Source organism: Aythya marila, assembly GCF_965140915.1.
Source record: "Aythya marila genome assembly, chromosome: 22".
NCBI lineage: Eukaryota > Metazoa > Chordata > Aves > Anseriformes > Anatidae > Aythya > Aythya marila.
Genome location: NC_139063.1, coordinates 4,058,373 through 4,192,050, shown reverse-complemented (window position 1 = coordinate 4,192,050; position 133,678 = coordinate 4,058,373). Strand labels below are relative to the sequence as shown.

The following is a 133,678-nucleotide window of genomic DNA, read 5'->3' as shown; positions in this document are numbered from 1 at the left end:
GGTGAGCCCCAAAAGCCCCCCTCAAGGCCCCAGACACCCCCAAGTCCCCTCAGCAGCCCCCTCAGCTCCCCCAAGTGCCCCCCGGCCCCAAATCCCCCCCAGCAGCCCTGCCTCACGCAGCCCCTGACTTCCCTTCAGGGCTCCCCCTCACTTTCCCTCAGAGGACCCCACCCTCCTCCCTTTACCTAAGAGCCCCCCCCAACCTCACTTTCCCTCAAAACCCCCCTCCTTTCCGTCAGGAAGCCCCCGCTTCCCTCACTAAGCCCCCCAGTTTCCCTCAGAGGACCCTCACCTTTACCTAAGGGTCCCCCCTTTCCCTGACCCCCCCCTTTCCCTCAGAGAACCATCACCTTTACCTCAGAGCCCCCCCCTTTCCCTTAAGACCCCCTTTATTCCCTCAGAGGACCCTCAATTTTCCCTCAGAGCCCCCCCTTTCCCTCAGAAACCCTCCCCTCCCGTCACAGCCCCCCCCTTTCCTCTCAGCCCCCTCTTTCCCTCAGAGACCTTCTTCCAAGCCCCCCCTTTTCCTCAGAACTCCCCCCAATTTCCCTCAGGGCCCCCCCTTTTCCTCTGAGTCCCCCCCAATTTCCCTCTCAGCCCCCCCTTTCCCTCAGAGGGCCCCCTTTCCTCACAGTCCCCTCTTTTCCTCAGAGATCTCCTTCCAAGCCCCCCCTTTCCCTCAAAGACCCCCCTTTTCCTCAGGAACCCCCCTTTTCCCTCATAACCCCCCCTTTCCCTCACAGGCCTCCCTCTCAGCCCCCCCTTTCCCTCAGAAACCCCCCAATTCCCCTCCCAGCCCCCTTCCCCGCACCTTGCAGAGCTGCTGGCCCTGGCTGAGCGCCTCGAAGGGGAAGCGCTGGTGGCACTTGGTGCAGGCGTACAGCGCCGCCATCCCGCCGCCGCCGCTGACAGGCGCAGCCCGGCCCGCCGCGCCCGCCCGCCCCCCTTTACCTCCGCCCCGCCCCCTCCGCCCCGTTCCTCCCCTCCCATTGGCCGCCTCCCCCGCCGCTCCACGCGGCCGCCGCTCCTCATTGGCCGCCGCGCGCGTCGCTCCGCGGGGGGGGCGGGGCGGGGGCGGCCCCCGCCCTTTCCCCCCTCCGCGAGCGTTGTTGCCGGGTGGGGAGGGGAGGGGAGGGGGCGGTGACGTCACAGAGGGCGCGCGGCGGTGATGCAACGGCCCCGCGCGTGACGCGGCGAGGGGGGGGGGGGGGGGCAGGCGGGGAAGTCTCGCGAGAGCGCGGCGGGACGGGACGGGACGGGAGGGGAGGGGAGGGGAGGGGAGGGGAGGGGAAGGCGGAAGTGGGGGGGGGCTGGGGAAGGGCCAAGGCCAAGGGCAGGGGGCGGGGAGGGGGCGAGGGCCTGGGGATGGGCTGGGTCAAGGGCAGGGGCCTGGGGCTGCCCAGGGGCTGGGGTGGGTCAAGGGCAAGGCCAAGGCCAAGGCCAAGGGAAGGGGCCTGGGTCCAGGGCCTGGGCCTAGTCCTGGGCCTGGGCCTGGGCCTGGGCCTGGTGCTGATGGTGCTGCCCAGGGGCACGCTCCCAGTGGGGTTTGCTCCACCTTGGGCCAAGGAACAGGGCTTGTGCCCGTCCATGGGCCTGGGCCTGGGCCGAGGGCTGGAGCCTGGGCCAAGGTTAAGGGTCTGGGCCCGGCCAGGGGTCTGGGCCCGTCCTGAGGCTTGGGCCTGGGCCTGGCCAGGGGCCTGGGCCTGGGCTGAGGGCTGGGACTTCAGCCAAGGACAAGGGTGTGGTGCTGTCCAGGGGCCTGGTTCTGGTCCTGGTCCTGTCTGGGGACTTGATCTGGGTTCTGGCCCTGTCCAAGGGTCTGGTTCCACCCAGGGGCATGGCCCCGGTCCTGTCCGGGGGCTTGATCCTGGTCCTGTACAGAGCCCTGGTCCCGGTCCCATCCATGGGCCTGGCCCTGGCCCTGGTCCTGCCCACGGCCTTGCTCCATGCTCGGCTTGATCCCCGCTGTGCCAAGCGCAGGGCCCCATGTGGGCCCAAAACCAGGAATTGGGGTCAGGCTGAGCCCTGTAACTGCCCCGTCCCGTGTCAGGGAGCACAGGGCGAGGGGCACGCGGCAGCCAGCTGCTGCGGGGGGAAGGAAGGGAGCGGGGGGCTGCAGGAGGAGCAGGGCAAGGGGGAGCAGAGCTGGGGAGGTGGAGACGGGCATGGGGTGCAGGCAGGGCAGCCTGACTGTGCCTGAGAGGTCAGATGTAAGAATAGGAGGAAAAGGAAGGGAAAAGGAGGTAGGAGGGAGCATCTGCAGCCAAGGGGAAGCCTGGTTTTCCTCTGCCCTGACTCCTGGCCCGCTGCGAGGGCAGCTGGGCCCAGGCAGAGCCCAGCCCGACTGCGACGTGCGTGGGCTGGGAGGGTCCGGGCACGGGGCAGGACCAGGGCTGCAAATCATCCCCTGCACAAAGAGGGCGATTCACTCCTTTTATTTCATTTTATTTTTCAAGGCAGCAGGTGTCATTCTTACAGCGTGACGCCGAGCAGGTGCTGCGGACCTCCAGACGTGCTGCCCACCCAAACAACCCGGGGAACCCACGCGTTGTGGAGTTAAAAGTCCTCTGCGAGCCCGAGGCGAAGCGAGCAGGGCGCCGTGGCCGCGTTAACGAACCCGCAGCCGCTGCTTCTGTGCCTGCCTTGCCCGACATCGCCGCGTTCTTAAACCCTGCGTGCTCCCAGGGCCGCTGGGGATACCTTGAAATCTTTCAGAAACTTACTTTCCCATCTTCTTTTTCTCTCTCTTTTTTTTTTTTTTTTTTTTATTCCCTCCTCGCAGCAGCTCACGGAGTATTCCCAGTCCTGGCTTGTGCGAGTGGTGGAGCTGAAACCCGAGCTGCTCAGCGCGGCGCTTCCCGAGCAGGACCGGGGGAGTGCCTTGGGTTTTTAGCAGGGCTGCGTGGGTGTGCATATTAAACTGAAATCCTGCTGTGCTTGGCTACCTCGGGGACTGGTTATAATCGCCGGGCAAATATGCTGTGTGTAGGAGAAATGCTTAATTTCATGAAATTCGTTGCGTTGCGGCGGGGGGAATGGCAGGCGGTGGAAGCAGAAGGCAGAGCGGGGCTTGGCAGAGGCGGGCGGGGAGCTTCAAACAAAAACCCTTCAAACAAACCAGGGGCTGGGATGCTGGGAGGAAGGGTTCTGAGGGAAACGGGGCGGAGGTGGAGGATCGGGGCCGCCCGGCTCCCCGGGGTCTGACAGCGCACCTGGAAAACGTAAACGCCACGAGCGGCTTGTGGCGAGAAACAAAAACCTCCAAAAAAAATTAAAAAATAAAGTCAGGGGGGTTGCAAATCTCTGGAGCTGCAGGAAGGGAACGGTTGGTTGGAGAATGCGAGCGAGAAACCTGCCAGAGCAGCCACGGCCGCCAAGGGAGAAGCGTTTGGCTGAGGACGAGCGTTTGTGAGGCTGCTACTGAGGGAAGGGTGAGAGGAGAAGAGCCGTGCAGGAAGGCCCTGCCTCTGGTTTGCCACGCTCGCCTCGCCAGCAGCCTCTCGCTCAGCATCTCCTGGAGGCCAACAGCTCTGGTCTCACTGGAGGCAGCCGCTTGTGCCCCGAAACGCTCCAGTTTTATAGCAAAAAGCGACGTTTCCTGTCCCAAAATGCAGTGTTTGTCACCCCAAAACCAAAGTGGGTTTGTCACAGGGGTCCCCCCATCCACGCACCCGCTGTGGGAGGTGCAGGGAGCTCACCACAGCCCCCGGGAGCCCACCCCAGGAGCTGCCAAACCCACTCGTGTCCAGCTGCTGCCCCCCAGCTCCGCCTGCGGTTCCATCCCAATCACTTACGGATGATATTTCCGTGTCCCGGCTCCCCCCGTGCCCCCGGCCTGCTGAATAATTACCTTGTTTTGCGCGAGCAGCCAGAGGTTTTCGCGGATAATTCATCCTGTGCTGACAGGCGGCCAGCTTTGGGGCCAGAGAGCGTTTTCTGGCCACCTGGCAGGGCTGCGGGGGCTCCCCAACCCCCTGAAATCCCAGCTGCCCTGCCTCGCAGGATGATTTACCTTGGTGAATTCGGCCCACCCCGAGCTTCTGGATGGGGTTTCTGGGTGCGTGGACAGAGCCATCCCCCAGCTCTGGGTGCTCTCGCCTGCAGAAAGCATTTTTCCCTGCAACAAAAACGCCTCCCAGGGGCTGTTTGCCACGGGGCGCTCCATCTCGCCTCGCTGGGCTCTGAGTACGAGGGTCAGAGCCCAGCCTGGAGCCGGGATTGTCCCCAAATTCCCGTCCCTGTCTCAGCAGGGATTGGGGTTGGAGAGGTTTGGGGGCAGCCAGGAGGCTTCCAGCCCCGCCGGGAGCTGGGGACCTGGCACGGGGCTCGGTGCCTGGGCAGCTCGGGGAGCTCCACGGGGGGAAAATGGAGCTGGAGGAGCCCCTGGCAGCGCTGCAGGGGAAAGGCTGCAGCCCAGGGGCTCCGTTTTAGGGGCATATCGTGATGTTAGCTGGTGGGGGAAGAAGCCCAGAGCCCCCTGCTCGCCCCGATGGGCACACGGGGACCCGGCTGTGCCAGGGAACAGCGGCTCCTGTCCTGTGCCTGGTGAGGACAGCGGGGAATTCATGGGCACAGGGGTCCCAGGGGGAGCTGAGGAGCCCTTTTCCCCCCCAAGGAGACCCCACCATGGATGGAGCACCCATCCCTGTCCCTGTCTTGAGGGCACGGGGCCACCAGCCCCGAGGATGTCCCAGCTCCGAGCTGCCCATGCTCGCTGCCTGCTCAGCCCCACATCCACCCCCAGCACCAGAAGCTCAAACGTGTGGATTAAATCTTAGTAAGGGTAAATCTCCCAGCCCCATCTGCTTTCCCCAACAGAGGCTTTTAGGGTGTTTGCTCCTCGCTGTGCCTGGTCTGGGGCTCACAGCTCAGCCCAGCAAGCAGCAGGCCGCTTCTCAGGTGCCTCCTTTCTTAAATTCTCCCCCTCCAAAAAAAATAAACCCATCTTTTCAAGCTCCCAGCCGTGCTTCACCACCCACCCTGGGAGCCTCGGCCGTCCCCGGTGCCACAGCTGCAGAATCCCAGGCTCCTGCCAACCCCTTCCTGGGGGCGCCCACCCCGCGGTTGCTCCCGCAGCCTCCTGCGTGTTCGGCAGCGAATTCAGAGCATCACCCGCCCGAAGGGAGCCTGAAAGTCACGGCTCCCTGAAAGTCACGGCCGGGTTTATCGACTGCAGGCGGGGGAGAATCGAAGCTGCTCAGCCCCAGCCTCCCCCCAGAGCAAACCCCCAGCACCCCCCGTGCCGCCACCGTTCCCCTCCCAGCCCCGCGTTGGAGTCAGCAACCCCTGCCGGGAATGATTGAAGACCCCTTCGGAAATCAGTGCGGCAAATTGCCCGAGAAGCAGGTGAAGGAGGGAGAGGAAAACGAGGAGACATCACGGCCCTCAGGCGGGAGCCAGCGCGGCGCTCCCCCGGGGAAGGAAGCACGCTCGCTGCTCGCCCCGGCCATTTGCTAGACAAAATAAGGGTGTTACGAGGGTGGAGCTGCTCAGCACCGCTGCCCTCGGCCACCGCAAGCCCCTTTTGGGAAGGATGCAGCCCCTGCGTGCACAGGGGAATCGCCTTCAGCTGGAGGTGCGGGGCCGGGCACCCTCCACCCCGTTGCTTTGGTCTCGGGGCCCCCCGGTCCCGTTGCTTTGGGAGCTTTGAGGGTCAAAAAAATAAAATAAAATGCAGCGGGGGAAGTCCCATCCGTGGAGGTGGTGCTGTGCCCCCTCTGTGGGGTGCCACGGGCAGGGTTTTGTGGCTGTGCTGGATGGGGGTGGCGTTTCGGGTGGGGGGTGCGTCCGTGGGGTGCTGCAGAGCAGCCAGAGGTCGGCCAGAAATGTGCAGGGGCTCCCACGTCCCATCCCCCCCCCGCCCAGGAAGCCCCCCAGGGTGTTCGGGGGGCTCTGCCCATGCCACCAGCATGACTACAGGGGTCTGTGCCCCGTGGCCAAGGGGACAGAGCCCAAACCCCTGGGGGCTCCTCCTGCTGCGGGACCCCCACCCCTGCTGCCCCCCAGGAGGTGCCAGCGGGGAGCACCACGCTGCAGGGGACACCCTGGGGACACCGCTGTCCCCGTGCTGTCCCCGCCACCCCCTCACACACCCCCCACTGGCAGAAGGTCCCCCTTTCCCAGGGGACACACAGGGCCCCCCCCCATCACCAGCTGCTCCCCCAGGACCCCCAGGGTGCGCCCAGCATCCCCAGCTCCCCGCCACTCATCTCTCCACCCTCGGCACCATTTCGAGTTCCCCCCCCAAATCGTGTGGGGTTTGGGGCCAGCCTCCCCACGCCACCTCTCTGAGGACCCCAGAGCTGGAGCTGGAGCCCCCCAGGAGCTGCAGCTCCGGTTCCTCGGTCTGCTTCTGGCGTCTGCTTCCCCTGAAATCCCCGGGGACGGCAGCTGCTGGCGGGGGGCACAGCCAGGGCAGGATGAAAGGGGCACCCTAGGGGCTCAGCCCCCTGCCTCCCTCCCCAAAACACCCCTAGGAGCTGCCTCTGCCCCTCCTGGGGGCTCCCCCCAGCTGCTAAATGGGCTCAGATGGGGAGGGCAGAGCTTGGTGGTGCCAACAGCTCCCACCTGGGACACCAGCACCCCACCAGCACCCCACCAGCACCCCACCAGCACCCTGAGCGCTGCAGCCCCCACACCACACTGGGGGACAGCCACGACCCTCTCTGGGGCAGCCCCACAGCAGCAGCGGCCTCCTAAACCCTTGGGGCTCCTGCTGGGGTTTCCCCCAGCCATGAAGTTTTGGGGTAAAGCACTGGAAAAGGGTGAAAAATGGAACGTGGCAGAGCTGGGGCAGCAGCTCCACGCCTGGCTGCTCCCCGGGGGGTTGCACGGAGCCTCCGTGCCCCAGGGATGTGCCCGGGAACCCGCCCTGTCCCCCTCCCCGTGGCTCTGTCACCGTCACCCACCTTCTTGCCCTGCACCCTGCGTCCTCCCAACGCCCAGGAGCACCCACAGCACAGGGGATCCTTTGGGTTCCTTCCATGCTTGGAACATGAAAACCCCCAGAAATCCTGTTTTCTCCCCAAATATTTAAGGAAACTGAGGCACCAGGCACTGACACACGTGGGGGCCCAGAGAAGAGGACCCAGCATCTGCTGGGAAGGGGGTGCTGGCACTGAAATCCTTGGGGTTAGGGGACACAGAACCCAGACGGGGAGCAGGCTGGGTGGGGGGGAGACACCCCAGCACCGCGGACAGGATGGCTTCTCGCAGCATTTATTGCCAAAATGACAAAACACCTCCCCAAAACCCCTCTGCCCTCCTGGCTGCGCTGCCCCCCTCCACCCCACGGTCACCTCGTGGTGCCCCACATCCAGCCAGAGCTGCACAGGGGGACGCGGTGGGGACAGGGCACGCGTCGGGGCCGCGTCCCATCAGGCCAGGACGGGGAAGGAGGCGGCGGTGGCCACCCCGCAGTTGTTGTCCTTCATGGCCATGAGGATGTAGCCGTCGTTGCCCCAGTAGGTGGACCAGGAGTTCTTGACGAGCCAGTAGCTCTTGCCGTGCAGCACCCCGTAGCCCACGGCCAGCACCGCGTGGTCCAGCTCCGACGTCTCGTTCCCTGGGAGGGGGAAAAGAATTCAAACGTGGACGTCTCCGGCTCCATCCCTGCTCTGGGTGCAGCCCCTCGGCCAGCCCCGCACCGACGTTACACCCCTGGGGTGCCAGCCCCAGACCCTGTGAGGGGGACAGGGACCCCGCTGGGTGCCCCCCACCCAGCTCACCGCAGCGGGGCTCCTCGTAGACGCCGTTGGCGTAGAAGGCGAAGGACTTGTGCGAGGCATCGATGTTGACGGCCACGGGGCCGTGCTTGACCAGCGCGGCTTTCAGCGCCGTGGCACTGCCCGGCTCCACGTTGACGTAGCCGGCGAGCGGGGCCACCAGCTCCGACTGGTTGCAGTGGCAGTAGCCGTTCTGGGGGGGACACGGAGGTGGCACTGGGGTCCTGGAGAGGTTTCCAGGGTGCAGAGTGGGAGCACACAGCCCCCCGGGCACCCTCACCTGCCCCAGGTACGGCCCGTAGGACTCGGTGCTGGCGATGCCGCCGTGCTTCATCACCCACTCGTAGGCTCGCCACTCCTCGCCCCCATCACACGCCTGGTTCCCGAAGCCCCAGGAGCAGTCGATGAGGACTTGCTGGGACAGCGGGGTCAGCACGCCGGTCTGCGGGGAGGGGACACGCTGCAGGGACTGGGACCAGCACCCTGCGGCCACCCCGGCCGTCCCCGCTCGCTCTCACCTTGAGGAAGAGGGCACCCTCCATGGCACCCGTGGTGGCGAAGCTCCAGCAGGAGCCACAGACAGCCTGGTCCTTCACGGGGGTCACCGCGCCTGGGGACAATTGGGGTGGGTGAAAGGGGAACTGGGGCAGGACTCGAGGACCCGCACAAAGCCTGGAGCGGAAAGCAGAGCCCAAACCTTGGGCACGCTCCAGGCTCGCACCCCGCCAGGTCCCTGCTCACCGTACAGCCTCCAGTCGAGGCTCTCGGGGAGGTGGAGGTCGGCGTAGAGCTGGCTGGGGAAGGGCAGCCCGTGGTTGGGAGCCCCGCTCCGGCGACGGCCCCGCAGCGCCGCCAGCTCCTGGGGCGTGCGGTCGGCCAGGTGGTTCAGCGCCAGCGTGTAGGAGAGCGCGGCGCGGTTCTTGGAGTGCACAAACCTGGGGACGGGGACGGGAAGAAGGTGCTGCGGGACGAGGGGAGCATCCCCGAGCCCCCCCGGGTCTCCCCACCACCTCCCCGTTACCGCATGTTGTGGATGAAGGCGCGCTGGCGGTGCTCATGCTCCTCCTCGCTGCCGTAGCGCTTCCCAAACCTCTCCCGGTAGTGGTGGAAGAGGCGGTGGTGGACGTGCGCCGCGTCCGTCCCCACGAACTCCCGCATGGGGTTGGCCACGATGCGGTGCTCGGGGCCGGCCGCGGGCCACTGCTCGCACTGCACGCCTGCAGGGAGCATGGGGAGGGATGGGGTCCAACGGGGTCCATCCCCACAGCGGGGTGCAGCGCCCGCACCCCAAACCGCAGGGGCGCAAATTGGGGTCGGCAGTGGGGGGGACACCGCACCCAGCACGGGATCACCCAGCTCTCAGCATTTTTAGGTTTCTCCCCACCTCCTTTTTTCCCCCCCAGCCGATCGACCCGAATTACGGGGAGCTTGGCAATAAATTAAAACAAATCAGAGGACGCAGAGCCGCGGGGTGGCCCCGGCTGCGCAGCCGCTCACCGTCGGGGAGCTGGAAGACCTCGGGGGAGAAGCGGTGGCTGAAGGTGGCGTAGTCGATCTCGTACTTGTCGTAGTGGGAGCCCAGGAGGCTGTTGAAGCCGCGCACCTCGTAGTGCAGGGGCACGGGGCCGCGGGCCGAGCCGCCCACCCGCAGGGTGTAGACGTTCTTCTTGTGGCCCCAGTAGGAGACGTTCTGCCAGACGGCGCAGCGCTGCCCGCGGAAGCGCTCCTCCCGCACCCACTGGGCACAGCGGGTGTCAGGGACACCGTGCCACCACCGTGTCCCCAACGAGCCAGAAGCACGCCCCAGCCACACCGTGCCACGGGGTGAGAGCCCTCCTCCTCCTCCTCCAGCACCCGGGGCTGGATCCGGCCTCGCGTTTACCCGTTCCCAACCACCTCTGCCCTCGCATGGAGGCATTTACCCATTCCCAACCACCCCATGCCCATCGGTGTCCCTTGTCCCTTCCCCTGCCTCATTTCCAGCTCCTCGGGGACCATGCCCGGGGCTGACCTTGAAGTTCTCCAGGCTGGGGAAGACGCTCTGAGGGGTGACAAGGTCCCCGTCGGTGCCGTTGATGCGGAAGCACTTGCGGACGTTCACCTCCGTCTCTGTGGTCTCCGGTGTCACCTTGAAGCTGGCGCCGAAAGGCTCAACGGAGCCGAACTGGTAGGTGACCACTTGGCCTGGGGACGGGAACGGCACCGGGTTCCAGCCCAGCCCGGCTCCCAGGGGGCTCCCGGAGGGAGCAGAGGGATGGGGGCGGCCGCCAGCCCCCGCGCACCCACCGCCGTAGTACTGGATGCGGCTCTTGCCCCCGGTGAGGTTGTACCAGGCTTCGAAGGGCTCCCTGATCTCCGCGTAGGGCAGGCTGAGCACTCCTGCGGGCACCCCGGGACCCCACAGCATCACCACCCTGCTCCCACCCGCAGCACCCCACAGCAGGGACGTGCCCAGCCCCGGGTTTGGGGCACCCGGGGGTGCTGGGTCCCTTGGCTGGCACCGTCCCAGCAGGGTACCAGGTCCCCGAGCGGTACCTGTGACGTGGTAGATGTCCCCAAACGTGGGTGTCTCCAGCAGAGCTTTGCTCTCTGCTCCTGGAAAGGAAAAAAATAAAGAAAAGAAAAGCAAAAAAAAAGCCTTTTAAGCTGCTGATGGCCCAGCTCTCCGTGCGCAGGGCTGCCTCAAAGCCTGCAAAAAAAAAACTAGGAGAGGGGGGACAGCCTGGGGGAGCGCACCCTGCCCAGGCAGGGCAGAGAATGGGGGTCCCCGAGGCGGGGGTCCCCGCTCCCCCAGGCCTCCCCCTCTCGCCCAGGGGTGCAGCCAGGGCAGGGGGGCTCTCACCCAGCAGCAGGGCAGCCCCCAGCACCAGCAGCCACCCCAACCCCTCCATCCTGCACGCCCCAGCCCACGGTGCTGCCCTGCGCCCAGGGGTGCCTTAAATACCCCCGGTGGGTGGGCAGGGAGCTGCCGGCAGCCGTCGGGCACGGCCCCATCCCTCCCGTTGGCCAGGATCAGCCCGAGGGGGAGGTGGGGCTTTGTGCTGCCCTCCCCAGCCCCCCCACGAGCACCCAAGGGTGCCCTTCCCACCCGTGGCAGGGTGGGTGCTGATGCCGTGCACTCGCAGGGTTTGGGGTCAGGGGGAGCAGGGTGGGACCCAGATGCCTGTGGGCACTGTGGTGGGGGCACCCCTGGGCTGAGGGGGGGTGTCCCATGGATTGGGACCCCAGGGGTGGGTGCTGGGGGTGCCCCCAGCACTGCAGCTTGCAGCACCCAGGAGAGCACCCAGGAGAGCACCCACACCCTGCACCCACACCGCGGCCCCTCGGGGTGCTCCCTGCCCTCCTGGATGCCCCCCCTGTCCCCCCTGTCCCCACAGTGTGGTGCAGGACTCTCTGCACCCCCACGTCCTAGCAGGGCGAGCCCAGGACTGCAATTAGAGGGGGGTTAATTGGAAAAAAGGAGAGAGCCCAGATGCCAGGAGCGCCGTGGGGAAGGAGGGCCCGGGCAGGAGCGCGGCGGTGGCCTTCACCCCCCCCTACTTGCAGCGGGGCCAGCTGGACCCCAGCCCAAGGTGACAGCGAGCGCCCGCGGGGCCGCCGAGCCCCAAACAATGCTGATAGGGCTGGGTGTGGGATGGCTGCACGCACCACAAGGCACACGGGGGCTGCTGCCCCCCCAAAATGCTTCTGCCCCAGAGAGGTGACAGCCAAGGGGGGAGGACAGCCAGAGCTCGCCCTCCCCGTGCTGGTTGAAGGATGTTCCCGTGCCAAACTTGCTCTCCTGGGGGGGGGTTGTAGGGTGTCCCCCCCCAAACAGGGAGCAGCCCCACAGGGTGCTGAGGAGCCCGGCTGGGGGCTGGGGACACCACAAGTGCCACCCAGTCCCGGAGCCACAACAGAGGCAGGGCAGTGGGGCAGAGGGTGGCTGCCCCCCCCCCCCCCCTCCCCGTGCTCCAGGAATGTCTGGTCTCAGCAGAAAGCCCCGGGGGGGTTTGTGCTCCACTCCAGATAGGGCTGGGAGAGCCTCGTCCCTCGTCCCCGGGGGGCTGCTGAGGGCAGCTGGCTGTCCCCAGGGCCGGGACAGGGACCTGAGCCAGGCGGGCAGCACTCGAAACCCTCCCATAGAAGCCAAAATTATTTTTTTCTGGGGTCTTTATTGGCAAGCCCACGGCTGATTTCCCAGCAGCCCTGTCCCACCACGTTCCCATCTTGTTCCACGTCCGATTTTCCCCCTGCACCATGGGGGTCCCCCCAGGTCCCCACCTCCCTCCCGCACCCCGGGTCACAACGAAGGCTCTGCTCCGGGGCTGGGTGCCCTCAGGTTCCCCCCGCAGAGCTGGCAAGTGCCTTAGGCCAGGATGGGGTAGGTGGCCTCGGTGGCCACCCCGCAGTTGTTGTCCTTCATGGCCATGAGGATGTAGCCGTCGTTGCCCCAGTAGGTGGACCAGGAGTTCTTGATGAGCCAGTAGGTCTCCCCCTGCAGCACCCCGTAGCCCACGGCCAGCACGGCGTGGTCCAGCTCCCCCGGCTTGTTCGCTGCATGGAACAGCACAAGGGAGGGCACATTGGGACAGCAGCCCCCCAGGAGGGGGGAGCTGGAGGGCTTCTCACCCCCTCCAGCCCTGCCCGATATCACGGGGAGGGGTTCCCAGGGGTCCCAGGTGCCCGACTCACCGCACTTGGGCTCGTAGTAGACGCCGTTGGAGTAGAAGGAGAAGGTCCTGTGCGAGGCGTCGATGCTGACGGCCACGGGGCCGTGCTTGTAGATGGCAGCTTTCACCGCCGTGATGTTGCCCGAGGTGACGTTGACGTAGCCCGTGATCTTGGCCAGCATCTCAGACTGGTTGTAGTGGCACAGCCCGTTCTGCGGCACCCCGGGGGGGTGGCGTCAGCGGGGGCGCCCAGGTCACCTCCCCGCCATGCCCCCGGCTGCCCCCTGCTCCCGTGCAGGGACTGGTGTGGGATTTGGGATGTGCCAGGGTCCCTGCCCCAGCCCCTGCTGCCCACCACGGCGGGGACGTTTCCCTGGCATGCAGCACGGGCGCCTTGCTCTGTCCCCAAGCCCCTTGCTCTGCCCTGTCCTTGGGCAGCCCTGCACCACCCCTGCACCCCGGGGAGCCGTGGCTGTGTCACCACCCCACGGCAGAGGAGCCTCGTCCCTGTTGTGCAAGAGGAGAAACTGAGGCAGCGGTGACGAAACCGCCTGGCTGAGCCCCAGGGCTTGGCTCCGCGCTGCAAGGAACCGCAGGGACTCTCGTGCCCTGGGGAAAGGGCGGCTGGCCCGTCCCCAGAGCCCGTTAGCATCCCTGCAGGGTGCCCAGAGGGACACGTCCTGAGAGCTGGGGACCCCGGCAGGGGCACGGGGCCACCCTCACCTGCCCCTTGTAGCTGCCGTAGGACTCAGTGCTGGCGATGCCGCCGTGCTTCTTGATCCACTCGTAGGCTCGCCACTCCTCGCCCCCGTCGCACGCGTAGTTCCCGAAGCCCCAGGAGCAGTCGATGAGGACTTGCTGGGACAGCGGGGTCAGCACGCCGGTCTGCGGGGAGGGGACATGCTGCAGGGACGGGGACCAGCACCCCGTGGCCACCCCGGCCGTCCCCGCTCGCTCTCACCTTGAGGAAGAGGGCACCCTCCATGGCACCCGTGGTGGCGAAGCTCCAGCAGGAGCCACAGACAGCCTGGTCCTTCACAGGGGTCACCGCGCCTGGGGACAAATGGGGTGGGTGAAAGGAAACTGGGGCAGGACTCGAGGACTTGCCACGCTCCCCAGGCACATCGCAGACAGGGCTTGGTGCCCTCTTGTAGCAGGGGATGCACCAAACCTCCGGCTGCACACCCCGAGGTTGGAGCATCCCCAGGGAGCATCGCTCCCGGCACATGGGCGCATGGGGGAACCAGCACCAACGGAGCTGCCTCGGGCTGGATGAGCCCCTCTGGAGCTCCCTGGCACGGAAAAGGAGCACGAGGCAACTCGGCCAGACTCTGCACCGATCCCAATGGGCAGCACCCCACCCCCTCTACCAGCACCCAACCCCGGGCAGAGCAGCACCGCGCACCGACCCCACCCGGCACGCACCGTACATCCTCCAGTCGAGGCTCTCGGGCAGGATGAGGCCGGCGTAGCGCTCGGCAGGGAAGGGCAGCCCGTGGTTGGGAGCCCCGCTCCGGCGACGGCCCCGCAGCGCCGCCAGCTCCTGGGGCGTGCGGTCGGCCAGGTGGTTCAGCGCCAGCGTGTAGGAGAGCGCGGCGCGGTTCTTGGAGTGCACGAACCTGGGGACGGGGACGGCACCGCTGAGGACACCGCAGCACCCGGCTCCCCAGCACGGGGGGGAGGTCGGTGGGTGCCCCCCAACCCGCCCCGCACCTCATGTTGTGCACGAAGACGTGCTGCCGGTGCTCCAGCTCCCGCGCCGAGCCGTAACGCCGCCCGAAGCGCCGCCGGTAGTGGTGGAAAACCTCGTGTGCCCGCGGCTGCTGCCGCCCCACCAGGTCCTCCATGGGGTTCGCCAGCACCCGGTGCTCCGCCGTGGTCCCCGGCAGGAGCCCGCATTTCTTCGTCTCTAGGGTGCAATTAGGGGACCCCGTCAGCTCGAGAGCCAGCCGAGGAGGAGGGGCAGGGTGGGGGCCCCGGCCCCGCTCACCGTTCACAGGGATGTCGAAGACGGAGGAGGGGAAGCTGTTGTCGAAGTCGGTGTAGGAGATCTCGTACTTGTCGTAGTGGGAGCCCAGCAGGCTGTTGTAGCCCCGCATCTCGTAGTGGACGGGGGCCACCCCGCAGCTGGAGTTGGTGACCCACAGGGTGTAGACGTTCTTCTTCTGCGCCCAGAGGGTGACGTTCTGCCACACGGCGCAGTACCGGCCCTGGTAGTACTCCTCCCGCAGGAACTGGGGGCACAGGGACGGGTTTTTGGGGTGTGACCCGTGTCCCTACCTCCCCTCCCGGCCCCTCCGTGGGCACCCATGGCCAGCAGGGATCCGGGTGCCGCAGCCAGCCCCGCCGGAGGCTGGGGACAGGGGGAACCAGGCTGCCATGCAGCGACTTGCCCGAGCTGTCCCGAAACACCGGCGCTTGTGTGGGCTGCGACACGTCCCAACACGGCTCCTGGGGTTGGGAAAGGAGCCGGGCGTCTGGCCCCGAGCCGCGTGGGGAAGTGACCCTCCTCCCTGCACCCATGGGTGCGGGGACCTGCCGCAGCCTGCCCCGGCACCCTGCACCACACAGAGGCGAGCAGGAACGGGGGGGAGCACGGCCCAAAGCCCCCAGCCCCGGGGATGCTGCGGGCAGCGGGTGGGATCCGGGCTGTCCTTTGCCTCCCCTCACCTTGAAGCCCTCCAGGCTGGGGAAGACGCTCTGGATCCTGACCACGTCCTCCTTGGAGCCGGGCAGCTGGAAGCATTTCCTGGCGTTCACCTCCTTCTCGGTGGTCTCGGGAGTGATCTTGTACTGCATCCCGTAGGGCTTCACCCCGGCCAGCTGGTACGTTATCACCTGCCCTGCGCCACCCAGGGGGGGAAACTGAGGCACGGGGGTCCCACACTCAGCCTCCCTTCGCACAGGGACGGGCGCAGACGGGTCCGGCTGTATGGGTTGTGCCCCCCTGCCTACCCCCATAGTACTGGATCCGGCTCTTGTTCCCCGTCAGGTTGTACCAGGCTTCAAAGGGCTCCTCGATCTCCGCGTAGGGCAGGTTGATGACCCCTGCGGAGCACCCAGCACGGCTCAGCCCCGGCACCCCACATCCCTCCCCAAGCCCCCAAACACACTATGTTCATCACAGACACCCCCAGCACCCACGCAGGATGTGGCCCCACAGCCAAACCAAGCTGCTGTCCCCAGGGTTCCCCCCCCACCATGTGCACCAGTTGCAGTGCCAGCTGGGCACTGGGATGCCCCGGCGCTGCGCATCCTCTGCTCCCCCCATGGTGCTGGGGGGTCCTGGCTGCCCTCAACCCCGACTCGGGGCCGTTACCTCTGACATGGTAGATGGATCCGAAGTGGGGCAGCGGCCGGGAGAGCCCCTGGTGCTGTCCTGCAAGGCACGAGCAGGGATGGGGCCGGGTTGCAGGGCCATGGGGCAGCCCGCGGCGGGACGCTCCCGTTCCCTGCAGCCCCTCCCGGGCTCGCAGCTTGTGCAACCCCACGCCAACACGCCCTGGGAGCCAGCCTTCCCCTCCGTCAGCACCTTTCTGATGGGTCCCAGCACCCCAAAATCAGGGGGTCCCCAAAAATCGGGGCACCCCCAGGTGGTGCCCAGCACGCGGGGAGCGGCGATGGAGCCAGTGCCCCCGGGACGTGCGCAGTGCCCCAGGCACCCGGGGAGGGGAACTGGGGGGCACGGCTCCCCCTGTCCCCCCCAACGCTTCCGGCAACAACCTGCCCGCCTCCCCCCGCTGCTCTCTGCAAAAACAGGGAAATGGTCGGGGCTGGTGCGTGCGTTCAAGCCGCCTGGCTCGGTGCAGCCCTATTTTCATCCTCCCCCCTCGCCAAGCCCTCAAGGCACTGCACCACCCCGCAGCCCTCCTCTCCCGGGGGCTCTGAGCACAGGGCTTGGCACACCCCACAAAAAACCCTTCTCCACCCTGCCCTGCATTCCCATAAACCCAGCAATGGGGAGACGAGACCCATGGGAGTTCCCGCAGCTTTGGGGTGACCCCAAACCCCCCGGTGCCTCGGCACCGTCCCGGGGCACAGACTCACCCTGCACAGCGGCGCAGAGCGCGGAGGCCACGAGCCAGCCCAGCACACCCATCCTCGCCCCCGTCGCCCCCGCTCGCCGGGACCTGCTCCCGGTTTTAAGGCCGAGCCTGGGACCTCCCCGGGGGAGGGAAGGAGCCGGCATCATGTGGTGCCCGATGGGGCGCATGGGATCGGCTGGATCCATTCGGGGGAGCCCCACAGGCTCGGCTCTGGGGTGCTCGGGGAGAGCTGGGGGCTCCTCACCACGCAGGAAAGGGGGACGTGTGCCTCCTCCAGCAGCACAGGGGAGCCACCACCCACCCTATTCCCCCCAAGGGCTTTGGGGGCTCCCCAAATGCAGGGCTCCATCCTTCCCCGCATGTAGGGCTCCTGCAGGGGTTGTGCCCCACCAGCCCCATCTCCACCCCACAGAGAGCCCCATTGGCAAGGCTGTTCCTATAAGGAACAGCCCTCCAGCCGGCTCCTGTCCCCATAGTTTAGCCAGGCTGACCCCATAACCTGCCTGGGGACGGGTGCTGAGCCTCCCCCAGCACCCTGGGAGCTGCCCTGGTCCCTCGGTGGTGGCAGCACCCATGGGACGGTGGCAGTGAGCGGCCGCCCCCCTGCTGTACCCTGTCCCCCCCCAGGGGCACCGGTGGCCTCGTGCCCATCCCGATGGGGACCCGTGGCCTCGGCCAGCCCCGTCCCCATCCCCGCATGAGAACAGGAAGCCCCGGGGCTGGACTTGCTGTCACACAGGAAAGAAGAGGTCGGCGCCTGCGGGGAGCACCTCGCACCTCCCCAAAACTCTGCCTGGCAGACCCCCGCTGCGAGGGACCCCTCCCCGGGACCCCCTGGAGCCGGGATGCCAAAAGCTTGAGGGGCTCTCGGTGTCCCAGCACCCAAACTGGGAGCCCATGGGGGGTGTAGGGGGGCTCAGTGCCTCTCCCGGGGCTGCCTGGGCTTTGGGGTTTGGTGCCAAATCTTGGGAGCCTCCCTCTTGCAGCCTCACCCGGGCGAGGCGTAAATAAGGAGTCCGGTGGCTGGGGCGCTGCCGACGGCTGCAGGGAGCACACGAGCGGGCTGAGAGCTGCGGGCCCCTTTTGGGGACCCACGGAAGCCCCCAGGGGACACGGTCCCACCCCCCGGGGAGCTGGGACACTCGTCACCATCCCACAGCTTTGCCCTGTCCCAGCTCACCCCGTCCCGGCGCAGACCCCGCTCCTTGGGCTCGTTTTATCCCTGCCCCATATTTGCAGCGTGCCCGTCCCTGTGCCATCCCCTGCTCTATGGGGGGGGGGCTCAGGGATGCATTTGGGGTCAGGCAGCACCCCGACCCCACACACACAGCTTTGGGAACACGACAACCCCACGTATACCCCATAACCCACCAGCAGCCCCTGCGTGGGGCTGCGCCACAGATGGGGGTCCCCAAAGCCCCCGTCCCGTGTGCGCCCCCGATGCCACCGTGTCCCGGGGGGGGGCACGGGAAGGTGCTGGGCCCCGCTGCGTGCATTGGGGCTGGCTGGTACAATGAAGCATCGCCGGGAGAGCGGGGAGGAAGGGGGGGCGAGGGGAGGGGAAGCTCAGCTCGGCGGCGAGAGCTGCTCCGAGGCGGGGAGCCGCACGCACACGCGCTCCCGCTTCTCCCCTCGGCACCCACCCGGCTGTGCCTTGCTGAGCCCCCCCCCCCAAGAGCCATCCCCCGGCCCCCAGCGCCGGGAGGGTCTGGGTGCTGCCGTGGGACCCCGCTGGAGAGAGGAGTTGGGGGGGGCCGGGGGTCGCCGGGCTCCATGCGAGCCGGAGCAGGAGGGCTGACGGTAGGAGGGATGCACGGGGGTGGTGGGAGGGCAGCTGGGGGGGGGTCGGGCTGGTTTGCGGGCAGGTGGGGGGGTCCCCTCTATCCCCTTGATAAGTGTTTTGTGTTTTTTTTTTTTTGGGGGGGGGGGTCTCTGTGCGCTGACGCTCGCCTCGAGCGTGGCATGGGTTCGGGACGGGGCGCTGAGCTGTGGGGTTGGGGGGACCCGTGGGGGGGGGCCTGCCTCGCTGCCCCCTCCCCAGCCTCTGTGGTGATGCTGGAGATGCGGAGGGGGGGGCAGGAGACCCCCGGCCTCTCTCATCCTGGGGGGGGAGGCAGCCTCCAGCTGCCCTCCCGGCACTAGGGCAGCCACGGGGAGGCTGCTGAGACAAAACAGAGCTGGGGAGGGGGCTGGGGGGGGGACCCATATGGGGTGGGAGGCACCTGCGACCCCCCAAACCCTACGGGTACCCTTAGCCTGCCAGCACCGCCGTGCCGACCTCCACCACCCCCAGCCAGGGCTGGGTGCCAGGGGGCACCTCCGGGCGCACGTAGGGCTGGGGTTGGGGGGGGGGGGGGGACCCATTGCAACCGGGTGCCCCCCCCCTTGCAGCCGGCGGCTCGGCCTCGTCCCCGGCCCCTTGGTGTGTCCCAGGCAGGAGCAGGAACTCGGCGCTTCCTGCCCCGCACAATTCCCTCCCCGCCCTGCTCCTCCCGGGACATTGTATTCGGGGCCGCGCTGCGCTCTTGGCCGCCGTCCTCCTCCCCTGCAGCCCCTGGGATCCGGGAATTGCTGCTCCTTCCAGCGGAAATCCTGCCTTCCCCCCCGCCAGCCATGGGGCTGGGAGGCCTGGGGGGCAGGCGGGGGGGGAGAGCAGAGCGGGGGCCACGGCTCGGCCCGTGGCGGGGCTGGGGGGCGAGGGGCACCCCCATGCTGGGGGGCTTGGCGCAGGTGGGCTTCTCGGGGTGGACTGCTTGTAGGGCTGCCGTACCTCCTGGGGCAGCCACGGGTTGGTGGGGGGGGCAAAAGCCACCGTGGAGCCCCCCCAGCCTGCCCCATACATGGCAAGGGAGGGGAAGGGGCTTCTGTGTGTCCCATGGGCAGCTGTGGGGTTCCCTGCCCTGCCACGTCCCCATTAGGGTGGGACACCCGCTGGGACCACCACGGGTGATGCTGTCATCTCTTGGGGGCGGTGGGGAGGCAGGAGGTGTCCCCTCATCCCCCCCCCCATGGAGGTGTCTGCGGGGCTCCTGGTGGGAAGGGAGGTGGCTGGAGGCCCCCACATCCTAATGAGGACTGGAGAGGTGGCACCGTCCCCCGCCGGGCTGCAGCTGGGACCCCAGTGCCGCGGGGTGACCGAGGGGACCCCGCAGGCTGCGCCGTGCAGCGATCTCGGTTCCTCTTCCCCCAGGGAGGCTGCGGCAGGGCAGAGAGCTGCCAGGGGTGCGGGGCCACGTGGGAAGGACAGGAGTGCACAGGGCAGGGGGTGGGATACGGCCCTGGGGGGCCACAAGGTGCCCGAGGGGCTGCAGCACGCGGTGTCACTGCTCAGCCCCGCCAGCGTCCCATTTTTGACCCCATTTTGCCGTCCCCAATGCCTGGGACCCCGCCAGCCACAAGGTTCCCCTCGGAGGCCACGGCACCGTCCTCTTCCTCCTCCTCCTCCTCCCCCACGCCGCTCTCCCTGGCCGCTTCCTCCTCCTGCTGTGAAGGTGACATCAGGGCCTGCGGGGTGCCCCCTGCTCCCCGTCCCTGTGGGGTCCCCCCCTTTGTCCAGGCGTTGGTCCCGATGCCACAGTTTGTCCCCAGGGCACCGGGTCTGGGGTATTCGGAGAGCCTCCGGAGCTCTCCGTGCGTCTGCACCCCCCCGAACCCGACCCCTCCGTCCCCTTAGGAAGGGGCTGGGGTGATCCCATGGGGTGACAGCAGGGTGACATCTGGGGACACCAGACCCCGGCTCAGGGCTGGGGCAGCGCTCCGGGTCCCTCCCTTCCTGAGCTCATTCCTTGGCCACCACCCGCTTTGGAAACCTCCCCGTGCCACCAGCACCGGGAAACCAGGCTCTGGGGTCGGGGGGGGACAGGGGGAGCAGATGGCCAGGAGGACGGTGACAATTCCCAGACCCGTGGCAGTGATGGGGGGGATGAGTTGGCCGGGTGTCCGTGCGGCACGGAGGGGGCACGGCGGGGCGCGAGCTGGCACCGTGGTGGCACCGGCGCAGGTGGAGCCGGCCTGGGGGGGGGGCTCGCTGCCCATCTGCTCCCGGGACCGGCCGCCAGCACGCGTCCCCTCCCCAAAAATGACCCCAGGGAGCCGTTTTTGGGGGCCAGCCTTTGAGGGCGGGTGGGATGCTGTGTGGTGGTTGGGGCTAAGCCCCAAGGTGTGGGGGTATTTGGGGTCTGTGCCTGTCTGGGAGCTGCCCCGTGCCCTCCCTGACCCCCGGCTGCTGAGTTCAGCGGAGAAATTCGGCAAAATGGGAAGTGTCGGAGCGCGGTGCCAGCGAAGGGTTTCTCATGAAGAGGGTTATGAAGAGGGTTTGCGAGAGCTGGAAATGGCTGTCAGCCGAAACACCAACTTCTTCTCAGAAAAGTAAAAAAAAAAAAAAAAGCCCCAAAAAAACAGCCAGGCCCTCTCGGGTTTGGCAATTCTGTCCCGGCTGCAACAGCCCCGGCCTTGCCAAACGGCCGGTGTTGAAAGCCCAGGTGGCCACGGAGAGCCCGGGGCCGCTCGAGCTTGTTTGGTGCTTCGAAACGTGCTGCCGAGAGAAGGAAAGGAGAGACAGGGACTGGGATGGGGGAAAGCTACGTGAAACGTTTCCTCGGCCCCAAAACCCCCACATTTGCCTCTCAGATCTCGGGGAGAGGACCTGAGCTGTGCCCAGGGGCCGGGACGTGGCTGCGGCACCGAGCACAGCCCCGGGCCGTCACCCCCGTGGGGGTGGGACCCCCGCAGGGCTGGGACCCCCAAATCTCCATCCCCTTTGGGGCAGCTCCCCCGGGGGGCCAGGGCTTAGGGCCCAGCTCCGTCCCTTTCCTCCTCGGTCCTATTTCCTCCTCCTCCTCCACACCTTCTCACAGAGCTGGCCGGAAAAGCGCGGCCGCAACCGCAGCGAGGCGAGCGGGGCCCTTCCTGCCCCGAGCCACCAGTTCCCCCAGCAGCTCAGGGTTACGGGGACGGGGACGTTTTTGGGGGGCTCCCTCCGGCCCCGGCGGGGCGGCTGGGGGGACGCTGCGCTGCCTGGAAGGAGGCGCTGGGCTGGCTGGGGGGGGGGACCTGGCGGGATGTGGTTTCAGCCCGTGCAGAAATATTGCAGCTCGTGCAGCCGGGCTGCAGCTCCTGCAGGGCTGTTTGAGCTCCTGCACAGCCCTTCGAGCCCGTGCAGCAAGGCTGAAGACCTCGCGGGGGTATTATATCCTGTGCAGGGGCGTTTCGGCTCGGGGAGGGGTATTTCAGCCCGTGCAGGGGGTATTGCAAGCATGCAGGCTTCTCGCAGCCCATGCGGCGATGTTTGAAGCCTGGCGGGGGTCTGGCAGCCCGTGCGGGGTTTTTGGAAGCCTGGCGGGGATGTTTTAGCCCACGCAGGGGCTCTGCCCCCCCCTCCTGATGCCCTCCCCGCCGTCCCCAGGTGCCTCTCGTCCTCCCCGCGGTGCCATGGAGCAGCTGAAGTGACCCCGCGGAGCCGTCACCGTGAGTGGGGTCGCGGCGGAGGGGAGCACCCCTGGGTGCTGGGGAGGGGTGGGGGGGGGGCAAGGGAAGTTGGGCTGCCTGTAAGCATCCGTCAGTCCCACGTCCGTCCGTCCGTCCGCCCCGCAGGCCGTGCCAGGATGGGCTGCGTGCACTGCAAGGAGAAGGTGGCCGGCAAGGGGCAGGCGGGGAGCGGCGGGGGGCCCTCCTCGGCCCCCCCCCTGCAGTACGACCCCGACCCCACGCAGCTCGGCGGCGCCTTCACCCACATCCCCGACTTCAACAACTTCCACGGCCCCGCCGTGCCCACCCCCGCGCCCTTTTACCCCTCCAACACGCTGCAGGCGCACGGCAGCAGCATCACAGGTCAGTGGCGAGCTGGGGAGGGGGGCTTGGGGGTGTGTGTGGGGGGTCCTGGCTGCACCCATGGGTGCTGGCCGGGACGGGGCTCGCCCACGGTGCCCTCCGTGTGCCGCAGGGGGGGGCGTGACGCTTTTCATCGCCCTGTACGACTACGAGGCCAGGACAGAGGATGACCTGAGCTTTCAGAAAGGGGAGAAGTTCCACATCATCAACAACACGTGAGCCCCCCCCCTGCACCCCCCTAGCCCCCTATCCCACTTGGGAAGGTGCTCCCAGTACTCCCAGTATGAGCCAGGCTGGGGACCCTCCTCCTTACTGGGCACCAGTAAGGCAACCCACGTGTGTCACGAGTTGGGTGGCCCCAGCAGAGCCCTGGGGTGGGTGCCCTCGGGGGTGGGGGACAGCGGGGGCTGGGGGTGCTGTGCGCGGGGTGAGTCTGGGTGTCCGTCTGTCCGCCCCTCCTCACCGTCCGTCCATCTCTCCCCAGCGAGGGTGACTGGTGGGAGGCCAGGTCGCTGAGCTCGGGCGACACGGGCTACATCCCCAGCAACTACGTGGCCCCCGTGGACTCCATCCAGGCAGAGGAGTGAGTATGGGGTGGGGGGGACACCGGGGGGGGGGACACCCAGGCGTGCTGGCACCCCGTAACCGTGCCGTGATGCTCACGCAATGCTCACACCTTGCTTGGCCCCACTGCAAAGTGAAGTCCATGGTGCCAACAAGGGGACTCGGAGCACCCATGGGTGCCCCCCCCCGGTGCTGATGCCACTCCTGCTCCCCCCCACAGGTGGTACTTTGGGAAAATTGGGCGCAAGGATGCAGAGCGGCAGCTCCTGTGCCATGGGAACTGCAGGGGCACCTTCCTCATCCGGGAGAGCGAGACGACGAAAGGTGGGGGGCGTGGGGACGGTGGGGGGGGCTGTGGGGTCAGGGGGGACATGGGGATGGTGTAGGGGGACATGGGGATGGTGTGGGGGGACATGGGGATGGTGTAGGGGGCTGTGGGGTCAGGGGGGGCGTGGGGATGGTGTAGGGGTCCATGGGGACAGTGTAGGGGGCCATGGGGATGGTGTAGGCGGCTGTGGGGTCAGGTGGGACATGGGGATGGTGTAGGGGGACATGGGGATGATGTGGGGAGCTGTGGGGTCAGGGGGGACATGGGGATGGTGTAGGGGGCTGTGGCGATGGTGTGGGGAGCTGTGGGGTCAGGGGGGCCATGGGGATGGTGTAGGGGGCTGTGGGGTCAGGGGGGCCGTGCCCTGTGCCCCTCCCCGTGCCACCCCTCACCCCCTCTCCCACCCAGGTGCCTACTCCCTCTCCATCCGGGACTGGGACGAGGCCAAGGGCGACCACGTGAAGCACTATAAGATCCGAAAGCTGGACAGCGGGGGGTACTACATCACCACGCGGGCACAGTTCGACACCGTGCAGCAGCTGGTCCAGCACTACATAGGTAGGGTGGGAGGGCTGTGGGGGGGTGGTGGGGGGCGGTGGGGAAAGCCCACGGGACCAGTTGGCAGCACCCAGCCTGCTGGGCCAACTGGGTTTAACTGGAGGAGGCGGGGGCTGTGCTGGTGGCAGCAGGAGGGGGACCCCCGGGGGTCCCCAATCTTCCGTGTCCTTGGTGCAGGGAGCACCCGGCCTCCAGAGAAGGTAAATAGCCCCCGGGTCTTGGGGGGGGGCATCACCCCGAAACGGGGCTGGGGGGCTGCAGGGCTGTCCCTGGTGGGAGGGAGCGCACCCCACGTGTGTGTTTTGGGGAGGGGGGCACTGCAGCGGGACCAGGGCGGGGGGCGAGGGTTGGGGGCACCCCGGGGTGACGCCTGCCTCTCCCCGGTGCCGCAGAGCGGGCGGCCGGGCTGTGCTGCCGCCTGGCCGTGCCGTGCCCCAAGGGGACCCCCAAGCTGGCCGACCTCTCGGTCAAAACCAAAGACGTGTGGGAGATCCCCCGCGAGTCCCTGCAGCTGCTCAAGAAGCTGGGCAACGGGCAGTTCGGGGAAGTGTGGATGGGTAGGGCCCGGCGGGCGAGCCGGGGCGAGCGGAGAAGGGAGGGGAAAGCGGCGGGGGCACCCCCAGGCCTGGCACCCCCCCCCCAGGAGATGGGCACAGGCTCCCGGTGCCCTGGGGCAATGTCCCACCCCCTGTTTTTTCAGGGCACCCCGAGTGCTCCCCGCAAATATAGATCCCATATAACCCCATATCCCAGATGGGGCCATGAGCAGGAGACAAAACCAGGCCTGGGGGGGGGGGTCCCTCGTCGTCTTCCTCTTCCTCCCGCGCCCCGCGCTCCCCCCGCTCGGCGTGCATGCTGCCTTCATCCCATCGCTCCCCCTCCCTGCCTCCCCCCTTCCCTGCGCCCCTGCAGAGTACAACGACGGGTTGTGCCATCTGCTCACCCTCCCGTGCCCCGCTATGAAGCCCCAGACCTTGGGATTAGCTAAGGACGCCTGGGAGATAGCGCGGGAATCCATCAGCCTGGACGAGAAACTCGGCATGGGATGTTTCGGAGACGTGTGGATGGGTAAGGCTGGCCCAGCCGGCCGGGGCGGGGGGCTCGGGGGCACGAGCAGCCCCCCAGGCAGCATCGTGGGGACCGGGCGGTGCTCGGCACCGCTCCGCGTGGATGGATGGGGAACGGGGTTAGGCGAGCCCGCGGGTGCCTCGAACCCGTGCCACGAGGTGAGGTCTTTGAGTTGGGTTGGGCACGGTGGTAGCACGGCCCTTGATTGCCCTGGCCCGAATTCCTTGCTCCTCTGCTCGTCCCTCCACCCACGCAGCTCTCCAACCACACATCCATGCAACCACCCACCCTTCACCTGCCCGTGCACCTCTCCATCCATGCATGGATCCACGCGCCCCCCATCCATACGCCCCCCATCCACGCACCCCTCCATCCACGCACCCCTCCATCCACGCACCCTCCATCCTGGCCCTGCAGGGGCCGGGTGTCCCCCTTGGGGTCCTCCTGGTGACGCGGTGTCCCCGGGCCAGGCACGTGGAACGGCACCACCAAGGTGGCGGTGAAGACGCTGAAGCCGGGCACCATGTCCCCCGAGGCCTTCCTGGAGGAGGCTCAGATCATGAAGCGGCTGCGGCACGACAAGCTGGTGCAGCTCTACGCCGTGGTGTCGGAGGAGCCCATCTACATCGTCACCGAGTTCATGAGCCAAGGTGAGCGGCTGGCAGCACCCATGGGTGCCCTGCCTGGTCCCCAGGAGCTGCCCACACCCTGCCTGGGCACGGCCAGGGCGTGCAGGGACCTGGTCCGAGGCTTCCCTGGGTGGGCACGGTTGGGTTCCTATGGGGAGGGCACCCTTGGGTGGGCACGGCAGGGTCCCTAAAGGGGAGAGCACCCTTGGGTGGGCACGGCTGGCTCTGTGACTGGCACCCTCTGCCCCCAGGCAGCCTGCTGGACTTCCTAAAGGACGGCGACGGCCGCTACCTGAAGCTGCCCCAGCTGGTGGACATGGCTGCACAGGTACCGGGGAGGCTGGCACAGGGTGGGCGCCCCCATGGGGGGACACCCAAGGGTGCCAACGCTTCTCCCCCCCGCCCCAGATCGCCGCGGGCATGGCCTACATCGAGCGGATGAACTACATCCACCGGGACCTGCGCGCTGCCAACATCCTGGTGGGTGACAACCTGGTGTGCAAGATCGCTGACTTCGGCCTCGCCCGCCTCATCGAGGACGACGAGTACACGGCGCGCCAGGGTGAGCCCCCCCTGGTCCCAAAGCTTTGGGGACCGCTGCCCTGTCCCTGCTGGGTCCCAGCACGGGCCTGGAGCTGTCACCCCCGGTGCTGGGTGCCCTGGGGGGTGGGTGCCCTGGGGGATGGGTGCCCCGAGTGATGGGTTCCCTAGGTGTGGGTACCCCAGGTGCTGAGTACCCCTATTAATAGGTACCTCAGGTGCTGGGTACCCCAGATGATGGATTCCCTGGGTGCTGAGCACCCCAGGTGCAGGGTACCCCCATTAATAGGTACCCCAAGTGATGAGCACCCTGGATGATGGGCACCCCAAGTTGTGGGTTCCCTGGGTGCTGGGTACCCCAGGTGCTGAGTACCCCAAGTGATGGGTTCCTTTGGTGCTGGGTACCCCAGGAGCTGGGTACCCCCATTAGTGGGTACCCCCATTAATAGGTACCCCAAGTGAGGGGTTCCCTGGGCGCTGGGTACCCCAAGTTCTGGGCACCCCCAATAATAAGCACCTGGGGTGCTAGATACCCCCATTAATAGGTACCTCAAGCGATGGGTTCCCTGGGTGCTGGGCACCCCAGGTGTGGGTTACCCTGGGTGTGGGTGCCCCGGGGTGCCCCAGCCGTGGCTCACCCCTTTCCCCCTTGCCACCCCCCCCCCCAGGTGCCAAATTCCCCATCAAGTGGACGGCCCCGGAGGCGGCGCTTTTTGGCAAGTTCACCATCAAGTCGGACGTCTGGTCCTTCGGCATCCTCCTGACCGAGCTGGTGACCAAAGGCCGGGTGCCCTACCCAGGTACAACCCCCCCCCCCCGGGCAGGGTGGGCACCTTTGGGTGGGCACCTTCGGGTGGGCACCCTCGGGTGGGCGCAGGACCCTCGGTTTCCCCGGCGGGGGGTGCGGGATGCTGACGGGGCCGGATCCTTACCTCCTAGGGATGAACAACCGGGAGGTGCTGGAGCAGGTGGAGCGGGGGTACCGCATGCAGTGCCCCGGGAACTGCCCCCCCTCGCTGCACGAGGTGATGGTGCAGTGCTGGAAGCGGGAGCCCGAGGAGCGCCCCACCTTCGAGTACCTCCAGTCCTTCCTCGAGGACTACTTCACGGCCACCGAGCCCCAGTACCAGCCGGGGGACAACCAGTGACCCCCTGCTGGGGGGGGGGGGCATTAATCGCCCCCCTTTTTGCAGGGGGGTTTCTCGCTCCCGTTGCCTGCGCCCCCCCTGTAAATGGCCATGGGGCGGTGCGGGGGGTGCCCCCTTTTTTTTTTGTGGGGGGGGCTTTGCACAAGGATTTTGGACTCAGGGGGGCAGCGCCTTGCCCAGATGTGCCCCCCCCTCCCTGTGCCCACCCCCCCAGCCCCTCTCTTGTTGCCTTCACAGCCAGCTTTGAACCTGAGAAGTGCTTTGGTGGGGGGAGGACAGTGGGTGGTGCCCCCCCCGTGCCCCCCCAGTGCCCCCCACACCCCTACCCCACAGCAGCAGAGGCCTCGGAGGGGGGGGTCCGGGGATGCCCCCTCCCCACACCAGCCCCATCCCCTTGCCCCCAGCTCTGCATAACCTGGGGGGGGGGGGGCAGAGGGGGGGCTCAGCCCCCCAGATCCTAGCACTGAGCTTCAGCCCCCCCCTTATATCGCCTTTAATTTATACAGTCCCCCCCCCATGCCCCAGGAGACACACAGGGACCCCTATATGCGGGGGGGGGGACAGGACTCCTTGCTCCCCCCCCCTTTATCTCCTGTCCTTAAATTAGAGCCAAATCCTCAAAGCCATAAACCCCTGCTTGCAGTGGGGGGGGGGGCACAGGGGGTCCTGGGTGCAGGGGGGGGTCTGTCCCAGGGGCTGTTCCCACGGCCCTGTTGCCTTACGGGGGGGGGCACGGGGTGGATTCACCCCCTGCAGCAAGCATTAACTGGGGGGGGGGCATCGTGGAGGCACGGGGCACAATGTGAATGTGATGGCACTGGGGGGGGGGCACCCACCTGGGCACCCCCTACCCCATGTTCCAGGCTCGGTCCCAGTCCTCCCCCCCCATGGCCAGGACCCCCCCATGGCCAGGACCCCCCCCCATAGCCATGCGGCAGGGCCTGGGGGGGGGCACCCAGCCGCGTGCCCCCCAGGCTGTGCCACCGGGGGGGGGTGGGGGGGAAGGGACGGGTTTGTTGTTAATTATTTTTTTTTTTTAATTCCAGTCTGTAAATAGAGAGAAATAAAAACCTTTCTAACAAGCCTGGGTCCTTCTGGCCCCACACTGGGGGGGCTGCATGCCTCCCCCCCCCCCGAGCCATTTGAGGCTCCCCTTGCAAATAAAACCCCCAAACCAGCAGGGGAGGGGGCAGCATTGGGGTTTTAAAGCTTTTTTTGGGGGGGGACCGTCCCCTCCTGCTGCCCCCCCCCCCCCCCTCGGGGCTTTGTGCTAAGGAGGCAGGCGGCCCCGGCTTCATTTGGGGGGGGCTTGGGCAGTGTTATGGGGGGGCAGAGAAAAGGAAAGGGAGGGGGGATCCCATGCATGAGGCTGGGGAGGAAGGGGTTAATTGCCCCTGCTGTGGCCCCTAATGAATTCCCCAGCACTGGGGGGGGGGCAGCAGGTGGGGAAAGGGGGCAGGGGCTCGGGGACACCGCTGGGGACACCGCTGGGGACACCGCGCACCCCTCGCCTGGCTCCGTCCCCTCACCCTGGGGCCAGGGATTGCCCTGGGCAGGCAGCGGGGCAGGGCTGGGTGCGGCCACCCCGTGCCCCATCCCATCCCATACCCCATCCCATGCCCCATCCCGTGCCATGTCCCATCCTGTGCCCTGTGCCATGCCCCATCATCCCATACCCCATCCCCCCATCCCATTCCATGCCCAGTCCCATGCCCCATCCCATCCTATATCCCATCCCATGCCCCATCCTGTGCCCTGTACCATGCCCCATCATCCCATGCCCCATCCCATAACCCATCCCATCCCATTCCATCCTGTGCCCCATTCCATGCCCCATTCCATGCCCCATCCCGTGCCCCATCCCATACCCTATCCCATACCCCATCCCACCCCCTGCCCCACCCCCTGCCCCATCCCATGGGGTCCCTCTGGTGCCCAGCAGGGAGCAGAACGGTGCTGCCAGGCCCCATGTCACCAAACTGCAGCCGCTGCCACCCAGGGGCGCAGGGGATCTCGGGGCCACCTGTGCCCCGTGGGCATCGCGGCGGCTCCGTCCCCCCCCCAAGCTGCTGCCCGCGTGCGGCACACACGTGTTCACACAAATCCCAAAAGCCACATGAAAGGAGCACCCTTACACAAAAGGGTGTCCCTTGTCCCCATGGGGACATCCGTGTTGTCCCCCTTTTACCCCCACAAAGCCCTCCAGCTGGGGGAGCACCCTGGCGCACCCCCTGCTCACCAAGCCCTGCACAGCCCCAAAACCCCAGGGGAATGTCCCCAACCCCGGCACGTTTTGGGCACCCGGGGGGAAGAGAAAGGGGCTGGAAGTGGCGGTGCTGGGAGCAGAGGGGACGGCCACCGCGATGGGGACTGATGTCACCTTGGTGTCACCAAGGGCTGGGGGGGCACGGTGCTGACCCCCAGCCCCGTGGCAGGGTGACCCCGGGGGCAGCAGTGGGCAGAATCAGCCCCTGCTCTGCAATTTCCTCCTCCAGCACGAAATTCACTTAAAAAGAAATAAAAATGCAAATCCGGGGCCTGGCACGGAGGGGCAGGCTGGCGGCGGGCGCGGGCATCCTGGCTGCTGCATGGGCCGGATCCTGACACCCCCCGGGGTGCGAGGTCACCCCCATGACCCCCGTGTCCCCAGCCCAGCGCCCCCCGTCCCCAGTTGCGCCGGTGGCAGGATGGCTGCGGGTGCCCCAGGGCTGGCTGCGGGTGTTTGCTCCGTGCCGTGCCCCCGGGGGGGGGACCTGCAGGGACCTCTCCCCACGGTCCCGAATTGGCAGCGGGGTTTGGGCAGCAAAAAGCACGGGGACGAGGCCAAGCTGGGGCTCTGCCACCTCCCTGCTGCAGCCTCCTGCGCGCCCCTGGGCCTGTCCCCTTCATCTGTCCCCTGCTGTCACGAGGCTGTAAGGGACAGGCAGTGGGGCTCGAGGCCGTGGGGGGGCCCTGTTGTGTCCGTCTGTCCTTCCAACCCCCCCCCCCGGGTGTCTCGAGGTGGGGGCGAAGGGGTTAAAGGGCGCCGCTTCGGGGGGCATTGATTTTATGTTAATGCCGGGCTCCATCGACCTGGGGAGCGGGGATGGAGGGACAGCCACCGCGGGGCACGGCCACCAGCCCCGGGGGGGCCGGGGAGGGCAGAGAGCAGCATCCAGACCTTGGGAGGGGGGAGGCTGTGAGCTGTCCCCTTCCCCTCCCCGCTGCCCGGCTCCCTGCAGCACCCCAGGTAGCGCCGCAGAGCCGAGCCGTGGCTGCAGCAGCTTCTGGGGAGGAAAGAAAACCAGCTCAGCACCACCTCCCCTCCCCGCGCACGCACCCCGTGGCATCAAATCCCCCTCCCCACGCACCCCAGGACCTCCCCTACACCCCCAGAACCCCCCCTACACCTCCGGGACCCCCCCCTCTGCCTCCAGGCCCCCCCATCCCCACGGTGCCCAGGCCCATCTCTCTTGCTGCTGCAGTTCCTGGCCCCGTTTGGCCGCGCTCCCCGCTCGGGGGGTGCTGGAGCGCGGTGCCCGCGCGGTGCCAAGCGCGGTGGGCGCAGGTGTGAGACCGCTGCAGATGGCCGGCGCCGCAGACCCTGGCACGAGGGAGCTGCAGCGCTGCCACCACCACCACCACCCCCCGGGGGGGCCCACACTGCCACCAAACGCCGCGGCGAGGTCCCGTCCCCACCCGGCACAGCCCCGGGGACCCCGCGTCCGTCCCCGTCCCCTCCGACCCGAGCACCCCGGGGGCTGGCAGAGCCCGCCTCGCTCCCGGCCCTTGCATCGTCCCCGCGGTGGCGATGGCCAGACAACAGTGGAAGGTGGCCAAGAATGCAATTTTAGGCTTGGCCAGCCTCGTGACTGCTGGCCCAGGCCCGCGGGGACCGTGCCCAGAGGGGAAACTGAGGCACGGGGGGGGGATTGCTTCGCGGTCACGCAGCGGCTCGGCACCTCCAGCTGGGAGGGGGCACATTTTTCCATGGAAAAAAGCAGCCGAGGGTCGGGAACGGCCACGCAGCGGCCACAGCAACATCTGTGACTGCAGCTGGGGAGCGAGGCAGGCTGTGCACGGCCACTGCAGGCGCTACCCGATGGCACGGCCCCTCTGCCCCCAGCTCTCCCCATATTTTGGCCCCACAGAGCCAGGACCCGCTGCTGGCAGGGGTTTGGGGCCACGGGGTTTGAGGAGCGAGGCGAAGCGCGGCAGGCACGGAGGTGTCGCAGCAGCAGCGCTGCTCTGCCGGGACGTGGTGCTGCCGGGTGGCACGGGGATGTTTGCATTTTGGCAAAATCCTAAATGCAGGAGGGGTTGGCTGCCTGGGGAACGCCCTGCTCCAGGGCTTCCGAGGTGTGTGTGTGTGTGGGGGGGGGGGCCGAAGTCTTCTCTGCTGCAGTTTTTGGGGTAAAATCAGGATGGCCCCGACATCAGCAGAGGGGCAGGAAGCCCCCAGCCCCAATTGGGGTTGGGCGATGCTGCTCTCCACCCCAAAGGCAGCTCCCACATCCAGCACCCCCCCCTTGCCATCCCTTCCTCTCCCCCCCCACCACGCACCCCACTCCCCCCGCTGCACCCCGCTGTCTCCAAAGCCCCCCCAGCCCCCAGATCCCACCCGGGGGTGGCTTTGGGGGGGTCCCAGCTGCTGTCCCCAGTGAGCGAGGCCACCACAAGCCCTCGGGGGACAAATGCAGCGCGGGGACAAGGCGGTGGGGTCACCCGGTGACCCTATAACCTCAAGGAGGGTGGCGAGCAGAGCCTTCACCCCCCCCTCCCTGACTTTGGGCAGCGGTGGGTGGGCACGGGGGGGGGGGGATTTCAAACCGGTGCGGCCACCCCCTTGGCACGGCGACACGGGGCTGGGACCCGGGGACAGCGGTGGCCCCGGCTCGGCAAAGCAGCCGCTAGATGGTAGCGGAGGTCCACGCCAACGCTGCTGACACAGCACTTGGCTGCGAGAGGGACCGGGGGGCCCGGGTGACCCGGGGGACCCTGGGGACCCGTTTTGGCCCCCCCCCTTCCCCGCCCCGTGGCACCGAAGGGCTGGCCACGCGTGGAACCGGGACACGGGTGGCGTGGGCGCTGCGCCCCCGCCCCGACGCCCCCTGGCACCGCTGCCCACCCGCAGCTTTGGGGGCTCGGGGTGAGGGGGACCCCTCCCCAAAATCCATCCCCACGAGCGTCCTGCCCCAAAGCAGCCCTGCGGCCAGCCGGGGACCTCCAGGGACCACCAGCGGGACTCAAGGGGGGGACAAACCCACTCCTGGGGACAAGCAGGGTCACCCAGCTCGATGGGGGCGTGCTGGGCACCCATGGGAGCCCGGCACAGCCCCGGTGGGTGCCCCTCTGCAGGGACCCCGCTGCAAGGAGCCTCACTTTGCTCCTTCTCGCCCGCTCCCAGCCCTGGCGAGGGCTCGGTGCCAGACGGGTATATATATTTTATGATAACTATAGAGATGCACTTCAAACCTGACAAAGGACTTTGACAGTTTTAAGCATCTCTTTGATTAATACATGACCTTTTAATGCTTCGGATTAAATTAATAAATCTTTTACATTCCAACCCATTCTGCTTGCAGTGTAATGTTTTCTGCACGACCTCCTTCTCTCCCCGCGCACGCAAGGCATCCCCCCTGTCCTGCTGGCCCAGGGCACACGCGCACGCGGGGCAGGTAACATCAAGGCACAGCCCCTGCAATATTCATACGGTGCAGAGCCCCGCGAGGCGAGCGGGGAGGGATCCTCCTCGGGTTTGAACCGTCCCTAAAAATAGCAAGAAAATTCAAAGCTGACATTCAGGGCGAGGGGACGAGGAAGCCTGCAAAGTTGCTCACTCAGCCACCAGCAATTGCAGCGATCCTGTCTGCGTGTGCAGATTCCTCTGCTGACCGGGCTGGAGCGCCGGGCCTCCTCTCCGCAGGGTTTGCAGGAGCTGGGAGCGATGCAGAAGGGTCCCCGTCCTCACCCCAGTCCCAAATCCGAGCCTGCTGGGGTGAGCAGAGCCCAGGGACGGAGCCGCTGGCATTTCGGATACGAAGCGCGGCGATGAGTCCATGCCGGAAGGCAGCTCTCGATCCGACCCCAGTTCAACCAGTTTGTCCCAGTCTGGCGGCGGAGCTGGGGAGCCCGGCACGTCTCCTGAGCGCCGATTCCCTCCCTGCCGCCTGTTGATCCCCGACCACAGATGAAAACCCAAGGTGCAGCACGCCGGTGAGGCAGAGGGCTGCTGTAAAGCCAGGTGCTGCGTGTCTCCCTGCACCCATGTGTTATTTCATCGATGACTCACGTGTTATTAGCAGCCGAGCAATATTCCCAATTCCCTGGAGTTAACCCTTCACTCGTCACTCACAAAACCACGGTGTCACAACAAACATCAGCGGCATTATCTGCGTTAATTATATTGTATCTGGGAACATTAACATCGGCGCAGCCTTGGAGGGAAGGCGCTGAGGATGCTCGAGGAGCCACGAGGAGGGAGGTCACGGGGCACGATGGCAGCTGGGGGACATCTCCCCGCCCTGCCACCACCGTCCTGGGTGGTTTTGGTCACCACCTGCCCCCCCGGGGTCCCCTCCGTGCCAAGGGGGAAGTGGCCAAGAGGGGACCCCTGCACAGCACCGTGCTCTGGGGGTGGAGGAGCGGGGTGTTAGCAAGCAGCGGGGAAGTTTCCAGTGCTGCCAGGCCCTAGCCACAGCTAACTTAAAAAAAAATAATAATTAAGTGGGGAAAAAAGAAAAAAAAAAAAAAAAAGGCTAATTAGGTGGCTTCAAGGGGGTGTGCCACGGGGGAAATTCGGACCGAGGATTGGGGCGGGGAGGGGGGGGGGTCTGCGGGCTGCCTGCGTGCCCCCCAAACCCCGCATCCTAACGGGGAGCGCAGTGCGGGTGCAACCCGGGAGAGGGCAGCAATGCCCCGTGCATCCCACTTGTGTGGGGGGGTGGGCATCCCGGGGGGCGGGGGGGGGTGGGCAAAACACCCTCCGGGTGGATGCCCCCCCCCCCCAAAAAAAAAAAAAAAAAAAAAAAAAACAAATTGAATCCCCCCTCCCCAAGCAGAGCGCGGAGATGCGCGCCCCTGCGCGCCCCTCCCCGCTTCGCGGCGACGGGGAGGAGAAAAGCGGGGAGAGGAGAAGGGGCGGGGGGGGGGGAAAAAAGGAAGGAGGGAAGAGAAACGAGAAGGCGGGGGGGGGAGAGAAGGAAGGACTACAAGGCCCGGCATGCCCCGGCGGTGCTGCACGGCTCCCCGGGGTGCCGGATGCTGGCCGTGCCGCTGACAGCGGAGCGAAGCGGAGCCGCGGTCCCCGCCGCGCACGGAGAGGGCAGGGCGCGCCGCGCCGCCGGCTCCGCTCCCCCCTTTCCCAGCCCCCACAAAGCCGGGAGCGGCAGAAGGCAAGAGCGAGGGAGGAGGAGGAGGAGGAGGAGGAGGTGGAGGAGGAGGAGGAGGAGGAGGAGGAAGGGGGGAGGCAGCAGCAAGCCAGGGCTCTGCTGCGCTGTGTCTTTCTTTGCTTTCCGCAGGCGGCTGAGCGGCGGAGGCGCAGAGGGGAGGTCGGTTCCCCTCCGCCTCCCGCTCCGCTGCCTTTTGTGTGTGTGCGAGGCGAAGGGGGGGGGGGAGAGAGAGAGAAAAATTTGAAAAAAAAAAAGAGAGAGAGAGAGAGAGGAGGGGAAAAAAAAAAGCGGAGGAAAAAAAAAAAAAAGAGGAGGAAAAAAAAATAAGAGGAGGATAAAAAAAAACAAGCCGAGCGGCAGAGGGGGAGAGAGGAAAAAAACAGGGCAAAAAAAAAAAAATCAAATAGGGGTGGGGGGGCTGGGGGGGAAGAGGGGAAAGGAGGAAAGGCGAGAGGAAAAGAGCAGGCAGGGGACGGAGGAGGGGGCGGGCTGGCAGGAGCGGAGTTGCCTGGGGAGAATGTGAGCAGGAGGCGCTGGAAATGCTCTCGTTGAAGGTGGCGAGCGGTGCCGAGGGCTCCGGGACTCCCGCGGGCGGCCAGGACGCAGCCCCGGCGGACGGCAGGAGCCTCCCCAAGCGGGCGGGCTCCGGGGGGCTCGGAGCGCAGCAGCCGGCGGGTGAGTAGCGGGGCGTCCCCGTCCCCCTTCCTCTTCCCCCCCACCCCCCCGTTGCCTTTGTGTGGGGCTGGGACCCGGGGGGGGGTCGTGGCTGGAGGTGGGGGGGTCGTGGGTGGGGAGGCGGAGGGGTAAAGGGGGGAGAAGGGGAGGGAGAAAGGGATCGGGGGTGTTGTTGGGGGGCACCCAGCTTGTTGGTAGAGAGAGGGTGGAGGGGGAGGGAGGCGCGCCCCCCCCCCGCCGTCTGTGTGTGTGTGTGTGTGTGTGTGTGTGTGTGCCCCCCCCCCGCTGTCCCCTCCGCCGAAGTTGCGCGCGGCGAGTTGGTGCCAAATTGCAGGAGTTTAATGGCACTTGGGGAGGGGAGAGGGGGGGCGAGGGGAGCAGGGAGGGGGAGAGGGGGGGGAGACGGGGCTGGGGGGGGCGTCCTGGCGATCGCCCCCTCCTCCCCTCCTTCCCCCCCCCCCCAAGAAAAAAAATCCCCCGCCGTGCCCCATTTGCACGAGTTCAGCCGCCTCCCCCGGCCGGCCCCCCCCCGGCTCCCCCCGGGCTGCGAGCGCTGAGTGACAGCTGTCAGAGCCGGCTCCGTCCGCTAGAAGGCGGAACGGAACATGTCAACAAAATTTGGGGTTATCCTCGCAGCCCTGGGGGGCGTCAGGAGCTTCCCCCCCCCTTTACCAACCCCCTGACCCCCGGGGCAGAGCCTGCCCCCCCCCGCAGCCCGGTTGGGCGCGCGGGGAGCCGGCGGCGGGGGGCACCGGGGAGGGGGTGCTGGCCCCAACTCGTGCTCTCCGCGGCGCCTTCCCCTTGCGCAGGGCTCGGCGGGTGCCTGTGGCTTCTGTTCCCCCCCCAATACCCTAAAACGTGGTTGCCTGTCGGATCCTTCCACCCACCCCCCCCGGCACCCCGTTTCCGAGCCCCCCTTGCGCTTCTTTGGCACGCGCGCGGGGCACCGGGGACCGTGGGGACCGCGGGGACCCCAAAAGGGGGGCGGCTGCGGCCACCCCGCGGGGGTCTCGCCGCCGGCGGCCTCGAAAAGCCCCGGGGAGGGAGGCCCGGGGGCAGGTGGAGGCAGCCGGGTCCCCGCTTGTTTACTTGCCGTGGGAGGAACTGGCCCCGGCCGCGACCAGGTGGCCTTGTGCACGAAGCCACTTGGCCGGCTGCTGCGAGAGCAGCGACCAAAAAGCCGCGGTCTGAGCTCATTGTGTGCTTGCTGCGAGCCCCGGCGCGCCGGGGAGTCACTCCAGATTTATCCTGGCGTGACAGAGAGCAGAAGCGAGCCCCGAGGGCGCGGGCACGCATCCTGCCCCGACGCTTTGCAGCCGGGAAGCCGAGCGGGGGGCTTTTCGGGGGGCCAGGCGGACGAAGCTGGGGGTCCCCGCGGCCCCCCAGGCTTTCCAAACCAACCCCCCCCCCCCTCCTCACCACCACCACCACCCCCAGGTGTCCCCTTACACTGGCTCTCCTGCCGGTCTGAGGAATTTGCAGAGGAGGGTGGTGGTGGTGGTGGTGGCGGTGGTGGTGGTGGGGAGGGGAGGAAGGAGGGAGGCAGGGAGGGAAAGAGGGGGGGGGGGGTTGGGGGGGGGGGCTGGAGAAGGGATGGCGCGGCGCCAAATTCCGCTCTGCCATGTCTCTGTAACCTGAATAGGCCAACTCCATCCCTGGTGCGAGTCCCCCGTGGCTCCGCCGCGCTCCAATGCAGTTCGGCGCGAGGAGGTGGCGTTCGCCCGGCCGCTCTCGTGTCCCTTTCCCCCCCCCCATCCCCACAATTTGCCCCCCAGCGCCGTCACCAGCAGCTCCCCGGACCGAACTGGAGCCCGGCTCCTTCCCTCCGCCACCGAAACCACCGGCACCGGGCTGGGAGAAACCGGAGGTGGCCGGGGGGGGGAGGCGAGGGGCTGGCACCGCGGCGGGGCCGGGGGAGCCAAGGACGTGCGGGGAGCGGGCGGCCGGCGGGGGAGAAACGATGGAAACCCGTGGAAGGTTATAGGGAGCCTGAGGGGGGGCCGGCGCTGCCCTGGCCTCCTTAGAGGAGGCAGCAGAGACCCGGGGCAGGCTATTTCTGCTGAGATCCCGAGGAAAGCTCTGGGAGAATTGTGGGCTTCTATAAATAGTGTGTGTCAGCCGAGTGGAAACAGGGCCTTGAAATGCTCCTGCTATTCTCCCGAGTGCTTGGAACCAGCTCTTGGTAAACAGGGCAGCGCTGGGGAGGGCTGCTTCCTACTTCCGGGCTCGCCACGGGAGCGTTTTGGGGGGAGCAGGAGGGCCGGGGCCGGGGGGGGTCACTTGGCGACAGAGCGGGGCCCCCCCCGCGGGGCCGGCTGCCCGATGCCGGGCTGTGGCGGGGCCGCCCGGATGCGGGGTGACCCCTGGTTTGCGTTGAGACCCCCCCGTCCCCTCCCCAGCGTGGCGAATTTCAGGGTTGGGATGCGCCGGGCGCTCCGCTCGTGGTCCTCGGGGGCTGCCGGTGCCGGGGTGGGCTCGGGTCTCCGGGGGATGCTCTGCAAAGCCCCCCCAAATGGCCGGGGTGGTTCTGCGGGGTCTGTCTCAGGAGGGGCGAGGTGCAGCCCCGGTGTACATCGTGGGGTCGTGGCGTGCTCCGTGTCCCTCTGCTCCCCGCCGCTCGTCCGTCGAGGCTGGCGTTGGTGCTGCTGCTCCGGGGTTGTTGGGGCGATGCGCCGAGCGGTGTCCTGGTCCCGTGCGGGGGTCTGGGGGGGCGAGCATTCGGTGGCTGTTGCACCCCTCTGCTGGGGAACCCCTCCTTTGGTGGCCTTTGCGTGCAGAAGGGACCTGGGGACATTTCCCCAGGGCGTTTGGCTGCTTCTGGGAGCCCCCCAGAGGTCCCAGCACGTTGTGGGGCGCCGCGGTGCGTGCGGGGCTCCCCCACGGGCAGGGCTTTGCTCCCAGCGCGCTCATCCTGGGGCACTGCACCAGGATCCGGCCGTGTGGTGCGTGGCACCGGCTGCACGCTGCCCGGCTGTGCGTGCCGGCGTTCCCTCGTGCTGCAAAAGGTAGCCCGAAAACCGTGCTTTGATTATTTCCCTTCCAAAACACCGCAGCAGGGACACAACCGGGGCGCCTCTCGGGTGCCCGCCGCCAGTTCGCACCTTGGTGCACGGCGAGCTCCGCGCTGCAAGGCGCCCTGCGCGCTCCGGGGGTGGCGGGGCGCCACGCAGCCCAGTTTCACCCAGTTTAACCCAGTTCCACCGCCCGGTTTCGGGGTCCGTCCCCACGGGCTGGGTGACCCGGGCGAGGGCTGGCGCGCGCCCGCGCGGTGCCGGCACAGCGAAGCACGCAGAGCGCCGCGTGGGTGGGAAGGGGCGAGCGCGAGTCCGTTTTGCTCTCTGCCTTTTTTTTTTTTTTTTTTCCTCTCTTTTCTTCTTCTTTTTTTTTTTTTTTTTTTATTTCCCTCTCTGTGGGTTGAGCGTTGGGGCGACAGACAGGGAAAGTCTGAGCAATGGTCTCCGCGCTGGTGCTGTCTTCAATCAGCGCGTCCCAGAATCCCTCGCTCTGGGCCTTCTAGGCACAAGGGCTTACAGCGAAAATCGGCAGCTGCAGCTGCGAGTGAAAGCACAAGAGCCCGGCTGGGTCTTTGGCATCGGCAGGAGAGCAAAAAAAAGCTGGGGGAGGCGGGGAAGAGAGGAGGAGGGGGGGGGAAGAGCGATGTGCCCTGTGGTTTTTTTTTTTTGTTGTTTTTTTTTTTCCAGCCCTGCCACCGAGGGTTGTGTTTCAGAGCCATGCTCGCCGGGCGTGGGAGGGGGGCGCGCGGCGATGCCTCCGGGGAGCTCATTAAATCCGCCGGCCCCCCCCTTTTCCCCGTGCGCCTCGCCGGCCGGGATGCGGCAGGGGAAGGAGGGAGGGAGACGTGCCGGGTGGAACCGGCTGCCCGGTGGGGACAGTTACTGGCCCAGGCAGGAACGCTGCCCCGGGGGCTCACCTGTCGGAGCACGTAGGACGGGTGCGTGCCAGCAGGGCCGTGACAAAGGCAGGCGCAGAGCCGGGGACTCCCTCCGTGCCGGGGCGAAGCCCCCAGGGGAACGCCGAGGTGGTGGGGTTCGGGGGGCTCGGGCGATGCAGGGAAACGGGGGGCAGCAGGCGTGAGAGGGAGGGGTCGGCACATGCACGGGTAGCGTGCGGCGATGGGGCTGGAGCGCGGCAAAGGTGGGCCCCAGATGGGTGCTGGTGGGGGTTGTGGCACCGTGGGGGCACCCGGGCGTGGGGAGTCCCCTTCCCCAGCCGAAAACCGACCCGGTGCAGGCGTGAGGGCCGGCACGGCCTCGCCTGGCACGACGCGGGGGGACATGAGGGAGAGGCGAAACGTGGTGTCGGTCCTGGCGGAGGGAGAGCAGAGCGGATCTGGCAGCCGCCAGCCCCAACCTCTGCCCTTCCCGCGGCGAAACGAGCTCCAGGCGGCGGGAGCAGCATCCCTTCCCCGCGCCGCCGCCCCCGGGGCCCCGAGCCCTGCGCACGCTCCTCGCCTCCTGCTGACTTCAGCGCATCGGCTTGGGCTCGGCGCCTGTAAATTCCTCGCAAAACCTGGGCCTAAAATATCTGGAGGAGGACGGAGGAGCGCCTTGGGCGAGGGAGATGAGATCTTCAGCTGCGGGAGAGAGGGAGGCTGCTCCGCTGCAGGCGGTGGGGCCGTGCCGGGCTCCTCCAGCTGCCGGCCCCCGGGGAATTCGCCAGGAATAAATCTCGCCCCGGCAAACTTGGTGGCTGGGCTCGGGACAGAAGCGCCCGAAGGAGCGAGGGGCACCCGGGGCGGTGGCATGGGAGCGGGGCTGGGGCTGGGTGGCTGAGGAGGGACAATAAATGCTGAGAGGGAGGCGCTAGGCGGGAGCTGTGTGAGAACCAGTTTGCGAGGTCCAGATTGGCAGCAGATCCTGAACCAGGAGGAGCTGAGCATCCATACGGCCCCTGCCGAGATCAGACGAGACGACAGCGACTCGGTTTGGGGGAAGAAATTGGAGGCGGGGGAAGCTTTTTTGCTGAAATGAAATTTGAACCCCAAAGTGGGAGGGAAGTGGAGGTGGGGGGCACGGCTCTCTCCACATGGTTATTACTGCTGTTTTCCACCCAGCTGAAAGGAGAATGTAGCTTAATATGGACCCGCGGGGAGGAGAAGCGCTCGGGAACGGGGATTTGTCAGGAGGGAGCTGGGAAACAGCGAGCGAGACGTAGAGGTGAGCGCGGCCAGCGGCGTGCCCAGGGAGGTGCTGGCAGCCCGGCGGCCAGGAGAGGCCGGAGCCGGGCTGCAACAAGGCGCTATTGTTCTTGGCGAGCGGGGGGCCACCCGCGGCCCCCCCCAGACCCGCCGCCTTCGCCACGCAGCTGGAGGAGCCGGCGCGGATGCGGGGAGGCTGGAAGGTCGCAGGGAGAGGTTTTTCGGGTGGCTTCGTGGCCTGGCCGGGACCGGTGGGTGCCGGCGGGACGCGCGGTGCCAAGGGGTGCCGGTGGGGAACGCAGGAGGGGGAGGACTGCAGGTGAGCGGGGAAAGGGCTGAGCCACGGGGGTGGGAGCGGGGCGAAATGGGGCGCTTCAGCCCTGCGGGGAGCCCCCAGCCCTGGTGCTGTGGCTCTCCCCGGTGCGGTGCCTCGCTGCGTGCCCCCCTGGCCCTCGCCGTGCGCCGGGGCTGCCGTTGGCGCCTCGCTGCTCGCACGGAGCTGTGGGGTGCCAGCATCGGTTGCCGCAGCCACGGGCTGTGCCCCGGGCCGTGCTGGTGCTCGGGGACTCCCCAGGGTGCTGCGAGAAGCGCGGGGGATTGGCAAGAGGAGGAGGAGGAGGAGGAGGAGGAAGAGCAGGAGGAGGCGTGTGGCTGGGGCGCCGTGGCCAGGCTGGGGGAGGCGAGGGCTGGGCAGCTCTGCACAGCTGGGTTCAGCTTATCCCAGCCCTCCCTGGGATCCCTGGGGCCGGGGGCAGCCCAGGGCCTGCTGTGCCCACCCCCAGCCCAGCTGGGAAGGAGAGACCCCCCCCCCCCTTTATCCCCCGGGGCTGGCCTTTGCTCCCCATCCCCCCCCCCGTTCCCAGGTCGGCTCCCCTCTGCTGCTTCAAACGCGGAGATGCCCCGAAGGCAGCAGAGGCACCTCAGCAAGTGCACACGAAATATTTGAGCACGCATGGGTGGCTTTGGGCTCGCTGCGGCTCTCGCCCTTCCCCGGCCCTGCTGCTGCTGCTGCTGGTGTTGTGCGCTTCTCCCCAGATTCGGGGCACCCATGGGTGCTTCTTCTCTCGTCCGAGGCAGGGGGTGAGCTTTGCTCGGCGGCTCTTGCTCGGAATTCTTCGGGCTGCCCCAACGGGACCAGCGTGGCACCGCCGTGCCGCCACGGGCACCCAGCGCGGATGCCACCGCATCCACCGCGAGCCTCGCTGATGCCGCCCACCTCCCCGAAATAGCAGCAGGACCTCTGTCCTTCATCCCCACGCCCTCCTCTTCCTCCCCGCAGCGGCAAAGCACCCTGCAGCCGGGCCCGGAGCCCGTGTCGGGGAGGGGGGAGCCGCGCTCCCCTCCCCTCCCCGGCATTCCTCGGGAGTGAAACACAAGAGCTGGCAGGGCACTCGCGCTTTCTCTGGCCTCCGCTCCTCCGATTCCTGAACAAAGCCTCCTGCCTCTCCCGGGAGCCTGAAACAGGAGAGGCGGCTGCTGGTGGATGGGAAAGGCGAGCTGTTCCCTTCTGCCCCGTGCCAGCAGCCAGGCGCTGGGGGACGGGGGTGGGTGGCGGTGGGCACGGTCCCCAAGGTCCCCGCGCGCCGACGCGCACGGCCGGAGCTGCCCCGTGCAGGGACCGTGGGGACCGTGCCCACCCTCAGCCTCACCCCGGTGCCCCACCAAGCAGCGAAACCCCCCCCCCCAGTTCTGGGGAAGCTCCTCCAAAAGCCGCCACCGTGGGTGATGCTTGGAGGGCTGGCCCGAAGGGCTGGCCAAAGGACTTCCCATCCCCGCCATCTCGCTGCGAGATGCCCATGGTATTGCTATGGAAACTGAGCCCCGGAGAGAACTGGGTTCGCCCTGGAAAGGACCCAGTGAGCCTGGGAGAGGACCAGGTTGGCCCTGGGAAGGACCGGGTTACCCCCGGAGAGGATCAACTGAGCTCCAGTTTGGCCCCAGTTTGGGCCAAGCTCCCAGTCTCGTGCATGGATCATGGGACGGCACACCCGGACCCGTTTCTCCCCCGTAAGCGGGGCGATGCGTCCCGCAGCCCCCTCCCCAAAGTCCGACCCCTTCCCGCAGAACAAAGCCCCCCTCCCTTCCCCGCCGCCCCCGGTGAAGCAGGCCCCTGTCGGAGCGCAGTCCCCGACAGCGAAGGTTATTTTAATGGATGCATTACTTTAAACGAACCCTCCGCCATCTGTTCCACCCCCTAATTACGCATGCAAAAAAAGCCCATCTCACAGCCAGCGCAGGAGAAAGTAAAGATATAAGTGATTTAAATGCGCCGAGCCCCAGCTCCGCCAGCAGCTGGGGTGGGCTGCGCTCCCCTCCTGCCTCCTGCCTGCCAGGAGAGCGGGGCAAGGTGCGGGGAAGGAGGCAGAGGGATGGGGGGGCTCCCGGCTCTGCTGGCGGCTGCTGGCGAGGAGGAGGAAGAGGAGGAGGAGGATGGTGGCCAGCCCCGGTGCTGGCAGCAGCAGGGGGTTGGTAGCGGCCCCCCGCAGCCCCCCTGGAGGTTGTGCTGGAGGCTTGGGGGGGTCCCCAGCCTGGCTGGGGTCGGTGGGGTCTTGGTGAGGTCCTGGTGACGGTGGGGTCCTCGTCCTGCAGGAGCCTTAGCTGGGGATGTGGGGGTGACAGTGGGATAGCAGCGGGGTGACAGTGGGGCTGGGACCCCGCTCTGTGCCCCACAGCTGTCGGGTTGCTGCTGGGGGCTCATCCTCGCAGCCCCCCGGGATCTGGGGGGGCATTTGGGGAGCTCCAGGGGTGCAGCAGGGGCAGCTGGGGAGGGCTCAGCACCCGCAGGCCGTGCTGGGGGGAGCCTTTCCCCAGCCACAGCTGCATTTCCAGGAGCTGTCCCCAAATCCCAGGCCCCGCAGTGCCTGGGGGCGATGCTCGGCCCTGGTGTTTTGTCCCCGGGGGTTGCAGGGAAGCAGAGGAGGAGCGTGGGGGGGGGGGCAGGGAAGAAGCCCTCCACCGAGGCAGAGCCCGCGGGTAGAGGAACAAAATGACATTTCCAAGTCAGCCTCCTGCTTCGGGGGGCTGGCAGCGTGCTGGGGGTGACAGCACACCAGGACCAGGGGCTGGGGGCTGAATCCCTTCAAAAACCCCGTCCCCGGGGCTGTGCCTGGCGTGACTCAGTTTCCCCCACCCCCTCCCCACCCCTCTCCCCGTGCCGCCGCGTCCCGGGTGCCGTCTCCCCTCTCCCTCCGTCTCCCTCTCTCCGTGCCTGACTGCAGCAGATGCGCCAGCTCTGCAGGAAGAGGGAATTAAGTTGGGCTGGAGGAATTTTAAAGATTGCTGCAGGCCTGAGGGTCTTAGATACCCCTGTGGAGATGGGCAGTCATGCAGAATTAATCCTATCGGCAGCCTGGCTCGCCTTCAGCCGGTGCAGATCTCCAGGAGAGCGCGAGGGAGCGCGGGGGGCGATGCTGGGGGCAGCTGGGCGAGCACCGGCGCCTCTCGGCGTTGATGGGAAATTAATAATGAAAAATTAAAGCCCCAACTCAGCCTTCCTGCGGCCCGGAGGTGGGACTGGCAGGGGGAGGAGGCGAGCGAATTGTGCAAGGCTTAAGGAAAACCTGTTTGCCGTAGCGAGCGGAGCCCGGTGGCGCGGGCAAGCAGCAGGGGAGCGCACCGGGGCCGCATCCTGCTCAGCCTGGAGGCTGCTGGGGTGCAGCCGGGGCTGGAGCTCGGTGTCCCCCAAAACCGAGCTGTTTGCAACGGGTTCCTGCAGCCGCCGGGCTCAGCGTGGGGCTCGGCACCAGCGTGGGGGACACGGGGACGCGCTGGACGTCCCCACGTGCTGCGACAGCCACGTGCCGCAGAGCCCAGGGTGGCATCTGCTCGCCCCGTGGCTCTGCCAGCCCTGCAGGCACCGGCGTCCCCATTGTCCCTCCCGGTCAGCAGGGCTGCAGTGCCACCAGGCCACCGCGCTCGGTGGCCCCATGACGCTGGGCAGGGTGGCAGCTGCCTCCCAGCCCCCTGCGCCTGTTTTATAAATAATGCAGCGCCCGGGGGCGAGCGCAGGGTGCTGTCACCCCAGCCAGGTGACACCAGGCCACCACCCCACCCCGGCAAGCAGGAGGCGAACCCCGCTGTCCCTGCACCCCCCTTCTTTGTCCCCCCCAGCCCCAAATACCGGGGCCGGGCGGTGGCTGCGGCGGGGGGCCCGCGGCGACCCCACGTGCCGTCCCCGCGCCTCGTGGCAGCGGCGGCGCCGATGGCGGCGCGCAGCTTGCAGGGTTGCCATGGCAATGTGCTGGCGCTAACGAAGCCGAGTAAACATTAACTAACGAGGGAGAGCCCCGCGCGGGTCAGGGCTGGGGGCTGCAGGAGCCTGGGGGGGGGCTCGGAGCTGTGGGTGGGGGCCGGGTGCAGCGGGAGCATCCCTGGACCCCTCGCCGGGCTGTGCCCCCCGGTGCACCGAGCCCTGCTGGGGGCTGGCGGGGGAAATGTCCCCAGGGCTGGGACACCGGGGGCCCTGTCCCCTTCTGGGGCCACCCTCCGTGGGAAAGGGACAGCCCTGAGGACACCGGTGCGATGTGCAGGGACTGAGCATCGCCGTGGGTGCCGGGGGGATGCAGCCAGCCATCGGCACCCTCGTTGTGCTCGCAGTCCTCCTGCAGCACCCATGGGTGCAGGGCAGGGAGCTCGGGGCGTCCCTCGGCAGCTGCCACCGCCTGCAGTTGTCACCGTGACTCGAGTCCCCGTGTCCCTCCCTGCTGTCCTGGCCTGGGGACCCTACGCTGGGGGTCAGGGAGGGGGTCAGCCCCCACGGCAGGGCCCCGCGGTGCCGAAGGTCCCCACTGCAGCTGGGGGCACGGTGCTGGCGCTACAGCTCATTAGAGGGAGGTGCAGGTGCCCGGGGTACCTTCCTCCTCCCAGAGGGCTCCTAATGAACGGCTGCTAACGAGCGCCTGCTCGGGAAGAGGCTGATTGGCGAGCAGGCACCGGGGAGCCGTGCACAGGGAGCTTTTTTTGGGGGGCTGCAAGGGGCTGAACAGCCCAACCTGGGGAGCCTTCCCTCTGCACCGCGCCGTGGCACCGTGCACGAGGGCCCCGTGTCCCTGTCCCCGTGCCAAATCTGGCCCCTCCACCAGCTCTGAGCACGGCTCTGCAGGGTTTTCACCCCTGGGGGGGTGTCGTGTCCCTGCCCTGTGCCACCCACCCGCCCAGGATGGGGCTGTCACCGTCCCCCCAGGTGTGGCAGCGCCGCTCTGTGCCCACTGGGCGGGTGGGTGCATGGGGACGTGGCTTGGGGAGGGGGCTCGTGTCAGCCCCCCCAGCCCTGTTTTTATTCCCTTCATATGAAACCGCCCACCCCCTCCACGGGCCTGTCTGCCTGGGGGGGGGGCGAAAATACGCGACTCCCATTCGAACGCCCCCACCCCAAAACCACCCCGGGGGGCGCTGGCGTTGGAGCAGCGATGGGGGCAGGTCTGTGGGTGCCTCAGAAGGGGTGGGCAGGGGGGGGCTGCGTGCCTGGGGAGGGGGCCCTTAGGCTGTAAACGAGCATCTCATCCCCCTCCTTCCCCCCCCACCGGACTAATCTCCTGCCAAACCTGCTCTTCCTGCAGCGCCCTTATCGGGGGCCGCAGGTCGCCCACCCCCTGCCCCAGCTGCTATTTTGGGGGCACCGAGGGGGGGCTCAGCCCATCCCTGGTGGGGCCATCGACCCGGAGGGGCCAGGCCTGGCCCTGTCCCCCCCCGAAAGGAGCCCTAATCCTGCGTGACACGGTGCCCGGCTCCGCGGTGGCTAATTGCAGCGTCCCCAGCTGAGGATTAGGGTTTAAAGCGGGGAAGGAGCAGCGGGAGCAGATGAGCTCCCGAGCAACAAAGCTCCCGTTTTCCTGCAAGCCACTTTTATTAGGGGTGTAATTAAAAGCTGAACGGGAGGCGAAAATTACAGGGAGGGTCGAGCCGAGGGAAGGGGCCACCCAAATCCCCCAGCCTGAGCCCTGGGGGGCTGCCTCCTCGCGGGGCGTGCGGGATCCCAAGGTGCTCCCGTGGCTCCCAGCAGGGACAATCCCGGTGCCCGGCGTTGCCCCGAGGGCCAGGAAGGGTCCTGGGCTCCCGGCCCCGCTCCCCCCGCTGCGTTCCTCCCCGCCTCGCCGCGCTGGCAGGGCAGGAGGCAGCGAGGTGCTGGGCTGGTGGAGGAAACCCAAAGGCGGCCCCTATGAAAGGGGCTTTGTGTGCCCGGGAAGGAGCAGCCCTCCTCCTCCTCCTCCTCCTCCTCCTCCTCCTCCTCTTCCTCCTCCTCCTCCACCTCCTCCCCACGTTGCAGGAGTGCGGGCGAACCTTCGGCGCTGCGTAATCGGGGCTGGGGGCTGCTGGTTGGGGTGCTGGGCTGGGCACCCACCGTGTCCCGCTGGTCCGAGGGGACTTTGGAGGTGGTGCAGGCACCGGTGTGACCGGGGTGAGAGCCACCCCTGTACCCCTGCTGCTGCCGTGGTGCGTGGGGGGACACCCCCAGGGACAGGGGACACCCTGAGTGCTGGGGGAAACTGAGGCACGGGGCAGGGTGGCAGCCGGGCTGTCCCAGCTCGGTGTCCCCAAAGGGTTTTTTTTCCAGTGCTTAGGACCGTGGTGTCAGCAGGGGAGGTGTGCTGGGTGACCCAGTCCCTGGGGTCATGCTGGTCCCTGTGGTACCGTGCTGGGCCATGGTGGCCCAGGTGGCACGGGGCAGCATGTCCCTGCAGCCCCCCAGGGCCAACTGTGCCGCCGATACCGCAGGTGAGCAGAGGCAAAGGGACCTTGGCTTCTGGAGTGCCCTCGCCCCGGCCCCGCCGCCTGCCTCAGTTTCCCTTCCCACTCACACACACGCCGGCTCCAGTCTGGAGGGACCCCGAATCACCCAGGGGGGGTTTGACCCACATTGGCCACCCCGGCTGCCCCCGTGGAGGTGGCCGAGGTTCCCAGGGACATGGGCATGGCACAGCAGCGGGTGTTTCACAGTGCCCCGTGCACGTCCCCAGGCAGAAGCTCTCAGCACCGGGGTCCCAGCGGGGCAGGCGGGGTCCCCCCGGTGGGTTCCTGGTCCTGGCTCCCGCGCCCCGGCTCCATCGGGTGGCGGGGGGCTCGCTCTCCGCCTGGACAGGAAGACGAATGAATTCCATTACGGGATCGCGATTTTATTCCACGTGTCAGGGAGCCTGAGATTAACTTGCTCACCAGGCTGTGACAAACCCAGACACCCGCGTGCACGCGCTCGGGCGCTGGGGCTTCGCACGCTCGCCGGGCACGGAGCCGCCTGAGACCCCGCCGTGCCCCCCGCCGGCCCCCCAAGGGCGAGCAGGGGTGTCCTCATCCTCCCTCCTGGCACCTGGGGGGGCTCCTGGCACTGCCACCGTGCTGTCCCCTGTCCTAGAGGTCCTTCAGGCCCCCGAGGACGCAGGTGGGTGGGGAGCCCCGCAGCCTCCCCGCATAGCTCCCCATAGCACGTCACCCTGCCAGGCCGCCCGCATGCCTCCAAAAACCAGGCTGGGAGCGAGGCAGGAGGGGGGAGACGGGGGCTTGGGCGCTTCGTGGGGTGGAGCGAGGCCTCTCGCAAGAGCTGGTGGAGCTGGGGACGTGCCAGCCCCGTTTCACTCCCGTCGAGCAGCTGCCCACCCTGGGAGAGCGGGCTGGGGCCGTGTGTCCATGTGCATAGGGCCGTGCCGTGCTGTGCCGTGCCACGTTGTGCTGTGCTGAGCCGTGCCATGCTGTGCCACGTCGTGCCGTGCCGTGCTGTGCCATGCCACGCTTGCTGTGCCATACTGCACCGTGCTGTGCCATACTGCACCGTGCTGTGCCATGCCGTGCCGTGCCGTGCTGTGCCATGCCGTGCCGTGCTGCACTGTGCTGTGCCACACCGTGCTGTGCCGCGCCGTGCTTTACTACACCGTGCCGTGCCGTGCTGTGCCATGCAGCGCCGTGCCGTGCCGTGCCGTGCCGCGGGGCTGGCTGCTCTCCCCTTGCCGCCCCCCCTGCGCGGGCGCAGGCAGCTGGCTCTGTTTGCTGGAGGCTTTGCGCATTCCAGTTCTTGGGTCACTCGCCTTCAAAACCTCTCCGGGGACGGAGGCAGTTGGGAGCTGTAACAAACAACCGAAGGGCTCCGATGACGCCCGCGCCTGGCGCTGAGTGCCAGCACCGGGGGGGGTCCGGGGAGGGGAGGGGGGACACAGCCCCCCTGCTCCCCTCGCACAGCACCAGGCGGGAGGGCGGCCGGGGGGGTCCTGCTGCAAACACACACGGGACTGGGGCTCGTGGTTGGGAAGGGGGAGGCACCTCCGAGCCGTCTCCTTGCGGGATGTGGCCACGTCCCGGGGAGCAGCTGGGTGTGCGGGGGGGATGCCCCCGTCCCCAACACCCGGGGCACCAGCACCTGGCCAGGATTTGTGCGTGGAAGGGTGATGGAGCCCAGCGGGCGGCCACCTCGCTGCAGCAGCAGCGTGCTTGGGGCCAGTGGGGCTCGAGGCTGGTTAATGTGTCCTGGAATGTGTGCCGGAGCCGTCCCGGGGAGATCAAGGGTCCGCGCGGAGCCGCGGGAGCGCGGTGGCACTCGGGGGCTGCCGGGGCCGCGCGTCGGGGAGGCTGGGCGGCGCGGGAAGGTCAGGCTTGGCCAGATGCAGCCACTCCACCCTCCTCCAGTGCTTTGCACATTAATGCAAATGCACTGGCCTGAGTGGTTCATTAGCAGCATGTGGAATGGAATAATGCATCCGCATCCCATTAGCCTAATGAAAAAAAGGGAGCCGGCACCTGGAACAAAGCTGCCGACTCTTGGCGAGTGCTCTGGCTCGGCCATGCTGGGCCGTGGGGCCCCCCCTTTCCTTCCCCTCCCTTCCCTTCCTCTCCCTTCCCTTCCTTTCCCTTCCCTCCGCCGCCCCGCTCGCCCCGGCCGCCTCCTGCACCCGCCTCCGAGCATCCTCGCGCCCACCACGGCCGAAGGGGGCCGCGGGTGCCCCCACCTTGGGGTGCTCCCCGCTCGCCAGCCGGCTCGGGGGCACCGGGGGGACCCCAGGCCGGGCGGTGCTGGTCCCGGGGGGGTGGCAGCGTTGGGCCCGAGTGGCGCAGAGGCGCTGGCCGGGTGTCGGTGCCGGGCGGAGAGATGTCCCCGAGTGTCTCTGGGGCTGGGAGCGCAGAGCCTGAAGGATTAGAGGAAACATTGCCAAACAAACCAGGCTGTGCCGGAACCAATTAGCCTCCAGCAGGCAGAGTTTCAGATGCTGTTATTTCTGCCTCTTCTCTTTCTCTGCCTCCTTCTGTCTCCCTCTCTCTTCCCCCTTTCCCCCCTCCCCGGCCCTCCCCAGCCCCTCCTGCCCGCCCCCAGCATCTCTGCCGTCTCCATTCCTCTCCGTGTCGGAGCTTGTTTTGGGCACTGGCTTTGGAGTGAGTCATGCCGCGCGTAGGGGATTTTAAAAGCTTTCTGCTGTCGCTGGGAGCCGGTTTGGGCTGCTCTGACACTGGGGGTGGAGCGCGGCGCGCTGCAGACAGCCCTCGTCTGGGGAGCCCAAAAATCCCCCGCCCACCCCCTCCAAACCCCCTCGGTCCCCCCAAAAACCGCTGGGGTCCCGTGGCCCCACGAGTCTGGGGCCGGGCCCCGGCCACCCCAGCCAGCCGCTGAGTCACAGCCGAAACTTTCGAGCCGTTGGAGCTTCCTCCGCGAGGCCCCTCGCCGAGGAAGTGGGCTGCCGGGGCGTCGAGGCTGCCGGGGCGGTTACCCCGGCCCCGGCCTGTGCCGGGCGCGCAGGCGCACGGGGAGCGGGCGCTGGGGCTCGAAGCGTGGGAGATTTCCACCCCCCCTGGCCACCTCCGCCAAGCCCCGGGGTGGGGGCCCCCGCGGCGTGACCCTGCCGCCGGTCCGCAGCTGGCCCCGGCTTCCCTTCCTCCTCCTCCTCCTCCTCCTCCTCCTCCTCTTCTTTCTCCTCCTCCTCCTCTTCCTCGCCTTGAGCTGTGCTGCCGAGGGACTGCAGCTCCCGTGGATCAGGAGGAGATTTAGGTCAAGCGCTCGACTGAGTCGAAACAGCCATCTGTGTGCGGAGGAAAGCGGCCACCCAGCGCCCCCGGAGCGCCCGGCACCACCGCCCTGCCCGCAGCCCGGCACCGTGGCAAAAAACCCAATTGGGGAATCAAAAAAAAAACAGAAAACGACCCCCTCCAAAAAAAAATCCATCGCCCTCCACCTCTGCCCACTGGCATCGCCAGCAAATGAAGGGGAAAGCGGCCAGGGCGCCGGGCCAAGGTCGCCCTGACACGCCGCGGGCGCTGCACGGGCTGGGTGCGGGCGCGAGGCTGGGGCCGGCCCCGGGCGCCCGGGTGCAGGCGGGGAGGGAGGCGCGGGCGGGAGCAGCGGCGCTGGCCACGGGCCCGGCACCGGGGCTCCTGGGTTCCTGCAGGAACAGGGTGGAGCGGGAGGAGGCCGGGGAGCTGGTGTCATCCCGGCCGTGGCGGGGGGTGCGCTTCCCTCGCGGGGTGGCGGAGAGGGAGGGGGGCTCAGCGCCGGCTGCGGGGCGCGAGGGGTGCGCCCGCCCCGTGCCTCGGTTTCCCCGAGTGGGTCTCTCGGGGTGCAGGGGGCACGGCGGGGTTCGGAGGCGGGTGTGGAGGCGGCCCCGGCCCCTCCTGCTCCCCACCTGCCGGCTTCTTCTCGCTTTCTCCGTTTCCTTCCGGAGCTTTTTCGCTCGCCGGCGTTTCCCTGCCGCTGCTCCTCTGCACACGCCCGGCTGCGGGGAGAGGAAACGGGGCCGGGGAGGCCGAGGGGGCTTCCAGCCCCATGCACCCCGCCGGCACCGCAGCCAGCAGGGCTGGGGGTGCTCCCCGGCACCTCGCCCCCTGCACCCTCCACCCGCACCCCGCCGAGCCCCTTGGGAGCCCCCCGGCCTCTGGGTGCCGCCTGGTAAGGAGCTTTGCCCAGCCCCGCCGCCTGTTTGCTATTAATCCTGCCTCAGTTGTGGGATTAAGCGTGGGGAGAGCTTTGGGGAGCCCGGTTTTTGGAGGTTTTGGCCGGGAGGGGATGTCCCCATGTGGGTGCCGTGCCGTGCCAGAGCGGGTCCTGCCACCCAGCGCCGCTCGCTCCCTGCTCACGTGTCCAGGGAGCGGAGCAGGCAGGAGCATCCATGTGCTGCGTCGTGCCAGGAGCAGGGCCGGCACGTCCCCAGCCTTCATCCGCATCCCTCCTCTCCCTCCCTGCCTCGCACTTGCACAGCAGCACACAGGCACGTGCAGCCACGTGGCGAGGCGGCTCCGAGCAGGGCCACGCAGGCAGCAACCAGAGGAGGTGTCCGGCGTGGGGATGAGGGATATGGGCTCAGGGTGGGCTCTGATCCGGGGTGCCGTCCCAATTTCCCCCCGGCCCGGGGTCCCCGGGGAGGCCGGGGTTGTTCAGAGGGGGCTGGTGGATGCCGGGAGCTCAGCGGTTCTTTATGGTCTCAGAGGGCTCCATTAATTCTTTAAATATCCAGCCTTTCCAGGTGGGTTTTGTTGAAAATTAATTTCCGGAGCTATTTTAATTTTGCTGTATTTAATTTGCTGTTTATTTTAATTAATTAACGTCGGGAAAATCTCTTCTCCCTGGCATCCTGCAGCCGTCTGGGGTGGCTGCACCCGGGAGGTGAGAGCAGGGGGTGTTGGGGGCGCGAGGGCGAGGGGCTCCGGGAGGGGGGGAGCACCCATCTCCTCCGTGCCCACCCATCCCCGCAGCACCCTGCCTGGGGAAAAGGGCTTCTGGCACCCACCTGCCCACCGGGACGGGCAGCGTGGCCGAGTGCATCGGGTACGGGCGCAGGGAGGCGGCGAGCTGGGTCCCTGCCCAGCTCCATCCTCGGCTCCGCAGCTCTCCTGGCACCAGGGGGGGGTTGCTGCCGGCTCCCCCGGGATGGTTGGGATGGTTGGGATGGTTGTTGCGTCTCCCGGCGGGGAGATGGGCTGGGTGCAGCTTGCAGCCACCTTCCTCCTCCTCCTCCTCCTCCTGACAGCTCTGGGGACCCGCAGCCCGGGCAGGGGGTCCGGCACCACGGGGCCCCAGCGCGGTGCCGTGCCAAGGGGCAGGGGGATGCTCTCAAAGCCAGCACGGGGCTCTTTGCTGCGTCCCCGTGCCCGTGCTGAGGGATGCGGGGCTGGGCTCAGCCTCACCCCACACCTCCCAGTGCCCGGCACTCGGTGGTCCCAGCTGGGAAAAGCAGCCCCCGGGGCTGGCCGGGGTTGGCTCAACCCCGTGCCAAGGCCGGGAGGGGGGCCAAGGGGGGCCTGGCTGGGGGTTGGGGGGGAAGGGACTGAGCCGCCTTCCTACAGATCAAGGCCTCTGGTCTCTTGCATGTCTAGACACTGCCACACACACCTAATGTGGTTCTTGGCAGGAGCCGCGGCTGCTCTCCCGAGGTTAATTGCTGCGCGCGGAGCTCTGCAGACAGATAGCCGGGCTCCGCTCTGCCCCCGAGGACGCCCAAAGGGCTGCGGGGCGAGGGGCCCCGTGCCCACCCTGAGCCCCACACCAGCTCCCGGGGATGCTCGGTGTCCCCGGACACCAGGAGGGGTGTGCATGGCCAGGTGGCTCGGCGTGGAGCCGGGGGGATGCGCTGCGTTTGGGGAGCACGCAGGGGTGGAGAGGGGCAGGATGCGCTCGGCACGGGGCTGGTGGTCCCCGGGGGGCTTCGTGCACGGGGCCGGGTGAGCGTGCACGGGGCAGGAGAAGAGTTAACGGCCCCGGGAGGCGCCGGCACGGCCTCTCCCTGCTCGCCGCGTCCTCCCCGCTGCCTCGTGGTCTTGGCAAGGCGGCTGGGCTAGATAAGGGGAAGCGCGGCGGGGGGAGCCGGACAAAGGCAGAGCCTTATTCAGCCTGCGTGGCCGGATCCAGCCTCCGGAACGGGAGCCGGAGAGAGCCACGGCAGGGGCTGGGGCGGGAAGAGCTGTTTCATCCTGCGGCCGAACATCTGGCTGAAAGCAGAGCTGGGCGCGGGCAGGGAAAGGGACGGCGCTGGGGTGCGGTGCTGGGGCGCAGCTGCAGGGGCGATGCCTGGGGCTCTGCCGGCCCCAAGCACCCTGGGACGTGATGGATGGGCCCGTTCCCAGCGGCTGCTTTTGCAGAGGAGCCGAGCACAGCCAGAAACCGGCACCCCCTCAGCTTGGGCACCCAGGGGGGGCTGCGCTGCAGCGGGGCCGGGCAGGACCCACCTCCCTCTGGCTTCCCCATGTGCAGAGCAGCCCTCCTGCGGGCCCGGCCCCAGCTCCCTCGTGCAGTTTCCGAGGTGCAGCAGCGCAGAGCAGGGATGGGAAGTGGTGGCCTCACCCCAAAGGCGCACGGAGGGGGAAGCACATCGGCCGCTGGAGAGATTCCCCCAGCACGACTTCCCCTGCCGCGCGTGGGGCCGGCGCTGGCGCCGACATCCGGACTCGGTCCCCCCGCGCACCGAGCCCCAGCCCCGGGGACCTGCCCCGCACGGCATCCCCAGGGACCCGGGCGAAGGTTTCATTCCAAGCTGTGTTTTGGTTTGGGGTTTCGTCATGTTTTCATGGCAGGGAATTTCCGTTCCTAACCAAAGACGAGGGAAAGAAAAAAAAAAAAAAAGAAAAAGACAACACCAAAAAAAAAAAAAAAACCTGCGTTGAATTTTGGCCAGTGAAATGGGATGTTTCCATTCTTGTTTTGGCTTCTGGCAGCCCCAAACTGCAGCCAGTGGAAGAAACTGGCTTTGTGGAAACGCTGCTGGCCTGCTTCGTGCCGCGCTATGGCTGCGGCGCGGCCCCTTCCCGTCGGGCTCGCCGAGCTCCTGCCCTCGTGGCCGAGCGGCTCGGGGGCGTCTCGGGGGGTTTCGGGGGGGTTGCACGGGGAGAAACTTGCAGAGAGCGTGAGAAGGAGCGCGAACCCTCCCGAGCGGCGCAGGCAACCGTTCCCCCGGCCCCTTTTGAACTCGGCTCTCTCCTCCCCGCGGCTCCGCTGGCTGCGCCGCGCGCTGCTCTTTGCCTGTTCCGCAGAGGACATTGCCATGAGAACGGGATCTTTGTTTCGCGGGGAGCGTCGACACGAAGCAGGCGAGCAGGCTGCAAGGACACCGGTGGCACGGAGCTGGCGGCTCCCACTTGTCCTTGCAGCGGGTCGCTCTCTCCTCCCCAGCTGGCGGCAGAGCCGCGTTTTGCTCCAGCACGCGCCGCGCGTCGCCGTCCTCCCGCCGTGCACCGCCTCCCCTCCCTCCCCGCCCGGCCCTTCCAGCGTCCCCGAGGAGCCCCTCGGGCCACCCTGCCCTGTTCCCGAGCCTTTGGGGTCCCCCCCCTTTGGGGAAGCGGCGCTGCGGCGGGTGGGTTTTGGAGGAGCAGCCTCTGCAGTGCTCAAATGAGGTTGCTCCCCCCCTCCCCGGCCACGCTAGGAAGAATTACAGTAGGCCAGGCATCTGTTCTGGCAGAGCCGAGCTAAAGAGCTTGTCCTGGGCTTGGCAGCCCAGCCAGCGCAGCCGACAGCTTTTCCAAGGGCAGCCTTGGCGGGTGCAGAGCAGCAGGTTGACATTGCAGGAGGAAGAGGAGCCCTGCAGTGCCGGCACCGGCCCCGCGCCCCTCTCCTCGTGCCAGGCGGTGGGGTGCTGGGGGCATGGGGGGGACACCGCTGGGTCTGCGGGGCTGGGGGATGCAGCCACCCAACACCTCACCCTGTTAGGTCTTTGTTAGGGCTGTCTGTGCGGCGCTGGGTGCGAGCAGGATGTGGCCACCCGCACCCCTGGGCTGATAATGAGGGGCGCAGCGGGGCTGTGAGCTGACCCCGTGTGGGATCGGGGTGGGCATGGGTGGTGGGGAGGCTCAGGTCTGGAGCAGCCCCCCTGGCTGGAGATCTCCTTGGCAGTGCCCCCCCCAGCTCAAAGGGTCAGGCTCAGCCCGATTTGTGCCTGCTGCTGGCAGGAGGACAGCTGGTGCCATGCTCAGTGTGTGCCTGCAGGCAGGGGGAGAGCCAGAAGCCACAGGGCTGGCAAGAAGGGGGGGCAGGATCAGTCCCCACAAGGTGCTGGGCAGCCCCTTGCTTCCCGTGGGACGCAGTTAGCAGGGGAGCAGTCCCCAAAACCCCATCAGCTGTATGATTTGGGGTTCCTCCACATCCCCACCTGGCTGATGGGTGATGGATGCTGCTGTCCCCAGCAGCGCCGTGGGACCCACGGGGCTCCCCGGCCACGGGGGCAGGTGCGTGGTGCTACCCGAAATGGCACCCCCTCCACCTTCTGGTGCTTTCCTCCAACCCACCACAAAATTATCTCAAGCCACGGCCACCCTGGTGGCACAGCACAGCATGGGGCTGAGCCCCCAGCACCGTGGCACTCCTGGCCGGGGGCTCAGCCACCCCTTTCACCCCCCGAGCCCCTCCGTGTCCCTAATCATGCCCAGGCCTGCGAGCACAACTGCGGCGCGGGTAATTACCAGTAAATCTCCGCGTGCAGCTCTGCTAATCAGCCGGCAGGAGCTGGGCTCGGTGGCGGCGGTCCTGCAGCACGGCCGCCTGCCGCGAGGCCGCCGGGGAGGCTCGGGCTCGAGGGCACCTTTGCAAAACCCTGGTGCAGCTCCCGCAAACGCCGAGCCCGGGGGTTTGTAGCCGCCACGCTCCTCCTGCCTGGTGCCCAGCACGGCGCTGTGTTGACCATCGGTGCTGCAGCAGCCGTGCCTTGAAGCAGCAGAGCTCAGGCCAAGCCCTGCGCAGAGCCTGAGCCGGGCACGGAGCTGGAGCGTGGCGGTGAGGGACGGGATCGTTGGCGGTGGTAGAAATGCCCCAGCCCCTCTTAAAAACCCCGGCGCAGCAACCCGAGCTCACGTCTCCCGTGGCAGCAATTCCCAACGGGGTGGCGGTGGCAGCGATCGCTTTCCTGGCCGTTAACCCCCAGCCAGGCCCTGCCCGGGTGGCGAAACAGCGCCTGGGTGCCCGGCACGGCCCCGCCACCTTTCCCAGCCCCATAGGGTCCAAACCCTCTTCATCCTCCCCATACCGTGTGCTCACCCCGTGCCCTGTCCCCCAGCCCCGTCCCCAGCTCCCGGCCACGGCGCAGCCGGCACAGGGCGCACCCCAGCCCCGGCCCCCGCGCTCCAATCCGCGCGATTTCCTATTTCTTTCTTAATGCGCCCGAGCCTCCTGTTTGCTTTTTTAACTGCAGTAACCACAAGAGGGAAGTTTCAGAGCGGCGCGAGCCCGGCTCCGCCGGGAAGGGAGAGCGGCGGAGGAGCAGCCGCATGCCACCGCCACCGCCACACCGCAACCCGGGGGCTTCGGCGGCACGGCCCGGCCCCGAGCCCCCATCCCCACACCCAGCCGTGCCTTCCTCCGGCCCCTTCCCCACGCCCCTCACCCTCATCCCCTCTTCTCTTCGGGGAGATGAGTTTGGGGCATGCAGCACTGCAGGTTGAGAGCCGCCGAAGGGGCTTGGGCCCCCCAGCGCCGATCGATCGCTTTTCTCGCTCCCTCTTCTTTTTTTTTTTTTTTTTTCCCTTTTTTTTTTTTTTCTGTTTGTTTGCAGCCGCTTGAGGGCTCTTGTGATGAATCCAGCCTGGACAGATTTCAAGAGCAGCTGAAACACAGCCCGTTGTGGGGGTGGGAGTGGGAGGTTAGCAGGGCCCGGTCAGCACCAGAATGCAAAATGGTGCAGCGCTCAGCGCCGCGCCGGCCTCGGGGACCGCAGGGGGATGGCACCCGTGGCCCCGGTGCCCCAAAGCTGGCAGCAGCGCCGGGCACGTCTGGATGCAGCGGGGCTGGGGAGGCAGCGGGGGCGCGCGGGGGCACCGGCGGCTGCGTGCTCTGGCGGGGCTGGGCTCTGCTCCAAGCCAGCCCAAAATTGCGCCCGCGGAGGGACCCAGTGCCACCGGCCTCGCGCGGGGTCGCACCTGCACGGGGCGGCGAGGAGCCGGGCGCCAGGTGCCGTCCATCCCCGGGGAGCAGCCGGCCTTCGAGCGCCGTAAAATGGCGGCTTTTTAATAAAACGGGGAAGGGGGGCGGAGGAAACCCTTCCAAAAACCAGCAGGCGCTGCGAAAAGAAGGAGGAGAGGAGGGCGAGCGGCGCCCCGCGCCACCAGCTCGCAGCCGAGCGCTGCGCCAAGGCTGGGCAGGCGACGGCAGCAAAATTTGGGGGGGGGGTGGGGACACACGTGGCTGCGCCGGGGGGCACGGGAGAGCAGGGGCAGGAGGCAAAGCAGCGCCTCGGAGGGGATGTGCTGGCTGAGGCGGCGCTGATTGGCGAGGATGCTGCTGCCATGGTGCTGGGTGCTGGGGTTTGCTGCGATTTTGCAGCTGCGACTCCGGGAGCCAGCAGGACGCCTGCGCGCGCGTGCACGCGCCCGCGTGTGCGTACAAGTGTGTGCGCACGCAGGAGGAATAATTAGTTCCTACTCCAGCACTTCTCACTCAAAGTGCTTTTTAAAAGCCTCCATTCATTAGTCTTCACGGCTCCCCCGAGGTGCCGTGTCCTCATTCTCTCCCCGCGCCGACTCCCCACCTTCCCCAGAGCCAAAATGGGGATCCTGAACCGGGGAAGGGGAGGGCCTGGCTCCCAGAGGGCTCCGGGTGCTTGGAAAACCCGTGGTGCTGCCCTGGTGGTGTGACAACGGGGCCAGCAGCAGTGTGCCGGGGACAGCGGGTGCTTTTGGGGACCGTCCTGGTGGTACCTGTCCTTTTGGGGCTGGCTGGGGCATCACAAGCACCTGGGCATCGCTGCGAAGTTCTCGTTAGGGCTGAGCCGAGATGGGTTTGGAGCAATGGGAAGGCAGCGGGGTCCCGCAGGGATGGCAGGGACACGGGTTGGCTGCGTCCTTCCCGAGCAGCCTTGGTCAGTGCCACCTCCCTGTGCCACCGGCTGCGCTGGGACAAACCGAGGCCACCAGGGGTGGCACTGCGGGTCCCCAGATTACCCAGTTTAATCGTGGCACCCCAGGAGGAAGGCGGCTGGAGCGCACCGGTGCTGCTCAGCCCCCGGACCCAAGCACCGCGGCTCGGTGCAGGAGCAGACGGGCGCCTGGGCGCGTGCCCCTCCGGCGGGCGGGCGCTGGCAGAGGGCCTCCTCTGCAAACCCTAACCTTATTTTCCCAGGTCCGACGCCAGTTTCCATGGAAACAGCCGGGAGCAGAAACGGGAACCAGAATCCAGAAACGCGAAGCCTCGAGCTCCCCGTTCGCTTTGCTGGATTCCTGCTCCCGTCGGCTCCGGGACACCCTCGGGGTTGGGGTGGTGCTGCGCTGTGGGGAGCGAGGGGCACCCCAAGCCTGCTGCAGCACCCGTGGGTGGTGCAGGGCACCTGGGGACGTGCCCAGTGCCCGGGCAGTGATGTGAAGGCTGGGGTGAGGTCTGTGTGTCAAGGTGGTGCCACCAGTGTGTGTGCAGTGTGCGTGTGGGCACGCTCGTGCACCCACCTGCACCCTGTACAGGTACAGGGGGGGTGTGGGGGCTTGGTATTTATCGATAATGTGTGTGGGTGTCGGTGTTACTGGTGCGTGGGGAGGCGCCCAGCCCTGTCCCTGCCCTAATGTCCCCAGGACGTGATGGGAACAGGGCACCAGAGCCACCTGGGGAAGGGCAGCACGAGCCAGCCGCTGCGCGGGGACTTGGCTGCTGGGTGCTGCAAGCGTCTGCTCGTGGGGGGAGGCTCTGCTCAGCCCTCCCCGGGGCTCTGAGCCCCCAAAATGCCCCCAGGCCCTTCTGAGAGACCACACCTGCCTGCTCCCCGCTCCAGCCTCATCTGTGCCCGCTGTGAGGTGTTGTCAGGGCGCCTCGAATCCCCCAGCACCCGGGGGTGGTGGCACCGCGAGCGGCTCGCTGCGTCCTCGCGACGTCCCCAGCCTGGCCAAACGGTGACCGCCGGTCCCCTGGGGCGGGTTTGTGTCCCCGCGTGGGCTCCCAGCACCCGGCGTCGGTGTCGGTGGGGCAGGATCGCAGCCGTGCCTCACCCCGGGGCGCTGCCGGCACTGGCACGGCGCCTTCCCCCCGAGTGGCACCGCCGCCATCGCGCGTGCACACCGTAATACATCATTTAGAGACGGACAGGTATTAAGATACATTATGGATAACTCACGGAGAGAGACGCTATTAATAATACAGACACATACAGAGGGAAGAAAGTGCACACTTGATTTCCATGTTGCTACCAGGAGTTGTGAGGCTGGCTCTGGCTGCCTCTTCCCACACGTGACTGCAACACAGTGGGTAGCTGACAGCCCAGAGAGCCTGGCTTGGGGCCAGGAAAAAGCAGAAAACACAATGTCTGTGCATATCCTCTCTCTTAAAATAACACTCCAACACCGTCTGAGACGAATTAAAATAAGATCAGGAGCGGTCTCGCAGAGAGAGAGAGAGAGACGGAGGGAAAAAGGCAGGCAGGGGAACGGCCAGGGCTGGGTTGCTTCAGACACTGCCACCCGCCCGCAGCCTCCCGCCAGCTCTCGCGGGGAAGGAGGGGGCTCGTTTGCAGGGCTGGAGTTTAAAATAAAAAGGCGAGAGAGAGAAAGAGAGAGCGAGAGAGAGAGAGAGAGAGAGGGGAGAAAAGGCGCAGGCGAGCGGGAGAGCAAATCCCCGGCCGCGGCGGGGAGGGGAGAGATTCCTGCCGTCGTGTGCGCTGGATGTCCAGCACATGTCTGTCCTTTGGAGGGGAGCCTTGGCAGGGCGGGGGATGCGAGCGCAGCCTGCATGATGGAGAGCATCAGGAATTTCCTGCAGCTGAGGAACACACCAAATACCAGAGTGCAAGGGAGAGCGGAGGGGAGCAGGGTGCCGGGGGGAGCGGAGGGCTTGGAACAACCCGCGGGCAGGGGGCAGAGGGGTTGGGGGCTTGGTGGGGAGGCGGGGATGGAGGGGGGGGGACCTGGCGCTTCGGTGCTTTTTCCATCTGTGTGCCTGTCGGGGGGTTTTTTCCGCTGGCTTTTTGAAGGCAGGGCTCGGCCGGAGGCTGGCGGTGCCCTGCGGTGCTGCCTCGCCGCCGCGGGCCCCTCGCCGCCCTGCCCTCCTCCCCCTCCCCAGCACGGCTTTGGGATATTTTGGGGCTTTTACGTCTTTTCCTGACCTTCTCTCTCCCCCCTCCTCCCCAGCCTTCCCCCGGTTATCTGGCGCGGCGCCGGGGGACGTGGGGTTGGTGACGCTGGGGGACATGGGGTTGGTGACACCGGGGGACGTGGGGTTGGTGACTCTGGGGGACGTGGGGAGCCAGGGCCACATCCTGCACCCCACACCTCTCTCCCGGGGCCAAATCCCACTCGGGAATCAGCCTGGAAGGACGGGTGCATCCCCACGGGCACCACCTTGGGGGTGCCCAAGCAGCGCCTGGCACACGTGCGAGCGCTTCGCGAGGCGCCCTTCATCGCGCTCCCTCCTCTTCCTCACCCGCCTGGGCCCGGTTGGGTTAAACAACCCCAAAAGCACCGGGGGGGGCGGGCGGCAGAGCCCCCGCGGCTCGGCGAGGCTGCGTCCAGGTGCAGGCTGACCTCTCCTCTCGCAGCTCCCCCTGCATCCCGCTCCGCGCCGGCGGCTCCCTCGGGGCTGCTGGGGGGCCGGAGGGGAGGAGAGATCAGAGGGGGCATCGAGCAGCCAGCGCCGGCTCCAGGTAGCCAGGAGGTCGCTCTGAAAATCTGGAAGTGGAGTGCGCTGGTGCTCAGCAGAGCGGCGAGAGCTGGCTGCTGCTTCAGGGCGGAGAGGAGGAGGAGGAGGAGGAGGAGGAGGAAGGAGGAGGATGCAGAGGATGGAGCCGGGGCGCAGCGAGGCCGTGTGTGTGTCCCCCGTTGTGACCGCCGGGTGTCCCCACGGGTGTCCCCGTGCCCCAGGGGGACGCGGTGCCCACGCAGAGCATCCCGTGCAAAGCGGGTGGGGGGCTCCTGGGGGGGCGAGGGGGTGCAGAGGAGGTTCAGTGGTGGCCAAAACCCAACCACGTGGCCCCGTCGCCGCCTGCCTCCCATTCCCATCCACTCCAGGCCCCCCCCCTCATTCCGGGGCGAGCCGTGCCCCACACCTGCCGGGGGCTGCGGGGGCCCAGGGATGCTGAGCAGGCGCTGAGCTCATTACCAGGCTCCAGCCTCCCCTGCACGGGGGTCAGAGAGCAGCAGCCGGGGGCAGGGGGCGTGGGGAGCGCGGCCGGAGGCGCTTTGTGTGGGCTGGCAGCGGGGCCCCCCCCCCAGCCCCCAGCCTCCCTGCCCGGCACGGATGAGGTCCCCCCGGCCCCTTGCGTGACGGGAATCTGTCCTGGCCCCGCTCGCCGCGCCGGCTGACGGCCCTTTGATCTCCAGCAGGGCTTTGGCTGCACTGACCGAGGGGGGGGGGCACACCCTGGATCCCCCCCCATACCCCGGTGACAAGGGACAGCCTTGCACGGTGTCCCCCTGCCCGGGCAGGAGGCGCAAAACCTGCTCAGCCCGAGGATGGCTTCTCCCTCGTTAGCCACCAGCCGCTAATTGTCCCCTCTGCGATGCCGTGCCATGGTTTGGGGGTGGGGGGGCCCCTTCTCCGCCGTCCCCTGCTGTCCCCACGGCCCTGCTGTCCCCTCGGGGACACGTGGCATACCGGGGGCACCGCCAGCCCGGCGTCTGCTGGGGGTGGCCGTGGTGGAGGGGGGGGGCAGTGGCTGGAGCGAGTGTGAACCTGGCATCTGGCGAATGTCACCTTACCCAGCCCGCGCTTCCCTGTCTCCATACCAACCGTTCTGCTCCAGCCACCTGCGGGGGGGTGGCAGCCAGCGCCTTCGGGGAGGAGGCGAGCTGGCCGCGGGCTCACCGCAACCTTTCTGCACCTCTCCCCTCCCCTGCTCGACCCCCCCGGGGTGCCGAGTGCCGTGCCATATAAATCCGCCCCGCGCTCCTCGAGCCATCGCCAGGCACGGGGGATGCGCCCAGGAGACGTGGCGGTGCTGACCCTGCTCGTGCAGCCCCCAAATCCCCTTACTGCTCGCTCTGGGGCTCGGTTTCCCCTCGGGGGATGGAGAGGTGGGGGCGCAGCGAGCCCCTGCCCCTGCCCGTGCCGGTGCCCCCGCTCCCCGCCGAGCCCCGGCGCAGCTGCGGCGCAGGAGGGAGGCCTCGCTCCACCCCAGCCTCCGCGGCGAGGGCCTCTTCCAACAGCTCTGCACATTTTCCTGGACTGTCCCTCTTCCCTGCGACCAGATGTTCTCACCCTCCTCCTCCTCCTCCTCCTCCTCCTCCTTCCCCCCTCGGCAGGGTCCGGGCGGGAGCCAGCCCGACGTGGCCGCCTGGGGACACCGCTGGCCGGGTCCCCCCCATCCTGCCCCACACCTGGCTGGGGGCCAGGGCTGAGCACTTTGCAGCACCAGGGCCTCGTGCATGGGGGGGGGATGCTGGAAGATTTGGGACTCTGGAGTATTTAGGATGCTGGAGTGTTCGGGATGCTGGAGTGTTTTGGGGGTGCTGGAGCATTTTGGGGGGGTGTTAAAGCATTTGGGGGATGCTGGAGGATTTGGAGGGTGCTGGAGCATTTGGGGGGTGCTGGAATATCTGGGCTGCTGGAATATTTGGGGGTAGGCTGGAGTGTTTGGAGGATGCTGGAGCATTTCAGGGGCTGCTTGAGTATTTAGGGGATACTGGACTATTTGGGATGCTGAAGCATTTTGGGGCTGCTGAATTATTTGGGGTAGGCTGGACTATTTGGGATGCTGGAGCATTTTGGGGGCTGCTGGCGTATTTAGGGGCTGCTGGAGGACTTTGGGGACGCTGGGACATTGAGGGGAGTGCGGGAGCATCGGGATGCTGCAACATTTGGGGGCACGCCGTGCTGCTGGGGAGGACGCTGGGACTGTTGGGGAGCATTGGGGCGATGCCGCCGCGCCTGGGGGTCGCGCCGTGCTCCTCGCCCCTCCATGGCCGGCACGAAAGGGGCCGGGGAGGGCTGCACACACACGTGCAAGCCCCTCGGGGGTGCACACGCGTGTGCAAGGCCCATCCCGAGCCGGATTCAGCCACGTGGCCGCCGCTCGAGGCCGCAGGAGGAGCAGGGGCCGGAGGGGCCGGGTGCGAGCGCCGCTCCCCCCGCCGCGCGCGGCCGGGTGTAATTTCAGCAGAGCCTCAGCGAGGGGCAGGAGCAAATCGACCTTTTCACCCGTTTTCCTACCGGGGGGATTGCAGCCTGTTTCCTGTTAAACCTCGCCGAGAACCGGCTCCATCCTGCTGGCGAAAGGGGGGGGGATCTGGGGGAGCCCCGGCCGAGGTGTGGGGGGGGTTTTGGGTTTCCCTCCCCGGACCCGTGGCGGCTCCTTCGTCCCGCTTCGTCCTCCTCTTCCTCCTCCTTCCCCTGCCGCTGTCCCCGTGCGAGGCTTCGGGCGCCTTGGGCAGCCCGGGGAGCGGGGAGGCAACGTGGAAAATTGCTGCGAGGAAGGAGCCGAAGGCGGGAGTGATAAATATTGAAAGGGTGGGATTTCGATGTAGGCTGCAACAGCTGTGCTGGTTACAGTGTCACACTATCTCTCCACAGGTTTACTGACCCATTTCCATTCACACGGCTGCCAGTATCTTAGCAACTGCAACAGTCCCCCAAGAACAGGCATATTGCCTGCTATTAGTGACTGCTGCAACTGTGTCAAGGTTAGCTCTCTCCCTCCAAGCCCTGCAGGGTTTGTTTTCCGCCCAAAGCCAGCGCAGGCTGTTTGGTGGCACAGCCCCGGGGCGCCCGCCGAGGGTACCCGGTGTCCCCCCGGCCCCAAAAGCATCCCAAGGTGGTCCCCTTCCCTGGGGCTGGCGGCCCCGTGGTGTGCCGGAGGGGTGCAGGATGGGTGCTGGGTGCTGGGGTGGGGTGGGGAGGGTGGGCGAGGGGCTGGGTGGGTCGGGGGGTGCTGCGGGATGGGGTGCGTGGTGCAGCCCGCGCGGCCCCCGCTCGTCCCCGGTCCCCGTGGCGCTGGGGTGGGCTTTGGGGAGGGGGAAACTGAGGCACGGGGGCTGCAGAGGATGGGGTAGGGGGTGAGGGTGCTGTGCCCAGCCCTGGGTGTCCCCAGGGTGGGTGGGCGCGGAGCCAGCCCACAGCAAGGCAAGGGGCTTGCACCCCCTCTGCGCCCCCCCAAAACGCATCGGGGCCACTGAAGGCGCAGAGCACGGAGAGGGCAAGCGGCCAGCCTGCCCCGACGGGGAGGGAAACTGAGGCACGGGCACCCCGCACAGCACCCCAGCGGGGGGCTGAGCACCCAGAAAAGGGGTCCTGGGATGGGGCAGGGCGGGTGCACCCGGCCCCCCCCCACCCCGTTGCCGGCAGCGCTGCAGACAGCAGGCTCCACACGAGCGCAGCCGCGGGGACGGCTGAGAGGGAAGCCACAAAAATGATTTAAGGGGCTGGCGGGATTGATTTATTAAGAACAATTAAAAGCGCTAAATACGCTTAGCTCAGCCAGACGCCGAGCAGGGAGCCGGGGGGGCGGGGGGAGACCTGTCTGCTGGATCCAGAGGGCGAGGCTGGCAGCAAGGGGACCGGCAGCGCCGCACGGGGGGACCGGGTGGCACCGGGCTGCGGTGGCGCAGACGGGAGGGGAAGGAGGAGGGTGCTGGGAGCAGGGGTGAGGGGTGAGGGCGATGCCGTGGGGTGCAGCACCCATGGGTCTGATGCGCAGCCGGGGCTGGGTGCAGCACCCAGGGGTGGGTTTGCACCCAGGAGTAGGTTTGCACCCGGGGCTGGGTTTGCACCCAGGGGTGGGTTTGCATCGAGGGATTTTTGCACCCAGGGATTTTTGCACCCAGGGATGAGTTTGCATCCAGGGCCGGGCTTGCATCCAAGGAGCGGTTTGCACCCGGGGCTGGATTTGCACCCCACCATGGGTTTGCACCCGGCGATGGATTCGCTCCCGGGGCTGGGTTTGCGCCCAGGGACGGGTTTGCACCCGGGGCTGGGTTTGCATCCAAGGCTGGGTTTTCACCTGGGGCTGGGTTTGCATCCAAGGCTGGGTTTGCATCTGGGGCTGGATTTGTACCCAGCCCGGCAACGGATTCGCCCCCAGCTCTGCGTTTGCACCCAGGGGTGCGTTTGCACCCCGGCTGGAGGGCTCCTGGTGGGATGCAGGGGGACGGGAGAGCCCCAGGCAGCGCTGGAACCAGGCGAGCTGCATCGAGCCGGTGCCAGCTGCCAGCTGCAGGATGCCCAGTATGCCCAGTAAGCCATACTGGGCAGGCGCTGCGGTCACGGCCCCATCTGGCAGCGCTGCCCTGGGAGCTCAGCAAAGCCCCGTGCAGCTGGCGGCGTGCAGGGACGGAGCAGGGCTCGGGGAGCGTTGCGACACCACCAAACCCATGGCCCCGCAGGAAATCCCGGCCGAAAGCACCGGGAGAGTCCCCAGTGCTGCAGGGACCTGCCCAGTGCCTGCCTGGGGGCTGGAGTTTGTCCCCGTGGGGGGGTGCCTGGGGGGTCACAGCGTGGTGTCCCCACCCGCTGACACACTGGCGGGCTGCGCTCTGCGTCCTCCCAGTCCCTGTTGGCTGCGTGTACTGGGAACACTGGTTTTGTCCCCATTTCTGCTGCTGGCTGTCCCCAGGAGGGTGCCCATCCCCATGCTCGGAGGGTCCTGGGCAGCATCCCATCGCCTTCATCCCTCCCTTCCCTCCTCTTCCTCCCTCTCCAGCCCCGTGAAGGTGTTGTGCTGATGGGGGCCGGGGTCTGTCCCACCACCACTACCCGTGGGGCCAGGGCTGGTAGCCTCAGGAGCTGCCCCCAGTGCCCCCAACCCCTGGCTGAGCAAGGAGGGTGCTGAGAGAGCAGGGAGCAGGATCCGGCCCCTCCCCTGGGCACTGGGGATGGGGATGCCCAGGGACCACCAGGGGACACGGCGGAGGGGGTCTGAGCTGCCTCCACCCCCCTGCACCATGTCCCCATCCTATCGCAGGGGCTTGAGTTGGGTTTGGACCCCCACAGGCATCACCTCCCCCTGCTCACCCCACCCTGGGGGCACGACAAACCCCATGTCCCCCCCCCCTTTACGCATCCCCGGCGATGTGCAAGCCTCCTCCTGCTCCCCAAAACCCAGAGAGGGACCCCCCCTCGGTGCCAGGGGCGGTGGGAGAGGTGCAGGAGGGGAACAAAGCCCCGCTCGGCGGCTGGCAGGAGCCCGAGGCTTTCTGCTGACCCTGCTGCTGCTCGCCCCGACCCCCCCCCCGCTGCCCCCACCCGCTCCTGCCGGCGTCAGCGCTTCCCAGCAGCTCCCAGGTACCGGAGCCAGCCGAGCGCTGGAGGAGCCGCCCCTGCCTCTGTGCCCCCCGTGCCACCAAAGGAAAAACCTCCCTGGGCACTGGAGGGGCTGTCCCGTGTCCCCCCAGTGGCACCGCGGTGGGGTGCAAGGGCTGCGGGTGCTGCGTCCCCGAGGGGCGCACGGCCCTGTGCCGTGCCCCTGCCTCATGGGGTCTGGGGACAAGGAGAGGTGGTGGCACTTTTGGGGGGTGGCCGCAGCGTTCCCAGGTCGCCAGCGGGGCTGGGGGCTCTCCATGGGTTGGTTTCTCCCCACGGGGGCCTCGTGCCCTGGGCTGGAGGACAGGACCCCAGCCCTGTCCCCAGCCTGGTGGCCGCGGTGTCCCCGGCGCTCTCCTTGGCCCCGTGCTGCTGTCACCGTGGGGGCAAAGCCAGAGCCCGTGGGGCAGGGAGAGAGGGGGGGGCTGCCCCCCGGTGCCGTGGGCACCCACTGGGGGTCCCAGCACCCTCCCTGCAGGCCCGTGCCCGCGGGCACACCAAGCCAACCCACTTAGGGTCGTGCCACCGACCCCCGCAGCACCCACTGGCGGTCCCCTCGTGTCCCCAGCCCCACCCAGGTGACATCTCCCCCCGGTTCCCCCCCCCACCCTCCCCAGCAGCGCGCGCGCCCGCCGCCGGCTGCCCAAGGGTTAAGGAGAGTTTGCTGCTCCTGCAGACAATTAGTGACATCTTTGCTGACAGCGGCACACACCGAGCTGCTCGCCCTCGCCGCCTCCCCCCCCGGCAGCACCCACCCGGCCGCCCCCGTGCCCCCCACGGCCCCCGGCTCCCGGCCGCCCCTCGCCCCTCGCCCCGGCGGCTTTTTCGGCTGCGGCACAATCGCAGCCGGGCGCGGAGCAGCCAGCTCCCCTCGCTGCCCTCTGACCCGCTGTTGCTGTGGAAACTGCATCCGACGTCGGATTACGGAGCCTGAATTTGCAGGCTCCAAACTCTTCCCCCCCCCACACCACCACCACCACCACCCTCCCCCGTGCGCACACGTGCACAAACCCCACCCCAAAAAATCCTCCTCGGGGTGCCCGCGCTGGGGATGGGCGCCTGCCTTGGCACCCGGGGTGCTCCCCTGCCTCGCACCCGGTGATGCCGAAGGTGCCACCGTGAAGCCAACGAGGCCGTCAGTGCCCCCCCTTGCTCCCCCCCCACCCAGCACTTCCGCACCCCTGAGCATCACCCCCCTGGGTGCCCCCATCCCCGCATCCCATGGCTGTGGGGTGCCAGGGGGACGAGCCACAGAGCCCCCCCCCCCGTTGCCCAGCAGCTTTTCCAAAAGGACCCCAAGCAGGGAGGGGGGGGTTCACCCCCAAAGCCCCAACCCCAAACCGTGTCCTCGTGGGCCCCCGACACCTCTGGGTGGCAGCAGGAGCCGGGCACCCATGGGATCCAGGGTCCCAGCGCCCTCACCCCGTGGGCACCGCATGCGTCCCCTGGGTGCAGGTGCCCCCGCCGGGGGAAGGGGTGCACGGGGGAGAGCGGAGCCCGTTTTGGGAGAGCTCTGTGGGCTGGGTTTGTGTCTCAGCATCTCTCCCTGCCACCCGGGGAGGTAGGAGCTGAATTAATCGCGATCAATTAGTGCTGCTTGCAGCCACCGGCTCCCGCCCTGCACCAGCTTTGTGCCGTCGCGCCCAGCATGGGGGGGCCCGGCGTCCCCAGCAGCACATGGGGGGGACCTGGGGGACCGCAGCCCCTCCGGACCCATGCACACACCCCCTCGCTGGGGACAGGGGACGGGCAGGGACAGCGTGGGCACCCCGTGGGGATGCGTCGGGGATGCATCGGATTCGGAGGGGGCGGCGATGCGGGGGGCGCAGGGGGGGGACGCGTGGGCCCCCGGCGGCCCCGCTCTTGGCAGAGCTCGGAGCGGGGTGGCGGGGGTCCGGGCGGCCGGATCCTGCAGTATACTGCAGCAAATGCCCTGCAATCTGCATCCGAATGAGTCCCACCTTCCTTCCCCCGCAACGTGCTGCCCTGGGCTACAGCTAATCTATTGTGCGCTGGGCTGCAGCCAGCGCGAGCTGCAATACAGTAAATCCTTCTGCAGTATCCTGCAAGGGGACCGAGCCCAGCCGCAGCCGCTGCCTCCTCCCAGACAAAGCCTGGGGCCCGCGGGGGGCCGGGGCGCAGCGCTGCTGCCCCGGATGGGGACGGGGACGGGGACACGCGAGGGCCGTGGGCGCTCGCGGCGGCTTCGTGCTGGCCGAGGTGGGAGGACGCAGCCCCGAGCGGGCTGCGAAGTTCCCCAGGGACTTTTCAAGGGACTTTTGGCGCTGCCGAGCCCCCAGTTCCACCCTCCCCAAATCCCTGCAGCTGGGGTTCACACCACGAGTCGTCCTCCGTCCCTGCCACCGCCGTGGTGCGCCCCGGTGCCGTGCAGGGGGCCGCATTCCCACCCCGTGCGTGGCGCAGCCCCCTCGTGCCTCAGTTTCCCCCTGCGTGTCCCCATCCTGCCCGTGGGCTCCAGCACACGTGAGCACCACTGCCCTGTGCCGGGGGGTTCGCTCGGATCCCGTTCTTATCGCCGTTCTCTCTGTTATTATTGTTATTATTGGGATGCTGGGGGGGCTCTGCGGCTCCGCCGGACCCGTCTTTGGAGAGTGAGGCATCCTTCAAAGGGAAGGAGCTCTGTCACCGCCCCACAGCAGCTGCGTTCTCCTCAATTAGAAGAGGTAATGAAGCAATTTATGGGCATCTACAAAGTGATGTGTGAGTGACAGGCTGTGTACGATGCGCGCCGGGGCTCTGCCGGCAAGTTGTGTTCTTCCAATTTTAATGGCAAGCTCCCCGGCGAGGGTGGGGGAAGCGCACGGCGCCGTGGAGGTGGGTGCAGGATGAGGCACCCAGCGGGGTACCAGGGGGGTATGGGGTGAGCTGGGTGCCCCCATCGCCATCCCAGGGGACCTCGGCCCCGTGGGATGTGCGGGGTCCCTGTCACTATAACGGGGTGGGGTGGGAGCAGGGTTTGGGGCCAGCACAGGGCACCCGGCTCCCCGGGGAGCACCCGCTGCACCTTGCAGTTTCCACCCGTGCCTGGGAGGGGCATCACCCTGCTGCCTGCCTCAGTTTCCCCGTGCACACACGTGCCCCCTGCTCTGCTCGCACCGCCCCGCCTTGCTGGCACTCTTGATTTTTTGGGGACAAACCACAGGAATTAGGGGGCCTCGCGAACAGCAGCATGAAAGCGTTGGTTGCATTTCAGGGCCACCTGCCGTGCCCAGGACCAGCACAATGCGCCCCCCACGCACAGGGATTTAGTGGGGGGTGAGCCTGGGGAGCCACTGACAGCCTCCAGGATGGGGGGGCCACCCTGCTGACCCGGCTGTATTGAGGGGCTGGGGGTCCCCGTGCGCTGAGCACCCGTGGGTGCCACCTGGGTGCTTGCAGCACGTGGCTGGGAGGGCGCAGGAGGTGCTGGGCGCTGCGCCCCCGGCTGGGGGTGGGCGTGCGGGTGGGCACGGGGAGGGGTGTGGGGGCACAGCTGAGTGTGTGTGCACCTGGGTGTCCGTATACCTGCATATCCGTGTACCTGCGTGTCCGTGTACCTGTGTTCCCGTGTACCTACGTGTCCGTGTACCTCCGTCTGTGTGTACCTCCGTGTCCGTGTACCTGCACGTCCCAGTAGCTCCGCATCCGTGCACCTCCGTGCACCCAGCTCCGTGCACGTGCACCCTCGCAGACCAACGCGTGCACCTGTGCCCACGCACACTTGTGCACCTGCCCCCGTGCCCGTCCCGCGTGTGCACCTGCGTGTGCACACCCCTGTGCCTGCACCCCCCTGCCGGTGCCCGTCCCCGTGCCCAAGGGCAGCAGCTCCGCGCGCGCCCGTGCCCGGTGCTCCCCGCGCCACGCTGGCAGCGGCCCCGGCGGCTCCCACCCCAGCTCGGCCCCCGCCGGCCCCGCACCGCGCCGCATCTCCCAGGAAACAGGAGCTGCAGCCAGGAGTTTCCGCTCAACTCCGATAAAAAAAAAAAAAAAATAGAAAAAAAAAAAAAGAAAAACAACAAAAAAAACACCCTGACACCAGCCCGGCCGTAAATCCTGCCCGGCCCTTTCTGCCTTTCTTGTCTAGCCAGTTTCTAAAATTGGCCGGGGGAGGCAACTGGCGGCTCCCCCCTGCCCGGACCCCCTCGGCCCCGCGGGGGCTGCTCCCCACCTGGCCCCGGGGCCGGCACCGAAGGGGTGCAGCGGCGATGCCGCGGGCTCAGCCGGCGCACCTGGCCCGGCACAGGGCCCCCGCCGCCCCCGGCCTCCCCCCGCTGCCCTTCCCCACGGCAGGGACCCACGGTGCCGTGGGGGCGACGGGACACGGGTGGGCGAGGGTGGCTCGGGAGCCCGTGGGGCACGTTGCCGGTGCCCCCCCTGGCCCCTTCGCGCCCTCCCCGGGCAGCCCCCCAGCCCCAGCGCCGGGGGAGCATCGGCTGTGCCGAGCGAGACCTCGGCACGGGCACGCATCCATCTGGCGCCTTCCAAATGTTACTGGCCTCGCAGCATCCCGGCCCCGCTTGGCGTTAACCCGCGGCGCACCGCGGCCTCGCAGCTGGCTCGGGGCTGGGGGGGAGCCGAGCACCGACCCCCCCGGTGGTCCCCAGCGGGGCGTCGGGGGCTGAGGAGCCACCTTGGGGTGAATGTGAGGGGGTGGCACGGGGCTGGGGGACGGAGCCCGCTCCGTGCTGGGGCGGCCGCGGGTGTTACATGACCCGGCGTGGCCGGGCGCTGGGCAGGGACGCACCGGAGCTGTGACTCATGCTGTGGCTATAAGAGGGAGCGTGGGGAGAAAAGGGGGGGGGCCGTGGCCATCTGCGCAGCCTCAGGCCTGCCGGCACGCGGGGGGGGGCCCGGGGCACGCAGGGCAAAGCACCCCACGACGGCACCGGGGACGGCACCCGCAGGGGGGGACCCGCGTGCCAAAGCCCGGCACCCCCAAATTTCCCCCTTGGCACCCGGCTCCGCGCCCCAAAGGGCCGGCTGTCGGGGCGTCCCCGCGGTCCCCAGCGGGGAGGGGGCCGAGGAGGGGGCCAGGCCGGCTGCTCGCCTCCTGCGCCGGCTCAGCGGGGCGGGGGAACAAAGCTGGCACCGAGGGAAGCAGCTAAATTTAGCCCGTTTCCCTGCTAGCTCTGAACTGCGGCTCTCGGCTCCAGCCGGCCGAGGTGCCACCGTCTCTGCAGTCCATCTGTCGAGCGCTTTGGCGGCCCCACCTCCCCGGCCCCCCTCCCCGGCACAGCCCTACAGCCCCCCCCCCCCCGTGCGCCTGGCGAGGGGACCGAGACCCCTCCGGGGACAGGGGCTGGGGGGCAGAGGGTTGGTGTGAGGGGGCTGCGTCCGTTGTGGCCAATGGCACGGGGTTGGGGGGAGCTGGGCATCGAGGGGAAAGTGTGGGGGGGTCCTGACCCCAAAAAATAAGCAAGGGGAGCATGCCTGGGGGGGGCTGTGGGCCCCCAGGCCTGTACAGGGGAAAATGGTGATTGCAGGGGGGTGGAGGCGGCAGGGCAGGGGGTCGTGGCTGGGGGCTGTGCTGCCTCCCCAGCTCCGTGTGGCCCCCCCCCCGGCAGCGTGGGATGCGGCAGCGGTGCCCGCAGGGGGGCTGCGTCCCCAGCTGGGTTTTGGGGTGGTTTCAGCAGGGAGCTTCCCACAGTGCCTTGCTGCAGCGGGGTGTGGTTGGGGGGGTGCCAAAACCTGCAGGTACCCGGCGCCGCCAGCCCCTCGGTCCCACAGCTCCCCCCCCCCTCCCCGGTGCCTGAGCACCCTGGGGTGCCTCGGGGAGGTGTCACCAGCTCTCCCCACGGACCACATTTCCTTAGGGCGTTTGTCCCCCGCAGCACCCAAACCCTTCCCGGCGGTGCCGTCTCCCTCCCAAAGCACCGCGGGGGTCCGGCAGCTCCCTGCGTGGGGAGGGGACCCCAAAACCCCTCTGCTCCGGTGACCTGCGGCCCCGCGATGGGCAGGGGAGGCCGAGCAGCTCGGCTGGACCCCGTTCCCTGGGATGAAACGCAGGCACCATCTGCTCCCTCTCCTAATTACCACCGCGGCGCAGAGGGCGAGGCAGCGGGGGGAAGCGGCGACAGAGGGGATCGAACAGCCCCGGGAGCGGGCGATGGCCAAAGGCAGGGGGTGTCAGGGCTGTTCGTGAGCCCCCACGCCCCCCAGCACCCGCCTGCGGCCACCCCTGGCCCCCCCCAGTCCCAAGGCACCACCACCACGCACCGGTGGCACCGCGGCGGTGGCCAGGGACACCCCACGGGGGTGAGGGGGGCGCAGGGAGGAAGAGGAGGGAGCAGGAGCCGCGTGTTTTGGGGCGAGGGTCGCGATGCTGAGGCCGGGGGGGTGGCGGTGGGGGTGAAACGGGGGGGTCTGCCCGCCCGCCCGACCCCCCGCACGGCGCGGGGAGGAGGTGGCCGGGGGGGGCTGGACGGAGAACACGGAAACCCTCGGAAAGCGCCTGCCAGGAAGCTGTCACTGGAGGGGATTTTCCATTGGTGTCAGCAGGCGCAGGACGGGCTCGGTGGGGATTTGCAGGGCGGGGGGGGGCCGGGTGCGTGTGAGCGAGCGAGAGGGGGGCGAAAGCGTGCAAGGGGGGGGCGGCAGCAGGCAGGGGGGAGCCCCCACGGTGCCCCCAAATGCGCGCGTGCAAGGGGGGGAGAGCCGCCACCGTGCCCTGGGGGTGCACGTGTGTGTGTGAGTGTGCAAGGGAGGGGTGGTGTCCCCAGGAGCGTGCAAGGGGTGTGCGTGCACGAGTGGGGCACCCCCCTGATGCCACAATTTGGGGGGGGGCACATCCATGGCGCGTGTGCAAGGGAGGTGCGAGCACACGCACCGGGGACGGACGTGGCAAGCCCGTGCCCGCAGCACCCGCGTGACGGGGGCGCCCAAAACGGGGGATTCGGGGCCCTCCCAACCCACCCCCGGTGCCCAGGGGGCCGGGCAGGCAGCGGGGTGATTGGGGGGGACCCCCCTGCGCCCCCGCACCCCACGCCAGCCCCGCGGGCATCTCGGCACGGGGTGGGGGGCGCGGGGCCGGCGTGTCCCCATCTGTGTGGCGGCTGCGTCCCCGCCGCCTGGCTGTCTCCCGGTGGCATCTCCGGCCCCACCCTGACGTCTGGGTGGCCTCGGAGCCGGGCACCAAACCACGGCCGTGTCTTGCGGGGCCGGCCCCTCCGCCGCAAGCTGCCGCGACGCCGGTGCCAAGCGAACCCTTCCGGGGAGGGGGCCGGGTGCCAGCGGCCCCGGGGAAAGAGGGGGAAGGAGGTGGGGGGAAGGACGCAGCCCCCCGTGCCCTCGCCGTGGCACCTCTCCCGCCCCGCGGCACCGGGTGGCCGTGCCACCCAAGCGGGAGCCCCCCCGGGAAGCCAGCCGGGGCCAGGGGGGGTGGTGGGGGGGAGGCCGTGCCGCCTGCCTCCAGCCTGCGCCGAGCCTGAAACCGTTAAACTAATTAAAGATTTGCAGCAGCAGGATTAAGCCCGGGCAGGGGAGGTGGCGAGCCCAGGTAGTCGATTAGTTCACCAGGCGAGGATATTGGATTTCTGCGAGGCGAGTCAGCAGTCTTCGGGGGCTGTTATCTTTGCGAGGCTCCAGGGGTCAGGAGGTGGGATGCAGAGGTGGCTGCAATTCCTCCCCCCCCCCCCTCCCGCCGCCCGCCTCGCCCGCCGCAGCGCCCGGCCTCGCCGCCTCTCCCCCGCCCGCCTCTCCCATCCATCTCTCCCTCTCGCTCGCTCCCTCCATCCCTCCTCTCTTGTGTGGTCTCGGCTGGTGTTTTGTAACCAGCAAGGAAAAAAAAAAAAAAAAAAAAAAAAAAAAAAAAAGGGAAAAAAAAAAAAAAAAGAAGGAAAACGGCCCTACCCCTGGCTAGCAACCCAGGAATGGCGAAGTCCAGAGCGCCTAATGCGAAACATGTGGCAGCTGCCTGGGGCTGAGCAGAGGAGGTGAAAGTGAGCGCGGCGGCGCGGCGAGCATCCCGGCGCGCCCGGCTCCCTCGCCCCCAAATGGTGGCGGGGGGCCCGTGGGTGCTGCCCGGCCCCTCGGCTGGGTGGGGGGCGCAGGTGGTCCCGGACAGAGGGCGGGAGGAGCGCTGGCAGCACGCGGGGAGCGTCGCCCACCTTGGCACCGGCCGCGTGGCCCCGCCGAGCCGAGGGCAGGAGCCCGGCACCGGGCAGGGTTTGGTAAGAGCCGGCGGCGCCGCGCACGGCTGGGGGGGCGCGCACCCATGGGTGCACACAGCAGGGTGCCACGCACACCAGCAGGGAGCCCCGGGCATCCTGCTGTGCAAGGATTTGCGAGCTCGGAGGCGGCTCCGTGCGCTCAGGGTGCGTGCGAGGGGCACCCCACGGCCCCTCGGGGGCAGCCGGGGCGCAGAGGAGGGGACGCGGCCGTGCCCCGTCCTCCCTGGCGAGCCGTGCGCAGCGTGTGCGGCAGGGAGCGGGTCCCAGCGGCTGTTCTGGAAAGCCTCCTGTTTGCTTCCTTCCTGCCTGACTCCCCTCCAACAGCTCTCAGCTCCGGGCACATTAGCAGATTCATCAGAGACTCGACCGGTCTTTCTAGCACATATTTTCCTGCTCCACATTGCCCTTGGTGTAACTCTACACCGTGCAGGCAACACAGCCGCGTTTCTCCGCTGGGCTGCGGGAGAGGTGCCTGCGCCTCCGTGCCAGCGCTGCGCCCAAAGGATCGCGGGGAGACGGGGAGGGGGCTGAGGACGGCCTGACAGGTTTGAATTCTCCTTCCCTGCCTTGTTGATAAGTTGTCACGCTAATCCAGACACCGGGAACAGCCTGGATCACGCCGAGCGGGTGCGTGTGGCTGGGTGTGTGTGTGTGTGTGTGTGTGTGCTGGGGGAGGGAGAGAACAGGCAGAGATTCACACGCGGCTGGGGGGGGAAAATGCAGCCAGACGCAGGCACAGCCGGACCTCGCCGGGCTGGGGGGGGCTCCGCCGTGCTCCCCCCGTGCCAATGTGCATGGGCACACGGCCCCCGGGCATGCTGGCATCGTGTGGGCACCACCGGAGCAGGCGGCACGGATCCACGCGCACACGCGTGTGCACACACATGCACATGAGCGGGAAACGTTGCACCCCAGGAGGACAAACCCGAGGCTCGGGGGGAGCAAAGGGGCTCCCAGCCCCAAATCACACCCCCGTGTGTCCCTGGGCACCCAGCAACGCGCCCCATCCGCGTCCCCAAACGTCCCCGGGGGGTTGCAAGCGTCATGGCGCAGCCGGCGAGGCGTCGAACGCAGGGGGCGCGGCGCGCCCGGCCCCATAGCGGTGCAGGGCAGGGGGCTGGGGCTGGTTTTTTTTGGGGGGGGGACACCGGGCTGATGCAGCGGGGGTCTCTGTGCTTGCTCGAGCAGATGGGAGCTCGGTCGCCTGCCAGCCCGGCGCACTGGAGAACGGTGCCAGCCCGCCAGCCGAGTGGTTCCCGCGCGCCCAGGGCTCCGGCCTCCGCCAGCCCAGCAGCGACGGCGACGGCCCCGACCGCAGCTTCAAAGTGAACCTGCACTGCAAGCACCCGCGGCCCAGGTACCCCGGGGGGGCCCTCGCCCCGGGACGGGGAGCAGAGGGTGCACCGGGGGTGGGGGCGGGCAGCAAAGCCGGCTGCTTCTCTGCCTTGGCGCTGGGGGGAGGCTGCGGAGCATCCCTGGGGGCTCCACGGCTCGGCAGACGGCTTGGCTTAGCGGGGTGGGGGCAAAGAGGGGTGTGGGGTGCTGGGAGGGGGCTGTGCCGTGGGTGTCAGCCCCGTGATGGGTGCTGGGTGCCCCTTCCCAGCTTTGGGTGCCAACGCCACGCGTCCCTGTGCGCACCCTGGGGCTGTCCCCGCAGTGCCACTCGTTTGCAGCGAGGGGAAACTGAGGCAGGGGGCGATGCAGGGGCCCTGGGGCTGCTGCCATGGGGTGGTGTCACCGTGGGTGCTGCCCTGCTGCAGTTCCCTGGGGGTGGCAGATGAACAGGGGGTGTCCCTGGGGGGGGCAGGGAAGGAAGCAGGGCTGGGCACAGGGCAGGGGTGGGGGGCCAGGGGGGGTGGCACACAGACAGTGCCCAGCCGGGCTGACCAAGGGGCTGAGGTCACCTTCCTGAGGCCACCAACTTCCCACGAGCAGTGGCCACGGGTGGGCTGGGAGGCGGGGTGACACCCCCCGGATTTTGGGGTGTCCCCGGTGCCTCAGCCCCCTCGCGCCACCCCGGAGCCGTGGCTCGGTGCGTCCCCATCCCGTGCCACGTCCCCTCCACCAGGATGCCAGGGGGGGCACCACCGAGGTCCCCCAGCTGCGTGCCCGCTGCTGCCCGGGGAAGCCCCCCCACGCGCGCCCGTGGGCTTGAGGGCACCCCCACGAGCCGGACCCCCACCCCTCGTGCTTGGCACGGGCAGGGGGGCGCACAGCAGCCCTCCCCTCCCACCCACCCCCGAACAAAGAACTTTGCGCCTCCCCCCCCCCCGGCCCCTGTCCATCCCGTTGCCGTCCCCCAGCCGAGCCGGGCCGTGCCGGGCCGGGCCGGGGGGGGCGCACGGCGGGGCCGGGGCGGGGACCGGGGTGTCCGGGAGCGGGGCGGGCGGCTCGGCGGGCGGGCAGCGCGGCTCGCCGGGGACACCTAGCGGCAACGCGGCCGCAGGGCCCCCACCGCGCCCGCTCCCCCCGGCCCGGCACCCCCGGGGCACACCGCGAGGGGACGAGGATGGAGCCCCGGGAGGGGGTTGGAGGGGAGACGGACAGGGTGGGGAGGGGGTGGTGGGGATGGGGTGGGGGGTACAAGGTGGGGTGGGAAGGGAGGGGGGGTGTGGGGGGTGTTAACCCGAGCATCCCTGGACCCGCGTCCCCTCCGGCTCCGTGGAGGGGCTGGTCAACCTGTCCCCTCTGTCCCCAGATCGGAGGCAGCCTCCCCCTGCCCCGCTCGCAGCCCCGACGCCAGGGTGATGGGCACAGGCTGCCCTCTCGGCTGCGCCGGCTCGGGAGCACCCCAGGGAGGACCAGCCCCTGGTATGTCCCTTGCAGGGACTGGCGCTGCGAACCCTGGGGCACGGGGGGGGGGGAAACCCGGGGACCCCCAGCTCGGGGCTAACCCTGCGCCCCGCTTCCTTTGCAGAGAGCTCACAAAGTGCAACAGCAGGAGCAGCAGCAGAGCCGAGGGTAAGTCAGCGCTGCGCCGGGGCCAGTGGGTGAGCGGGGGGCCAAACGCGGGCACCCCCAGGGGGGAGGGAGCGGGCGCAGCCGGCCACTTTGTCCGGCGGCGCCCTGGGGGGGTCCTCACTGTCCCCTCTCTGCCCCGTCCAGGTCCCTGTCTCACCATCCCCGACCCCCATGTCAGCAACTGCTCGGCCAAGCGGCACGCGGGGGAGGAGGAGTTCAGGATGCGCGTGAAGCCCCCGGGCCCAGTGGTAACGACCAGCGTTGTGCGCGGCTCGCCCGACTACGTCCGAGAGCCCAAGTTCTACCCGCCGGGGCACCCGGCGCAGCGGCCCCCGGCCTGCCCGGCGGAGAAGGCCTTATCCTGCAGCGTGCTGAGCTTCCCTGAGGGCTCGTGCCCCGCGCTCGGCCGGGAGCACCAGGCAGGTTCGCTGCTGCACGGCGACCCGGCCGACCGGTGCCAGAGCGTGCACGGCGGCACCAAGGCGGCCGAGGACTTGCTGGGCTGCGCCGGCGAGCCCCGGATCCTGGGGGGCAGCGCGGAGGAGGCAGCCGCCCGCGACCGGGCGCCCAAGACCTTCCCCAACGCGACGCTGGCCTCGGGCCGCTGCAACGTCGACAGCATCGTCGCCCTGCTCCGGAGCAAGTGCGGCAACGGGCACATCAACCTCCACCCCGTGGTGCAGCTCATCGACATCATGAAGGACCTCAACCGCCTCTCCGAGGACCTCAAGAGCAGCGGGGTGCACCTGGACTGCGGCAGCCTCCGCGGCGGCGGCGGCGGTGGCCACGAGGACGGCCGCCTCCTGCCCGCCGACCGCGACCTCCAGTACAGCTTCTTCTCCTCGCCCTCCCTGGCCAACAGCATCCGCAGCCCCGAGGAGCGCGGGGTGCTCTGCAAAGCGGAGCCGCCGCGGCACCCCCGGCCCCCGGCCCGCGACGGGGAGGCCGAGGGCGGGGGGGGGAGCGCCCCGCAGCCTCCTCCAGCCTCCAAAGCGCCCGCGGAGGAAGCCGGTTGCTCGCAGCCCGACGCCGGCGACTACTCGGACCTGGCCGAGGCGGACATCCTGAACGAACTGGCCTCCCTGGCGTGCCCGGGGACGCAGCTGCTGGAGTCACAGTCGATGGAGGCGCAGCCCCAGTTGCTCCCGGCCCAAGAGCTGGACTCCCAGTCCCGGCTGCTGGATTCCCAGTCGCTGGAGTCGCAGCCCCAGCTGCTCGATTCGCAGAGCTTGGAGCCGCTGCCGGAGTCGCTGGAGCTGCAGAACCTGGAGCCGCTGGGGCTGCAGTCGCTGGAGCCGCTCTCCGAGTCGCTGGAGCTGCAGTCGCTGGAGCCGCTCTCCGAATCGCTGGAGCTGCAGTCGCTGGAGCCGTTGGCGGAGCCGCTGGGGCTGCAGACGCTGGAGCCGCTGCCCGGAGCCCTGGAGCCGCAGCTCCTGGAGGCGCGGGCCCCGCTGCTGGCCACCGAGCCCTCGCTGCTGGAGGCGCAGCCGCTGGGGCCCGTGCCGGAGCTGCTGGAGGCGCAGGCGGGCACCGGGGACCCGCTGCGGCCCCACGGCCTGCAGCCCCGCCTGGGGGGGTGTCCCCTGAGCAGCGTGGTGAAACGCGGCCCCTGCGGGGGCCGGGGGGCCGGGAGGTGCGGCGAGGACCACCGCAAGTACGCACTGCGCCGGACTGACAAGCCAAAGATGCTGTGCCGCAGGAGGAGGGCAGGGCGAGGGCGCCGGGCGGACGTCGTCCCCGAGAGCCGCGTCCTGCCCCTCGCCCTGCCCGCCGAGGTGCCCCCGGGGCCCGAGGAGCCCAGCACCCCGCTGCTGACCCCCCCGCCGCCCCCCGAAGCCCTGGACTCCGACGAGGTGCCCAAGGCCCCCGCGGCGGGGAAGAAGAGCAAGTGCCGCGGGGTGCGGAAGATGGTGGTGAAGATGGCCAAGATCCCCGTGTCGCTGGGGAGGAGGAACAAAACCACCTACAAGGTGTCCTCGCTCAGCAGCAACCTGAACCTGGAGGGCAAGGAGCTGGCGGCCAGCAGCTCCATGGAGCCCACGCCGCTGCTCAAGATGAAGAACAACGGGCGCAACGTGGTGGTGGTCTTCCCCCCCGGCGAGATGCCCATCATCCTGAAGCGCAAGCGGGGCAGGCCCCCCAAGAACCTGCTGCTGGGCCAGGCCAAACCCAAGGAGCCCGCCCCGGAGGTGAAGAAGAGGAGGAGGAGGAAGCAGAAGCTGGCCTCGCCCCAGCCCTCCTACATCGCTGACACCAACGACAGCAAGGCCGACTACTCGGACGTGCTGGCCAAGCTGGCGTTCCTGAACAGGCAGAGCCAGTGCTCGGGGCGCTGCTCGCCGCCCCGCTGCTGGACACCCAGCGAGCCCGAGTCCATCCACCAGGCCCCCGACACGCAGAGCATCTCCCACTTCTTGCACCGCGTGCAGGGCTTCCGCCGGCGCGGCGGCAAGGCAGGTGGCTTCGGCGGGCGCGGCGGTGGGCACGCCGCCCGCGCCTCCCGCTGCTCCTTCAGCGACTTCTTCGAGGGCATCGGCAAGAAGAAGAAGGCCCCCGCCGCCGTGCACGCCGACCCCGTGCACCCGCGCAAGAGGGGCCGGCCGGAGCCCGACCCCGTGGGCAAGCCCAAACGCAAGCGGCGGACCCGCAAGAACGGGGTGCTCTTCCCCGAGCAAAACCCCGGGCAGAGCTTCAGCGACAGTGCCTCCGAGTGGGCCGGGGAGAAGGGCAGCCCCTGGGCCCCCCACCACGGCCACGCCGCCGGCCAGCCCAGCCGCAACTGCAGCTACCAGGGGGCCGAGGCCAGGCCCTTCCACGCCGCGGCGCTGGAGTCGGGCTCCTCCGGCCGGGCCGGCTTCTACGCCGGCAGCGCGGCGTCCTCGCAGGCCGAGGTCAGCCAGGAGCGGCACAGCCTCTTCACGGGGTATTTCCGCTCCTTGCTGGACTCGGACGACTCCTCCGACCTGCTGGACTTCGCCCTCTCGGCCTCGCGCTCCGAGTCCCGCAAATCGGCGGCTGCCTACACGGCTCCCCCCAACGCCCTGGCGGGTCAACGGGGGGGCCTGGCCGCCTACCCGGCCCGGGGGGGCAAAGTGGCGGCGGCAGCAGCAGCCCCCGGTGCCGAGGCCGCTTTCCACGCGGCCATGCAGGGCCGCCAGGCCTTCCCTCCCAGCCGCCCCGCCGCCGGTTACGGGGTGGCACAAGGAGCCTCGGAGTGCCGTGGCGCCGAGGCCTTCCCCAAGCTGGTGCCGCCCTCGGCCGTGTCACGGTCACCCACGGCGCACCCGGCGGCCAGCGGCACCCCCGGCTACCCCCAGTACGGCGGCTACAGCGCGGGGCAGAGCGTGGCGCCCGCCAGCGTCTTCCCCCCGGGGAAGCAGTACCCGTCGGCGCAGGACTGCCCCACCAGCAAGGACTGCAGCTTCGCCTACGGCAGCGGCAGCAGCCTCCCGTCCTCCCCCAGCAGCGCCCACAGCGCCGGCTACGCGCAGCAGACGGCCGGCCCCAGCCTGCCGCTGGGCAAAGCTTCCTTCTTCAACAGCGCCGAGGGCGGCCAGTTCTCCAGCGCCGCCCACACCCCGCTGCGCTGCGACAGCCGGGCCAGCACCGTCTCGCCCGGAGGCTACATGGTGCCCAAAGGCTCGGCCTCCTTCCAGCCCTCGCCCGAGAACTGCCGGCAGTTCCCCAGCGCGTCCCAGTGGGCTTTCCGGCAGGGCTACGGCGGCTTGGACTGGAGCTCGGAGGCCTTCAGCCAGCTCTACAACCCGGGCTTCGAGTGCCACCTCAACGAGCCCAACGTCATCCTGGACATCTCCAACTACACCCCGCAGAAGGCCAAGCAGCAGACGGTCTCCGAGACCTTCTCCGAGTCCTCCTCCGACAGCACCCAGTTCAACCAGCCGGCCGGCTACCGGCGCGCCAACAGCGAGGCCTCGTCCAGCGAGGGCCAGTCCAGCCTCTCCAGCCTGGAGAAGCTCATGATGGACTGGAACGAGGCGTCCTCGGCCCCCGGCTACAACTGGAACCAGAGCGTCCTCTTCCAGAGCAACTCCAAGCCCGGCCGGGGCCGGCGGAAGAAGGTGGACATGTTCGACACGTCCCACCTCAACTTCTCCTCCTCGTCCTCCTCCTCCTCCGTGTACCCCTCCAAGAGGAGCACGGGGCCGCGGCAGCCCCGGGGCTCCCGAGGGGCCTGCGCCTCCAAGAAGGAGCGGGGAACGGGCAAGGCCAAGTTCCCCACCAAGTCGCAGCCGGTGAACCCCCTCTTCCAAGAGAGCACGGACCTGGGCTTGGACTACTACAGCGGGGACAGCAGCATGTCCCCCCTGCCCTCCCAGTCCCGGGGCTTCGGGGTGGGCGAGCGGGACCCCTGCGACTACGCCGGGCCCTACTCCATGAACCCCTCCACCCCCTCGGACGGGACGTTCGTGCAGGGCTTTCAGAGCGACTCCCCCGGCCTGGGGCAGCCGGATTTGGAGAGCAAGCACTTCCCCGCCCTCCCTCACCAGCTGGCGGCCCCCGGCCAGCAGACTGTCTTCGAGGCCGGGCTGCAGAAAGCCTTCTCGCCCAACTGCTCGCCCACGCTGGCCTTCAAGGAGGACCTGCGGGGGGGCGACCTGCGCAAGCTGCCCGCCTGCGACTCGCTCAAACACAGCATGCAGGGGGGGGCCCTGCCGCACGCCCCGCACATGGCCTGCCGCGACCTCCCCATGCCTCAGCCACACTACGACTCCCCCAGCTGCAAAAATCCCCCCTACTGGTACTCGCCCAACGCCAGCACCCGCAGCCCCTCCTCGTACGACGGCAAGGCGGGGGCCGGCATGCTGGTGGACTTCATGGGCAGGACGGACCCCTCGTGTCTCAACCCCCACCTGAGCAGCCCGAGCGGCGCCCACCCCCCCAAGGGCGAGAAGGAGCCCTTGGAGATGGCCCGGGCTCACCACCGAGGCCCCTACGCTTGCCCCCTGATCAATGACTTGAATATCTCCCCCGTACCGAGGGACTCTATGCTGCAGCTGCAGGACAACTACAGGTACCCCAGTTTTGCACCCCAAGGGCACCCCGTCATGGCCCCCGCCCAGAAGAGCGGGTTTTTGGGGCCGATGGTAGAGCAACAGCACCCCGAGGACACTTTTACGGTCACCTCATTGTAGTGTCTGCTGACGTGCCAACCGGACAACGAGGTTTTGTTACAGGGTAGGTGCGGGACCCCCCCTCACCTCGGGGCAGGGGGTCCGTGGGGTGCTGAGATACTGGGGTAGGGGGGCACGGGGCGCCCGGGCCCTTCTCACCCCCCCGCCCCGCTGTTGTGTTTCTCTTGCAGAGGTAATTTAGCCAGCACTTTTTTTCTGGAACACTTTTCAAGTTCTGTATTTAACTGGGATTGGAACCGTTTGTTTGTTTTCTAAAAAAAAAAAATAAGAAAAAAAAAAAAGAAAAGAAAAAAAAAGGGAAAAAAAGAAAAAAAAATGAAAAAAAAAATAAAAAATAAGTGAAGCGAAAGAGAAAAAAATAACGGAAGAAGAGAAAAGGAAGAGAGAGACCCCCCCCACCCCAGTTTTTTTCCCCCCTTCATACTAAAACCCGCTCCGTCTGAGAACGCCCCAGCTCTGCTTTCCGGACTGCCGCCCCCACCTCCCGCCCCGCAGCAGGACAATCGGACGGACGGACGGACGGACGGCCAGCCGGACGGACGGACGGACAGCACCGGCCCCCGCCGAGCCCAGGGCAGAGCCGGCGAGCAGGGCAGGAGGCGGCCACGAGACCTGGGGGGTCAGCGGCCCCGAGCCCCCTCCCCGGTGCCGCGGGGACCCTCGGCCGCCCTCGGAGGGTCTGGTTTGTGGTTTTTGTTTTTTTTTTTTTGCTTTTGTTTTTGTTTTGTTTTTTTTGTTTTTTTTTTGTTTTGTTTTTTTGTTTTTTTTTTTTTCTGTTTTCCTCCCCGTTTGCTCGCTTGCTGGGGGTGTTTTTCTCGCCGGATGACGCCGATGGGTGTTGGGGAGAGCTGGCCGCACGGAGACTTTTGGCAGCTTCGCCGTGGGTCTCGGAGACGCAGCCGGCGCCCAGTAAGTGCCACGTGCGCCCCGCTGGTGCCATTCCCCAAATGGCAGCAGCACCTTTCGGGGCTGCGAGCACCCATGGGTGCTGCCGGTGGTGTCCCGTGGCCGAGCACCAACCCAGAGACCTCGGCTGCCCCAGGGTCTGTGGGTGGCTGGAGCGCGGGGTGCTCAGTGCCGGTCCCCAGGGTGCGGGGTGCTGGAGATGGGGGCAGGTGGGGGCTGGACCCAGTGAGCGGGACCCCAAACCCCTGGGTACGTGGGTGCTGGGTGAGCGGGACCCCAGATCCTTGGGCAGGTGGGTGCTGGGTGACTGGGACCCCAGATCCTGGGTTTATCGGTGCCAAATGGGGGATTTTTGGGACCCCGGACCCCTGGGCAGGTGGGTGGCAAATGGGGGAGAGCAGGACCCCAGATCCTGGGTGTGTGGGTGCTGGATGGGGGATTTTTGGGACCCCAGACCCCTGGGCAGGTGGGAGCCAGACCCCTTGGCATGGGGGTGATCAATGGGGGGATTTTGAGACCCCAAACCCTTGGGCTTTTGGGTGCCAGATGGGAGATTTGTGGGACCCCAGACTCCTGGGTATGTGGGTGCCAAACAGGGGCATGTGGGACCCCAAACCCCTGGGCATGTGGGTGCCAGATTTGGGGCATGCAGGACCCCAGTCCCCTTGGTATGGGGGTGTATGGGGAATGTATGGGGGTGGATGGGGATGTATGGGACCCCAGACCCCTGGGCAGGTGGGTGCCAGACTCCTTGGCATGGGGGTACCAGATTTGGGGCATGCGGATCCCCAAACCCTTTGGCCTGGGGGTGCTGGATATGGGTTTATGGGACCCCAGGCCCCTGGGCAGGTGGGTGCCAGATTTGGGGCACGCAAGACCCCAGACCCCTTGGTGTGGGGGTCCCAGATGGGGGGTTTGTGGGACCCCAGCCCCCTGGGCCACCCGGGCAGCACCCATTCGGCCACGGATCCATCCCTCCTCCACGAAACCGGGCAGGGGGGGCCGTGGGGGCGTCCGGACCCTCACCCCTGTCCCCTCTCCCCCCAGGCAGCCCAGCCAGCGAAGCCCCCACGCCCTCGGCCCCCCGAGCCCACCCGACGGCCCCGGCCACCGGAGCAGAGAGGAGAGGAGGAGAGGAGAGGACGGGGCCGCCGCCGGTGCCCCCCGGCCCCGCCGCCCCGCTTCGTCGTCCCCCCCCCCGGCCCCCGCCCCGGCTGTGGCGCCGGCGCCGCGCTCTCCTCCCGCCAGAAGCAGAGGGACTCTTTGGATTTATTATTATTATTTTTGTTTTTTTTTTTTTTTTTTAATTTTTTTTTTATTATTATTATTTTATTAAGTTTCGTTTTCTGCACAAAAACCAGCAATTGTAAATACTTTTGAAGAAAAGGAGAAAAACAAACAAAAAAAAAATGTTTAAGGAAAAAAAAAAATTTAAAAAAGACGAAAATTCACAAAAAAAAAATAAATAAAAATAAATAAATAAAGGAGAGCCACACACCTGGGAGAGAATCAAAAAGTGACGGAGAATAAAAAAAATAAATAAATAAAAACTGAAGCGCAAGAGAGGCGGATATGCAGGAGAGAAGAGCAAAAACCCCACCAGTATGCACTGAGAAAATTTATTTACAGATCGATCGACAAAAAAAAAAAAAAAAAAAAAAAAAAAAAAGTAACAATAACCTATTTATTGTATATAATGTTTTATTATAAATCGTGTCTTGTATATTGCATTCTGTACATCTGCTGTGGTTTTGTGGTGTGCAACTTCCGCATGGGTTCCTTGGGTTTCCGTTGCCTTTTTTTAATGACGATGATTTTGAGTTTTATTTTTATTATTATTAATAAGGACGACGCGTTTTTTTGTTTTTTTTTTTTTTTTCCTCTCTTTTTTTTTTTTTTTTGGCAGTACACACCCAAAGATCCGAATTTGTATAAAAAAACGAAAAAAAAAAAGAGTTAAAAAAAAAGGAGTTAAAAAAAAAAAGGAGTTTAAAAAAAAAAAAAGGAGTTTAAAAAAAAAAAGTTAAAAAACGAGTTAAAAAAAAAAAAAGATTTAAAAAAAAAAGAAAAGAAATCAATAACACACCCTCTTTGTGGGGAGGGGGAGCTGGGGGGGGGCACGGGGGGGCCGCTCTCCTTCCCGTGGTGACGAGCTCAGGGTGTGCGTGTGCGCGTGGGTGCCGGGGGGGGTCGGCTCCTATTTTCTCCCCAACCCTTTCCCTCTGTCCCCCCCCCTTCATTTTGCCCCTTCCCCTTCATTTTGGCTCCCCCCCCCCCTCCTTCATTTTGCTTCCCCCCCCCCCCTCCCCAAACCCAGGGTTTGGCAACTTCTGTACAGCTTTGTGGATTGTGCAAAAAAAAGAAAAAAAAAAAAAACATAAAAAAAAAATTGACCGACCCCTCCCCAAAAATGAAAACCGGTGCAAAAAAAAAAGGGCAAAGTGCCCCCCCAAAAAAAAAAAAAAGAAAAAGGGGGGGGGATTTAAAATAAAATAAAATAAAATAACCTGGTCAAAATAGCAGCCCCCCCTCCCTCCTCGTGTCGCCCCCCCCTCAAGCTGACCCGCGCAGTGCTTGTGCTGACCCGGCCGGAGATGCCGTGGCCCCCCCCCCCCCCGGAGAGCCCCCCCGGCCCCCGCTCTTGCCCTGAACTGGTCTTTTTGTGTATTTAGGAAGGAATTTTTCATAGGCACTTTTTTTATATTAAAAGAAACCTATATATTGAGCCGTGCCGCTGCGTCCTTGCTTCTCTCGGGGGGGGCGGCACGGCCTCGCTGCGCCAAGGAGGGGGGGGTAAAAGGGGAGTTTGACCCCCCCCCAAGGTTGGGGGGCTCAGCCCCAGCACGGCTATAAGGGGGGGGAAGGCAGCGAGCAGGATGAGGCCCCGCGGTGGGATCCCTCCCTTGGGGTCCCCCAGTGGCACCAGTGGGCACCCGCTACTGGGAACGATGGGTGCCAAACCCCCCCCCCCCCACCCCCCTCCCCACGCCCCCAGCCATCAGCACCCACGGGTGCCACCCCCGGTGGGTGACGGAGGAGGCAGCGGCTTGGGGCTGCGGACAGGTTGAGGGCCAAAAGGGCTAAAAAAAAATGATTTAAAAAATTAAAAAATAATTAAGAAAAAAAAAAAAAAAAAAAAAAAAAGCAACTTCCAGGAATGGGCAGCTCAGCCCTGCAGCATCCTTTTTCTTTTTTTTTTTTTTGAGGGGGGGGGATTTTAGGGATTTGAGGGGGGGGGGCAGCAGCTACCTGTGGGTGGGAGAGGTGAGCAATCCCGGCGGGGTCACGGCTGCTGCAGAGCAGTGCGCTGGGGGGGGGTCTGGGGGGGGGGGGGAAAAAAAAAGGAAGAGGTTGCTATGGAGAGCAACACACGGCGCATACTGATGGCTGGGGGTGCGGGGGGAGCGGGGCTGCCAGCACCACGCCGCCGGGCTCCAGCATGGCTGTGTGGGCGAGGGAGGGGGTAAAAGGGGGGGGCAAGGTGTTTTGGGGAGCCCTGACCCCCTCCTCGCCACGCTGGAGGCTCGGCATCCACGCCCCCCCCCCCCGTGTTCCAGGGCTGCGGTGCGTGGCTGGGTGGTACCAAGTGAGCGTGGTGCCGTGCAGCCCCCCCCCAAAAAAAAAATAATGGAATAAAATTGTTATGGGGTTGGGAGGTGCCCCAGGGGGTGCAGCTGGGTCTCCGCACCCCTTTATAGGGCCGGGGTGCTGGGAGGGAGAGGAGAGGGGGGTGCCAGTCCTGCCCCCCCCCCAAGGTGCAGGTGGTTTGGGGTGTGGAGGAGGCTGCATTTCCATGGGGCAGGGGACAAATTGGGGGAGACACGGCTCCCCTGCGGTCCCCCCCAGCACCCTGGGTGCCCCCCAGGGTCTTTGGGGTAAAGCTGGGGGCGAGGTGAGGGTGGAGGGGAGGGGGCGGGGGGGGGGCTCTGCTGGCGCCTGCGATGCTGCAGCTTCCCCATCCCTGTCCCCGGGGACCCGCCACGCTCACTGCCTGCGGGGTGCACCCCTCGTGTCCCCATCGGGGTCCCCCCCACTCCCCCAAAGGCTCATTCCCTTGGGGATGTTGGTGGGGGGCACCCAGCCTTGGCACCGTGGGGAAACTGAGGCAGGTGAGGGGGGGGCCGTGCCATGGGTGCCCTGCACCCTGCACCCACCCCACGGGTGCTGCACCCATGGGACCAGGGCCAGCTCCGGGGGCTTTGGGGGGCACCAAACGCTTCTGCATCAACCCCAAGCCAACACCTCGCCCTCCCCGTGAGCCGTTTTCCCACCATTTCGCCTCTTTTTGGCTAGCAGAAAGCAGCGAGGGGGCACGGAAGGGGCTGGGGGGGGTCGTGGCGCCCACCTTCCTGCGCTAACGAGGGCCAGACCTGAGGTAGTGGGGGCTGAACCTGGAAATGAATCCCCCCCCGGTGGCATCACCCGTCTGGGCCATGCCCCGGCCTCGCTCCCAGGGTGCAGCGTGACTTTTATATTTTATTTATTTTTTAATAAATGCAATGAAATCCATCGGGCGGGCTCTGCGGCTGAGGAGCCTGGCACTGGGGCTGATCACTGAGGGTTTATCAGCACGGCCCAGCGGCTCTGCCACCGTGCCAGGCTCTTGGCTGGGTCTCGCCAGCAGAGGCTGCTTGGGGGGGGGGGCGAAAAAAAGGACAAAAAGCCTTCAAAATTTGGAGGGGAAACGCTCGCTTCGCCCTTTCTTGATTTGCGCATTGAAGTTTGGGGGGAGCCGCTTGCAGGGGGTGCAGCGCCAGGATTTAGGAGCTTTTGCCCCCAAAATCAGCAGCCTCGGGTGCTGTGCGCGGTGCTGAGCGAGGCACCGAGGCGCTGCGGGAGAAGCAGGAGGAGGAAAGCCCCGGCTGTGCCTGGTTGGGGCCAACGGGGCCATTTTTTAATTAAGCAGCCCAAACGTCGCAGCCCTGCTCGGAGGCGGCTCGCTGCCATTTCGGCTTCTCCCATTCCCTCGGAAACAAAGCAGGAATTTGCCTCCCCTCCCTGCCCTCCCCTCCCACCTCCCAGCGTGGGGACGGAGCCCGGGGTGGGGGGGGGGACACAACGAGGCCGTGGAAATGCCCCCGTTCCAAGGGGATCCAGGAGCAGGGATGGGGACGGGGCTGCGCACCTGGCACGGGGCGGCACGCGGGACCCCCGTACCCACCCTAATGGGGGGGACCCTCTGTGCGCCCCCCCGGTGCCAGCTGAACCCCAACACCGGCATTTCCATCGCCACCAGGACATCGGCCCCGGTGCCAGGCGTGCCACCGCAGGTCACCCTCGCTCTGCTTCGCCCCAGCAGCGATTTTGGGGCCGCGGCAGGGCCCAGCCTTGGCACCACGCGGGGCCGGGGGCCGGCGGCGCTGTCTGGAGCTGCCCAGGAGATTTGGACACCCCCCCCACACCCCCCAACCCTTCTCCTTCAAATTAATGGCTGTGCCGCGAAGAAAATTGAAGCCATTATTCTTAGCTCGCATCCTTTATACCCACGAACTTCAACCACTTGACATGCTAATCACAAGCTAACGAGGAAGGGAGGCGATTTCCCACGTCAGACCTGCAATCCAGTGCATCTGGCAGCCCCTGCCCGCCGCCAGCGCCCCTCCGAAGCCCCCCCCCCAGCTGCTGCCAGCCCCCGCTGGCCGAACCGTCCTCGTCCCCTGCTCCGGGACAGCCCTGGGACAGCTTTGGGAAGGGGGCTGCGGGCAGGGGACGGTGGCGGTGGCGGTGTCCCCGGGACGTCCCCAGCGCGGGGAGGGCCCCCTGCGCAGCAGCGGGGGCGGCGCGGAGCCCAGCTGCAGCACCAGACCACCCCTGCTTTTCCCAGAGGAAGGGCCAGGCCCTCGCAAGCTATTTCCACCACCCCTCCGCCGGGTTCCCCGTCCCCCCCCCCCTTTTTTCTCCTTCCGCTCCTCCGGCAGCGGCTCGGGCCCCCCAGCACCCAGCGGGATGGCGAACCCGCTTCTGCCCGAGCCCAGCGCCCGCAGCCCCGTTTCGGGGTCCCGCTGAGCCCCGGCGCGCTCGCTGCGCCCACCCAGCCCAAGCCCAGCCCGTCCCCAGCCACCCCGGCTGGATTCGGCCCAGCCGCCGGCCGGGCAGAAAGCTCTGGAGTCCATTAACATTCCCCCGAGCCATCTAATCCCCTCTCTGCCCTGGCTCTGGCTTTTACTTTGTTTTAATCAAGCCCAGCCTGGCGCCTTTTAAATAACCGGGGCGGGCGGCACCCTGCTCTGCGCCAACCCACGGGTGCTGCTGGCTGCGGGGCCACTGCTGCCACGGGTCCCAGTGCGTGCCCGTGTCCCCTGGTGCATGCCCGTGTCCCCCAGTGTGTGCCAGGGTCCCCCAGTACGTGCCCATTTACCCTGGTGCATGCCCATGTACCCCAGCATGTTCCCATGCCCCCAGCGTGTGCCAGTGTCCCCAGCGTGTGCCATTGTTCCCAGTATGTGCCCGTGTCCCCCAGTGTGTGCCAGTGTCCCCCAGTGCGTGCCCATTTACCCTGGTGCATGCCCGTGTACCCCAGTGCGTTCCCATGTCTCCAGCGTGTGCCAGTGTCCCCAGCGTGTGCCATTGTTCCCAGTATGTGCCCGTGTCCCCCAGTGTGTGCCAGTGTCCCCCAGTGCGTGCCCATTTACCCTGGTGCATGCCCATGTACCCCAGCGCGTTCCCATGCCCCCAGCGTGTGCCAGTGTCCCCAGCATGTGCCATTGTTCCCAGTATGTGCCCGTGTCCCCCAGTGCATGCCCATGTGCCCCAGCGTGTGCCCATGTCCCCAGTGCACTCTCATGGCTCCCACGTGTGCCAATGTCCCTCGGCATGTGTCAGTGTCCCCCACTGTGTGCCCATGTCCCCGGAATATGCCCATGTCCCCTGGTGCATGCTCTTGTCTCCCAGTGTGTACCAGTGCCACCAGTGTGTGCCCATGGCCCCAGTGCGTGCCCATGGCCCCAGTGCATGCCGATGGCCCCCAGTATGTGCCACTGTCTCCCAGTGCGTGCCCATGTCCCCCACGTATGCTTGTGTCCCCCAGTGTGTGTCAGTGTCCCCACTGCGTGCCCATGGCCCTCATTTGTGCCCCCAGCCCCCAGCATGTGCCCATGTCCCCCAGTGCATGCCCATGTCCCCCACGTGTGCCCATAATCCACGTGTGCCTGTAGCCCCCACCCAGCATGTGCCTGTGTCCCCCAGCATGTGCCCATAGCCCCCACCCTGTGTGTGCCCACGTCCCCAGTTTGTCCCCATAGCCCCCAGCATGTGTCCATGTCCCCAGTTTGTGCCCGTAGCCCCCACCCAGTGTGTGCCCATGTCCCCAGTGTGTGTCCGTGTCCCCAGTTTGTGCCCATAGCCCCCAGTGTGTACCCATAACCCCCACCCAGCATGTGCCCATGTCCCCAGTATGTGCCCAGAGCCCCCGCCCCAGCACGTGCCAGTGTCCCCAGTGTGTGCCCATGTCCCCAGTTTGTGCCCACAGCCCCCTCCCCAGCATGTGCCAGTGTCCCCAGTGTGTGCTGGTGCTGGAGCTGCCCCCAGCCCGGGGGGGGGGCTGCGGGTGGCCGCAGCAGGCGGGGGCAGAGCGCTCGCAGAGGTCTCCACTCTCCGGTAATTTTAAAAGCCGTTTTGGAGCCGGAGGAGCTGAGATCAGCAGAGCAGGGGCCAGGAAAGTGAGGGAATAAAAGCGAGGGCTGTTGCGGGCTGTTAGCAATATCTGCTGCCTGGCGGGGCTGCTGGAGCCGGGGGGGGCTGGCACGGGGCAGGGGGCTGTGCGCCCACCCCGGGGGGGGTCCCCGTTATGGGGATGGGGTTTGGCAGCCGGGGTCCTTCCCTGGCACCCAGTGACTGGAGAGGATAAAAAGGGGGGGGCTCCACGCCACTGCTCCTAAATCTTGCACAGCAGGGCCCCAGTGGGGGCGAGAGGGGATCGCCCAGTGCCAGTGCTCTGCTGGGGCACAGCCAGGGGGGTCTTGGGCTCCATGGGGTGGGGGCACTCAAGGCACATCCCTGACCCCTGGGGAACAGGGGGGTGCATGGGGATGGCACCCCCAAGGTGTTCAGGCTCCAGGAGGGGTTCTGCAAGGGACACAGGAGGCCTTTTAGGCTCAGTGGGGCTATGGGGTGGGGAGGGGGCAGCTGCGCCCTATAAAGGCTGAGGGAGGCCCGCTGGGGGCTGGAGCTGCTTGGTTGTGGTGGGGACCTTGGCTGTGCCCTGCAGGAGCAACCAGGTCAGGGTCGCATCCCCTGGGGCTGGCGATGGGTCAGGGTCTGGTTTGGGGTGCTGGCGTGGGAACCTGGGGGCACCGTGGGGGGTTTTTTGGGGGGGGTACGGTGCCAGCCCCGCTGTTTGTTTTTCCAAGGGCCCAAATGGTGCGGGTTATCAGCGGCGGCAGAAGCGCCGCGCTTCCTGTCTCGGTGTGCACGCCGGCTCCTCGGGGAGGGATTAAGGGGATTATATTATTATTTGTTATCACTGAGGGGGGAGAAAAAAAAAAAAGAAGAAGAAACCTCCATTGCTGGGAACTCTGCCTAATCGGGGCAGAGATTAGCTCCTTCCCCAGGCCTCCACCGGCTGGGCTGTGGCCGCAGACAGCGCCCACAGGCACCAGGACCACGGTGACCCTGCCCGGGATGGGGGTCCGGGGGGGACCACCCTGCAGCAGCCCTGTGGCTCTGTCATCCCTCCCGGCAGGGTGACACAGGGCCACCAGGTCCCTGGGGAGCCGTTTTGCCCACAGCCACGTGGGGGAGAGGATTTGGGAGGCAGTGGTCACTGTGGGGAGCAGCGCCGTGTCCCTGGGCACGGTGCCACCGTGTCCCTAGGCACCATCGGTGCAGGGTGAGCCAGGGAGAAACGTTCCCAGCAGCGTGGGCAGGGGGTCTCTGCCTTCCCAAATGCCAAACCCATGGAAAACGGCCAGCTTGGGGTGCCCAGGATGCGCACCCAACCCCGGTCCCCTTCGTCTTGCGAAGGGTGCAGGGGGAGGAACGCAGCCCCAGGGAGAGGCGAGGCTCCTGGCCGGGCGCATGGCTGGGTGCCGCAGGCTGGGACGTGCCTCCCGCCCTTCCTCGCCCCGTGTCGGCCGCCCTCTTCCTCGCCCTGAGCCCTGCGGTGAGCGGTGCCCCGCTGCCAGCTCAGCCCTGCCCGCCTCTGACTCACAGGGAGCCGCCCCGGCGGGGCTGCAGGGCGGGCAGGGTGCTGCCATGTGCCACGGCCGTCCCCCTCTCACGGTCCCCTTGATGCGTCCCAACCCGTCCTCATCCTCCTGGGGACGAAGGCCGGGTTGTACCACGGTGTTTTGGGGGCACGAGGGAGCCTGCAGGGCAGCGAGGGCTCTGGATGGGGGCCAGGAGGGGGACGATGCCGCAGCCGAGCTGTGCGCCCAGCTTTGTGTGGTGGCGTGCCCCAGCCCATCCTCCTCTCCATGCGCCACCCCCTGCCCAGCCCCATCCCTGTAGGGCTGCAGGCATCCTTTTGGGGAGGCAGAAACCCCCCCAGCCCTCGGGGCACGGGGCACCCCAGGGCAGCACTGCGACCGGGAGCGCTCTGTGCGCTGGCGCAGAGGTCTCAGGAGATGGGGCTGCCTTTTCCTTCCTCTCCACAGCTCTTCCTGCAGGGCCGGGAGTCCCCCAAGGCCAGCCTTGCTCATTATATTGCAGCTCACCTATTCCTGCCCAGCACAAACAAGCGCTCATCTCGAGTTATTTATTTATTTTCCCCTCTTTCCAACCCCCCCCTCCCCACCTACCACCGGTTTTGAGCAACCGGAGGCCGATCCGGGTTCAAACGTGGGGTGCAGGCGTGGGGCAGCCCCTCTCCAATTTCACCTTGGCTGTGGCGGGGCTGCAACCGGCGACACCGCGGCAGAAAGGCTGTCATTAGAGCTGCCTCCGCGCACCCTTCCGCTGATGGACCACGCTATTTTCTTTAGTCTTTTATTTACACTTTATTGCTCTTGTTTTTGCACCGGCAAGCGCTGCTGGAGTGCACAGAAATCCTTCAGATCTCGGCTGGCAGCAGAGCTCTGCCTAATCATAGTCATTATCTGGAAGCAGGTAATGGGCATCTTTCCCATGTTAATTTGAAAACAGAACCGGCGAGAGCAGGACGCCGGGGACGGAGCAGGCTCCCCGGGGGGTGCGCGGCCACCCCGCTCACCCCGAGGTTTGGGGAGAGGGCGTGGGGGGCGCAAACACGCCAGGCACGGCCACCGCCCGGGCTTTGCACGAAATATAAATCCTCCTCGGGAAGGGATTTGGGCACCGCAGCTGGTTCCTGGCCAGCATCCCGCAGCCGGAGCCCGTCGGTGCTGCCGCAGCAATAAAATCGCCAGGTCTTGTTTTCGCGGCGAGGAGGATGCTGGCTCGCCCTCCTCCCGCGCCGCCGTCAGAACTTGCCCCCGGATCGGCCCAGCCTGGCTCGGTCCTTCGTTAACAAGGACTCGTCCCTTTTATCCCCGGCTGCGGGAGGGGACGGGGATGGAGGGGAGCGGGGAGGATGTCTCCCGTGGGCGAGCCTCCCCCTCGCCGGGGCCGGGAGGGGAAGGCTGGGTGGCGTTGGAGTTTCGTTTGCTGAGATACCATTAACGAGTGAGCAAAGGTTGCGGAGTCTCCATGGAGACAAGACAGCAAGCGAGACGAGCGGGTGTGCAGCCGAGGTTAGAGCTGATTAGTAAATGTCAGCGGCGCGGCAACTGCCCACCGCCAAGCTGGCCCGGGGCCCCGGTGGGCAGTGGGCACCCCGTGTGTGTCCTGGGCACCAGGGGCTCCCCATCGTGTCCTGTGTGTCCTGGGCACCATGGGCACTCCGTGCATCCTGCACACCAGGGGTATCCAAAACGTCCAGGGGTGTCCTTTGTGCCCTGAGCAGCGTGGGCACCCCCCGTGTCCGAGGCACTGGGGGTATCCCATGTGTCCTGAGCACCCTGGGGACCATGGGCACCCTGTGTGCCCTGGACTCTAGGGGCACCCCACGTGTCCTGGGGACCAGGGACACCCCACACGTCCTGGGAACCACGGGCACCCCGTGCATCCCATGCGTCCTGCACCCCAGGAGCACCTCATATACCCCGTGAACCCTGCGCACCACGGGCACCTGCTGCATCCTGCGTGCTCCATGCACCCTGTGCCCCCTGAGCCCTTCATGCCCCCTCTACCCCAAGTGCCCCCTGTGCCCCCCACACATCCCCCAGGCCCCAGGAACCCTGCGCACTTCCTCGTGTGCCCCGTGCACCCTGAGCATCCCAGGAGCCCTGGGCACCCCATGCACCCCGTGTGCCCCACGCACCCCGTCTTGCCACCAATACCAGCAGGGAGGTGACTTGTAGGAACCAGGGATTTGGGACGCTGCTGGGTGCCCGTTCCCGGAGCATCCTCGCAGCTCTGGCGCTGCCAGCCCTGGCTGCCTTCCCACGGGGAGCAGGGCTGCAGCTGGAGCCGCTCTGCCTGCGCGCCCGCTGCCGTGCCGCGCTCCTCGGCCATTTTGTGAGGCACGGGGGGCAGCGGGGGGGCAGAGCTGCCAGAGGCAAGGACAGGGAAGGGGGCAGCCGGCCAGGGACGGGCACCCGAGGCTCCCCGGCACAGCCTGGGGGGGACTCGAGAGCCGCTTGGCCACCGTCCCCCAGCACCTCCGGGCAAGGACGCGGTCACGGCCTCGTGCGAGGCTGGGGTGGCACGCAGTGATTTTTGTCCCTCCCGTTGAGGATTTCTGCTCATCCCCATCCTCGGGGTGTGGAGAGGAGGGCTGAGGCTGGACCCGCTGGATTTTAGCAGGGAGCAGAGCCCAGGCTGAGGGGTGGGAGGGAGCTGGAGGGGGCAGCAGCGCGGGGCAGGACCCTGCTAGGGTTAGGGGGGCTCGGATGTGGCCGGAGCCCACCCAGGGGAGAGGCAGGAGCAGCCTGCACAGCATTTCCCTCCAGCAAAAGGCACCTGGCAGGCGAGAGCATCCCTCTCGCCGAGAAACTAGTGTCAGGGGGGTGCCGCGGGGGGGGCCGGATCCCGCAATTTAGCAGGTATTATTCGGCAGCTATAAACAGAGCCTCTCGCACAGGCAGGGGAAGAGATAAAGGTTGCGGCGCAGCTACAGATGAGGTGGTTCCCTTGAGGCTGTGACACCTTGAGATGGAAGCAGATCTTCTTCAAGGCGACGGCTGGCTGGCGGCCTGGAAAACCTGGAGCCCGCGGCCTCCCGCGGCGCCTCGCACCCAGGGGTGGGTGCTGGAGGGTGGGGGGCACGGCCGGGTGGCACCCACGGGATGCTGTGCGTGGAGGGGCGGCGCAAAATGGGTGGAAAAAAGCTATTTCCGTCACCACCACGCATCCGTCTCGGCCAGGGCGTGCCGAGGGGGGGTGGTGGGCACCTGGGTACCCAGGGCTGGGGGTGTCTGTCCAGGGAACCGCAGGACTTTCAGGGATTTAATCACTGGGGTTTGCCCCAAAGCACCCGCAGATGCCTCCAGCTTTTTTTGGCTGAACAGAACCGGGTGCTGGTGGCGGTGATCGGGCAGGGGAGGGAAGATTTGGGCAGGGGAGGGAAGATTTGGGCAGGGGAGGGAAGATTTAATGCCCCAGGTGCTGCTGATCGGGTGTGTTTGGGACACTGGGGATCTTTGTTCTCCCTCCTCCTTTCCTTTCCCCTGAGGGTGTCTCCTCCAGGCAGAGGATTTCGGCCCTACAGCAACCTGCCCCACACCGAGCCGTCCCCACACACCCCGGGGGGGACCGGGGAGGACACGGCCGAGCTGGAGGCTGGGGGAGGCTTTTTGGAGCCTCCACTGCCTCAGCCGGAGCCAAGCATGAAAAATCTGAGCACAAACCTGCCTTTGGTGGGGCCCACAAAATTTGTCATTCCCCACAGGCACACAGGGTGCCAGCCCCGTGGCTACCAGCGTGAGCAGCTGGCTGCAGCCCGGCTGGGTGCCCTGTCCCTGTCCCCCCCCCGGGCTCTGTGTCACCCCCCGGCTCTGTGTCACCCCCCCAGGGGTCAGGGGGCTGCAGGGCGCCCCTCTGGCTTCATATCAGGAGAGCTCCTGGATGCAGCCCAGCTGGGTGCCCGGCTGCTGGGCACCCCCTGCGCCCTGTCCCTGTGTCCCCCCCATGCCTTATCCCTGTCCCCCCCCCATGCCCCGTGTCCCCCCTTGCCATGTCCCCCTGTGCCCTGCGTCCCCCCAATGCCTTGTCCCTGTCCCCTCCCATGCCCTGTAACCTCCACCATACCCTGTGTCCCCCCTTGTCCATGTCCCCCTATGCCCTGTGACCCCCCCCATGCCCTGTGTCCCCCTCCCCATGCCCCATGTGCCCCCCACCCCATATCTACCCCCATCCTATACCCCCCCATGCCATGTCCCCTTCATGCCCTGTGTCCCCTCCATCTTGTGGCCCCCCATGCCCTGTCCCCCCCCATGTCCCCCCATGCCCCGTGTCCCCCCCCATGCCCTGTGACCCCCCCGTGTCCCCCCATGCCCTGTGACCCCCCCACACCTTACCCCTGTCCCCCCCAAACCCTGTGTCCCCCTCCATGCCCCGTGACCCCTCCCATACCCTATCCCTGCCCCCCCATGCCCTGTGTCCCCCTCCATGTCCCCCCCACCCCCTGTCCCCCCCCATCTATCAGGGGCTGCAGGTTCCCCCCCCCCAATGCCCGCAGCAGCAGCGGGGCCCCCCCAGGCCCGGCCCGCCCAGCCCAGCCCTGTCCCCGTCCCCCCCCCTCCGCTCCCCTTTGGTCCCGTCCCGCTCCCCCCCCCCGCTCCCCCATTGGAACGTTCCTCCCAGGGCCTGAGAGCGTAGAGGCGGAGGGCGACACCAAAGGGAGGCTCTTGGGGAGGGGGGAGAAATATACCCCCCTTTTCCTCTAAAGTCGCGGGTAATATCGTCGTGTTTTGTCACTATCAGACCCATGAGAAGATTTTAGAAATGTCGTGACTATGTTCGATGTCGTGATTCTCCCCTCCGCCCCGGGGATACATCCCAAAGCTCCCCAAGGCTCCCCCCGCCCCGTCCCCTTGATGGTACTTCCCTCCCTGTTTACTCTCTTTGCGCGGCCGCCTTGGGTGGGGTTCTCCGGCTACTCTACTTTCGTACGCAAGTGGCGTAGGGCGGCTTTGATAGACAGCCACGTTCAGCCAATGGCGTGGCGGCGCTGCTGGCCGGCGAGCCAATGGCGCGGCGGACCGGCGAGCGGGAGGAGGCGGGGCGAGGCTCAGTCAGGACAGGGAGGGGGAGCCGTGGAATGGCGGACGGCCGGGCTGGGCCGCCCTGGTGGTAGCGAGCCCAGGGGCCCGGAGAGGACAGCACCGGAGCGAGGTGAGTGCTGAGAGCAGCCAGCGGTGCCCCCCCCGGCCCTTCCCGGCCGCTTCTTGCCTCGGGAGAGCGGCGGAGGGGTTGGGGTGGGCTGCTAGGCCCTTGCCAAATAGTGAGCCACGGGGCTGAGGCGGGCGGTGGTTCCTGCCACAAAGTGAGCTTATAGGGCCTGTGAGGGGGCTCCGGTGCCCCCGGGTCAGGGGGGACAGAGGGGGGGCCGTGGCTCTGTCCCGGGCTAGCACTCGCCCGGCCCCTCCCAGGAGCCAGGGCTCGGGGCAGGGCGTGGGCCCTGGGCCGGCCTGAGGGGCTGGGGTGAGCTGGTGGCCCTGGGGTGGGGGTTTGGGGGTCAGGGGGGGTGTAGGGGGGGTAAGGGGGTTTGGGGGGGGTTAGTGGGGCTGGGGGTGTGGGGGGCTGGAGAGGGGGCTTAGAGGAGGTGAGTAGGGGGGTAGGGGAGGTGGGTAGGGGGGTTAGGGGGGCCGGAGGGGGCATTAGTGGGGCTTGGGGTGTTAGGGGGGGCTGGGAGTGGGTTAGAGGGGCTGGGGAAGGGAGTTAGGGGGTGTGGGAAGGGGGTATAGTGGGGCTGGGGGTGTTAGAGGGGCTGGAAAGTGGGGTAAGGGGGTGTGGGAAGGGGATTAAGGGGGTCAGGAGAGGGGGGTTAGGAGGATTGGGGGGTAGCTGGGGGTCTGGAGGGGAGAGTAGTGGGGCTGGGGGTGTTAGGGGGTCTGGAGAGGGGGGTTAGAGTGGTTGGGGGGGTCAGGAGGGGGTTTAGTGGGGCTGGGGGTGTTGGGGGTCTAGAAGTGGGTTAGAGGGGCTGGGGAGGGGTGTGGGAAAGGAGTGTGGACTCAGGAGAAGGGGGAGTTAGGGGGTCTGGGGCAGGGGTTTATGGGGTCTAGGGAGTCTGGGGAAGGTTTAGTGTGGCTGGGGTGTTTGGGGGTCTGGGGAGTGTCCCTCGCTTTGTGGGCTGGTGCGGGCCGTGCTGTCGGGGTCTGTCAGCAGCCCGCCTCGGAGGTGGTTGTGGAGAAGCGTGCCTGCCTCATACCCACACAGCCAGCGTGCGGGGCGCTGGGGGAGCCTCCCTCCGGGATGGGGACCCGCGGGCAGGGGCGTCCCGGCTGCGTGCGAGCCATAAAACGCCCAGCTCCCGGGGGAAGGCAGCCCGGGTGAGGAAATGTCTTCGCCACTGGTAAATCCCTGGGTGCTCGCGGGGAAGGGCGGAACGGGATGAGGTCGGGGAGCTGGGGCAGATGCGCTGCCCTGCCCCTGACCTCAGCCCTCAGCCCTTCGCCTCCTTCCAGGGGAGAAATAAGGTCGCTGGAGGATGTCCTCGGGGTTGTGCCTCGCTAGTTAGGCTCTTGTTGGGGTTGCTCCTTTGGGATACGCGTCGATGCCCTTTGGAGGGAGGTGAGAGATGGCAGCTCCTCCCTCCTGGCGATGATTTGACCTCAAAGAGCGTCCTCGGGTAGGATTTTTTTTTTATTTCCTCGCCAGAAGTTTCACGTTTGGTGTTAGGTTCTGCTTTCGGCAGCAGCAGAACTGCCGGAGTTCACACAGGGCAGAGCCCTGGCGGGTCTGCACGAGGGGCTGGCAGCGCTGCGGGCCCGAAGTAATACTGATAACAACAAAAAAAACTGGCATTACGTACACCTGCTCCACATGAGGCTGGAATTTATTAATCCACCAGCAACCCCTGCTCCTGTGTGTCCTTCCCTAGGACGGGGAGGTTGGGGAGCAGCGGCGGGCGCGTGAGTTTCCCAGCGGCAGGGCTGATGCAGAGCGTGACTCGGTGGGAAGCGCTCGGTCACATGAGGAAGGGGAATTGTTGTGTTTCCCCCCCCGGTTTAAGCACCCGCATTGCTGCCCGAGCGCTGCCTTGCGACACTTTTCGGTCGGCTTCGCCTCTCGTTGACCTTGAGCGGGGTTTTTGTCGGGGGAAGCGACCCGGAGCTCGTTCCAAAGCTTGGTTAAAAACAAACCCTCTGGAAACGCGGAGTGGGGATGGGGTGACTTTGAAAATCTGCTCCCTGTCACAGCCAAGGACAAGCTCCGTCCAGGAAGCCGGGTGGAGCAGGGCAGGCACTTCAGCTTTAAGCCTTTTTTATTATTTTTTGAGTGCTGTTCCTGAAAGTTTGAATGGGAGAGCTTGTTCTAAGCTGCAGAGGCCCAGCTCGTTCTAATCTTTGGTGGAGCTGCGGTTGCTGACGCTGTCCCGGGGCCGGTTGGTGGCCGCAGGGCTCAAACCCAGGAGCTTTGCCTAAAAATGAGCAATTTCTGCGTGGGGAGAAGCCTCGCTCTGCTCGGCCGAGGAGCAGCTCTCCTCGCTGCCTGTCCCAAGCAGGGGTTGTACGAGGTTAGCCTCCAGCAGCCACCCGAATGTAAACTTCTCCCCACACCGCATATTTGTGCTGCTTTAAAAAATAAACAATTTTTTTTTTATACCTTGTAACAAGTTCAAAAAGTAAATGTCCCAAATTCCAGTCTTTTTTTTTATTTTTTATTTTTTAAACCAACCAAACTCGTGCTGGCTCCTGCCTGTCAGAGTCTTCCTCCTCGCAGCTGCGGAGGCTCCTTGGGGTTTGGGGAGCTGCTGTGGGGTGACATTAGCAGGACCCCTGCTTAATTTGTCCCTTCCCAGCCCCGCAGAATCGGAGGTGTGGCAGCAAAGTGCCTGCTCTCGCCCAGATTTCCCCTTTTGGGTTCTGCCCGGTCTGCATTCCTAACAAATCCTTCCAGCTCTGGTTTTCCGAAGCTATGCTGGGGGTGGGCTCGGCAGGAGGACGAAGAGGAGGAAAAAAAGCAATGTGGTGTGCTCCTAGCCACTTTATTTTGTGCAAACCCTCCCTGAAATGTGGTTTAGTGAAGTGAAAAAGGGGCTGGGGGGGCTTGGGGCCGCAGCCCTGGCCTGGTTTCCTGGTGAGCAACGCGCCGAGCGGGGCATTTTTCAGCTGCAATTCAGGAGGCATTTGTGAGCAGTGATTCATAACAAATAACACAACCTCCGTGATAACTGCCAACCCAGTTTCTCAGCATGCCTTGAATGTATCTCATTCTTCGGGGCTGGCCTAGGAAAAGTTGATTTCATTCACAAAGCTTAGATAATCGCGCGGCGTGGGCGGAGGGGTTAAAACTTCAGTGATTGCCTCATATGCACGGAGTTACGCTGGGAAATCAATCTTTTTTTTATTATTATAATTTTGATGGTGATGGGAGAACAAAGGGGGTTGGGATCACCCTGCCCACAAAATCAGGCCAGTTTCCTTTGTTAGGCCACAGTGAGGAAGATCTCAAGTGTAAATCCACGCTTTAATCCGCGCAGGTAGCTTGTTTTGGTAGGCTTTCTGGACTCTGATGCTGAATAATTTTGCAAGTGAGGCTTCTTCCTTCAGCTGTGTGTGCTGCACGACTTGGGCAAACCAGGAAAAGGAGGGAGCGGCGATGGTTGGTGAGTGCTGGCGTGTTCCTGTGCCCTCGTCCAAGAGGGGCCGGGGGCACCAGGCAGAAACACGCAGCCCAAACCCACTCCCAGGGGTTTCAGCAGCCGGGACGGGGCCCGGTGTGGCCATTTGGGGCTCAGCCTGCTCCTCGCTGTCACTTCTGCACCTCACGGTGCTCAGGAGGTGAAGCAGAAGTGAAGAAATGATGCTTTCCCTGTGCTGAACGAAATCCAGAGCAAAACTCTGCTCCTCTCCCAGCAGAGGTGGCGCGGCCGTGCTCGCTGCTGCCGGGGGCTGTAGGAGGCAGTTGTGTGTTTGTGCTGCGCCTTTCTTCTCGCTGCACAGGGCTAAATATTGGCGAGATCAGGCCCTCGCTTACCACGGATTAACGTTTATTGGAATATTTTTGGTGTTTATAAACGCCGGCTTTAAACCTCGTGTGAAAGTGGCTGCTGGGCATTAGGCAAACGCCTGCTCGGAGCAGAACCACCTCGCTGACATTGACTTCCTTCGTATTTTTGCAACTCGGTGCAATAAAAGGGCTGTGTGTGTCCTTTTTGAGGAGGGGAGGCTCGCTGCCGGGGCGGCCCATCAGCTCCTGATGCAGGCAGAAGCTGCTGCAGGAGGTCAGCAGCCTCGGGGCTGATCCTGAATCGTGGTTTTCGGGTAGGTAGGGCTTTTTTTTCCCTTCCCGGGAGGCAGCAGGGGGAGGTCCCTCCCCAGCAGGGTCGAAGCGTGAACTTCCACGTCGTGCTGTTGAGCAAGCAGCGCAAAGCGCTCGGCGCAGCCTCGGTCCAAAGCTCGCCTTCACCTGAGAAATGGTTCCTTGAGATCCTGCCTTAATTCCTGAGCTCGTGGGAAGCCTCCTGGCGTTGGGCTCCTGCAGAAGAGGAGGAGCACAGGCGGATTTCACGCGTGCCTCTGCTGGGAGATTTGCTGGAGAGGTGGTGAAGGAGCAGGGGTCTCGGTTGGGGTCCCCCAAATGGGGTCTGCAGTGACCTGCTCCGTTCCTTTGGCACCTTCTCTGTCATCTCGTGGAGTGGGATTTGGGAGAAGTGAGCTGTGAGGGGTGCTGTGATGGTGGGAGAGGAAGATGAGGGACTCCTGCGCATCAGCAGCGTCTGACATTTGCTCTTGAAGGCCCAAATCTCTGCATGGGAGGCTGTCACTGTGCCACTGCTCTGAGATCGCCGCTGACCTGTCTGGAAGGTTTCAGTTCTGCACAGGAACGGGGCTGCTGTGCTCTGGGGACAGGGACGGAGAGCGCAGCAAGAGCCCTGCACTGAACGTAGCTCCTTACTGCTGCTGGAAACCAGCCCCCAGCCAGGAGTTCACCACGTTGCTTTCTGCTGGGAAGGCGTCAAGAAGAACTGAACTTCCCTTGTGCCGCGTGATGCCGTCAGATCACCTCGGAAGGCGCTCGTTCAGTACGGCTGGTGATGGGTTGCTTTGGCTGACTTCTTTCTGAAGCCAAGGCCCTCTTCCCACACGTGGATTTGAGCTTAAAACCCAATTATAAAGCAAAGGGGGCGAGAGGAGGAAGTGTCTCTTCACCCAGTGCATACTGAACGTGGGCCTTGGGATCCCTGCCCCAGGATTTCACAGGTGCCAGCTGTTCGGGTGCGCTCAGAAACTGATGAGACCCCTTCGTGGAAATGAAATCCCCAGCTTCCAGTGATGGTGTTTGTTGCAGCGTGGTCCAAAGGCTCAGAGGATTGCTGCACTGTGGGAAAGGACAGCAGGGAGAATCATTGCTTCTTGCTTGTTGTGTTTTGGGGCTCTCCTTTCAGCACCTGATACCTGGCACCCGTGGATGGGGGATGTCTGGGGGCTGGATGGCCGAGCCTGGCCGTCCTCGGTGTTGTTCAGGTCTCGCCTCCTGTTCAGTCGCTGGCGTTCCCTGTGATGTTACGGAGCCGTGTGCTTCTTCCAGGCCTCCGTTTCTCCTCGCTCGTAAAACTGGGCTAATGACTCTGACCTTTTGTTTGTAAAGCAAAAGGAAAAGGATCAACAAAATACTGGAGCTTATTTACTATCATTACCGAAATGATGAGCAATGCCACTTTGCGGTACTTCAGAGAGGCTTCGCTTATAAGATGCTGGAAATCCCTAGAGAGAGAGAGAGAGGAGAGAGGAAAAAACGTTTCAGTCAGAAAAGGAGGAGGGGGAACGCTCCTCCCAGCCCAATCTTGTAAGTTTATCCTCCTGCAGCGCATGAGGTGATGGCTCCAGCCGTGGCCCATCCCAGCTGGGCGTTTGGAGTAGCTGCTGATGATCTCTGATATTTTTTTTCCTGTAGCAGCCGAAGGGGCTGGTGTCACTCAGCACGTCGCAGCGAGCCCTGCCTCTGAACCGTTCCCAAGCCGGGGCGTTTTGCAGAGCACTTGGTTGACCCGGGGGTATTACCGCTAATAAGATGGAGTGTGGTTTTAATTTCTCATTTCCTCTTTTCACCGGACGCCCTTTTCCTACTCGTGAGAGTCTCGCTCCGAGTCCCCGTGCAGCAGAAGTCCTTTCTGTCACCCAAAGAATGAGCGACGTGGGGCTTGAAGTGGCATTGAGAGCGGGGCCGGCAGCCACAATACCTGGTGTGTCGGCGGGGCCGCGCTTCATGCATGGAGTGCAAGAAATGGGATTTAATTGGGAGGGAGGGGGAACGGCAGCCCGGGCTGAATGGCTGGGTGAAAGTTCCCCGACCACCCCTTAGCCCGGCAAAGAGTTGGTTGAGTGCTTGCCAGAGCGGAAGCGAGTTCCCTTTCAGGCACCCAGCTTTTGTGCACGGTAAGAAAAAGCTCACACTTCGGCTTCGGGCCTTGCAGCTGCAAAAAAAAAAAAAAAGTGCACACACCCAGATCCTGTTCTTTCAATACCAGCAGCTGCCGAGCCGATCCTGCGCTGGGGGAAGGCGTGTGGCTGTAAACACAGCTTGTGCAAAACCTTTCCCTTCGGTCTAGGGCAGCACGAAACAAGCGGCCGCTTCCCCTTCGGAGGCTCTGGTAGAGGCACGTGTTGTTAGCTCGTACAAAATAGCCTCGTGGTCGCTCAAGAATTCAGCCTTGTGTCGAGGAGGTTGCATTTAGGGGCCGGCTTGACACGAGAGGTTTCCATAAAGCAGCTTATCTGTAGCCCTTGTGGTCAGCTCTGGTGGGAGGACTTGCTTCTGCAGCATCCCGACCAGGGCCTTGAGCTCTGCTTCCGAAGAGGTCGGTGCAGTAACGCGATGCTTTCAGCCCCTCCGAAACACTTCAGGGTGATACAGAGCCCGGTGCTTGCAGATTACAGAAGGTGAGATCACCGCTGGGCTGGGAACGTGCAACATGGAGCCGCCAGTTGGAAAAAAGACTTTTTTTTTTTTTTTATTATTATTATTATTTTGGCCGTCCCAAGGAGATTACGCAGGCGTCTGTCACCGCATCCAAACTGCAACTCGACCTCCCCTGTCAGACCAGGGGGCCTGGCAGAACCACTGGGGCCTGCCTGGAAGGTTCTTCGGTGCCTCTGGCTGCGCCGGTGGAGAAAGTGAGCGCGGGGCTTGTCATTGTGCTGAGCGAAACCAGAAGGCTGCTGCTGCTCCCGGCTCCCCGCAGCTCTGCCTGCAAATCCCCAGCGGCAGCCCGGGATCACGCGCCGTGCCCGGGCGCGCACAAAGAGCAGCCCCCGCGTCTGCAGGCAGGTGAGGGAGGATTGGGGAGCCCCCAAAGTGGGGCAGGGCCCCTTCTCCTCGCCCTCGGGCACGGCCAGCCCAGGACAAGAGCAAAGAATGGCTCAGAAAAGCCACCAGGATATGGGGGCTCCTGGTGCTTGGGGGCTTGCCGGGTCTGCCCCGTTTCAGGAGCGCCTCCGTTGCCCTTTCTCCGCTCCTGACATCCAAAAAGCCTATTAAGGGTCCTAATGTGGCACCATATATAACATTTTTTTTGCCTCCCACAATAGAAAACCCATGTGTTATTTTGACTTTATGGAGACACTGTTTATAAACCACTTTAATTTAGATGCTCAAGGCTGTCCTCTCTTTTTTTTTTTTTGGTGACAAATCCCAGCAGATAAAACACTTCTGGAAAATATCAGGGAGTCACTGTCTGCTTTTCTTTTTCTTCCCCTCTCATGTCAAAGGTTAACTTAAAATATTAATGCTGCGAAGATTCATTTAAGATATTTAAAACTGTTCAGGCAAGAATACATGTACATATTGTAATTACTTCCTTTTTCTTACAATTAAAGTAATTGGATTATATTTAATGAGCTATTTACATTTAATAATTAAGAAAAGACTTATCTTTGCAGTATTCCCCAAGTGCAGCAGAAGGGTGGGGGCACTCGGAGCTGTGATATAATTATCTAGGCGTGAGTTGAAACCGAAAGAGCAGTTGGGCTGCACAGAAAACACTTGGAACGGGTTTGTTCCTTCTTTCATTAATCAAAATAGTTTAGCGCGTGTTAAAGGAGAGGGGGCTGAGCTTAGCTGCAAACGCCACGGAGTTGATCTGCTGCAGAGGAAGCTTAAAATACGTTCAGGCTTGGGGAATAAGTCGTTTAGGGGAAAAAAAAAAAAACACAACCCACACCCTCTCTTTCTGTGCTAATTGCCCTCGAAGGCGAGTGTGCTGCTTTGCACCCGGCGCTTTGTGAGGGCCACCGGGCTCCAGCCTCTCCTCCCGCTGCCCGAGGAGGCTGGTGGGGAGGCGAGGAGGCAGCCGTGCTCACACGCTCTCCTCGTTAGCAGTAATTCAGCCCGGGAAGGAGCTCTGGGGCCGTGTTTGCTTTAGCAGCCGTGCACCATTTGCAGAAGGTGGCCTGGAGCCTACCTGCGCTACCTCAAAATGGAGCTGCTGGGAGCCCTGCCGGGGGCACCCACCTGCGGCCCTTCCAGCTCAGCGCGGTGCCAGCGCAGCCTCTGAGCCTCGGGAAACGGGATCTGAGTCTTACCAGTGCTCCTTCTGCCTGTGCCAGGATGGAAACAAAGCCACTTCTGCCCCAGAAAGCTTCACGGCTTCGCGGCCTCGACCTTTAAGGACGTGGTTTTGGGGCCACCCCGTTTTAGCGGGTGCTCTTGTTGGGGACCTCCTGTGGCTGGCCACGAGCCTGCCCCCTGGCCATGCCTCTGCCCCACGCTCCTGGAATATCCGAGAGCCTGCTGGGGCTTTCTGTGCCTTGGTAAACCAAAGTTACCTGTTGTGGAGCTTTTGGTGTTGGTCTGTGTTGGCCCCAACCCCTGCCAAAATGAGGCGTGGGTTTCTGGGCAAGTATTCTGCTCCTTTTGCTCTCCTGTTTCCTAGGAGGCAACAAAGCCCGAGCTCCTCGAGCGCTGGAGGAGCGCTGTCTCTCTCCTGATGGATATCCTCCCAGCAAAGACCTTGAAACCTTTCTGTTTCCGAGCTTTAATTCCTGTTTAATCAATAGTTCCGTATTCTGGGAATCAAATCTCTGTGACAGCTCTCTTTAATTGAACTAAACTGCCTTTCTCTTGTCACAGCTCTTCCAGAGTTTTTATTTCAGCGCGTTTGTTCTGCCTGCATCCTCGCCAGGCGCTGATAGGAACACCAGGTGACCCTCTTTGTTTAACTTGTTTTTCAGCTAAATGAATGAAAACATTAATTAGGGCAATGGTGTGTTTTAGGAATAAAAAAAAAAAAAAAAAGGCTAGGTCAAACTGCTGGCGCCGTTTGCGCTCAGCAGAAGCTCGGAGGATCTGTTTGTTCCCCAGCAGAGGCACCCCCAGCCTTCCACCCCCAGCCTGGTTCCTGCCAGCAGCTTCGAGCTCGTCCCTCTCCAGGAGAACAGGCTGGCGTTTACTGCAGCAAGATCATCTTCGGGAAAGCTGATAACAAAAGTTTAAAAGGAAGAGCCAAATTTTCCCTCACACCTGTGCAATCCCCTCGAGGGCAGTAAATGATGATGATAATGCATGAGCCAGACAAAAAAAAATGCAGAAAATGGCTTGCCGAGCTTCTTTTGCATTTTTCTGAGCCAGAGGACTGGAAAAAAAAAAGAAAAAAAGGGTATTTTTGCTCCGGGAAGCGAGCAGGCTGGCTGCTTGATGTCTCAAGGACTGCACAATGCTTCCTGCTGCAGTGGGACAGCGTGGCAGAGGCGCTGCCCCTGCCCCACGCCGTAGCTGACACACATTAGGGTCGTGCCACCCTAATTCTGGACTTGGTGGTCACAGTGGGTTTGTAATACACAGAGGGGTGCTTCGGGGGGCTGCCCGTGCTCTCCTCTAGGAGACAGCCTGTTTTTTTTTGGGAGATGCTGCTCCAGGAAAGCTTCGTGTGCTGGTGGGGCAGAGCCGAGCCCTCTCAGCACCCGGGAGGAGACGTGGGCAGCTCTTTTCCCCCCCGTGCACGGGGATTTACCCGTGCAGCTCCCCCGTGGCTGATGGGGAGAGCAGAGCCCCGTGAAAGGCAGCAGCCCCGCAGCTGCCCTGCGCTGCTGACTCCTGCTCAGCTGCTGGCAGGCTGGGCTCTTAATGACAGATGAGCCCGTGACGCGTTTTTGGGAATGAATACTTGTTACAGCTGGCGGGATTGGAGTAGTTTGTGGCATCGCATGGCAGTTTGCTCTATAATTTCCCTCCCTATTGCTCGGATGCAGCACTGATTGCTAGGTCTCTCTCCGAGTGTGTGACTGTAGCATTCCTGATTGCTGCATCCCACTTCTCTGTGGCTGCATTGTGTGCTCGGATATAGCCCTGAGCGCTCAGCAGAGCCTTCTGCTGAATATTTTTTTTTTTTTTCCACTTCTCTGTGTGTGTGTGTGGCTGCTGCTTCCCTTTCTGCTAGTCTTTTGGGGTTACATAAAAGCCGGTCTCTTTCTGGCCATTACAGCTACATGGGGGAGTAGTTACTGCTGAGAGAAGCTTGAAATTTGAAGCAGAGTTGTCACAGACATTAGAAAGAACAGTCAGTCTGCGTTGGCAAGCTACTGAGTTAAGTCTCATTTCATACTGATGGGAATTTCAGATCTGATTATCTCCTTCCTCCCTCATTCCCAAACCTGCTGGTGTGTCTAATCCCCCGGCGGGTGCTCCTGAAGGCTGCTCAGCCCGAGGCTCGGGCTCCGAGGCTGTGGCCAGGCAGAGGATTTGGGGGTTGCCGCTCAGGGCGATTCGGTCACCCCGAGGTGCTCCAAAACCCGGCTGGGTTTTCCCTCCCCTTCCCCAAAACCGTGCCGTGTCCTCCCTGGGTGCTTTGTGCCGCAGCAGACACGGTGACAGATGACGGCACCGCCGGGGTGCAGATTTATTTGCAGATGGTCCCCGATCCGAGAGGTGGCGCGGCGCATCGAGCGGGGAATTACCCAGGTGACTCCCACTAACGCTGTGCTCCCCGCTCAAACACCAGCGAGAAAAACCTCGCCAGATCTCCCCGCCTGTTATTTACAGCCCTTTGTGTGCCTCGCACACCCCCGGCTCACCTTGCAGCACTGCCTGGGCTCCCTGCCTGCCCTACAACCCCCCCCCCAGGCCCCCGGTGCTCCTCGCTGCCCCTCTCCAAACCACTCGTTCGGCAGCGTTTGCTGCGAGTTGCTGTTTGCTTTTGACAGAACCCGCGTAGGAAAGCAACTCCTCCATCCGAAAACGTCCCCGCGTTGCTTCTCAATGCTCGTAATCAAAGTCTGTCTCCTTTATTGTCGGGAACAATCGCCCAATTTCCCTGTGCCAGCCCTATTTATTAAAAATAGTCAATAAGGCGCAGCTTTGTGCGCGAGGGGTTTATAGACTGGCAGCCCTCGCTTGAAACGAACCAATTGTACTTGATTCTCATCCAGAGCTGGGATTCCTGTGTGATCTGCTCCAGCAGGGCTCACGCGGAGAGCAGTCAATGACTTGCTGATCAGGAATCTGGGAGCAGCAGGCTCGTCTTAAATTTACCTCGGGCTTTGCTCGAAGTGCTGGATTAGAGAAGGCAAAAATTGCACGCTGCGGGTTTTTTTTTCTCCCCCTTTACTGGCCCGTGTTGCGCCACGCTTGTCCTCCAGCACCGCAAGAGCATTTACAGAAATAATTGCTGAACTCGGAACCCACTCAAAAATCGGTGAGCGAGGCGTTAAGGTGAGAGCTCGTCGTGGAAGGAGCCGCGTGAAGGAGCCCCGTGCACGAATCCTGCTCTGCTGGAGAAACACGAGGGGTCCCAGCAGGCGGTGAGCCGGCCCGGGAGCTGCTGGGGAGGACGATGGATCCCGAAAACGAGGTGCCAGCCGTGGCTGGAAGAGCACGAGGTATCACAGAGCAGCAGGCAAGGCTTTTGTCGTGCTCAGCAAACTTTCCGGGCCGGCGTGGAGCGGGCCGGGGCTGAGCAACGCCTGCGTAAGCGTTTTGGGAGAGGGGAAATTCTGAGGAATTCTGGCAATGCCCGGCTGGAGGTGGGGCGGCGTGCAGCTGCAGGGAGGCGAGGGAAGGGAAAAGAGCCACGGGGCGAAGCTGGGCTCTGCGGATGGTTTGGCTTTTAGTCACCGCCGTCCTACCACGGCGCGGAGCCTTGCTCCATTCAAGCCGTGACTTGGAGGCTGCAGGAGCAGTGCTCGCCCCGAGCAGGTAGGGAGCTTCTGCTCCCAGTGAGGGTGAGCAAACCGTGAGTGAACCTCTAAAAGCCCCTTGCTGCTTGTTTCGAAGAAGGTGTGAAGCAGGGCGGGTAGGAGGACGAGCGTTTTGGACGTGGATCGATGCAGCAGCACTCGTGGATCTGGCGCACGAGCGGCACCAGCGCCTTTCCCAACAGCTCTCCCGACCAGCAGCCAGCAAGGATCGCTCAACTCTTCCCTCACACAGCTACACTGGGTTTCAGTGTGCCTCTTTTTTTCCCCAAATTCCCCAGAAATCTGTTGCAGGCAGTTTCCCCTCTCCTCCCCCCAACAGCGGGGCTGCTCCGTGCCCGCCGAGCGCCTCCCTCGCCGTGTCTAATAAGCAGCGCCCGCGCCCCAGACTCCAGCGCCGAAACAAATCTAATCTCGGGCATTAATAAGCGAGTGGAAATGCTTATCTTTGCCCAAAAGATAAGGATTTTTTTTTTTTTTTTTTGGCCTCGCGATTCATTTAAATTGCTTCTGAATGGTAGGATTTAGCCCTAATATATGGGCTGCGGTGGTTACGTGACAGTGACTAATGCCTGATGACCACTCTGGCGAGCTGGGGTGGAAAACTGCTGTGCTGTTCTGCCCTGACTGCTGAAAGTAAAGCATCTCTGGATGGCCCTTGCTGGTAGCGTGCTGTCAATCACTTTCTTAATGACTCTTTTAAAGAATAAAAGCAAGAGCCTCCTGGAAAGCTTTTTTAGGCCTGGCCCTTCCTCGTTTCACTTCGTGTGGCCCTTCCCTGCCCCCAGCCGTGCCTCTTGTGCTGGCTTCGGTGTTTTGCTTCCTCCTTCTCCCTCCGTTCTCGTCTGTTGTCCCTTCTGCACTTTATTTTCGGCCCCTCCTGCTTTCAAAACACACTGCTCATTTTCCAATCCAGCCTATTAATCTCTGTCCCACCTACTCATGAGGCATGAAGGTTTTACAGGAGCCCATTAGCTGTTATCTCTGTACCTACCCGCCAAAGACTGATGGGGAAAAATGAGGTCTAACGGGGAAGTGCCGCCTTCTGGGGGCATTGACTGCTTTTTTTGTTCCTTGCTGCTGTTGGCACCAGGCTCCGGAGGTCCCAGATTTCCTACCTGCTTGCTGCAAAACCACCTGAAACCTCAAACTTCCTTGTCCTTTTCCGCAAGGAAGAGGAAATTTTGCTTTAAACCCCTCACCGTGGAGTCTGGCTGTTCATCCATTACCCATCCCATCCTTCCTGTGCTGTGCAGGGTTCACATCTCCTCGTGCTGCCTCGCCAGCCCTCGTTTGGGGTTAGGAACAGCAGTGGGGCCACGGAGCCGTCCCCGTTGGAGCCGTCCCCGTTGCCTTGGGAAGAGGCGGCGCCGTCGGAGCCATCACAAGGGCGAAACTCTGGATGCTGCAGAGTGTGGCAGGCTGTGCCGGGAGGGTGGGGGTGGCTGGCAGCACGAGCTAGGCTATAAAGGGAGGGTTTTTCTCAGCCCTTCTCGCTGCTGGCTGTCTTGCACCGGTGCAAATTCCTGCTGGAGTCGGGCAGTGCCCTCGCAAAAAAGCAGCCGGCAGCACTGCTCCTCGCGTTTGGTTGCAAAACAGGCTTAAGGGAAAGGCTTTGGGAGAGGAAAGGTGCAGACAACGCACCCAGGCTGGTGTGGGGTTGTGGATTCTGGGGACATTTCTCCATTTTTCTGCCCCTTTTTACCCCGTAAGTGCAGCGATTTGTGCTACCTGCTCCCCTCTGACCTGCCATACCTAGCATCATCTGCGTAATTTTTCCCTTTCTCACTGCAAGCTCACATCTCTCCCCCTCACAGAGCCATTTTTTTTTCCTCTTGCTGTTTTCCTCCCATCTGTCCTGTGCCGTGGAAGGTTTCCAGCCGGGCTCGGTGTCCACCCAGGCTCTGCAGCTCCCACCGCATGTGCTGCCCTGGCCAAGCCCCGAGGAGCACGGGGGAGAAGCTCGACGCAGGCAGCCTGCAAATGCTGCCTTGTTTATGAGAGCTGCTTGTTGGTGCAGACTGCAGTCTGGGGGGAGCTGGGAAACTTTGTCTGGCTTAAAGCGCTAAAGCTGGCAAAAGATTGTAGGGCTTGGGCTGTAATCAATAAAACCCGGGGTGTTTCGAAGCGAAGGTCAGAGTCCTTCCTTATTTCGCCCTGTTCTTTAAATATCCCGGCAGTTACCCAGGGCTGCTGCAGCGTTTGGGCACGGCGAAGAGCGACGCAGAGCTCGCTCCTCGGAGAATCTCTGCTGCTCTGGATTTGGAGGCAAAGCTCCCCTCTTCGGGGAGGTTTTGCAATTTCGGGGACCCTCTCCCGGCGCGGGGGCTGAGCGCACAAAACCCCCCCCCCCTGCTCGGAGGCGTTGCGAAATGGCAACCTCCAACTGTTTGTCTGGGAGATAGCTCTTGAACTCCTCTGCCTTAATGGGTCAAATTTAGCAATTCAAAATCTGGCTCGGGAGGTAATTAGGAGGGATAATGCCCACTTCTTCCTCTTAACACCCTGATAGAAAAGCATCCAGGAAGGACTCCTGGACCTCAAAGATAAGCTGCCAGCTGCCACGGAGACTATCAAAGGGTGGCTCAAAGTCAAGAGCAAACAGCTGATTTTTTATGGCGCTGGGTTTTTTTGCTGCTGGTGACAGGAAGCCATGTTCCCCGAGCTCTTCGCTTCCTGTTTTATTTTTACACCCAGCCCCGGCAGATCAGCATGCCTATCACATGGGAGCTGGCTGCTCCTCTCGGGCTGCTCCTCTGCTGACCTAGAAAAGCCATTCTTTCCCCTTCTAAATTAATCAGGAGGTCGGGCTGGCTTTGCTTTCGCCGGGTTTTGAAGCTTTGCTGCGCTCCTCGCTCTTGTTCCCCCAAATTTCCCCCCTCTGGTGGAGGCAGACGCTCCGGGAGATGTTTGCAGCTCCCCCATTTGGGCCTGGCAGCAGAGATTTGTCGGTTCGAGGCACGTAAAAGCACTTTCTGCAGCTTAACTTCCTGCCACTTGTGTTTCCTTGATTTTTAAGAAAGCCCTGGAAGCTCGGCCTGCCCGTGGCACAATCAATCCTGATTCCTCCGAGCGCGCTCTGGCCCTGCATCCTGATTACAGCTCCCTCAGCGCTCCGCTGCCCCGGCACGAAAACAATGGTCCAGTGTAAACCTCGGCCCTGGGGGATTTCCCGAGGGAAGAGGGGTGCAGCCTGCAGGATAAGGCACAGCCACCAGAAAGTTTCCTGGTCAGCTGCGAGCGCTTCCTGTTGTTCCAGGAGAGCCCTGGCCGCGCTGCTGCAGGAGGGAGGCACCGTGCCCGCCTCGGCGTGCTGCGAGAAGCCGTGTGGTTTTGTGTTTCGTTGTGTTTTTTTGGTTTTTTTTTTTTAACCTCTCCCGTCTTCATCCTCTCGCTTTAAGCAAACCTGAGGCGCCGTGCGTGAGCGCGGGAGGAAGGAGACTGCTCCGAGGCGGCGGATGGGTAGGAAGGGAACAACGGCTGCGGCGGTGCCAGCAGCACCTTGCGCGTGGGCGACGGCGTGTAGATCCCAGCGCTGCCTCTGTACCTGAGCTGGCGGGGCTCCGCTGTCACTGCAAGTCGTGGAACAGCAGGATCTTTATGTCTGAAGAACCAGTTTTATACGGGTGGGGAGGAGGGGGGGAGAGGAGGCTTATAAATAAAGCCATTTGAGAGCAGGAAAAACGAACACCATGGCTCTGGTGTGCCTGGAATTTGCGGTTGAGTAATCCTTTCCTGTTTCTTTTTTGGGTTGTTTTTCATCTTTCAGAACAGTGCCTGAAGCAGGTCCACCATGCCGTTAGTAACGAGGAACATTGAGCCAAGGCACCTGTGCCGTCAGACGTTGCCTAGCGTTCGAAGCGAGCTGGAATGCATGACCAACATCACCCTGGCAAATGTCATTCGACAGCTGGGCAGCCTGAGTGAGTACCATGGCGAGCCTGCGCGTTGCCCTCAGGAGTCGCTAGTGCTCTTTATTTAGCTCCCTTTCTACTCTTGTGTTCCTATTTCTCCCCCATCTGCCTTCCCTGGGTAATGCTAAAATGTTTTCCTAAAGAAATCCGATGCTAATTTCATCTCCCTGGTCCCACTGCCTTCCCCATCGAAAAGAAAATGGGGAGGGGGGGGGGGGGGGCGTGTGTGTGTGTGTGTGCGTGCGTGCGTGTGTGAAGGGCTGCGGCGAAGCTGCAGATGGAAGGATGGAGCACAACTCAGGCTTGTAAAATGGGAGGCTCTCAGAGCAGCCAGGATCTTGTGCTGGAGAATGTGCCTGTAATTGCACGCGCTACTAAATGGAGCTTGACTGTGTTGAATCTGCAGCGTGTAAGTAGTCTTATTTTTAATGAAAGATAATTAAAGCGCCCATGCAGAAGGCGCCTGCTTGCCCCTGCTGGTTGTTACCTTGGAAGACCCAAAGTCCCCAGCCTGAGCGAAGCCCTGCCTCCGGAGCGTGGGGGGCTCGGGGCTGCTCGCTCAAATGGCGGCGCAGGCTGGAGCCGTGCCGAGCTCAGCTCTCCGGTGGGCTGACCGACAGCCTTGGAAAGGCCAGAGGGAAAACGTGGGCCTACGTGCCATAGGAGGAGAGAAGAGTTAATTGTGGTCTCTCTGGGATGACTCCTTTCCTCCGTCGAAGCGCTCGGGCTTCTGATGAGCCACCTTTGCCCTTGAAGCAAACCTTTGATAATCAAACGAATATATTGTTTGGCTGCGCGGCGGTGCCTGCGAGCGCTCCTGCTTGCTCTGCAAAGCGAGCCCCTTGGCTTTTGCAGCGGCGTGAACGTGGCGGGGGAGCTTTGGGCACGGCCTCTTGCCAGCAGGGAAAAACCAGGGCTGTTGGTAAAATCTGGGCCCGTGTTTGCTGCCAGTCAGTACCGCGTTCGGTCGGGCTGCAGACGTGTCGCTGCGCGGGCAGGGCCAGTCTCCCCGCTCGTATCCGACTGACCCTTGCTCGTTTATTAGGTCTGGTAGCCAAGGTGGTTGTGGGGTGTGAGTTAAATCCATCTCGTGCATGTGAAATGAGGAGGAAGGAGGCAGGAAAGCCGTGCAAATCTCGGCTGCAGAGCAAGCTAATCCCAGTCCAGAGGCACGCGGGGGGTTAGTGTGGCAGAGCCCTGGCGAGATCCTCCAGATTTAGACCTCAGATATTCAGAGCTTCCCTGCCTCTGCCTCATCAGAGGCAGCAAAGCTCTGGAAGGCAAACTGCAGCCCGGTTCCTTTACCGGGGAGCTGCCCCGGGATGGTGCTGGACCAATCTCAGGTACCTCGAGGGGAGCACCGGAGGGGGACCCTCGGGAGAGGTGGCTGCGGTGACACCGGCGTGCTTCTCCCTGACAGAGGGCACGAGGCAGGCGGGGAGGAACGAAGAGCACCACCTCCTACCCGCTTCCCTAGGGTCAGCAGTATTTGAAACGAAGCAATATTTAGACTAGCTGCTGCGGAGCGCTCGCCCCCAGATGACCAACCTCCTGCCCCCCTGCCTTCCCTCTCCCGCTTGGGAGGAAGAAATCTGCTCCTTCCTCGTACGGTGAGCATTACAGGAACGTAAAGCAGGTTCAGTAGGCTGTGACAGCCCTGTCAAGTGAATAATCAGCCAAGCCTAGTGCACCACAGTCTCTTTACAAAGATGCAAACATAAATCTTGTCAAACTTTCATATTCCAGTGAGTTTAGCCTTCGTTACTATCACAGCTGGTAGCACTTTGTATAAGTCGACTGTGCGTTTGTGTGTGGTTTTATAGAATCCACAAGCTAAAGATGGAAAGACCTATTAAATCATGCCGTCTGTCTTCCTGCCAGTGCATGACAGAGATAATTCTGATTGTAAGTTGCACTTTTGCAGTCGAAGTAACTAAACCAAAAAATGAATCTCTGCCTTGCCCCATCTAAAACTGCACGTGAAACACGGAACGGGAGATCCTGGCTGATGAGGCGGTGCCGCTGCGCTTACACAGGCAGGGCAATACACACCTCCCCTTCTTCTTCCAGGGTCAAAACCACCACAGGCGATGCTGTTTGCGTTATTTTGTGCTTGAAATGGGCTGCTCAGCCTTGCAAACCAAAGACCTTATTTTTTCCCTAATGCTTGCTGCAGCTCCTTGCGAAATTTGGAAACGATTTCTCAGTTCTCATTAAGGTCGAACCGAATTACGACTTTTCCCTTCCGAGCTGTTGCTGGGGGAGTGTCAAATGATCCTACGGTTAAACGCTCGCTTCCTCTGGTCAAACGGGAGAGCCTGGGCTTCGTGAAACCTGGCTACAGCAAGAGCTAGCTGGCCCTTAGGTCTCCAGAAATAAAATCCTCCCCCTGAGTTTGAGGCAGGCTGGCTGGGCTCGTTAATGGAGCATATGCGGAGACGGTGTTGTCTGGGAGAGGGGAAGGAGTTCAGCTGAAGTCAACTTCCAGCATTTGCTTCCTGCAGACACTTCGAGCTGGCGTTGCCACCTAGAAGGCTGGAGGAGGTTGATTTTTGTTTTTTTTTTTTTTTTTTAACCTGGCTTGTTCTCTGGGCTTGGCAGTGGAAGGAGAGCTGCATGGGACTGCGAACGAGTCGCTGATAAGGGGAGGAGAATGGACAGCTTCTGCTGGCGATGGTGTCAGCCAGGCAGTTGAAGGTGTCTGTAGAGGCTTTGGCGGGTGCCCTTGCTCGCCATGTGGAAGAGGCTCTTGCCTTTGTGATGTGACTTGGTGCAGACGTGCAGCTTTTCCAGAATTGCTGTGCAACTCGGGCTTCCAACTGGTTCTCCTTCCTTGAATGCCGGCGAGGATCGTTAGGAGTAACAGATTCCAGAGCAAACTGGCGGCCATCTGATGCTGCGCTTCAAAACCAGGCTGCTTATTGGGAGCAGCCTCGTACCCAGCAGCCGTGGCTGGAGATGTTTCCCATCAGTGGGAGCTCCACGGGCCGACGTCTGGTGCCAGTGCCGAGTCTGCTCGGCTCAGCCTTGTCCTCAGCACGCTTGGGGTTCCCGGTTTGAGGTTACGCCTGAGAGCAGAGCAGAAGGACAGCGCTCACTGCAGGCTCTGGGTTTGCTTTCAGTTTGCCTACCTGTGGTCAGCTCCTGTTTCTGTGTAGATTTTAAACTCCCGAGGACAGGGCACATCTTTTTGTTATGCTTCAAAGTGGTGCAGCGAGCTCCTGATCCAAGCCCCTGGGCGCTCGCGCCGTCCAAACGATGGATGATGTTTGTCATCGCGGCCCACTGGGCAATCCAAGCTGTTACAGAGAGAATATTCCCGTTTAAGAAGTTCCCCTTTGCTTTTGATTTAGAATAAACGTGAATGCATCATTTTTTCAGACACTGCCACCTGAAGGAACAAAAGGGTCAGTGCTTTCGTCTGTGGTTATAGCTCAGGCTGTAGGATCAAGGACTTGGTCTGCTCTCTAGTTGCAGAGCATTTTGAGCTTGTAAATACGTGCCAGTTACCCTGGAGGCAGGCCTGCTGGAGACTGGGAGCCTTTGAGATTCTCCAGAGCAATAAAAACCTAACTGTGTTTTCTTGTCTAATAAACAGAACAGCAGAGGATCTTAAAGGACCGGCAGACCCATCCAGATTCAGACCAGGATAATGTTCTCAGCCCCTCTTTTTTTCATCACTTTAATACTGACTTGACTGTGTGTTTCCATTGTTCCTTTATGGCCTAAAGATCCCTTAGAATCGCCAGGTTTTGGTGGAACTGAGCATTGTCTTCCTGGGTATTAAACTTAACGCTGACAAACTTGAAAAGAAAGTACGGTTCTTTCTTCTTCCTTCCTTCCTTCCTTCCTTCTTCGGGAGAACAAATCGGGAGGTTGCATGTGGGCTGTGGCTCGTGGGGGTAACATGGACGCTTTAATATTGCAGGTAAATTTGCAGAAGACATATTTGGAGAGTTGTTTACTCAAGCCAACACTTTTGCCTCTCGGGTGAGCGTTCTAGTCGAGAGAGTTGACCGCTTGCAAGTCAAAGTCACTCAGCTGGATCCCAAAGAGGAAGAAGGTAATGGAGTGGAGCAGAGTCCTTGCAGACCAAGCGTGGTAAAGATCCTCGGTGAATCAGCACGCTTGGTTCGTGACCCTACAATAAGCCCGGTGCTGTGATTGGTGTTGGAATGGCTTCTCTTGGGCTAAGAGGGGCTGTTTCCTCCCCTCCCAGAAAGCACCGTGCTGCTCGTGTGGGCAGCCTTTCTGGCTGAGTCGAGACGTGGTTGTTAGCAACTCTCCACGTGGAAACTCGCTCCTCAGCAGCTTGATAGCCACGCACTTCTTGGGGCTTGGGTGCAGGGGTTTGCAATCACATCTGTAGAGATATGGCTCTTGAGAGTTGCTGCAGCAGATCTTGGCACTGCATGATCTGAGATTTGCTGGATTTCCCGAGAGATCTGTGGGAAAAGGAACCTGACCTTAAGAAGTGCTAAGCACGCCAAGAACTCCAACTGAAATCAGATGTTTGCTACTTGATCTCCAGTGTCATTGGCCTGGGTCAAGCTGTTCTTCACTTGCTCTCTCCTCTCTCTTACAGTCTCTCTGCAAGGCATCAACACCAGGAAGGCCTTCAAAAGCTCCACTACTCAGGACCAGAAGCTCTTCGACAGAGATTCTCTCCCAGTTCCTGTCCTTGAAACCTATGGGACCTGCAATACTCCTCCACCTCTCAACATTCTCTCCCCATACAGGTAACACTGCAACGCCTCCTTTGGCCCTGCTGCCGTTACAGAGTACCTCTTCCTGCCAATTTGCTGAGGAGGTCATCTCCCATCCCATGCTTTATTGCACTAACAGTCTTCAGTGGGAAATATTGTTGCCAAACTGAGGTCCACCAGGAAATCTCCATCCTTGGGATTATGTGAAACTTTGCTTTTGAGGCTGTACAAATGAGCATAGCTCGAAAATTATACGTTTGGTTACCCGCTGTCACTTTTGTGACTGCCTTGGGGCAAGGCTTGGCTGGCACTGCATAAACATGCTAGGTGTTGTGCAGATGATGCATTTTTCCTGTGCTTCGCTGTAGCCCTGTGGCTCCTTTCCAGAAAGCCGCAGTGCAAACTGCAGAGCGTACATCTGTATGTGGCTCTCACCCAGGTGGGTGCAGCAGACTCCTGTAGGTCTGGAGATACGTCCTGTGGCCTTCAGTGCCTGGCCTGAGACATCTGGTGTGACCTACGCGGGCTGTGCAGCCAGTTCTTAGCAGTCCTGCCGTGCCATTTTCATCTCGTACGAAGTAGAAGTAAGGGGGTCAGAACGCAGAGACTTAGCCCACATCCATAAATATCTTTTGAACAGGTAAAAAGTAATTACAGATAGCTGGAGGCAGCTGTCTTCTGCCAGACGCGGCTGCACTGCAAAGTAGGAGAGTGTGTGTGTGCGTGCACGCGCGCTCATGAGTTTCAAGGACGCTGCCGGTCTGATTTAGGGTTCCTGGGCTGGGAAGAGCTTTTTTTCACACCAAAAATACAAGACAAACAAGTGGGAGTTGGAGTGAGAGACCTGCTGCTCTCCTGGCGGTTGTTCAGAGCGGCTGAGTTCTGCAGGTGCCGAAATCCAGAGTAATGGAGAGTTGGTGTGAGGGCGAAAGCGATGGCAAGTAGGAGAGCTGGGACGAGCGGTGGCTGCTGTGGGGCGGGGGGGTTGCTGCTTGTTTTGAAAAGGAGGACGGAGGCGAGAGCGGAGTGTTTGACCTTCTCACTGCAGATTTTTAAACTATTATCTGGGGTTGTGACTTGTGTTTTCTTTGGGCTTCAAACAAACGCGTGACTTGGCCCTTCTTTGTGTGTGTTTTTCCCTTCCCTCTTCTAGGGACGATGGCAAAGAGGCACTTAAATTCTACACGGATCCTTCGTATTTCTTTGACCTTTGGAAAGAGAAAATGCTGCAGGACACCAAGGATATTATGAAAGAAAAGCGGAAACACAGGGTGAGGAAATGGGAGATCTCTGCCAACAGAAGCATGTCAGGGTGGGAAAGGAGGTGGGAAGTGTTAATGAACCATGGACTCCAAAGTTGCTATCCAAAATTCAGGTTTGCTCTCTTAAGCTCTTCAGGGATCAATTCAGAGAAGTTTTTATCTGGTTTACTTTCATCCCTGTTAATTAAAAAAAGACAACAAAGATATCCTTAATCTGTTTTTCCAAATACCACCTTCTTTGTATGGTTATAATGGCTTAATTTGTAGTCTTCAAACATAGCACTGGTGCAGTCAGCAGGGGAGAAAGTTGTATCGGTCTTTTTGGTACTTCTGACATCACACGGGGGTCTGTTCAGCATTGAAGTGGTGCAAATCCCACTGCCCCAACACCGTCGTTTCAGGTGCTGTAAAAAATTCTGCTGTGGGAGAGTAAAGATTGGCGAAAATATCCCTTCAGGAGTGCAAAAACAGGCCATAATGTTAAATTAGGGGCAATCAAGAGGCTTAGCAAAACCATCTGAGCTGAAAGCACCAGGTAGAGCTCCTGATTTGATTGCCAGAGGATTTGGACCCCTCTTCCCCAACACCGAAACCCACACCATGAAAGATTCAGTTTGAGCATACTTTATTTAGCTTTTTGAGCAACAGAAGTATTAAATATCCAAACAGATCGTGCTCCTTCTAAATCAAAATAACAAAGGAGGGAGCTGGGGCATGTCAGAACACAGAAAAGGAGCAGTTCTTTGTGGGCAGGCATCCACATTGCACACCCAAAGCACTTAACGCCAGCAAGGTGCTGGTGAGATTTGGCAGTCTTGATGCAGAGGCCAGAAGCTGAATTGATGAGGGGCAGCTGAGCTTTCCCTCTGCCCTCCAGGTGGTCATGCCAGGGTGTAACAATGGCATCATGTCTGGACTGCGCTAAGGAAACTGGATGCTGTTTTTTTGATGCTGTCTGCGCTCCGTCTCCTTTGTTTGGGAGGTCTTTGGAGCTTTCAACAACCGGGAAAGTGAATGAAAAATCCTGGCCCTCTTTGAGAATGTATTTTCTTGAAACTGCTGCGTCTCCGTCCTATCCCTTCCTGTTCCCAGTGAGTTTAAAGCAAAAAGAAGGCTTTTGTTTGATCCCTCCTCCCTTTCCTTTCCTCCCGTAGAAAGAGAAAAAGGAGAATCCTAACCGAGGAAATGTGAATCCACGGAAAATTAAAACCCGGAAAGAAGAGTGGGAGAAGCTGAAAATGGGACAAGAATTTGTTGAGATAAAGGACAAACACGGTCCTGCTGGGTAAGCAAGTCTGGGGCTCTCTGCTCAGCTCCCCAGCGAGGGGGAGCAGGCGGGCGTTGTTGATTGTAATGCAGTGCACCCTGCTCTGCAGCTTCTCCAGATCTGCTGCACAGCGTGGATCGATACCGCCACTAATCAGATTCTCCAAAGTAAATCCGTCTGCTGATTTAAAATTTGCTAAATAAATCAGGGAGCTACACGGTTGAAACAAGGTGGCAGGAACAGCTCCAGCAGCAGGTCTGCTCTCAGCTGCCTGCCCTGCGGGCACAGAGGTGTCGAAAGCTGCGGCTCCCCGGCCCGGCACAGCGCCCTGCCCATCGCACCTAGCCTCTGGGCCTGACGCTGAGGAGCAGGGTGGCATCCTGGTAGTAGTGTGTGATTGCTTTGTTACATTTCACAAATGGCTCTTCACACCCCAAAGTTGAAGCGGGGGCAGTCCCCAGCCAAGTATTTTGAGCTGCAGATCTGTCTTTAGCTCTGCTGGCTTGGGAATTCATTTAACTTTTGACACCAGGCAGGCTGGAAGCAGCCCGCCTTCCCCACAATGCACTTCTTGCCTGCTTGCTCCTTGCAGCTTCCTTTCATATAAGAAAAATCTCTCTTTAAATCACACTCTCCAGCTAAAAATAAAACTTGCTTTTAGTTTAATAGGAGAGCAGGTTTGGTTTCTAGCAGAGGAATCGAGCAGCACAACAGCACCATTTTCTTGCTCCTCTGTTTTTTTGTGCAAATGCGTCCACGCGTTTGAATTCTTTTGTGGTTCGGAGCCCCCAGGAATTGGGGGGTTTCACCACCCCACCCCACGAGCTTACTGAAACTCGAACGTGAGCCTGGTCTCTTCCTTCAGCAATATTTCAGCTTTGGATGTTTGCTTTTAACGGCATCGCTGTTGGGTGTGCTTTCTGATAATCTATGCTCAAGCTTAATTTGTAATATATTTTAGTACCTCTTAGTTTTTGTCGCTGACGAGAGGCGCTGTAACTTGGAGTCTATCAAGTGCAAGCTGGTCAAAATGCACTCAGAAGTGGGTTTTTTTTTCCCCTAGAATCAAATGTTAAGAAAAATATTTGGTTTTTTGTTCAATAAAATATACTCATGTGTTGTTCTGCTGCGTGGCAGCAGTAAATAAACATGAGAGCATCTAGCCAAAGAATTATGCAGAGTAAACTGTACGTGGCTCTTCATGTAGGATGCTCTGAGAAATAGACTTCTTTCTTTTAAATGTTGCTCTAAGGTTTTGTTTTGTGTATCCTGTTGTGGTGGTTGATAAGGTCCCACCTGAAGGCAGGTCCAACTGTGCTGTGAAAAGCCATTCCTGCTAGGAAACCTAATTTCTAAATCTTGCAGGTTGCTCCATCTACGTGGTTAATATCACTGCTGTCTGCTGGTTGAAAGCCGCGCAGCTGCGTGGCTGTAACCCTTCCAGGAGGCAAAGCGAGGGGGAAAATGACCTTTAGATGTTACCCTGCACTCCTAAACACGGCGCTTGCCTTGCTCCCTCAGGTACCCCTCTAACATGGTGTATCAGAACGGCAGCATCGGTTCCAACGAAAGCATGGACGTGAACTGCTACCCGCCACCGCCGCAGACTGACTCTATTGTGCCACCACCTCCTTCGTTCCCAGATGACAGCCTGCCTCCACCCCCGGTGGAATTTAGGTAAGCCTACGGGATCCCTTCTGTCACCGAGGAGTAGGAGGTGGTGTAAAAGGATGACATGAGACAGGCTGAGACAGTTCAGCATAACTTCCTAACGGGTGTTGTATGGGAACCAGGATGCTCCTGTCTGGAGGGGAAGCGCAACTGCAGGCAGGGACAGTGGCAGCTCAGCTCTGCAAATCCCAGCTGCCACTGTTGGTCCTGTACAGGAGGGCATAACGGGCTTGGGAGAGAACTCGAGCAGACTCGTTTGGCTTTCTGAAAGACTGGGGTCCCACTCAGTGGTCTGGCTCTGCTGCATGCTTTGCTTCAGTCCCTTTTTTCCAGTTCAGTTGTTCCAGACTCGAGCTCCTGATAGAGCTTTGCAGAGAGCAGCTTCTTTCGCTTGTGGTTTTTCTTTCTTGTTGCCATTTGCCCTGTGATTTTTGACAAACGCGTGACGTGGGCACTGAAGATGTAGATGTAGTTAAATTTAAAGGACTCGAACACGCCAGCCGACTTCTTCCTGGAGACTCCAGTGGAAGTTGAGGGCAGCTGCTTTGTACCAGATGAAATGGTGACTTCCAGTCACCTCTGGAGAGGAGAATTACGGTCCATCGGTGGCTTGAGACACACGGATTGAAACAAGAGAGTAGCTTTTTTTTTCCTTTAAGGCAGTAACAGTATGTCTGATAGACAGGACTGCGTTAGCTTGTCTCCATCTTATCCAAAGGCAACAGTGCTGCAGAAAAGGCTCTTCTGATGTGTCAAAGAGACCAAGCACTCCACTCTGCGGCATGTTCCTCTAGGGCAGAGCAGAAACGAGCTTTCAGATGAAGCTTAAGCTGCCTTGTGCGGTTGCTTAGATCTCTGCCTAGCCACGGAGATCTTCTCCTATCTGGTTTTGTTTTGGTGGTTTGTTTTTAAAGAATCCTGGGAGCGAGGTTTGATCTGCAGTAGCCTGTCATGGATCAGCGCTGTGCACTGCCAAAAACTGTGACATTTTCATGGCAAACGTACCAAACCTCTCCTGCCTTACAGTGCAACGAGATGTCGGATTAGGGCTTGCTTTACCCGTACACAAGACGTTACAATATCTTCTGGGTAGAATTGTCTTCTGGTACAGCACAGCCACCATAAGTGGGAACTCGGTGTTTTCTTTAAGAGCACGTTGGGTCTCCACGTCCTCCTCTCCAGTCCCCGTGGCGAGCTCTGAGACGCGGTTGCTGCTCTCCAGCTCCGAGCCGTGGAATCCAGTGCAGAGATCTGTTCCTAGCAGGTGTTTGGAGCATATGCTGTGCTGGCACACCCACCAGTCCTTGTGCGATTTATCACGGTAGACATCCCTGCTTGACGTGTCATAAGGCTGACCTCAGCATGGAGGGGCAGTGGCTCGCGGTGCTGCAGCTCCTCAGCCAAGAGGCTGCTCGGAGCTCGGGTGTGACGCCCGGCCCCTGGCAGGGAGGTGAGATGGGACAGATGATGGCGTTCCTGCCAGTCCCCAGAAGCTCTCCTTTGTCCTCGTGGTGTTGGCCAAAAGAAACGCTGCAAGAAAACTAAACCCAAGGAGTGAGGTCTCGTGGAAGCAGCAGTTAAGCCCAGAGGTTAGGTTTTGTCCAGGCTGCAGCGAACACACAGGATCTGCATTAACACCGAGACCGTGTGGTCTGACCTGGCCGCAGAGCTAACAGCCTCCTGTCTCTCTCCTTCTGTTCCGACAGCTATCCTGTAGACAACCAAAGAGGTTCTGGTTCTGGAGGGACCAAAAGATCCAGCCTGGTCAGCCCGAGTCACCCGCCGCCAGCTCCTCCCATCGGATCCCCCTCCGGGACCAGGCCGGGCTTTGCTCCCCCTCCGGCGCCACCTCCGCCACCACCGCCGATGGGGATCACGCCCCCGCCGCCCCCTCCCATGGGTTTCCCGTCCCCGGGGACCCCACCGCCCCCTTCACCCCCTTCCTTCCCTCCTCACCCCGAGTTTGCAGCCCCGCCACCACCGCCGCCCCCTCCGGCGGTCGAATATGCCAGCGTGCTCCCACCTCCGCTCCCTCAGCCGGGCAGCGGCAGCGCGCCGCCTCCCCCACCACCACCACCACCCCCTGGCCCCCCACCGCTGTCTTCCAGTGGCCTGGATGGGCCCCCAGCACCACCTCCACCCTCGGACACCTCCGCCTCCAAGCCCAAATCATCCTTGCCTGCGGTTAGCGATGCCAGGAGCGACCTGCTTTCGGCTATCCGTCAAGGTAGGTTTTCGTTTCCATGCCCGCTTTCTCCACAGCCTGCGGAAGAACCCTCGGTGTCCTGAGAGGGAATTGGCTCACGAGCAGGGCTGGGACTGTCCTGCACCTTGGGGCTGGTCCCCTGTGGGTCCTCCTGGTGTGCCCACCCCGAAGGCACCCTGCCTGGGTTGCATCCCCCTGCCTGTGCTTTGGAAACGGCCGTGTCGGGACTGGTGCGGTCCGGGTTTGCGGAGCAGAGTGCGTGGCAGCGGTGTGACCCTGCAGAGGAGCTCAGAAACCATTCCCTTGCCATTCCACCTGCCCACCCAGCCTGTCTTGGCTGTCATTCACTATCAGTGTTATTCTACAGCGTGTCCAATGCTCGCTGGCACAGCACAGGCTGTCTTGCTCAGAGGCTGCCTGGGAGCCTGCAGTGTGACCAAAGCCTTTTTTGATCCCCTCCGTTGCCTTTTTCCCAACAGGCTTCCAGCTCCGCAAGGTGGAAGAGCAGCGGGAGCAGGAGAAGCGGGACGTTGTGGGCAATGACGTGGCCACCATCCTGTCGCGCCGCATCGCTGTGGAGTACAGCGACTCCGAGGACGACTCTTCGGAGTTTGATGAGGACGAGTGGTCGGATTAACCACGGTCCTGCCCCCTCTGCTCCTTTCCTTCCTCGGGTTAACAACTTCCTAAAGAACCGGGTGGCCAAACCCGCCACCGTTTCCTTTTTCATCCCGTAACCAAAGATGTGCCAAGGGTTTTCAGACAACCACCAGCATGTCTCCCCTCTCCCTCCCCCTCCAGCTTTGGCAGGACTCTGTGCTCTTTGGGAAGCCTTTCCGAAAGGTCTCCTCGTGGACAGTGAGGATGGCGGCGCTGGGATTTAGCTGGAGGGAGCGTAACGGTTGCTTATTTAAGAGAGAGCTAAACCTCCAGATTCTCGATGCCACCAGGCAGAGCACATAAAACCCCTCCATCCTGAGGGATTTTTAAAGTAAAGATGGATGATCCTGTTGTGGCCACGCGGCCTTTCAGATGAAGGACATTTTCAGCTAGTTTTCTCATTGCAACAGCAGACAGTTGATCTAATGGCTCTTCCTTTCCAGTGAATACTGGTAGTGCTGCAAGAAAATGGGCTTTAAATGTCTGTTCTCTGCTGCATCCCGCTGTCAAATAATCAGTTTTTGGCAATAGTGCACAATTCTTTCCCCTCTGACCCCCCTCAGTATTTCCAGACTTCCCCCCCCCCCCCGTGGGTGCGCTTCCTGGCTCCAGGGCTGCGGAGCGCATTGGGTGCAATGTGAGGAGGGACTTGCTGGTTTTTTAAAAGCTGCCTTTACCTTCCTTAAATCTCCTGGGCTGCTTTGCCGAGCCTGCCAGCGGAGGCTTTGCACAGAGGGATGCAAAGCCCGAGCAGAAGGGTTGCTTGGCTTCCTGCTCCGGGGGGAGCAGAGCCGCTGCCCCGCTGAGCAGCGTCTGGGCGGTGGCAGCTCCGTGTTGCTGACCTCTCTTAAGAAAAAAAAAAGAAGTGCCTAGAGCAGGGAGGTGGTGGGGGGAAGGTTCTCTGACCGCCAGGCACTTTGGCCTGTTCAGGGCAATGCTGCAGCCCCTTGGAAGAGGTGCTTTTCTGGTGCAGTGACCATGCATTTAAACAGGGACTTGAGTAGCAGAAAATGCTGGTGTTCCCCTTGCTTCCTCTTCCCTTCCACCTAAGGAAGGGAGTTTGTGTGCCTAAAAACATCCCGGGTGTGAACCCGTTGGTTACATCACACCTACCCTACGTATTTTTCCCCGCGTTTTGTTATTATAGTTAATTTTAAGAAAATGTTTCTTCTCCTGGCTAACCCTACAGATTCCCTGGCTGCTCACTACAGATACCGTACTGGCAGGGGGAGAGAACGGAGAACTTGAACTTGCTGACCTAGGTGTTACTGCTGTTTTATATTGCCTAGAATATATGCATATCTTGGAAATCCAGAAACCAGCCCCCCCAATGCTGCAGATGTGCTTTTTCTATGTTCATTTGGATGTGACTGTCTGCAAGGGGTTCCAAAGCCCTTCGGAGGTCCTGGGCCCAGCTGTTGTGGGGTTGGGACCAGCAGCACATCCCATTAAGACCAAATCTCCGACCTCTGTGCCTTTCTTAACTGTCAGGTATTTTGCCAACCTGTGCCTGTTTGCTCTTCTCCGGCTTGCCTCATTTAATGATGTTGCTGATACCCGGAATGCCAGGCCCAGCCCGAGGCTGCTAGGTTGCTGAAAATCCTTCTTGGGCTTTGATTGATGATTTCAGCTGTGCCACTGAGCCCTTACCGATTTCTCGCGTGTGTTTGTGCGTTTTTTTAATCTTTGACAGAGCAGATGAGGGCCTGGAGGATGGGTTTTATCCAGGGCGTGGGTCGAGCTGAGATCCAGCGTGACCCTGAGCATGGTCAGGAGAGATTTACAGGACCTCTGCGCCGCTCCGTTTTGTCAGCCAGTCAGCTGCAGAGCAGGATGCAAAGGGCACAGCCAGCGAGGCATCCCGGCGGGCTGGGAACATCTGAGCAGTGCTAGTTCCAGGTTCTGGAAGAGGGAACAAACCCCTCGAGTGCCAGTGAGCCGTTGTGCAGTGGAGGGACTTGGAAATGCAAACTGATTATTGCTGCAAGCTGGGGAAGGGGGGCTGGAGGAGAAGCGCTGCCGCTGTTTTTCTGCTCTTTTCTCTGAGCATCCTCCTCTGGCTTCTCTTGGAGACAGGTTCCTGGGGAAAACGGACCTTTAAGCTAACCCAGGCTGACAGCGTTACCACACAGGGAAGCGAGGAGCTCACAAATGCCAAACCCGGGTTAATTTTAAATTGCCTTAAGTAGACTCGGCCCCGGTCGGGCAAGGGGAGCGAGTCTTTCTGTCGCGTGAAATGCAGGGCAGTGCCATACTCCGTGCGACCCAGCTGGACGGGCTGGCAGGGCCGTGCCTCGGGGCGTTGGGGACAGGCTTGCCCCACGCTGCCTGTTGCACAAGGCTGCTGTGTGGGTGGGTGATCGGCACGGCCGCGGGTGGAGCCCGCTCCTCCGAGTGCCTCGCCTGCTTGCGGAGCCCTCCTGGCAGCGGGAGGGACGCTGCTTTGTCCGTGCAAGCCTGCCGTAACCGCGGCTGCTTGCAAACCTGCATCCCAAGGTGAGAAGCAAAACGGTTGAGATCCTAAGCAGAGGGAGTGTGGGCGAGCGGGAGGGCTCCTTTGTTTTGTTTGAAGGCTTTGACCATGAAAAGCTCCGGCACGGAGAGCCCTGAGAAACAACTGGTGTAAAGTGACCGTCTGAGAGTATCATTGCAAAATTGCAGAGCGCTGGGCCACCAAGCAAGCTTAATATTTCTTAAGCCAGTAGGGGAGGAGGAGAGGTGCCAAAAACAACCTTTGCAAGGCAGAGCAGCTGCGCTGTACTGCAGGGCTGCTGCCCCACATAGACCAAGGGCCTGCGCTCGACTCCCCTGCCATTTTTGCTGCTCATCGCTTAGCCCTTCCTTTCTTTCCGCATCAGGCTGGCGTAGACAGAGAGCCTCGAGCATTTCACAAAGCCAAAAAGCGAGAGCTGGCACACCCGATCCTCCCCTCTCTGCCTGCTGGGGGGGGGGGGAATGAAGCCCCCATCTTCCCGTTTCAGCCCGACTCGTGTCCGCGGGGAGCCGCCGAGCCGGCGCAGCCATTTCGCCCGGCCGGGAGCCCTTTGCTGCGGGCGTGCACGTCGAGTTGGGGCAGGCCACAGCCTCCTCTCCTCCCCGGCGCCTCGCTGCTGGTTAAACATTCTCCCGGTGTCCTCGCCCGCAGTGCTTGGCTGCCGGCAGCCTCTCCCCCACCACCCCTCCTTCGTGCTCGCAGGGAAAGCCTCGTCCCGGCTCCCCGGGCTCAGCCCGGAGCCTCATCTGCAGTCGGTGACCTTCACCGCTTTCTTCTCTCCTTATCAGACCCAAAGCACCAGACCAGATCGAGGGAAGGGGCTCCTGGAGGTCCCAGATGGCCGAGAAGCTGTGCGGAGTGTCATTTCAGGGAAAGGATATTTTCAGTCCGTGAACTTATTTAACGTGCCTCTCCTGGAAGCGCCTGCCCTTGGCATGCTCGGAGGGGAGCCCGCGCAGGGCAGGTGCTGCAGCTCTGGGTCAGGTTTCCTTGCTGTTGGATTTTGGGGGTGCTTTTTTTTTTTTTTTTTTTCTCTCTTTCGGTTTTAAACAAAGCCTTGAAGTGGGAAGTGGATCGAATGGTTTTTATTACTGTATTAACGTTCATTTTAATTCATTTCAGAAACTAACTCATTTCTCTTCCTGATTAGAATGTCTTAGAATTAGGCGAGCTGTAACCCTCCCGAAGTGCCTTATTTTCCTATATATGATATAAATATATTTATAAGAGTAATTATTCCACTTGTATTGTAGGGGTTTCTTGCTGAGCAGAGGATGGGGTGGGAGGAGGGACGGGGGCCGTGCCCTGAAAGCCCCCGGCCACGCCAGGAGGGTGTAGGATGGATACTCAGGGCGCAGGGCGTTACTTGCTTCAGACCAAAGGAGCTTCGGCGGCGAAACTCCGTTTAAAAACACAACAAAAAACCACCTCACGAGCAAAATCCTGTAGACTCGTTTGCTTCGGGTTTATTTTCACCCCTGCAAAGCAAAAGCTGGCGGCCAGGCCCTGCTGCCTGGGGTGCTGAGCCGCTGCCGGGGGGAGCGGAGCCGGGTCCGTACCTGCGCAGCCGAGCGCAGACTCGCTGCCTCCTGCTCTCCCGTGTCACGTCTGCCTGTACTTTTCTCTGTCGGTTGCCGTGTAAGCCAGGCTTTCCTGCTGCTTTTTTTTTTTTTTTTTTTTTTTTTTTTTTTTATAATCGGCTCAGTAACCCCCGGATGAAGATCCCAATTGCAATTTATTTTTTTTTTTGTAATGTACATGTAAAAAAAAAAAAAAAAAAACACAAAGCAAAAAAACACAATTGTGATCCTTTTTTAAAACTGTAAACTTGATAAAAACCTTTCTATCCACTCGGTGCCTCCGTCTGTTACTGTGGGGGTGTGTGGGGAGCTGTGGGTGCTTCCTTAGCACGGGGAAAGGGGCTGGTCCTGGGCGCTGGGGCTGCTGCTGCTTGCCTGGCTCTTAATTTCTCCTGCCTGGGAGCGCGGCGGGGTGCCGGGCCACGTGAGTGCCCTGCAGGGCATCTCCCAGGACTGCTGGGCTGGAATTTGAGGAGCCTGGAGCGCTCGGCATTTCATCGAGGGCATCCAGGCTGCCGAAGGACACCGGGGCCGAGCTGCCTCCCCTAGGCCATCCCCGCAGAAATCCCCTCGAAATGCAGCCGGGACACATTGGGGGGCACCGGGTTGGGGGGGAAAGAGCTGGCTCTGGGCAGCAGCAGCACCCAGAAAAAAGCCCGGAGGAGCTGCCGGCCTCGGCGTGCTCCCTGCTGCACAAAATGAGCCCCTGCTCCTGCTTGTGGAGAGCAGAGCCGCTGCGGCTGGGCTGGCAAGGGGCTGCCGCTGATTTTTTGCCTCCATTTCAGCAGCTCAAGGTCCCTGCTGCCATTAATCTCCCCAGCCAGAGCCGCGCTGGCTCGCAGCCCCGCTCTCAGGTGCGTTTTGTGGGCTCGGGGCATGCCTGATTTTGGGGTGTGGGTCTTGCTGGTCGGGGGGGGCACAAAAAAAGGATCCAGCCCTGCCTTCACCGCGGGCTGCGCCGTGCCAAATCCCCTTGGCTTCCAGGAGCCACCCGTGTGCTCGCGCTGCAGCGCTGCGCCTCTCCTGGCTGACAATAGTCCCTGGCTGCAAAACCTCATTAGATTAATTGGCCTTGCCAGCTTCTGAACAAGCAAGCCCTTTACTCGTGCTGGGGCGCCGAGGGCAGGGGAAGGAGGCATCTCCTGGGCCTCGTGCTGCGTGTCCCAGCTGTTGGCTCCATCTCGTGTCCGGGAGGAGCAGCCTGGGGACCCCGGCTCCTTTTTCCGTGCGCGTTTGGCTGCAGCCGGGGCCGCCTCGCTGCCTTTTGCTTTTCGGGGCCGCGTGCCAGCGCACCAAAGCACGCAGCCCCGTGCTTTTTGGGGGGTGCCAGCCCTCGCAAAAGTCATCTCCGCCTGCCTGCCGGGGGCGGTGGGAGCGCCGAGCTTTGTGCTGCTCCTCTGCAGGTACCTGGGGAGAGCTCCTGAAGATCGAGGAGCCTCCCATCGGCTGCAGCTCCCAGCCCGGGCTTTAGCTCGGCGCGGGGAGGAGAAGCCCAGCAGCGAGATTAATTGCGTGCTGGTGCTCTCGGAGCCCGAGCCCTTTCCGTGAGCAGCAGTTTCCTATGGCGGAGCTGCTCGCAGCTGGGGAGAGTCTCTCGGGCTCTGCTGTGCCTTGGCACTCCGGCCCTGGCCGGGGCGTTTGATGTGTTTGTGTCTGTCTGCCACGCAGCTCGGCACCGGCTCACAGCTGGCCGGGCTCCGGCTTCACAGGAGCCCCCCGTCTCCCAAGACCTATTTAATTTTCTCCTTCAAGGTGGTGTTAGCAACACCCAGAAGATGCTGCCGGCTGCCTTGGACGAGTGGGCTGTGTGTCCTTTCCACCACTGACGTCAGCTTCTCTCCCTTAATTCCCCCTCTGGGACCGAAGCGAGTGCAGGCGCTGCCAGCTCCGATCAGCGTTAACAGCCTGCTCTCCCCGCGTGTGGCAGCGCGCTGCCGTGCCAATGTCACCCCCAACTCGCGCTGCCTCCCTCCGCCAAGCAGCCCTGGGTGGTGGGAGAGCACTCCCCTCGGCCAAGTCCCCGGGAAGGGCCCGCTGCCAGCAGAGAGTCCCCGCTCCTCGCACGTAGGTGTGCTGAGATGGCAGCTCAGCCCCTGTAGAAATGGCTGACTCCTTTCTCTCTCTTTCTGCCTCCTTTTTTTTTTTTTTTTCCTTCCAATTTTTTATTTTTTTATTTTTTTTTTTTTTTTTCTCCTCTGCCTTTGCCGTTGCCTACGCGGTTGTGTGGGGAAGGCAATCGGCTCCCGTGCTGCGGATGGCTTTATCTGTAACTCTTCCATCTGCTCACAGCAGCTCGCAAATAACCACGGGGTGCCAGAGGAATTATGTATTTGGAGCTCAAGTTTCTGCAGGCTGGCAGGGCAGCGGCTCTGCGCCGGGCTCATCCGCTCCCACAAAGGCCAGCGCCTGCGTGCGGAGGGCTTAAAGCAGCCGGCGCGGGGCTGGGGCTGCGGCCAGGGCCAAATCCTGCTCCCCAGCGCCAAATTACGCTCCCCGTCACCATCCCCAGCCCGGGGCGACTGAGACAAAGCCGCAGCCTCGAGCCAGCGAGGGAGCCCCGCTCGCTGCTCCCGGCACCCCGCGGCACCGCCAGGCAGCCCGGGGCTCGCGGGGCGATGCCGCCTCCGGCATCCGTGGCTACTGCAGGGAGGAAGAGGAGGCTGCGGGGCAGAAAGCAGGGCTGCCCCTAAACGGGAGGCTGCGGGGTGCGAGGCAGAAAGCAGGGTTCCCATAAGGGAGAGGCTGCGAGGGAGAAATCAGGGGTTCCCATGAGGGAGAGGCTGCTGGATATGAGACAGAAAGCAGGGTTCCCATAAAGGAGAAGCTGCTGGGTGCGAGGCAGAAAGCAGGCTTCCCATAAACAAGAGGCTGCGAGGCAGAAATCAGGGGTTTCCATCCATTCTGGGGGCTTTTTTTGTGTATGGTTTCCCACCCCAAGCAGCGCTCTCAGCTGGGCGAAGGCGTCCTCCCCCTGGGAAGCAGCCGATGCCTCCTGGGGCCAAGGCTCTGGTGGTGACCAGGACCGAGGCGCTGCAGCCCCTGCCCCCTGCAGCCCCTGCTCCTTCACCCCCTGCTCCTGCAGCCCCTTTCTCCTCCATCCCCTGCCCCCTGCCCCCTGCCGCCCTCGGCATTTGGCGAGGCGCTTACAGCGGGGCCGCGTCGTGTTCATTTCCTGCCTGCTCCCGCTTCCAAGGAAACAAAATCCCCCAAGCCAGGGCTGAGGTTTCTCATTTTAAATGGAACCCAGGCCAATAACCGGAGCTGCTCGGCCCCCTTTATGGCCTGCAGGTCCCAGCTCGGGGGGCCGGGGGCCGTGCTCCCCCCCTGGCTGTGGTACAGGCAGTGCTCAGCTCAGTGGCAGGCAGGTCAGTTGGGTTTTGGGGTGCTGGGGGGGCTTTGGGGTAGCAGCAGCTCCCTCCCTCCTTCCTCCCAGCTGGTTACTGGGAGCACTGGTGCCCGCTGTCCTTGCTCCCAGTAAAGGCCACGAGCTTGGAGCCACCACCGAGCCTCACTGCTCCCCACAGGCTGGGGCTGGGGGGGCAACACCCACGGCCCCACAGCACCCTGGACCCTTTGCTCCATGGCACGGGCAGGGTTTGGGGGCGAGGGGCTGCCCCGTGGCACAGGGGTGGCTGCGCAGCACTCAGGTGCCTCCTATAAATTGGACTCTATTTTTATAATTCCTTTTTGTGTCTTTTTCCACCAAAAAAAGCGTGGCACAGGCTCCGTGCTGCCAGCTCCGTCCCCCGACGTCCTGGAGCACCCAGGGGTGGCTCTGGGTCCGCTCGGGTGCACACTGGGGGAGCGAAAAACCCCAACCCAGACCCCGGCTTCCCCCCTTCCCACCCTCACCCCCGGCTCTCCCCATCCTACAGCAGGAGGGACTCGGCTGCAGGGGTGAGCCCCAGCACCCGATTCCCACCCGGGGGGGGGACCGAGGCCGCTTCTCGCCACTTGCATCCCAATGGGGCAATGTGGGTGGGATTTGGGGATTTGGGGACTTGGGGATTTGGGGATCTGTCCCAGGGGAGGTGACGGGAGGGACCTGCAGGGCTCCCCGCCGCGGGGAGGTGGCTGTGAGGACGTCAGCAGGGCGAGCACGAGGC

General features: G+C 64.1%; 6 protein-coding genes across 11 annotated transcripts in view; 3 read left to right on the top strand and 3 right to left on the bottom strand.

Moving 5' to 3' along the window:
• FAM76A (family with sequence similarity 76 member A) overlaps nucleotides 1-910 on the bottom strand; it is a 14,335-nt gene extending 13,425 nt beyond the window's left edge. For both annotated transcript variants that reach the window (XM_082777354.1, XM_082777356.1), the window contains exon 1: nucleotides 812-910. In XM_082777354.1, the coding sequence (XP_082633480.1) occupies nucleotides 812-892 (81 nt within the window). In that variant the 5' untranslated portion in view covers nucleotides 893-910. The remainder of the gene's footprint in view (nucleotides 1-811) is intronic.
• Nucleotides 911-7,376: 6,466 nt separating this feature from the next.
• On the bottom strand, nucleotides 7,377-10,615 carry LOC309886480 (digestive cysteine proteinase 1-like; the record flags this gene model as incomplete). The annotated part of the gene is made up of 11 exons (XM_082777396.1): nucleotides 7,377-7,564; nucleotides 7,728-7,917; nucleotides 8,005-8,166; nucleotides 8,243-8,334; nucleotides 8,466-8,659; nucleotides 8,746-8,941; nucleotides 9,222-9,462; nucleotides 9,736-9,908; nucleotides 10,011-10,103; nucleotides 10,260-10,319; nucleotides 10,567-10,615. The coding sequence occupies 11 exons, from the start codon at nucleotides 10,613-10,615 to the stop codon at nucleotides 7,377-7,379; spliced, it is 1,638 nt and encodes a 545-aa protein (XP_082633522.1).
• A 1,274-nt stretch (nucleotides 10,616-11,889) lies between these two features.
• On the bottom strand, nucleotides 11,890-16,475 carry LOC309886566 (digestive cysteine proteinase 1-like; the record flags this gene model as incomplete). Its single annotated transcript, XM_082777553.1, has 11 exons — nucleotides 11,890-12,260; nucleotides 12,399-12,588; nucleotides 13,100-13,261; nucleotides 13,338-13,429; nucleotides 13,802-13,995; nucleotides 14,090-14,285; nucleotides 14,367-14,610; nucleotides 15,047-15,219; nucleotides 15,332-15,424; nucleotides 15,696-15,755; nucleotides 16,424-16,475. 11 exons carry the CDS (start codon nucleotides 16,473-16,475, stop codon nucleotides 12,073-12,075), a joined length of 1,644 nt encoding a protein of 547 aa, XP_082633679.1. The 3' UTR covers nucleotides 11,890-12,072.
• Nucleotides 16,476-18,024: 1,549 nt separating this feature from the next.
• On the top strand, nucleotides 18,025-28,180 carry FGR (FGR proto-oncogene, Src family tyrosine kinase). Of its 3 annotated transcripts, none has more exons than XM_082777599.1 (13): nucleotides 18,025-18,222; nucleotides 21,827-21,888; nucleotides 22,015-22,251; nucleotides 22,364-22,466; nucleotides 22,736-22,834; nucleotides 23,036-23,139; nucleotides 23,552-23,701; nucleotides 24,614-24,769; nucleotides 25,240-25,419; nucleotides 25,650-25,726; nucleotides 25,807-25,960; nucleotides 26,607-26,738; nucleotides 26,878-28,180. In XM_082777599.1, the coding sequence occupies exons 3-13, from the start codon at nucleotides 22,026-22,028 to the stop codon at nucleotides 27,084-27,086; spliced, it is 1,590 nt and encodes a 529-aa protein (XP_082633725.1). In that variant the 5' UTR covers nucleotides 18,025-18,222; nucleotides 21,827-21,888; nucleotides 22,015-22,025; the 3' UTR covers nucleotides 27,087-28,180. The 3 variants fall into 3 exon arrangements, with proteins under 3 accessions (XP_082633725.1, XP_082633726.1, XP_082633724.1); XM_082777600.1 differs by lacking the exon at nucleotides 24,614-24,769 and adding an exon at nucleotides 24,094-24,198; XM_082777598.1 differs by lacking the exon at nucleotides 24,614-24,769 and adding an exon at nucleotides 24,094-24,258 and having other exon boundaries at nucleotides 26,878-28,179.
• Nucleotides 28,181-34,289: 6,109 nt separating this feature from the next.
• Nucleotides 34,290-85,481, top strand: AHDC1 (AT-hook DNA binding motif containing 1). Of its 3 annotated transcripts, XM_082777353.1 has the most exons (7): nucleotides 34,290-34,459; nucleotides 35,011-35,131; nucleotides 75,732-75,900; nucleotides 77,461-77,504; nucleotides 77,649-82,700; nucleotides 82,828-83,566; nucleotides 84,611-85,481. In XM_082777353.1, the coding sequence occupies exon 5, from the start codon at nucleotides 77,726-77,728 to the stop codon at nucleotides 82,655-82,657; it is 4,932 nt and encodes a 1,643-aa protein (XP_082633479.1). In that variant the 5' UTR covers nucleotides 34,290-34,459; nucleotides 35,011-35,131; nucleotides 75,732-75,900; nucleotides 77,461-77,504; nucleotides 77,649-77,725; the 3' UTR covers nucleotides 82,658-82,700; nucleotides 82,828-83,566; nucleotides 84,611-85,481. The 3 variants fall into 3 exon arrangements, with proteins under 3 accessions (XP_082633479.1, XP_082633478.1, XP_082633477.1); XM_082777352.1 differs by lacking the exon at nucleotides 34,290-34,459 and having other exon boundaries at nucleotides 34,848-35,131; XM_082777351.1 differs by lacking the exons at nucleotides 34,290-34,459; nucleotides 35,011-35,131 and adding an exon at nucleotides 75,067-75,088.
• A 12,258-nt stretch (nucleotides 85,482-97,739) lies between these two features.
• On the top strand, nucleotides 97,740-126,179 carry WASF2 (WASP family member 2). The gene is made up of 9 exons (XM_082777574.1): nucleotides 97,740-97,852; nucleotides 113,582-113,735; nucleotides 117,655-117,789; nucleotides 118,312-118,465; nucleotides 119,586-119,703; nucleotides 120,849-120,979; nucleotides 122,483-122,638; nucleotides 124,339-124,859; nucleotides 125,318-126,179. The coding sequence occupies exons 2-9, from the start codon at nucleotides 113,606-113,608 to the stop codon at nucleotides 125,473-125,475; spliced, it is 1,503 nt and encodes a 500-aa protein (XP_082633700.1). The 5' UTR covers nucleotides 97,740-97,852; nucleotides 113,582-113,605; the 3' UTR covers nucleotides 125,476-126,179.
• Nucleotides 126,180-133,678: the final 7,499 nt, after the last annotated feature.

What these genes read in the sequence shown, in the direction of transcription:
- FGR (XM_082777598.1), top strand. Translation starts at nt 22,026, where the DNA reads ATGGGCTGCGTGCACTGCAAGGAGAAGGTGGCCGGCAAGGGGCAGGCG. An exon ending in GGAGAGCGAGACGACGAAAG is followed by an intron (nt 23,140 to 23,551) that starts GTGGGGGGCGTG and finishes TCTCCCACCCAG; the next exon opens with GTGCCTACTCCCTCTCCATC. An exon ending in GCTGGTCCAGCACTACATAG is followed by an intron (nt 23,702 to 24,093) that starts GTAGGGTGGGAG and finishes CCGGTGCCGCAG; the next exon opens with AGCGGGCGGCCGGGCTGTGC.
- AHDC1 (XM_082777352.1), top strand. Translation starts at nt 34,996, where the DNA reads ATGCTCTCGTTGAAGGTGGCGAGCGGTGCCGAGGGCTCCGGGACTCCC. An exon ending in CGGAGCGCAGCAGCCGGCGG is followed by an intron (nt 35,132 to 75,731) that starts GTGAGTAGCGGG and finishes TTGCTCGAGCAG; the next exon opens with ATGGGAGCTCGGTCGCCTGC. An exon ending in TGCAAGCACCCGCGGCCCAG is followed by an intron (nt 75,901 to 77,460) that starts GTACCCCGGGGG and finishes CTTCCTTTGCAG; the next exon opens with AGAGCTCACAAAGTGCAACA.
- WASF2 (XM_082777574.1), top strand. Translation starts at nt 113,606, where the DNA reads ATGCCGTTAGTAACGAGGAACATTGAGCCAAGGCACCTGTGCCGTCAG. An exon ending in GGATCCCAAAGAGGAAGAAG is followed by an intron (nt 117,790 to 118,311) that starts GTAATGGAGTGG and finishes TCTCTCTTACAG; the next exon opens with TCTCTCTGCAAGGCATCAAC. An exon ending in AAGAAAAGCGGAAACACAGG is followed by an intron (nt 119,704 to 120,848) that starts GTGAGGAAATGG and finishes TTCCTCCCGTAG; the next exon opens with AAAGAGAAAAAGGAGAATCC.